The sequence below is a fragment of the Vitis riparia genome, chromosome 4 (genome assembly GCF_004353265.1).
Source record: "Vitis riparia cultivar Riparia Gloire de Montpellier isolate 1030 chromosome 4, EGFV_Vit.rip_1.0, whole genome shotgun sequence".
In the NCBI taxonomy this organism is placed as follows: domain Eukaryota; kingdom Viridiplantae; phylum Streptophyta; class Magnoliopsida; order Vitales; family Vitaceae; genus Vitis; species Vitis riparia.
The window spans coordinates 2,864,512-3,001,326 of record NC_048434.1 but is presented as its reverse complement, the minus strand read 5'-3'; the positions used below and the strand labels follow the sequence as shown (position 1 = coordinate 3,001,326).

Genomic DNA, 136,815 nt, shown 5'->3' with positions numbered 1-136,815 from the left:
GTAAATGTTCTTTGATTATTATTTTTTTTCAAGACAAAAGAGATTTTATTTATACTATTTAACTAATACTTAATTTTGATTAAAGTAATGTTATTATTTTTTAACAAAAAAAAAAATACAAATTATAGATTTATTAAAATGTTAATATTTATATTTTATAATTTTTACTAAAATGTTATCATTCGTTTTTAACATTGTAAAATAAAATAAAACAAAGAATGTTCGTTTTTGACACTTGTGTCATGTTTCATACTCTACATTATTAGAACCTTTAAAGATGTAAAGATTTGTTCTAGAGTGAATTACAAGAGTCATCGTGATTTTATATATATATATATATATATATATATATATATATATATATATATATTAGCCTTCTCTTTTTTAATGTCGTGAGGGTTCATTGAATTAAAGCGAATAATATCCATATGAGACATAATTTGTCTATGTAGGCTTCTTGAACCCAAAAATGAAAAATGTGGTATTTTATCTATCTAATCCCACAATCTCATAGAACATGACGTCTTTAGTTGAATGAGAAAAGAAAAATACATATAAAAAAAGTAAAACAAAAATGAATCCACATTTATGTTAAATCAACATTTAGTTGAATGAGATACTTGTTCATTCAAAGATAAAACCAACTTGGGTTTACAATTTTAGGCATTAAAGATAACGTACATCTAAGCTTGTCTGGGCATTGGTATGAAGGTTCCATGAAAGCCATATGGCACCCTTTGAGGCAGTGTAATTTTTGCAACTGGCTTGCTGTCAAACTTTCTTGCATCAATTATATGAACCTGTGAAGGCAATACATTTCACAAAGTCTTAGATACATATAAGGGCACCTCTTCACGACAAAGAATAGGAAATCTTCGTACTAGATAGTGATATACTTACTTGAGATATGTTGGTATCTTCATTGTGAACAAAAGAGATGATCCAACCATCATCTTCTTCAACACCTCCCTGTTTTGGGACAAAGGCACTTCCACTGCAGAAGTTGTTTTCCTCAAATCTATGGTACTCCACCTTTATCAGCTGCCCCTTCTTTCCATCCCTCTGGTAAGTAACCATAGACAACATTACATAAATTTATCTACACATGAAAAGAGATGTAGAGAAAACAAAAAGAATTTTACTAGAGAGGTAAATGGAGATAAGGGATGTTTGATTCTGGAGGAGCTTCTTACTGCAGGTAGTGTCTTGTCTTGTTCTTCAAAGTACAATTTTGCTAGACCTCCATATTTGGCCATGCCTAATAAGAACAGCAATCTTAGGAAAAGTGGCTTGTGTAGTTAATTGTATTGAAAGCAAGATTCTAGAGATGATTCTAGTTACCAACTCACCGCAGCTTGAGCTTGCCATGGAATCTAGGACTTGGGTGTAACCATACTTGTGTTTAACACCTGTAAAATCTTCATTGATCATAGGAAATTCCATGGAGAAATCTGTCCCAGTGAGATTTCTCTCCTTAACCTCCCCAGTTTCCATGTTTAGTCTCCATTCATACACTTGAGCAAAAAGGAAACCCTCTTGTGTGAAACCATTAGAATTTTTGTTAGATATCTCTATAGGTTTAAATCCCATTGAAAACCACTCAAATTTATTTAGACCATGATCAGGGCCAGGTATGATGGATTCAAGAGCTCTACACCCCCTTACTACTACCTGTTTTTTGTTAGAGATAAAACCAAATTCAATGTCAGAGCCCATATCTTTTATGTTCGCAACCAGAAAAGATGAGAGCATAAAAGGGTAAGCCAATTAAAGGTCAATGATATTCTTCTTGTATTGTGGATTACCTCATTTCCGTCCTCAAAGCTATTGAGAATATGAAGTGTGCAATTTGCTTCTACATCAAACCACTTAACTGAATCTGCATTTCCATAACGAGGCATGACCCCAATCCTTGTATAGCCTTCCTTATCATACTTGATTAATCTACATATGAACATGGATACTCCATAAATTAGAAAATGCTTTGATTCAAGTTGGCTTTTTGAGAAGAATTTGCAGGTTTAGATAGTTTACTCACGGGCCTCCTGCAACTAGTCTGTTCATGTCTACTGTAAGAGGACAATCCATGATTACATTATACCTGATAAGCATTAAAAGAGAGACAAGATGCACTTAAAAATTATAGTAAGACAGAAAGAGAAAATGCTTTTAATAGTTCATATGTACTTGCTACACCTTCTCTTAGGTGCTTTTAATATATGTCCTCTTTTTGCCTATTAAATAAAAAAGAAGAGAGAAAAGAGAAAATGCACAACCACATTTTGAACATTCCACTTAGGAAACTGCTTCCCTGTAAGATTTAGAGAGCATCTTAGTCATCAAAAACATCCATCAAGGAATTAGAAGGGAAGTTTATACAGTTTTAAGAGATCAGTATAAACTCAAATTTGAGCTGTCATGGAAGCTGAAGCTTTTTTCAGTTGATAAATATGAATTCAAGGAGCAATGCCTCTGGGGCAAAAGGCTTTTCCCTTGAATGGATTGGTTGGAATAACCATGGAGTCCGAGAAGACGGGTTGGAACTGAATAAACTAGGAATGTGTACATCCTCAACCCAGGTTTTCAGGTGCTGAAATGGTTCGACAACCAGGTCAGAGAATTAAAACATTGAAGTCAACCATCAGGCCAGAAAAAACAGGGGTTATTATTGAAACACAACCACACAAGCAGCATATATATATACTAGTATTCACATAGTTCAACAAAAGGAGGATAAAAAAGACAATATAAACTTACTTCTGTGTAACTCCTATTTCATGGATTAGAGTAGCTCTATTAAACTTGAGGTCAACTTTATGAGATAGCATATTTCCATCCGCTGAAATTAGCAATTAAATGAAGCCCATTAACATGTCAATAATACTAATTAAACATGTCTTGGCGCTTGTAAATCTTGGACCAACACAAACATTACTGAATCAAATCTAAGTATACCAGAAATAACTCCTGCCACAATAAAAGGCTTCTGTCCATCCATCCCAATGGTAACTAGTTCCCCAGTTCCTGGAGCTTTCTGCATCATGCAAGAAAATAAATTATATATAAAAAATCAAAATCAAAATTCCTGAACTTAATCATGGACATTATTCTGTTTTGACTGTATATAAAGAAAGAACCTTTGGATGGCTAGTGAAAGGCCGATCCCAAGCTCCATTGACATCCCACTCCTCCAAGGTCTCCAGAGTAAATATGTCAATCTCTTGAGGCAGATGGTTCTCTGCGATTGCATAGAACTTCCCTGAATGCTCAAAAATACTTGTGCTGCTGACTTGTTTATTAACCATTCCAAATCTCAACTGGAAAATTAAAAGATATAAAAAGGGAATTGGCTTCAAGCATATGCTCAAGAATATTTCAATGTGCTACAGAAATCCAAAACTATTTAGCATTTCTCTAATATACGCCATTGTGAAGGGATGCATTATCATTAACTATCAAAAAGCTAAAGGGAAAATTTCACCTTACCATGTTCAAAAGATAAGCTGCTATGATAGCTGGAGAATCTCCTTCAATAGCAGGAAGGAAGGATGGCTTGTTTCTTTGTTTCTCCAGCTTGAATGTCTCTGACTCAACATATCTGTTTTTGTAGGAGATGATCCAATCTCCATGAGCATCCTTCATAAAATATATGGCATGAAGCATTCCTTCTCCTTCTACCCATATATGGCTTGATCTTCCAAAAATTGAAATGGTAGATTTTAGTCCTCCAAATAGAGGATTCGAACCTGCATTTACAATACATGAAGGCTCTGTCAGCAGACTTTAAGTAGTTTTTCATGCTAGTTATTAGACAAAATCAAGGAGCCCACATTTGGGTGTCCCAAAAAAGTCATCTAGCCACATTGCAGTGCTTAATTATCTTACATCACCTACTACTTTTTCCTTCCTTTTTAATTTGCAGGCCAACAATTGCAAACAGCAACCAAAACAAAACAATTTAACCCACAACACAATAAATAAAGGAAGATTCTACTTAGCAAAACTTATTGGAGACTAGCTATTGATGTTTATCCAGCTTTAGGATCGCATTTGAGATAAAAATTAGCAGCAGCTTTATAACTATGTACTGTGTAGTGAGATTTCTATAACCTAACTAATGTCTAAATGAAAGACTAGTATCATGGCATTAGAAACAAAGTAATACACACCAATTACCATTTCTTATGTAAACACCGGCTCGAAAATCTACTGGAATAATCCCTTCAATACAAACAACCTGAACAGCTTCTCCAATTTCTTCCACTGGTGCAAAGTTTTTCTGTAACATGTAATTTGATAAAGTGCTGATTAGAATGCATAGTGGAAGTCATAACCAAAATAACAATGGCATAATGAGATAAATAAGCCTGGGAAAACTTTATAGTTTCTATTGACATAATATTGAAAATCTATACTCCAATGCAGTGTCTAGAAGTATATCATAATTGTGATTGAAATAATTACTATCAAACTATAGAGATTTAGGTTACTGCAGAAGGAGTCTCTCAAACGTACCTGAGATGGGAGTAAGGGTTGACTGACAAATTGAAATGTAGAATCCACAAATGCATCCAACATTCTATTAGAAGTGTTTTTGAGGGTTTTTGCAATGTCAGTTCTCACTGATATTTTCTGCAGCTCATTCAAAAAGGCTTGTGAGGTGATGGGATCCCAATCAAGATAACAATTGTTTCAACCACTTTTAATCATGTCCATAAAAAATGACTAATGAAGAACAAATAAGAAACCCAACAGGCCTAGAAACTCCCATGAGTTTTCTAAGGATATCGACGTACCTTTACAGTAGAGGAGAGAAAGGTCTTGAGATGATCAAAGCTGTGAGAGATAGAATGATTATGAAAGAGCCCATTAGACAAATTCACTTGTAAAGCAAACGAAAAGGATGCCATCTCTGGATGAAGTCTTCTTCTTCTATTAGAAAATTCAAGCCCTTTGGTTTTTGCCATGATATTAGGGCATATTGGTCCCTCATATAGATTCTAGATGTCAATAGTACTAATTGTATTACACCAGAGAACCCCTGGAGGAGTCAGTCCCCTAATTTTTTTTATTGGAACCTAGTTTACCTCAAAAAGGTTCAGGACAAAACCATTTTTAGCAGTTCACGGGCCAAGACTGCATTGGAATATTCCTGCTTAGCTGAACTAACTCTGCTGAAGAAAGATATATTTGTAATACTTATCCTATTTCTCTTTGTTTAAATTTTACAAGAACCTCTTTGAATGCAATCACAGCCTGGTCTGGAACCCCAATAGAATAAGGGGAAAGAAAGAAAAATGATAAAAAGTGGATGAAAATCTGGATTAACCCAGCATCATTAAACCAAGCAAATCAAAGAAGTTTATTGATTTTCAATGACCCCATATAAAAGGAAAGATTCTTATGCAATAATAAAGCAAGAACACAACGCAAGGGTTTTTGTGGCTCACCCACTTTCTGACCACATCCATGGGCATATACCACCAACATTGAAGAACACAATCAATTAATGCTCTTGACCAAACTATAACAGTAAAACTATGAAACATTGTATATATAATTCAGAAACTTCGGCTGCTACAGCTATTGATTAAAGAATGGTAATTTGTAATGGCAGGCAGGTAGCATCACAGCCACACTGCACAACCCCTTAATGGTCATCCATTGATACAAGTGTTCCCAATATCCTATTTCTTCATTAACAATTCAATGGTGAGGATTGAAACCCTCTGTTTCTTTCATCCTTCCATAAAAATGGCACTATTTGAATACCCATCTTCTTCTTCTCCATGATTGCCTTTGGAAAGATACTGTTTTGAATCCTCCATTTTGTTTTCTTGGGTTGCTCCACTTTGTTGTCCCCTGAAAGCAACATTGTTTGATTTCTCCGGTCTTCCTCCCAGCAATAAAAACAATATAGCTTCCATACCAGTGGTTTGGGTTTCTGAAACTTATCAGTTTTGATTTGGTTCACAGTTAATTATGTGAGTATTTTCAATTTTGAATTACAAATTATTTTTAAAAATTGATAGATTTATTAAAAGATCTAAAAGCATTAATTCTTACTTCATTTGGATTGTGTGTTAAAGACTTAAAGTCATAAGTTAATTTAAACATTATGGTGATGGTTGAGGTCAAGTCTGGCCCGAACTACAACACAGCCCAAGTCCCCTTTGCATTCAACAACAATTTTTTTGTCTGATTTTGCTTAGCATACGAACCATTTCCACACACCCTAGTAGCCATCAAATCCTGACTCAAACAATAACCATGACTTCTAAAGCACCCCATGACTATCAGAGTGGCCTACGTTTGATACCCAAAAATTTTGAGAAAAAATTAAAAAAATGCAACAAAAAAAATTAAATAAAGAGGAAAAATAGAGAAAAAAAATGAAAAATAAATTTAAAGTTAATAAATTATTTTTATATTTTATTTCATAATTATTTTATTTATTTTAACTTTTATGCGCAAAGATTAAATAATTTTAATAACATATATATATATATATATATATATATATATATATTTTTCATGGTGAAGTTCCTTGAAACTCTTATGTAAATGTTTACGAACATATTTTTATCCTTAGTGTTTCTATGGTTTTCATCTATTTGATCGTCAAATATTTTATGAATATGATATTCACTTTCCCTGTAAATAGAAGTTTTTGTAAACTCTCAAAATTATTATCTAAGCTTTTTTCATTGATGACATCCAATTATATATTTTTAATAAATTAAATCATTTATGTTAGTATATAACCACTTCTCACTAATCACATCTAATCATTTAATTATTTAAATAAATTACAAATATTTACATATGTGATATGAAGTTTGCAAAAAATGAAGAGGGTCCTAAGCGTATCCTCACAAGATCGTGAAGCACTATGAGAACCAAATCACATGTGCCCATGACTCAGAAGTTTACAAAAGAGACAAGTGAGAGAAGGAGACAACATTAGAAAAATAAGACTATTTATTGCTTCAAATGGATAAGTACCCTATCAGATAACTCTCTTATCATAATGAGGTTGCATTAAATTAAGAATACCAATTAGTAGTATAGTAAGAATTTAGCGGATCTAAGCACTGCTCCAAGTTGGAAAATGGTCCGAGTGCACTCCAGTTAAGACTTCAGAGGAAGACAAAAGACGAGTAGATCCAAAAACACGCATAAAATACTGCATTATTATTAATTCATGTATGTATTGAACATGCATCCTGTCTCCTCTTCCCAGCTAGAAAACATCACTTGTGTGTCGACCACAGTCTGACCAACCAACCATGGCTCACCGTCGACGCCGGCACAGCTGGCGGAGTTGTTCCCATCTCAAGCGCAGCCACAACACGACAAGTCCAGTTGAAGACCACCACTAGTTAAATCACACTTAACAAGTTTAAACGTTAATATCAACCTCAATCCACTAGTTACCGTTGTAATTCAATCAATATCATCATTAGGAACACATGGGCTACAGTACAGTTGCAGCATTCAGCCACCATTCAGCAAAACTAAGATACAAATATGGATAAGAAAACCTTAAGAAAAGGAAAAAAATTGTTCTCAAATGGACCTATATTATTTTGGATAAGATACTTAAGGAGGATCATGCTAGGATAATGTACTTCTAAGCTTGGTTAGTAATCGGTACAAAAGTTCCGTGAAAGCCATAAGGCACCCTTTGTGGCAGTGTAATTTTCGCAATTGGCTCGCAGTTGAACTTGCTCGCATCAATTATATGAACCTGCAAAGAGGATTAGTGCATTTAACAAAGTCTTCTTAATCAAATCATAGAGAATATTCACGTTTACAGAGAATGGTATACAATGTGTATATATATATATATATATATATATGGGATATATGAGAGTTTTTAAGGTTAGAAAAGTATAGGATTCTCTTAACCTTATAAACATATTTTAAAGTTGTAAATACCCATTTGGGCCTAGAGCTTACAATATTTAAATGGTTGAGTGCGAGTCATTATAAATGATATCAAAACTAATCATTCACCTTGTTGTGGGAATTTATTTGACCTCACAATCTCATATGACATAATAATTTGTATTGGAGGGTGTTATTATGATTATACTATATAAAGATGGATTTTTCTTAACCTTGAAAACTCCTCTACGCATATATACTATATAAATATATTATGAACTTCTTTTAACCTTATAAATGATTTTTAAAGTGATGAGTGATCCTCAATGTATATATACTCACTTGAGATACGTAAGTGTTTTCATTGTGAACAAAAGAGACAATCCAACCATCATCCTCAACGCACGATCCAACTTTCAAGGCAAAAGCACTTCCAGTGCAGAAGCTGTTTTCCCCAGAGCTATGACACTTCACCTTCATCCTTTGTCCATTCTTCTTCTCCCCCTACTAAATATAAAAGGGCACAAATAAATATTGTTACATGAAGACAAAAACAAAGGGGGAAAAAAAGGGGTTTTGTAGAGATGGGGTATTAGATTGTGTTGTAGCTTTTTACCTTAGGGAGCATCGAGCCTTGTTCTTCAAAGAATAATTTTGCTATACCTCCATGCACATTTAGGCAGGCGTAATAAGAACACCAATTTAAGTTAACCATAAGGAAAATAATCTTGTAGAGATGATTCTTGTCACATACGTACCGCAGATGGAGCTCGCCATGGAATCTACGACATGGGCATAGCCATACTTGTGCTTAACGCCAGTATAATCTCTCCATTTATCAGAGGAAAGTCCATGCAGAAATCCATCCCAGTGAGATTTTTCTCCTTAACCTCTCCTGTCTCCATGTTTAATCTCCATTCATATACCCGAGTAAAAAGGTCCTCATCTTTTGCCAAACTAATTGAATTTTCATTGGGTTTATTTAGACCTGGATCAAGACCTGGTATGATGGAGTCGAGAGCCCTGCACCCCCTTATTACAACCTGTTCTTGGTTTATAAGTAAAAAAATCAAATTCAAACTTAAGAGGTCAACAAGAAAAGGTAGGATAAATATCAATGGTATAGCTATGGGTTTTTGGATTGCCTCATCACCGTCCTCAAAGCTATTGACAATGTGGAATGTACAATGAGATTCTACACTGAACCACCGGACTGAATCGGCATCACCATAACGAGGCATCACTCCAATCCTTGCATAGTCTCCCTTGTCATACTTGATCAACCTACATGTGAGCATGACTACCCCATAAATTAGGAAACCCTTGATGAATTTTAGCCGTTAGAGAGTTTCAGAAAATTTACATACTGGCCTCCCTTGTAAGGGGATAATCCATAATTACGTTATACCTGATAGCCATTATAAGAGAAAGGATGAGCTTAAAGAAATAGGAAGAAGAAAGAAAAAAGAAGGCCTATTCTACATGTTTGCCTGTTCCAGCTTGGGAAGTCCGGTAACAAAAAATACAAGCTCACCTCTGTGTAACCGCTATCCTATGGAGGAAAGTACCTCAATTGAACTTGAGATCTACCTTATGAGATAGTTTATTTCCATCCACTGAAACCAATTAAATTAAGCCCATTAGCGTATAAACTGTTAGTGATATATTGGCTCTTGCTGAAGCTTGGACTATCACAGATGTTATTGAATCAAATCTAGTCATTAATTGCACATAATATCTCGAATGAGAAGAAATTATCGCACGATCGCTCGAAGATGCAGCTGTCATCGGGGGGCAACAGAGGGGTAAATCCGCTGGCAAAGCAAAGACAGCTTGAGACTCTCCTTTGGAGAAGCAAGTTTAGGTCTTGCCTTGGTCTATTCAGGTTCGAAAGAGGTGAGGAAAGAAAGGAAGAAGTGCTGGTTCGAGTCAAGCTCGTGACAAGGCCTTTTTGGTCATGTCTCCAGAGTGAATATGTCAATCTATTGAGGCTGGTGGATCTCTGAGACAGCGTAGAACCTCCCCGAATGCTCAAAAATGCTTGTGTTGCTGAGTTTCTTACTAACCACGCCAAAAAGTGTAAGACAAAAGAAAATGGCTTACAGAACTCTCATATATATCAAAAGGCAATCCAAAACTTCTTACTGTTTCAGTAAGAAACATTCCACACTATGAAGTGCTAGCGTGATCCTTAATTATCTAAAATCTGAAGGGAAAATATCAGCTCTACCAGATTCAGAAGAACTACCGCTAAAATAGCTAGAGAATCTCCTTGAGCTGTAGGAAGGAAAGATGGTCTGTTTCTTTGTTTCTCTAGCTTGAAGGTCTCTGGGTCAACATATCTGTTTTTGTAGGAGATGGTCCAATCTCCATGATCTTCTTCTACCCACATATCGCTTGACCTTCCGAAAATTGAAAATGTCGATTTTAGACCTCCAAATAGAGGATTTGGACCTGCACTTACTTCAAAAGCTCCATTAGCAGACTCTTCGGATGCCCAGCTAAAGTTGAGTGAACTGAACAACTAGCCACATACCGTTTCTTATGTAAATACCCTCTGGATAGTCCTCTGGAATTCTCCCCTCAGACCAAACAACCTGGACAGCTTCTCCAATTTCGTCAACCGGGGCAAAGCTTTTCTGCCACATTCAATTTGATACAGTTTTATTAACATAGTGCCAATGATAACCAAAACAACAATTATATAATAATGAGACTGATATTGGTCTCTAATTATGCCAGGAATTAATCTCTTAGACATACCTGAGATGGGAATAACTGTTGATCAACAAATTGAAATACAGTCCACAAATGCATCCAACATTCTCCGGGAAGTGTTTCTGATGGTTTTGAAAATATCCACTCTCAATGACATTTTCTGCGACTCTTTCAAACAGGCTTCTGATATGATGAGATATCAACCAAATCAGTAATGGTTTTTTACCACTTCTAGTGATGTCCATCAAAAATTGACTAATGAAGAAAATATCAGAGAATGAGGAGATTAAGTACCTTCACAGTATCAGAGAGTGAGGTTTTGAGGTGTCCAAAGTTGTGAGAGATTGAGAGCTTATCGGCAGACCCATTTACTTGTAAAGCAAAACATGTAGATGCCATCTCTTGATGAACTCTTCTACTTCCAACTAAGGTATTTCCGTGATAGGTTGTGAAAATGATACTAGGCTATATATATATATATATGAGCAGGCCCATTTACTTGTAAAGTAAAACATGCAGATGTCGTCTCTTAACGAACTCTTTGTTGAAATTGTAATCACTTAAAGTCAAATTAGAATAATCTTAGGAATTTGCTAAATATTAGGAATGGTTATTTATTTAAGTTTCCTATATTAATTGGGACTCTTAGTCTGATAAGAATTGGAGTCCTAGTACAAGTATGATTAGTTTATTATAAATATATTTATTATTATTTTGAAAAGAATAACGTAATAAATTTTAATTTTACAAAAAATTATCAATGCCCAATTGTGTGGGCTCCAACAATTGGTATCGAAGCCAAAAAATCATAGAATGTGAAATGCCAAATTAGAGCTAGAATACCCAAGAATATGCAGAATCGCAAGAAATTTGCAATAGCTTTGTTAGGAATTTTAAGGCTGATCCAAACTATGGTAATCACCCTAGAGGGGGGGGGGGTAAATAGGGTGATGGTCTCTTTTCCACAAATTTAAACTATACAAAAATAAGAGATAATTATATGCAAATATATAATAAACAAAATAAACACAATTGCATATAATTTAAAAGAGTTAGGGAAGAGAGAGTGCAAACACGAGAGTTTATAGTGGTTCGGCACTTCCTTGCCTACGTCCACTCTCCTCAACCTCCTAACCGAGTGAAGGTTCCACTATCTTGAAGCTTCAACCAAGCTTCCAATCTCTTTACAATTGGATTATGGTTCCAATTCACCCTCTTGGACTTTTGGCTCCAAGCACCCTTTACACTTCTCAAGAGTTATCCCACTCTTGAACAACCTCTCAAGTGATACCCCTCACTTGAGAAAATTCCTCTCAAAGATATACAAAGATTAATCTCACAAAAATCCTAGTAATAGAACTTTAGGCTCAAATGATACAAGAGTAACTAGGATTGAATGGTGTACTAAAGATATGCAAGTTTTGGAATAATGGTGCACTCAAAAATACTCTTCCAAGGCTCAAATATAATCAAGAAAGATTTGGGAAGGTTTTTCTTATGAAACAATGAAGTTTGGAGTCTTTTTATAGAAGAAAAAAGTCATACTAGCTGTTGGAGGTTCGACCGGTCGAGTTAGGGGTCGACCGGTCGAGTTAGGGGTCGACCGGTTGACTAGCCGTTAAGAGGAGGCCACTAGGAGAGAGAGAGAGTTTTTGGCCTCCCTCAACCGGTCCTCGACCAGACGAGCACAACCGGTCGACCGGTTGAACCGGTTGAGCCAATTTTTTGGCTCAACACTCAACCTTTTTCAACTTAAAAACCTTTTAACACAAGTTTGAAAATCATTTAACACAAGGTTTTAGTTAAAAACATGAAATCATCCCATTCTTAAGATATTTAAAACAATATTACTCTTGGATGATTTTGGTGCATAAATAAATAATGAAATGCATGAAAGTCCTAGTGCACCAACAACCTTACAAAGAGATCCTAAGAAGCTTTGGTCTTGAAAAACTCTTCTCTTTAAGGTGGTCTTCTTCTTCATGATTTCTCATTAGCTTGATTTGTCTTTGGATTGCCACTTTGGAAGTCGTCTTGCCTAATCACACTTAAAATGTAGTCATTAGTTCTAAACATTGTTTTGTTATCATCAAAATCAAGATTAACCAAACCTTGGTTTCACAAGTTTGTTAATGAAATTATAACTACAAATAATAACTCAATTCATCCTCAACTCCCAAAATTCACAAGTAAGAATTTTGATAATCGGTGTATTCAGATGTGTGTCTTGTTTAGTTTTCAAGATTTGTGAGATCTAGTAAATATTGGTTACAATGAAGTGACCGATTTAAACGAATTCAAGGCACTATCAAAGGAGTAGAAAGATTCATTGAAAGATACTTGAAAGAAATATCAAAAAGCATTTTATGCAATATTCCAAGGAGTGGATGAATCCATATTTAAGAAAATATCTTAATTGGAAATAGCAAAAGAGGCATGGGTTACTTTACAAAAATTATGCAAAGGTGATGAACGTATTAAGCGAATGAAGTTGCAAATAGTAAGAGGTGAATTCAAGTCTCTTCACATAAATGACTCCGAATCTATCTCAAATTATTTTGATCAAGTACAAACTATTGTTAACCATATGCGAATGAATGGTGAGAAGCTTGATGATCAACGAATAGTAAAGAAAATTATGTGCTCTTTAAGTGCAAGATTCAACTATGTTGTTGTAGCAATTGAAGAAAGAAATGATATTTTCACTCTCACAATTGAAGGGTTGATGAGTTCATTGTGTTCACATGAACAATGAATGAATCGAAGAATCAACTCTACAAATTTGGAGCAAGCCTTGTAGAGTAGGACATCTGCTAGATGTCGTGGTGGCCAACAAGGTGGTAAAGGTTGTGGTTGTGGCAGAGGTAGAGGAGGCTACAACAACTTCAACAATAAAAATGGAGATGGTGACAAATTCTTCTAAAGGAATGGGCAATACTTCTAAACCTAAAGACAAGTCACACATACAATGTTTTAGATGCAAAAAGTACGAGCATTATAAGTCAAAATATTGAATAAAATTGCAGAATGAACAAGATGAGCAGACAAACACCATCGAGGAAGAGCATAATTTGGTATTGGCATGTACTGTAGCAACATCAAATATAGACTGCCAAGATGTTTGGTATCTTGATACAAGATGCAGTAATCATATGTGGTAAGAAATAATTATTTTCACAATTAGATTAATCAGTCTGAGACGAAGTTAATTTTGGAAACAAATCCAATGTTTTGATTATGGGCAAAGGTAATGTTAAAATAAATTATAAAGATGGTATTGATGTTACTATAGAAGAAGTATTTTTTGTTTCATATCTTTTTTGGAATTTGTTGAGTATGGGACAATTAACAGAAAAATGGCATATCATTAATATCTGTAATGGAGTTTGCACCGTTAGTGATAAAAATAAGAAGATGATTGCAAAAGTGCAAGTGATAAAGAATAGGATGTTTCCTATGTTTCTTCAAGCAGAAACTTTATTTAGTTTGAAGGCAACAATAAAAGATAGCAATTAGCTTTGGCATCTTTATTTTAGTCATCTCAATTTTTGTGGGTTGAAGTTGTTAGTGCAGAAGAACATGGTAACATAATTACGTATGATTGATATTCCAAATCATGCATGTGAAGGATCTCTCTTAGGAAAACAACATAGGAATTCTTTTCCAGTTTGAAGAACCAAAAGAGCTAAACAACCTTTAGAGTTGGTGCACACAGATAAATGTGATCTTGGTGAGGTAAGATCTCTTGGTCACAACAAATATATTTTGACCTTCATAGATGATTTTACAAGAAAAACTTGGATTTATTTGTTAAAATAAAAATCTAAGGCTTTTAACAAGTTTAAAGAATTCAAAGTTCTTATTGAAAGACAAAGTGGTTGCAATATTAAGATATTGAAATTTGACAGAGGAGAGGAGCTCACTTCTAATGAATTTTATAACTATTGCAAAAGTCAGGGTATTCAACGACAATTGACAACTATTTATACACTTTAGCAAAATGGCATAATTAAAAGGAAGAACATAACCATTGTTGAAATGGCAAGAAGCATGTTGAAAGTCAAGTCTCTTCCAAAAAAATTTTGGTCAGAAGCTATTACATGTGCAGTGTTCTTATTGAATAGGTATCCTACTAAAGCAGTCTTTGGAAGAACACCTGAGGAAGTTTCCCATATACCAAAGGAACATAGAAAAAAGTTTGTTGATACAAGTGAGAAGTGTATTTTCATTAGTTATAGTGATATAACTAAAGGTTACAAACTATCTAATCCAGAAACAGGAAAGTTGATTGTGAGTAGAGATGTTCAATTATTGGAGAATAAGAATTGGACATGGACTCAAACACAAAGTGAGCAAAAAACAATTGTCTCTGAAAAAGACTTTGAGATTCAGAAGGATTCTACAATAGATATTTTTACTTCAAATACTCCTATTAAAAGTTCTACTATGCAAACAAAAACAAAGTAGGAGTCTAAATCACAAAGTCACCCAAAACATTCTCATATTATGCTTCACATCTAAAGGATTATAAAGTCATGACAGATACTGAAATTACTGATGAAAATTTAGTTAACTTTTGTCTATTTGCAGACTGTGATCCTATTTTATATAAAGAAGCAGCAAGTGATGAAAAGTGGATTCAAGCAATGAATGAAGAAATTCAATCCATAGAGAAGAACAATACATGGGAGCTAACTACTCTTCCAGTTAGAAATAAGCTTATAAGTGTTAAATGGGTTTATAAGACAAAATATAAACTAATAGTAAAGTTGATCTATTTAAGGCAAGATTGGTTGCAAAAAGGCTATAAATAGAACCCAAGTATTGATTATTTTGAAGTTTTTGTTCCAATTTCTAGATTAGATTCTTTTCGCATTATAATTGCACTTGCACCTTAGAAAATGTGAAAAATTCACCAAATGGATGTGAAGTCGGCTTTTTTTAATGGTGTACTTGAAGAAAAGATTTTTGTTGAACAACCACCAAGGTATATTAAGGAATGGCAAAAAAAAAAAAAAAAAAAAAAAAAACAGATTTACAAACTCAATAAAGCATTATATGGGTTAAAGCAAGTACCACATGCTTAGTACACACAGATTGATCCTTATTTATTATGACATGGATTTCAAAAGAGTCTTTTTGAGCATATACTTTATATCAAATCAAATTCTAATGGTGATATAATTGTTGTATGTCTCTATGTGGATGATTTGATTTTTATAAGAAAATGCCAACAAATGTTTAAAGATTACAAGAAGACAATGAAATAATAATTTGAAATGATAGATTTGGGATTAATGTCCTATTTTCTTGGAATTGAAGTCCTACAAACAGATGATGATATCTTTATCTCACAAAAGAAATATTCTTTAAACATTATACAGCGATTCAAGATGGAATATCATCATCAACAATCCATACTCCTATTGTAGAGGAGCTAGAGATGAAAAATGAAGGCACTAAAGAATTAGTAAATCCCACATATTTCAAGGGCATAGTAGGAAGTCTTAATTATTTAACTTCTACTAGACCAAATATTGTTTATGGAATGAGAATTATTAGTCAATTTATGGAAAACCCGTATCAGTCACACTTGCAAGCGACAAAGTGAATTTTGAGGTATGTAAGTGGTACTCATGATCATGGAATTTTCTACTCCTACTCAAACAACTTCAGTTTAGTGGGCTACACAGATAATGATTAAAAAGGTGATATAGAGACTAGAAAGAATACTGATGGGTATGTTTTTTATCTTAGAACGGGAGCATTCTCATGGTCATCAAAGAAGCAACAAGTTGTAGCATTATCAACTTTATAAGCTAAATACATGATAATTACTTATGTAGCATGTCAAGTAGTTTGGCTTCGCAAGATGCTTAGTGAATTGAAGTATGAATAGAAGGGTCCTACAAAGATTTTGTGTGATAATAAGTCTACTATTACATTGACAAAGAATTTAATGTGTCATGGTAAAAGCGAACACATAAGCGTCAAATTTCCTTATATTAGAAAACTAGTGAAAAATCAAACTTGAGTTTTGTAGATCAAAAGATCAAGTTGTAGATAATTTTTCCAAGCCACTAAAAACAAATGAGAAGTTGAAGATGATGTTTGGTGTGATTGACTTTACAATATAGATTAAGGGAGACTGTTGAAATTATAATCCGACTTAAAGTCAAATTATAATAATTTTAGGAATTTAATAAATATTATGAATTATTATTTATTTAGGTTTCCTATGTTAATTAGGACTCTTAGTCTAATAGGAATTGGAGTTCTACTACAAGTATGGTTAGTATATTATAAATAGGTTTATTATTATGTTGAAAAGAAGAATGTAATCAATTTTAATTTTAACAAAATATTATCAATACCCAATTGTGTGGGTTCCAACACTCATTTACTTCCAACTAAGGTATTTCCTTAGTTGTAAAGCAAAACAAGCAGATGTCGTCTCTTGATAACTCTTCTACTTCCAAGTAAGGTATTTCCTTGATGGGTTGTGAAACTAATACAAAGCTACATACAACAAGTGGTGACAAAAGTAAAAAAGATATGTATGAAGTAAATGGAGTAATACCTAAAGATAAGAATTCAAGCGTAGTAGGAAAAACATCAACATCAATAAACCAAATAATTCAAAAGTCTAAAAAGACTAGTGAACAGTTTGATCGACCTAGATAGCGGTGTTTAAGGGTAGGAGAAGCATAAGTCCATGTTAATCTGCTTGTGGTGATCTTTATTCAGAAAATTATTTGGATAACAATTAAAATAAATAGAACCATTTGTAAGGTTAGAATCAATCATACTAAGGACATAATTAGTAAATTTTGTTGCTCTAGCGTCTCTTAGGTAGACAAACATAGAAATATCTAGACCTAAGCAAAATAAGGGTTTAATTGCAACTTAAACTAATCCTATATGAATATAATTAAATTTCTTCTCATGATTAATAGTGTTTCGACTATATATATATATATATTGAGAGCTTATGTGTAGACCCATTTACTTGTAAAGCAGAACATGCACTTGTCGTCTCTTGATGAACTCTTCTACTTCCAACTCAGGTATTTCCTTGATGGGTTGTGAAACTGATACAAAGGATATATATATATATATAATGAGGAAGATGAAGCTTTCTATAAGACAAATCCAAGCCCTTCCATTTTCATAGAACACCTTTTTGACTTCAAGGTTCTTCAAGCAACCGTTTTTTTCTGCCATCCAGGGGCCAAGCTTTGCGTTGAGTATGCAAGTTTGATTGAATTAAATGTATCTAACAAACACCAGCATCTCATTCTCAATAATTTTTCCTGATAAAATTTTCCAATAAATAATTCACGTCATTTGTCAGAAAAAGAAAAAATCAGTATAACCAGTATCAAATACAAAGTCTATGTGATATATTGGAAAAAGTCTTTCTTCACGATGCAGTTTTTTGAATTGAAAAATGGTCCTAATAAATCTCCTGTTAAGGAGAAGGCTTAGGGGCCCAAAAATTCACATAATATCAACTCCATAATGAAGAGACCCATTGATTACTTGTAAAGAAGAAAAAGAAGATGATGCCATGTCTTGATGAGCAATTTTTCCTCAAACTTATTGTATGTTAGAAAACTGGAGCTCTAGTACTTCACTAGTTTGCATGTAGACAAACAACTTAGTTGATTAAATGGTCTGAGGAGGTAAGATTCAACAGCTTTCTGCCATCTGCTTCAGCTTAACATAGTAGCCGACATGCCCCCATGAAGATAAAAAAACTATGGGTCTAAACCATCAAGATCATATAAATGAAGAACTGTTTCTGCCAGACCTGTTAACCACAGAATATCAGTTGGTAAGGGTCCGGAAGTCTCTTGAAGGTAAGCTGCATACACACTTCAATCGTCCACTTAAACAAGTGTCCCATTAAATTTTTAATCAACATTTGTTAAAATAGAATGAAAAAAAATACAAAAATACAAAAGCAACAGTGACAACCAAATGTGGATCCTTCGTCATACGTTAGATTAACTGATGGTAATACACTGCTTTAATTAGAACATGTTCCTACAATAATCCACCCGTCAAGATGGGGAGAGAGAGAACCAAAAAGCCACCTTGAAGTCTTGGCAAATTGGAACGTTCTGTGACCTCTTTCTAATGGGCTCGTATCCATAAATAGAACTTCCAATACTAGAAACAATCAGTGCCGAAGGGAAAAAAAATGGCATCAATTGATTTTCCACCGGTTGAGCTTCCACACAGAAACCCTCAATCTCCTAGAAATCATCCAGCCCTAGATGAGTCATTTGGGGCTTGTGATTGCAAGCTTCTCCTTAGAAAAGCTGACATCTTTGTGCTTGCAGCCTGTCCTCGTTCAAGACAGTGAAGATAATCATCCACTGTACAAATTTGAAAAAGAAGCAAAACCAGAACATTAGTTTTAAGGGCAAAACCATTAGAATTAATAGAAATGACTTTCTGATAACAAAAGTATTTATCACTCTCACAAAAGCAAAAGACAAGCACAGAGAGAGAAAGAGAAGTCAAATGAAGTGTTTTTAAAAAAAGTGATGTAGTCCTTGAAAGTTTTACAGCTTTTCATCCACCATGATATACCTAAAAATGTATCCTCCTCTATTTGCAGCCTAATTGTAAACCAAGAGATTAAATGGTTCCAGGCTCTCTCATTCCTAGTACTATCATATGCTTCTTAGACTTCACCCCCACTGATTGGTGCAACAGCCTTCAAACAAAACTTAAAAACAAGGTCACGTGGAAGGAACTACACAATCCAGCTCATAATTCTCACAGTAGTGGACGTATTGGTCAGATTTTTATGACATTTACTATACCATCCAGAGTCCTTATTTTGTGACATTTATGATACCATCCAGAGGACTATAAGGACACACTTGGAATACAAGCAAAGTGGTGAGCCCCACAACTGAGTGGATCTAATACAGTATCCTCCCAACCAAATCCACCTTGCCTAATTATTATAAGAAGGAAACCTACCAGCCTTACTTCCAAGCACAGGAGAAAACCTTGGATACACGACCCCTCCCCCAAGGACTATGCATCATGTAAGCACAGGACCCAGACCTGGGATGCCTTGACACCAAGCTAGAGAACCTACCAGTTGAGCACCCGTGGGGCACACTCACTCCGTGACTTTTCCAGATAAATTCATTGTTATTGCTGAAAGAGAAATTTTATGACCATCATTTGATTTGCTCAAATTATAGTTGATATTTTTTTTAGAATCTTGATCTGTTGCTGGGGCATCTTGGTTGAAACTTTGTTACAATCTAATGTCTAATTGCTATTTCAGTCCCTGTTAGTCACAACTTCACTAATCATAAACACTCCAACTATAATTATACCATGATAAAAGGTGGTTTGATGTAAACATGTGACAGATAGAAAAAGGATTGTGTGTGAAAACTACCTGACATTACTCCATGTGTAACAGATGTGATGATCCCATGTTCCATCAGCTCCCCTTCCATGTGTGACGATCCTTCTGGAATGATTGAGATCGCTGAATTGGGGAAGACTAAGTATGCAAATGCCTTCATTTTCTGACATTCCATAACATAATCATATTAATAGACAGATATTTACAATGAATGAAGTGCATCAAATTTCTACATATTCATAGAAATCTGAATCTAAAGTACCAAATAAGGAGAGTAAATTTTTTCAACTTTTATCGCATAGAAAGATACAACTGTTAATCATATCTCACATGAGTTGCTGTGCACATGTGGATGTGTATGCATATTATGTGGTAACAAAATCATTTTTCTTAAAAAACCCAAATGTTTTTTTAACAAACCAGACATTTTGCATAAGGGGAGAGCTAATAAAGCACAACTGAGCAACAAATCGCATACACTTCTGCCATGCAACATATGAATAATAGCAGTGAAACAAGATAAATTTAGACAAGAAAACTATTATACCTGCTCTTCTACCTTGGTTGGGTCTAGTATAACATATCCGCTTTCTGTCAGACAGCAACATATTGCAACTGCAGAAACCAGTAAGGAGGGTGAAAAAGAAAAGGCTATACCTATTCATCAAGAAGCAAAGATAGGAGAATACTAAAGGTCTAACATACCAGCAAGATGCTTGAGAGGAATTGCAGCATCTACAAGGGCTGCACATGCCGCATTTATGGCACATGGCAGAAGCTAGACAAGAACTAAATTAAAGAAAATTTCTTCACATCAATGATAGAAGAAGAATCTGACACATCCTGTACCTCATACAACAACGAGTAATTTGGAGGTCCAGTGGAGATAAAACCATTCCATTTGTAGTTTTTGGAGGATAACCACCATTTTGAATGGGTTTATCACAAAAAGAACAAAAAAAAAAAGTGGAAAATTGGAAATATCACTAATGATTCTAATAAAAAAGTAATTGATGTGATTTCTTGAAATCCTAAAATGTTCCTGATATATAACAAGATATATATACATTGTTAAAATGCTACAGAAAACAAAACAGCACAATTGCATTCCAGGAAAAAACACAATGGAATAATTTCACATCCATGGGATGTCCAAACACTTCTTCAATGTACTTTCAATGAGAATCTTAGGTATAAAGAAAAGATAAGGAAACAGACGTTAATGTAGATGCTAAAATAGCTGCACAGACAAGTCTGCCACTAGTTAATCCCTTGGGATTCCAGGCACACCCTAAATATAAGTCTATAGGCAGTTTGTAAAAATGAAGAAAACAAAGCAAGGACTAGATGAAAAAGGTTTCATAGCAGTTTAAAGCTAAGCTTTTATAACCATTGCTTGAGCCACTCATCATGCACTAAGGAAACAGCATAATCATAAAGGATACAGCACCATCATCACTGACAACCTGCAAAGAAAACATTAGAGCTCAATATTTTTTATGGAAGATACTAATGAAATCAAAGCTTGCAATAACTTTAAAAATGCTGCAGATCACATAAACAAAATTAAATGGGGAATTGTCCTGGGAGCCAATAACAAGTAGGAAAGAGTGATTTCTAGACCTACAAAGTACAAACACATGGTCAACGTAATGGTTCTTATTTTGGCTATCAATTTTGTTATTTGCAACCCAAGCACCATAGGCTAAAAATTTTTAATAGCTACAAAGAGTTAGAAAGATATAGGAGAATATTTAACAGGAACTTCACAGCAGTAAAGATACCTCCACCATTCTTAAGAAACAAAAGAAAAAAATTCAAATAAAGGGATCACATGCTAATAGTTGGTTATAGGGAAGTTAATATGCTTTTAGAAGCAATCAGATTTTTCATGAGCAACTAAATACACAAAATGAAGAGTTTTAAACATGGGTAGAAAAAAATATTTAATTTAAATACTACTGAACTATGCCTATCAAACATGCTACTAGATTAATATAAGGTAGTGAGTTTTGGATGCAGTTAGAATTATAAGGAAATAGAACAGATAAGTAGTAAACTCAAAAATAATGAATAAAGTCTATACATAACTATCATAATAATTAATAGGCAGAGTATAACACACTGGCCAGCAAAAAGTCCAAGCTCCTGGCAGAATGGAATTTCCACAAAAAACTAAATTACCTTACCTGAATTATAATTGAGGTAGTGGTATTTGGATTGATATTCAAAAGGCAGATGCTTTTCAAAGTCCTCTTCAGTATCACCTCATACTCCTTTTCTGGTTTCCCTGCATAATAAAGAAAGATACTTTCATAAGATTAGAGGACAGGCCAATGAGGTGGCAAACTAGCTACACTTAAGTGCATTTCATTATGATTTTAAGTAAAAGAATATGAAAAGTGGGGCAATGTTTGTGGTGTAATGCTTCAAACTGTTTCAGTTAGTTCTGCTGCAAATGCTTATGGCAATAAGTTTCCTTGTTGAATAGAAAGGTCTTGAGAAATTTTCTAATATTCTAGTTTATGAGGGAAAAAGGTTATGGGAATGAGAAGAACTTGTAGAGAATGTACCAGGTATGTAAAGATGTAAGGAAGAGATGAGACACAGCCACTAGAGTGAGGAACATGGGATGTTTCAAGAGCTCAAGAATTGTATTTGCTTTCACTTTCCTTTGTTAGTGGATTGGTTCTTTTTCATTCATAAATGTTGGCATTGTTGGTCAAACCACATTAAACCTCATGTTTGTATATTTATAGAGTTGTTTTTTATCTTTATTTTCATTGTACAACAAAGTGGTATCAAAGCTCCCACTGCCACAAGTAGTTCAAGCAATTTGTTAACTTAAATAGAATACCATTTATTAAATTGTCAAGTATCAAATTTTAATCACACTATTTCATCCAATGCTAAAATAGGATGCTTGATCTTAAAGCTGTTCAAGTTCACAAGATATCATGTATGGAGGTGCATTTTAACTGTTTCTATGCATTTTTTGCTGTCATCACTACTTCCAAAATAAGAAGCTTCAATGTATCAAACTATTAGTGAGCTTGATCAACTAGATATAGGTTCACAATGTTGTTGTAAACATTAATGGTCCAGAACAACATACTTCCATGGGACTTTTCAACTTCGAAAATTCAAGTTCATCAAGTGGCAAACTGCTAGCAGGTACGTATGTAGGAAGACATTTGGCAAGTGTAATGGCAATGTAAAAAATACTTAGGCATGCAAATATTGGTTTTCAAAATATGGGTCATAAATTGAGTAAAAAAAAAACTGCCAAATAATAAGAGCACTCAAGGGTCCCTCTAGGGCATTAAAGTGCCCCTTGAGAGGGCTCAAGTGCTTGATGCATAGAAATATTTTTTTTCAGATAATTTTTTAAATCATAAAATTTGGGCTTTTGTATGTATGTTGTTCAGACCAACCCACTAGGATTTTTACTCTATAAACAAATTAATTTGTGGTAAAGAAAAAGAGAAAAAAAAAAAAAGTGGGGGGAAGGAAAGGTGACATCTTTATAATTCCACATTGTTATTATCCTGCAGACATATGCCTAAACTCTCAAAGTCGATTTTATGATTAAAAAAAATGGTAGTTGATCGAATCCCCTTAGAAGTTGAGGTATCCACTAAGAAGCATGAAAAGTAAAGGTGATTGCTAGCACTGGGTCCAAGCAAATATACGTACTTGCTTTGCAGAATTAGTAAATTTGCTGTACGGTCGACTAGACCCATGGCTTTACATTTGCAAGGTTTTGTGAGACTCTGTTAGTGTTTTCCACATACATCATGTGTCTTGATGTTGTTGATAGGTTATTCTTCGATTTGGATAATTTGAATCTATAAGAAAATAAAAAATTGAGAAAACTGTAATTTTTGGGCTTAAACTATACCTATTCAACACCACTAGGTAGTTTTACCAATGAAGGACAACAAACTTTCATTAACTAATACCAAGAATGCAATATTGTAGATGAGACAGAAAAAAAAATATATATATATATATATATATATATATATATATATATATATATATATTTATAAATAAAAAAAAAAAACTCACCAATCTGCCCTGTCTTGGGTTTCCAAACAACTTCAATACAAGCCTTCTCAGGGTTTTCATTCTTTTTTGTTCCTGCTTTTGGGCCATAAACAGCTGCAAGAACTTTGGTATCTCCTGAAACCAAACATAATTTTCTTAAGAAAGACACTTATAAATTGTTAAAATAAGGTAATAGATAAATTTCTTAAGAAATCTACTGAGAAGAAAATATTTGAATGTAGGGCAATAAGAAGAAAATAACCCAAAAAATCACTAACCCCACATTTGACAACAAATTGAAATCCAAACCAGAACATAGAAAACACCCAACAAAAAAGGTTTTTTTTTTTTTTTTTAAGACCTTTGACTGAGGCTTGCTTCTAGACCAAGTAGCCAACCCACTTGAGACATGTTGAAATTTGGAGCAATCATGATTCATAACAATGTAACCCAGAATATCATCAACCTATTTGCGATGAAGTTTGGAACATAAAGCACAACTTGAGAAATAAATGTTGAAATTTAAGGAAACAAGAACAAGAACAAGATGACACCAAAGATCAACCCATTTGCAAGGAAGAGCTGAAGTACAAACCATAGTTCAAAAAAAGTGTTGAAAATTTATGGAAATAAAAACTGCCACCCATATAAGAAAAAACAAAGTCAAATGCAACCAACAATTTTTTTCTTAGGAAAAGAGATAAGAGGAGGAGAGAGAGAGAGGGAAATTCAACAGAAATGCTGAAAAAAAAGATATTGATTATTGGAGATGGTACCTTGAGACCAACTTGCAGAGCCATGAGCACGATTGAGGATGTTGCGAGAACAAGCTAGTGGTCTCAGCTGGTTTGCTGTGCGGCCATCATCTCTACCTATTTCCATACTCATTAATGAATGAAATCCCAGATCCCCATGCCTACACAAGTAAATTTGTGTGAACAATGGAGTAGGGTTTTGGATATCCAAATTTTAGCTGTCCTGTTTTGTATTGTGGCTTTTTTTTTTTCTTCACCCATTTCTTCAGTAAGCTAGTAAGCTCTTTTACAAAAATTATAGGTTTTCCATGTAGACTCATTGTGTCTAATCTAGGTTTTAAGTATAAAATAAAAAAGAAATTATAATAATAATTACATATAAATCATGTCTTACCCATAATTTTATTGACTCTCTAATTTTTTAATATTATTTTTTTTCATCTTAACTTAAAACCCTAGTAACACCATGTATCACATTGGGCAGTAGAATAAATAATTGAAATAATTACTTTTATTCTATTTAAAAATTCAATTAAATAAAAATATAGTTCTCACACTGTATTTAAGGGAAAACATGTTTTCTTTTCCTTGTTTTTTGTTCTTTTTTCCAAAATGGCCATAACTCGCATTGGAAAATGAGAGACCATATCACATAGTTCTATGCAAACATTCTTAAAAATTGTGTTTAATCTTTAAATGTTATTTTTCTCAATTGAAAAGCTCTTTAGACTATACGTTATGCTTCATGATAAAAATTTTGAGAATTAAAAAGTATTTTTAGTGAAGTGGTAATTATTGTTTTAACAAGAGACTGTAAAATCTAAAATCTCTTTAAACATGCAATTACTAGAAAAACACATGCGTAATATTGATTGAAATGGAACACCACTTTCAGAACATGATATTACCATATTAAAATGTTATATTGTATTATCTATCAAAAAAAATTGTTATATTGTATTAATACAATGGATATGACCAATAAAAAAAATGAATGATAAAGGATATGGTATAAGACATAATTTTCTCATACACTTTGAAATTAAAGTATATACTTTTAACCTTTTATTATCTATTACATAGAAAGGCTAAAACCAAATTTTATCTTCAGTTAAAAAACATGTGAATTTCATAACTTTAATCATTATGCTCTTAATAATAATGCTGAGGCCCAAGATAAACTCTAAGAAAAGCAAAAACTTAATTGAATTTATAAAAAGAAATGTGATGGAGCTAGTGATAGAGAACACAACGAAAACATAGAGGACCACTGGTATGCAGTTCAATTTAATTGACCTCATAATCAATTATATTTGACAAATAGGAACTTATGTCCTCTAGTGAAGGGCTTACCAAATCGAATAAAGCACATCGAACAAGAGAGAACACAAAAAACAACTTCCTCTCTTAACAGGAACTCAACCACTCTACAAAATCGAATAAAGACATAGTATCTATTTTCGATCTCTGGGCGAAGATAATGTGCCAAAAGACGACATACAAATAACGCCTAAAAGCACATCAAACAAGAGAGAACACAAAAAACAACTCCCTCTCTTAACAAGAACCCAACCACTCTACAAAATCAAATAAGACATCGAATCTATCTCTATGTATATCTTCACCCATGAAAACAAATTTCTAAGAAAAGAGTTCTTCAAATCTTGATCTAAACGCACCTCACTATCAAATGAACTTTGATATTTCTTTTTATACAGTCCAAAAGATACACAAAGAAGCTACTCTCCAAACCTTCTTATGTCTTTTACCCACAATGGGACCATGCCACCTTAGGAGAACCTCTTTTAATGGTAGCAGCTTGCACCCAATGAATACCAAAAGCGCAAACAACAATTGCGAAAGGACCCTAACCTTGGCAAAATGGAGGAGGATGTGATTGGTGGATTCTTATGCACCTTTACAAAGAAAACATCTATTGACCAAAAACCACCCTCTTTTTTAAAGTTGATCTATTGTCAAAACCTTTCCCAAATGAGTCTCCCATGTCCCCCCAACCCCCCAAAGAAAAAAACTCCTTACTTTAGAAGGCACCCAAGACATCTAAATTACGCTCGTTGGAAAGGAAATCGATTCCTCTAGTTCTAGAGTGCCATATAAATACTTAACTAAGAACGTGTTGTTTCTCAAGTTCATCCACGCCATCTTGTCTTCCCCTGCACTATCAACCACCGCTCCCCTACATTGTCCACTTCCCAATCATTTAAAAGTCTAGAGAAACAAGGGTTCCAAAGACCTTTCTCCCCTATCTAAACCCATAGATTCACAACTCGTGCCTCCTTTGAAATGGCTAAGACATATAAAGAGGGAACTGAAACACACAACGATTCATCCCCACACCATTTATCCTTCTAAAACTTTACCCTCTTCCCATTACCCACCACAAATGAAGAACTACAATAGAAGTTATCCCATTCCTTCCTGATAAATTTCCCAAGCGCAATCCCATACTCAACTCTTTTTTTGTGGGACTACCATCCCCCCTCTTACTCCCCCTAATTTCCACTAATGAACTAATTCCAAAAGGCTCTTTTTTCAGTTGCATACTGCCAATTCCATTTGCACAAAAGTTCCTTAGTTATACCTTTCCATTCAATACAATAAGGGATGGTATAATATTGTATTGGTTAAAACTCCAAAAGGGGGAATGTAACAATCTCTCTTTAGGATCATTGTGTGGAGCTTTGCCCATCATAGGATACAATCATTTTGACAACTTAGATTCAACTCTATCAACCACAAACCAAATGTAATTTAGACAGGTTGGATGGGTCAGAAAGCAAAAAGTGTCAAATCCACTTATCAATATGTCCAACCCATGCCAAATCCAACGTGAGGTCATGTCGGGAATTCTCAACCCGCACCAAATGCATGGACAATTTGGGTTCCCAAGGGTTTTCACGATCTATCAAATAAAAGGCCCATAATGGAATTTTTTTAATATAAAATATTTATTTCAAAGCTACAAAATATAAACTATCTTATAAAATGAGAGGTCAAAGGCTAAATGTCTCAAAGCTATAAAATGTATTATTAATTACTAATAATAAAAATGACAACTTTATACTTAAGTTTTAACATTTAAAAATATTTTAATAATTAAAGACAATGATAAACTTATTAGTCTAATCTATATCTATACTATACATAAATATACAAAAAGTTTGTAGACTTATTTTCCCCTATTGCACATTTTTATTATTTACCCATAACAATTACAACAAATTCACCCTAAAGATTATAATAAATTCAATTTTTTTTATTATTTATCAGTTATAACAGATAAATTAAATTCATTTTACTCAACTTGCACTTTAAAGTACTTTCTTTCCCTTTTTCCTTTTTAAGATATGAGTTTTTACTTTCTCTCTCTTTTTTTTTTCTTTTGTTGCTCTTCATTTTCTTCTAAAGGCTTCCATTTTGGTAGCATGATGGGTGCCATTTATGTTTCCATAGTAAAATTAGAGAATGTCTATTCAAGCCAACTCTAATATCATATATAGTTGGTAGACCCAAGTTTACCCCATTAAACCATTAAAATGAAAGGACAAAGCACAAACATTCTATCATACGTACATCTGCTCGGCTGTATAAGTTACCATATATAGGTGGTACGACATTTGTCTCCAAGTTTATTCAATGTTTGCATTAAATGAAGTGAAATGGAAATGGCATAAGTTAATGGAAATTTAAAACCTCATATGCTTTGGTAAATTACCTTTGATCTTAAAAATGAGAATGTGTTCAAACTCTAAAAATAGTTTAAATATGTAACCATTCAACAGCAAGGCAAAATGAATTAATTACCTAGATCAACATTTTACAAAATTTGATACTCACACCACTTAGGACAGGTTCAGGAACTTGCTTGGATATTTCAAAGGAGTCCAATATAGGCCTCACAGCTGGAAGGAAGAGGCCTGAAATTTTCAGAATACAAGAACAGGTGAGATGAAATTTTCTCCACCATAAAAGGATAATATGCACTCATATAAGATTAATTGTAGAAACTGCCTAAGAATTTTCCTTATTTTTATAAGCTAAATGCATAAGAAATTGTGAAGAAAGATTGTTTTCACAAGATCACCCACTTTACAATTTTTTTTTTATAGCTAAAAAATGTGTGTGTGTGTGTGTGTGTGTGTGTGTGTGTGTGTGTGTAGAAAGTGCTTGAGAAAGGATGCACCAAAGTGCGCAGGGCACCAAAGTACACATGGCACCAAAGTACGCATGATGTATACAATAAGCACCAACAAGCAAGCAAAAAGAAAGAGGGAAAACAACAAAACAAACCATCCCCATCCCCTCCCTCCCCCAAAATCATCCACTTTACAAATAATGGGTGTCCAAATCAGTGGCCTTTGATTATTATAATTTAAGAGCCAAAACCCACTTACAAATCAAACCAATTATATCTATCATTTCAGATGACACCTTATTCAAATCCCCCTCTTTCTCAAACTCCTTCCTAAAATAAGTCAATTTGTTCTGATATTTCCTCATCCAGGTGAGAAATTCTCCATTGTTATCCTATAATTAAAAAAGGATTTAGCGTCATGAAGAAAATGGTAATCCAGTAATCATTTTGCGTTGTCCATGTAGTCTAGAATGAAATCCTAGAATTCAAAATTTTCAACAATAGCATTGAGAGGTTACATGCATTCAAATAGAAACTCCAGCCATCTGTTTGGTTTCCAAAAATAGAGCAATAAAAGAAACTAACATTTTCATTCCTATGTTATTTCCCATCTTTTGCTTTCAAAAAAGAGAAAAAGAAAGCCCCTCATGCATTTTTCTGTGTTTCGGAATCAATCTGGTGAAAGTTTTACAATTCAAAATTTAATTACTTTCTTCATATTTTCTCTGTATCTAAACTAAATCTATTTTTGTGCAAGAAAACAGTCCCAAATAGCAAAGATCATCAATCAATCAAAAATTTCAGCCTGAGCTGTCTGAAATTCAAGCATGCAAGAGTTCCACGGCTGCTCCAAGAGAAATCCTAGAGTTCAAAACTTCAAGCAATAGCATTCCCAATTTATAAAGCACTCAGAGTGTATTCCCACCCTCTGTTTGGGTTACCAAGAAAATGAAGAAAAATAAAAGGAAACCACATTTGGACTTCTATGTAATTCCTCTCACTTTCTTTGCTGCCAGAAATCCAAAACAAACAAAAAATAAAAATAAAAATTCAGAACCACTAAACCAGAGTCATACGATTTCCAGGTAATGTACTATTTTCTGTATTCTCGAGCCCTACATGGTGAAAATTTTAACATTCAAAGTTTTCTTTCATTTTCTCGCTATTTTCTCAGCATCCAAACGATTGTATCTATCTAGAAGTCGATTGACTGAATTAGGAAAAAATATTGGACCAGTACCTTGAACTCAGAAATCCACCGGAACGCACCCTTTGGAGAATGAATGATTGAATGCCTTTTTGTGTGAACAGAGATCAGAGCTTCTTCTTCTGCACCCAAACCCTAAAGAGGTGTACAAGGACGACGTGAGTTCATTCGTGATGGTGAGCTCAGCCTGGGCCGGTCCAATATATAAAAAGGACTTGGATTACTCAAATTGGGCCGGCCCAATATATATAAAAGACTTGGATTTTCTCTCTCTTCTACTTTTCTTTACATCTTGACTCATGAGTCATGAGTCATGGCTGAAAATAAAATATTTTCATTAATACAAATATTTCATTTTTCTTGTTTGAATGTAATCACATATGATTTTTTACACATTTTTTAAATATCTTTTTTAAACACATAAAATATTTTTATAAATATATTATTTGCGGGGATTTTTTTAATAGAAGTTTTTTAATTTTATTATTATTTTATGTATTTTGTGTGATTTTAAAAAAATGCTTTGAAATTAAAGATAAAACTATCCGTAATCATGATATATCGATATTTAGATTTTACAAATATATATATTGAGAAATATCAATGGATATTTTGATGAATAAAAAAAATCAATAAAATTCAAATTAATCAAAACTCATAAAAATAAGTTAAGAAAAAAACTTAAAAACATGATAAAAAAAAAAAAGAATAATTGATATTTTAAAATTATTTTATTGGATAAATTGACATTTCAAACTTTAATTCAAATTATTGGAAAAAAAATTATCTTACAAACTCAAAAGTTATGATATAATAAGTAAAATATAACAATATAAAAAAAAGTTTTTTTTAAGATGAGCATTTCATTAATTAATATTATTTTAATTTAAAAATCTATAATTAAAATACTTACGCCATTTTTAAAAAGGAACATTTCATCAATATTGTTTGGTTTTAAACCTTATAATTAAAGTATTTACATATCATCATATTAATATATGGATGTATTTTATACATGTGAAAGTCAATCAAATTTGTTTATGTTGTTTTCTATTTTACAAAAATTATTTTTATTATATTTGAAATTAAAAAAAAAAAATAGTAATTTAGTATGACAAACTTTACTCAAAATAAATCAATTTCCGTACGTAAATAATTTTCATCTGTATTTTTATTTTCTTGGCGGTTGGCGGCGGTGGCAATACGACCACCTACAGAGAAGGCAGACCACTCGCTACAACGACGCGCGTGAATGGTTTAAATTCCAATCTATTAAGTTGTAAACAAAGTCAAACTCCGTGGCGTTTACGTAATATCATGTAACAGCAGATGTCAAAATGTCAGAACTGCCCTCAGCTATCTCCCTGTTTCCCCATCTTTTCCCATTCGCTGGAAACTACCAAAAGTGAAAAGAAGGAGAAAACAGCAGCATCCTGGAGAGAGCAAAGAACAGACGCCATGGGAGTTCTCAAACCTAGAGAAAACCAGGTATCCTTTACAACCTTAATTTTCTGTTTGGTTCCTGGGAACAGAAAACTATATAAAATACATGTTAGATTCCAATTCTGCAAAACTGCAACTCCTTTGTCTCCAAGGTCATAAGTTTTTTTTTTTTTTTTTCCAGAATAGTTTGAGTTTGATCTTCTCTGATTTTAATCAGAAATAGAGTGTGGCTTTGTTGCTCTGGTTGCCGAAAAAATGTGGGAAAAGGAGAGAAAAGAACAGGAAATGGTGGAGTCTGATCTTATAACCCGCCGCCACTCCAGTCCAAGAAGGTTGGCTGGATTCTTTGTTAAAAATCTCATTCTGTTTCTTGTGCTTTCTCGGAAACCAAACGGGATAACTTCAAAGACAGCTGATTTTATTGTGTCGGTCGGGGAGTACGGGAGAATAGAACAAAATAAAATTTTGAGTATTAGAATTTTCGTTGTTTAGAATGGTTTATTTTGGTGCCGAGAAAGTGCAGGGGAAGAGGTGGAATTAACATTTTGAATGTTAAAATTTTTCATTATTAAGGACAGGGAGAAAAGAAGTAGATGGATGAAGATGAAGTAAGGATAATGCAACTCTTTCAATTATTCTCTGTTTGTTTGGTAAGAAAATGCAGGAAAGGGAAAATAAAATTTATTGTAATCTGTGTCTGTTTGCATTATCTGGCATTTAAGCTGACTTCTTTATTGTTTGTTTTGGATCTTCTATTTTTGTTGCATGCTTGGATTTCATGCAGATCCCAATGTTTAGACTTTGTTTGGTTGTACAGAGACAAGATATGAAAAAAAGAAAAAAGAAAAAAAGGATTTGGGGTTTTTCTTTTTCTTTTTCTTTTTCTGATTTCTTAAAACCATAAAGCTCAACCTTAGCTTGCTAATTGCTAATTGGTTTTCATCTATGACAAAATGACAATTAAGCTGCATCCAAAACCTTCTCTGTATGCTGCTTTTAAGCGTGTTTATGGATTGTGTGGGATAAATCTTAAGTTTCTTGGAGATCGGCCAACTGGTATCTTTTTCACTAAATTTAAGAATGTGGGAAATTTTGCAGGGTTGATAGGTTGTTTGAAATCTCTGCCACAAGTAGATTGGATGGTCTCATAACATGGGTCACAAGTTTCGATATTTATGCCAGGTTGAAGCCAGGCACCTGCTTTGGCTAATAGGGACGGTGTTTTCTGTGGTTTTTGTAGTTCAGTATTTTGAACTTCCTTATGGAGATGTTTCATCGTCTCTATTTTCTGCTGGCGATATACCAGCACCTGGAAAAACCAGCTTACCAAGCAGTGATTCATTGTCAAAACTTGGGACTATGGGCAACATGACAACAGCTCAGGGTTTAAACTCTTCTGATGTACATGCAATGCATGGAATAGATAGCAATGCTGAGACCATGGAAGGAAATAATGAAGGCCCAAAGAATGATTTTGCATCTGTGATGAATGGAGCCCTGGATAAATCTTTTGGATTAGATGAGGATAATAAAAATTTGACAGTGGAGAAACTCAACAATTCAGGGAATAGATCTGCACTAAAGAATGCTAGCAAGCATGAATCCAGCTTATTCCTAGAAAATATTACTGCAGATAGTAATTCTTCATTAGGCAAAATCCAGGAAGATGATATGGCATTGCCATCACAGAGAAGTGAAAGATCAGGTGTTGGTTTAATATCCCCTTTGCCAGCATTACCACAGATAATTTCATCATCAAACACAACCTCTCTAACAAATTTGGATCCACATCCAATCACTCTTCCCCCAGAGAGATCTTCAGTGGAGGAAGATGCAGCACATACTCTTAACAAGGATGAAAAAGCGGAGACATCACAGAATGATCTTACCTTGTCAAACCATAGTTCCATCAGCGTTCCTGCAGTGGAGACAAGACCTGAGTTGTCAGCAGTAACAACAATATCTGAGATGAATGATTTGTTACTTCAGAGTCGTGCTTCATCCCGCTCAATGGTATGGATGGAACTTCAAATCTCAATTTGGTTAGATGGGATTGGGTTCAATACTGAAAACATTTTAACTTAAATTTCTCCTCCAATTTGTTTGTAGAAACCCCGTTGGTCTTCAGCAGTTGACAAAGAGCTACTATATGCAAAATCACAGATAGAAAATGCACCCATAATAAAGAATGATCCAGGGCTTCATGCTTCTCTTTATCGAAATGTTTCAGTGTTTAAAAGGTAAGCTTATTAATTCATCAAATTTTTATTAGTCTTCGTAGTACAGTCTACTACTATTGCCATTTGGAATCTTTTAGTCCATGTGAAGGTTTTCTGCTGCGAGAAAGTAATTTGTATGCTATTTTTTCTGGCCCCACAACTTCCCCTTTTTCCGTTATCTCTTGTATTCATCCCTATGTCCATCACTACAACTAACAGGTGTATGTTCAACCAAAGAAGCAGTAAAGGGATTCAAATCTCTAGCTATATCATGCCCCAAAATTTCCTGTAGATGCATTTCTTTCTCTTCTCTTCCCATCCCCCTTCTGTACAACTGACGCCTTCATCTAATATTTTGATGTAATGCCAATTTTTTTGTGTCCATACAAAACTAGAAACATAGAGTGATTTTAGTAATTGTTAATTTTTCCATTATGTACTATTCTGATTTCTGTAAGATGTTCTTGAAAAAAGCTGCTACTTCTGCTGCTTTGCTAATGTGAGACAAATTTTCTGTTAAAAATTTAATATTCATCCAACTTTGCAGGAGCTACGAGTTAATGGAAAACACACTCAAGGTATACATTTACAGGGAAGGGGAAAGACCTGTATTTCATCAGCCACCAATCAAGGGGATTTATGCTTCTGAGGGATGGTTCATGAAACTGATGCAAGCAAATAAAAAGTTTGTCACTAAAAATGGAAGAAAAGCCCACCTGTTTTACTTACCTTTCAGTTCCCTAATGTTAGAGGAAGCCTTATATGTTCCCAATTCACACAGTCGGAAAAACCTAGAACAGTATTTGAAGAACTATTTGGACATGATTGGGGCAAAATATCCATTCTGGAACAGAACTGGGGGAGCAGATCATTTTCTCGTTGCTTGCCATGACTGGGTAAGATTTCCATGCTTCCTCTCCTTTTAAGTTTCATCACTTTACAAAGGGGAATTTGGATATGCATGCAAAATTTAACCTCTCCGTCTTTCTCTGACTGGGCATGCTTGTAGCGAAGACATTTTTCTGTTTTTTGGTAATTACTCTATTGTGTAGGATTTGTGTAAACAAAATGGAATTATTTACTTGCATGAGGCATCCAAACACCCTCTCAAACTTGAACTCTATATCATGATACATTTTTAAGATCCAAATATGCATCTTTTTTCCCAGGCTCCATCTGAAACACTGAAGCTCATGGCTAACAGCATCAGAGCTCTATGCAATTCTGATATCAGAGAAGGCTTCAAACTAGGGAAAGATGTGTCTCTTCCAGAAACATCCATCCGCATACCTCAGAACCCCCTTAGACAACTTGGAGGGAAACCTCCTTCAGAGAGGCGAATCCTTGCATTCTTTGCAGGGAGCATGCACGGTTATGTACGGCCAATCCTGTTGAAGTACTGGGAAAACAAAGATCCTGCCATGAAAATCTATGGCAGAATGCCTAAGGCTAAGAAGGGGACAATGAACTATATCCAGCACATGAAGAGCAGCAAGTACTGTATCTGTGCAAAAGGTTATGAAGTGAACAGCCCAAGAGTGGTGGAAGCCATTTTCTATGAATGTGTCCCGGTCATCATCTCCGACAACTTTGTTCCTCCATTCTTCGGGGTTTTGAACTGGGAATCCTTTGCCGTCTTCATCCTGGAGAAGGACATTCCAAATTTGAAGAGCATACTGCTTTCAATCCCAGAGAAAAGTTACCTGGAAATGCAGATGAGGGTTAAACAGGTACAGCAACATTTTCTGTGGCATGCTAAGCCTGTGAAGTATGATGTGTTTCATATGATTCTCCACTCTGTTTGGTACAACAGAGTTCTCCAAATAAGGGTAAGACCCAAACAATTACTTGGTTAGTGAAGAATAAACCTGGTTTTGGACACCAGCAGTGAGAGAAGCAAGAAAGAAGGAAATGTAGATAAGCACATGAAATTCATAAATCTTTTTAATGTATTCATTTTTTTTTATATATATATAGTGAAATTAAACATTAAAAAAATTATAATCAAAGCAAGCAATATTTATATGGTTAGGAGTAAGTCGTTATAAATGGTATAAGAGTTTATCTTCAATCCCGATACCGATGTAGGGTTTTTTTTTACCTTATAAAGGATGTTTGTTTGTTTGATCTTATAATTTCATATGACACAACAAGAACGTTATGTTTGCATAGGAAAGTATTTGTGATACTCATGTAGAAGAAAATTACTAAGACCATATATGTAATTGTTTATTTAACTATGTATATGCATTTTAAAGCTCGACAATATGTTAAGAGCATGTATTTAGAGAGTCAAACATAAAAAAACAAAAAAATGTCAAAGATAAGGTGGAAATGTTATGAGATTTTTTTCTTTATTTTTTTAAAAAAAAATGTAAAGTAAGTTTTATTGCAAGCTTGTTTTTTTATTTTTATATATTTAATTATTTTTCCATTTTTTTGGGTAAAAGTTTTAAAAAATATTTTCTTTTTATTTTTCTCTTAAAAGTGGTTTTAAAACTTTTAATCCAAATGAAGCATATGTTAGTATGTTACTACTTACTACTTACAAAATAAGACCGCTATCACTCACTGTCACTCATTGCGCAAGCATATTCCTCGCCGCGTCATTCATCAATACCCACCGCTCCACTGAAACACAAAATTAGACCGCTATCACTCACTCTCACTCATTGCGCGTGGCTTTGACTTCGCCCCAAACCATTTTGTAAACATAAGATATATATATATAAGGATAAAAAAACCACTATAATGAATTGTTCTTCCAATCTCTTTATGTTATTTATTCGGCTTCTAAATTTTTTAATCAAAACATTAAAATAGTTTTCTTAAATTGTTTTGCAAAAACAAATAAATTTAATTAAACTAAATATAGTAAAGACTTCACTCGCTCTATACGCGAGTTGACTAATGAAAGGAAGTCAGAAGTTTACGTAAGATGAGGAGAGGCCAAAAGGCCAATTTGTCTTAGCTCTAATCGTAGGGATGGTAACGAGGCGGGTTTTTTCGAGTACCTGTCCATCCCTGCCCCTAATAGGACGGGGTTTAAATTTAATAAACAGGTTTGGGATGGGTAGTGAGACTTTTTTTTTAAACTCGAGACGGATTCGGGTATTACCCCATCCCGCCCCACCCTGTCTCGTTTACATATAAAATTAATTTAATTTAAAATTTTATTTTACTATTTTTAATATATAGATAATAATAAAAAAAATTAATAAAATAAGTTATAAAAAATATAATAATTTTGTTATTTATAAAATATATTTATTTTAATGTAATTAAAAAATTTTAAAGTAATTTTTTAAAAAAATTATTAAAGAAAAAAAAAAAGCTAAACGGCCGGCCCGTTTAATTTTTTAAACGGGGCGGGGTTGGGATGGGGCGACCCGCCCCGTTGCCATTCCTACTAGTCCGTCTTCTCTTCTTCCATATTTTTCCCACCGGTAATTCTGCAGACTCCAATTTCCTGTATGGTTGCTGAGAAAATCAAAAGATGAAAAAAAAAAAAAACGTAAATTTAGATTCTTATTGTTGCACAAAACTGCCACTCCAACCCCAAAGAGTTAAACTCTCTAGGATGAGCAGCAGCGATTTTCTACATTTTTTGTCTTTCATTTCTGCGGTTGTTCGAATCTGATAAGGATTGAAGATTTTTTTTTCTTTCTTTTTGTTTTGGTTGTTGAGGAAACATGGGAAAAGGGGAGAAAGGACAGAGAAGAAAAAGTTGGAGTCAATAACCAACTGCCGCTCCATTCCAAACATGGAATGGAATGATTTTAATTGTTAGCCACATTCTAGAAATCTTATATGGAAAAACATTGCAGGAGCTATGACTTAATGGAAAGGATGGCCCAAGGGGAGAAACCATATTCCATCAGCCACCAATGGAGGGGGATATATTCTTCAGAGGAATGGTTCATGAAACTGATGGAAGCAAAATCTTTGGTCCAATGCCTAAGAAGGGGGAGATGAGCTACATCCAGCATATGAATATGCTGAGCAGCAAGTACTGTATTTGCCCAAACGGCTAGGAAGAGAACAGCCCGCAAGTGGTGGAAGCCACTTCCTATGAATGTGTGCTGGTCATCGGCCGCCTCCGACAACTTTGTTCCTCCATTTTTGGAGGTTTTGAACTGGGAATCCTTTTCTGTTTTCATCCTGTACAGGGACATTCCAAATTTAAAGAGCATGCTCCTTTCAATCCCAGGGAAGAGGTACTCGGAGATGCAGATGAGAGTCAAACAGGTATGACAGCATTGTCTGTAGCATGCTAAGCCTGCCAAGTATTATTTGTTTCACATGATTCTCCACTCCGTTAGGTACAATAGACTCTTCCAAATGAGTAAATTAAACCCAAACAACCACTTCAGTTAGGGAGGAATAAAGACTGTTTTTGGAGCTAGAAGCCACTGAATGAGAGAGCATAGAGCAGGTAGACAAGAAGGAGATTTAGATTCAGAATTCTTTATAATACATACATTTACTTCTCAATGCCATGGGCTAAATATACTTGCCTTCACGACCAATTAGGTTGGAGGACATGTCCATTTTAATCTCATTGCTTCTCGTTACATTGTCCGTACCATTGTCAATTGGTTTAGATTTTATTATATACTTTTAACTGTCATGATTAATTCATCTAAAGGTTAATTTGTTGGGAAATGGTTTAATACCCAATGGGAACAAGGTTTCATTGGGGAATATGATGAAATTAGGGGTGACAATTTATATTAATAAATCCCTATTCGTGTCATGTTAGAGTATGCCGTGTTTTATTACATAAGTCAATTTAAAATGAATCAAATATAAACTAAATAGCTTAGAGTTATAATTAATTTAATAAGGTAGATTATTAAATGGATTAGTTCGGATGAAATTCGTGTTTTATTGATTAATCCAAAGACTATCTATTTATTAAATAGATTATCCAAGTTCATATTAATTTGATCAAAATTCAATTATATTCATCTTAAACTCAGGAAAAGTTTGTAATTCTTAGATCAAACACGGATAAGGATGATTAAGGTAGACAAAAAGCACTCATGTTTGGAGTAAAGGCCTATCGAACGTCATGTTGTATATTCATTCTTTAATTTACTTAATTTTTTTTAAAAAAAATTTGGGTGCGAGGGTTCGATTGTAATATCTTAATAGTTTTTAGGGCTATTTGATGAATTCTTGAAGATAAAGGGCTATTTTACAAATAAGCTGTCGTTGTTTCAGTTTTCCATTTTTGGGAGATTCGGACGTAAAATCAGCCATTAAATTTCGTGAAATCCATCAAAGACAGTGCGTTGCCTTAGACACGTATTATTCGCACGTGCTTCCCATGAAAGTTAGTGTAATGATGTTCACCTACTCGTCTCCTCACGTTAAATCTCTATGACCGTACTCTCCTAACCGTTCGATCAAAAACTTTCCTCGATTAGATCGCATGAATCCGGTGAAAAACCAATCACACATCTGTAAAAGAGAGAGATTACAATGATCCTCCCTTATTAGCATTTGCTCCACTATCACAACTTGACTATTTTGCCCAGCATCTACCAGCCCAAATAGGCTTTTAGACCAGTCCACATCAGAAAGGTAAGGAGAAAACAGTCTTTTTATGAAGGTCTGCTGCAAATTTTAACGACCTCTGGAGCAGTAAAAGAACTAACATTAACCAGTCAATCAATGTTTTTTTTTTTTTTTTTAAATTATAATATTCAAATATATTATTATTATTTGGCACACAGAGGAATTGTGGATTACAGGGAGCTGATGCATCTTCTTCATCTTCTTCTTCTTCTTCTTCAATGAGAGGCTTAGGTAAGCTAGAAGAAGAGGGGAGATTCATCATCAGCAGATCAATAGCAGAGCTCTGAAAATGTCTACAAAGGTGAAGCCCAATGCCCCTGATTCTTCTTCAAAGGGAAAGGCTGTTGTGCCTGTCACCAAGAAGAAGACTGAGGGCTCAACCAAACCTACTGTTGATTCAAAGCAAAAATCTGTATTAACTGTCACAAAATCTGAGGTACCCACCTGCAAATTTTGAGCTTTTTGTGATTCAGATTTGCTTTATGGGGGGTTTATGCTGGTCTGCTTTTCAGTTGGTTGTTTTGGTTTGCTGAGTTTATGAATTGCTTTGATTGTTTCAGGGATTTGTGTGTTTTGGGGGTGTGGGTTTCTGAATTGTTTTGCTTGTTTTAATGGATTGGGTGCTTTGGGATTATGAATTTCTGAATTGGGCATTTTAGGTTTCTTTTTCTGATCTGGGAATTTCTGGGTCTCTGAATTTGTCACAAAATATTTTAGTTTCTGAATTTCTTGTTTTCAGGTGAAATGGGTGAATTGGACATGTGAATTTTTTAATTCTCTGCTTATTTTCAATGCATTGGACAGTTTGGTTTTGAGTCCCTAAATTGTTTCCAATAGTTCAGTGATGAATTGGAGGATTTGGGTATATTATATTCTTAATTGCTTTGGATTATCTACAAGGGTGATTTGAGGTACCATCTGTGTTTATTAAACCAGTTTCTTGATACCTGACAATGCTGTCTTTATCTCTTTTATTCAGTTTTCTTGATATAATTTTTGGTGTGATATGCTTCAATTGATATTTCTAAATGAAGGTAAAATCAAAATCCGCATCAAGTTCCTCAAAAACCACAACAAAGACCACAACAACTGTTAAAGTGAGAGAGAAGAAAGTGTACACTTTGCCTGGCCAGAAACATGATCCTCCTGAAGAGGTTCTGGACCCATCACATTTTTTCTGCTATGGCTCCTCTTTTAAAGTGTGTATATGGTCATGAAACCCCATTCACGCATTCACTCTCCTTTGTTATCTGTTTCTTTTTGACAGAGGGAACCGCTGAGGATATTCTATGAATCATTATCAAAACAGATTCCATCAAGTGAAATGGCAGAATTTTGGTGAGTTTCGTTGTTTGTTTGGATATTTTGTTAATTAATGCTGAGATTTACTGAAGTTAAAATTCTATGAATTTTCAACCTCCAAAGTCCTGAATCTTTGCTTCAGTTTATTTGCTTTGCTAAATTCTTAGATAGTAGGAAAGCAAGTAACTAAATTTCTTGCTTGCACCTATTGCAAGGTTATATAAATGATGTCACAGAAATCATGTGGGACATTTGATGATTATTGCTAATGAAGCTCTCAAAACTGAAAGAGGAAGTACTAGTTATCTTAGAAGGAGATTATTGGGTATCGGGTGAACTAATGTTGTTTAGGCCAGGCCTTGCCAGTGCCTGTGCACATCTAAGCTTATAGGTTAATATTTAAGGTTGGTTAATTGGTCAGCTAGGCTATTTTCAGCTAGGTAACTGACATGCGGCTTCATAGGCTTGTGATGTTTTAGTTCATTTACATCTATTTCTTTGTGGATTTTGTTTTTGAGCTTCATAGTGTAGTTGGCCTCTATAATTTCCTTTGTACTGATATTGTCCATGACTTTATTTTAAACTAGATATTTCTTTTCTTTCTCCTTGACTTTTCCCACCAAGACTACGAATTAGTATCAATAAAAAACCTTATGATTTACAATAAAGAAGGTATTATGTGCAATCTTAACACTGTAATAGAATATGCAGAAAGTTTCTAGAATCATGCCTTCTATGCAAGTGTTGCATACCCCTAATCATCCAGTAACTAATTCTTCTTTCTCTCCATTATTCTTTGGAGTTGCATCCCCTTGCCACAAAATGGAAGAATGGATTTTACCCTGATGATGTACTATATAGCTGTTGAATGAACTTTCTCCATAAGAGATTAGTCATGTTTTAATTTGAATGATGCGCTGAGGGTGGGTCATGGGCACTTGCCTAAGTTTTATCATGTTATCCAATTCTACCACTGTTGATAATCAAGGGTTCCTTGAATTTGAGAGCCAGAGCATAAGATTCTAATATGAGCTTCTAATTGTTGCCACTGGCTACCCAATTGGTATTTCAGCAGTTAGTTTATGATAAATGCGATTCTCTTCCATTATAAAACGTACTTCTCCAAATAGAGATCACAAGTTAAACCCCACATGACACTTCAATATAATAGGAATTTTGCATCTGAAAAAGAGTTTCCCTGGAGATTTTCATTCACATTGATATCACGTGAGGGTTTAAAAAAAATAAATTAATTGGCTTCTAGTTTCTGCGTCAAGCCCAAAAGGCCAAAACTGAACTGACCTAGGGTGTTTTCTTACTTTTCAGAGTCAATAACTAATCAATGTGTATATGAAAGAATTGACATTAGGTTGGTAGGGATTGGAAGCTCTGTGCCTATTGATTTTTTCTCATGCACCTATTAGAATGAAGAGAAAATTCTGTAAGATGATAAGACGAGCCATCCTTTATGACATAGAATGCAGGTGCGTGTGAGACAAAATTTGCTTGAGATAAGCCCACCAGAAATGAGAATGTTGAGACAGATAAGTGGCAAGACAAGAATGGTCAAAGTTAGAAATGATTGCATTCACAGGTGTTACAGAGAGTGCCAATTAGAAGCTAGATGATTCTTGGTTGAGATAGTTCGACTGTGCCTTTGGATGTTATGGTTAAGGTGAAGTGAAAACAGGGAGGACGAGGAAGACCATCTTTTTTAAATATTACTAAATACATGTTAAGCTGTGATTTAATGAAAATTGTGACCCTACATAGAGTACCAAGGTGAAATGAGCTCCACACAAACAACTGGATTAGGTTTGGTTCAGTGAGTTAAGTTCAACATTAGAGTTGGTTTATCTATCAACATAAAATCAGGCTCTCCTAAGTTTGGATCTAATTTTTCTATCTAGAATCCACCAATCTATGATAAAAACCTGACTTGACTCACCTTTATCAGGTTGGGTTGGTACATTGGTTTGCACACACACCTTTTGCACCTTACTCAAATAGATACTTCAAACACAGAAAAATCCACCAAGAAAACCACTAGAAAATCATGTAATACAATAAGGGTGCCACTTCGTACAGAAAAAGCATAGGGAATACAAGCTACTGTCAGCAATCAAAGCAAGGGGAGCTAGCACTTAATATCAGATAAAGAACGAAGGAAATATTGCCATGGAGCCATATCGATTTAAACTATAATATTTTTGCAGGGAGGATCCTCGTATACAGAACAACTAACAGTTTTTATAACCATCAGCAGTCAAAACAAGGAGGCTTTAGTTATTATATATAGAATGAAAGAAGTATTTCAACGGGCCCATCTTAAATCAAGTCAATCTTTTGGTGGGGAAATTCAAATCAGTTACCCGTCGTTAGTAATCCCATCCAACATCAACTTTCTGATATCTCTAGTAGTTTCTTGGTGTACTTTGTTTTTTGTTGAGGTTTCTGCAGAGGATGGTTAGTGATGTCTGCAACTTGTGGGCTTTCTGCTTTCCCACTCTTACAAGTGTTATAAAGGTTATCCAATTTTCTTACTTTAGTTCAAGATTCAGCCCTTGTCTCTTTAGTGGTAGTTTTCATTTTTTTAGTTCTTTGTCTTGGATTTGGTTTCCTGAGCCATGGGTAATGCATTCTTATAGAGCTGATTCCTTTACTGTAATTGTATTTTCACCTAGTTTACTGGTAGCTCTAATAAGGACATACCGTTAACTTGGGTTACTTCAGGTGCTTACGGTTTGCAAGTATCTTGTGTTAATTTGCTTCCATTTGCTCAAATGGAATCAAATTAACTTCCATTTGTTTCTGTTTCCTGAACACCAGGACAAATCCTGTTGAAAGTAGATAAATCATCTTGTTGATGATGACACAATCTACACCCATATTGTGGGTTATTTGCAACATTGCACATTGTTCATCAAGACAGCAACATGTGAGGGCCCAAATGAGTTATTTCTCCAAATTCCTGTCTTATCTTGGATGCTGGGAAATTGTGTATCATCAAAGCTACTGATCTGAAGTTTCCATCAGATATGCCTTTGCATTCTGACATGTTGCACTTTCTTGGCCTGGGATCAGGGCCCTGGGAACTTTGGTTGGGCTCTCCTCCTGTCAAGGGCAGGTCAAAGTGACCTTACTGCTTGCTATATTGAACGACTTCGGAATGTTGGCTCTGTACTTAGTAGAGACCTTTTAGGACAGGTGCTCTTCTGATCCACTGGCCCACCTGAGAAGCGTACTTTGTTGTGTCTTTGATATTTATTGCTTGACATTCTTTTTCTAGTGTCTACTTGATCACTAGTTTTCCTGCTACTAGCCTTGTAGACTCCTGTCCTCGTTGGCATTCAGTTGGTGGCTCCACATGCCTCTGTGTGGCTCTGAACTCAGTGACTCTCTACGGCAGCCTGACTTGTAGGCCTACACATGCCAAACTGCCTTGTAAGGCCTCAAGTGACACCATTTGAATGGCCCTCTTTCATTGGATTCTAAATTCTAGCCTGGCTGTCTTTAGGTTTCCTCTTTCGCTATGTAGTGCCTCCTACAACACTCTACACTCTTCCTTTTCAGGCTGCTCTACCCTCACTTTTGCCAAAGCACCCACATCCCATGACTGTTTATTTGTCTCCTCCATGCTTATATCTCTTCATAATGGGAAGGTTGCAACCCATAAGTAGAAAAGAAAGAGTTTTTATTTTTATTTTATTATTATTATAAAAATTTAATTTGTGATGCAATTATCTTCTATAAACTAGGTTAATGATATAAGAAAATGGACAGCAACAAAATGTATTTCTAGAATCCTAAGCAATTGTTTATTTAACTGAATTTTCCTTTTCAAGAGTTTTGCCCTGACTTGTAATTGATGTAAGTTTTGTTCCCAGTGTTGGCGCTTATCTAGCTTTTGGCCTTCTTTCTGATTCTAGTTTTTCCGGCACGAGTCTATACAGGGTTTCTTGCATTCCATCAATTGGTTTCACATTGTTTGTTTGACATGACCATACATAATTCCAGCAATTTTATTGTCACTGTAGGATTTTTTGTTATTTAATAGATACTCAAGATATAATGTTGCTTTTGTAATTTTATTTATAAAAAAAAAAAAAAAATTGGAAACGAGAAATACATTCTTTGAACTAAGGAAAAAGATGTAGATACGTAATCTATTGTGTCACAGGAGGTCCTAAGGTTTGTCCTGAATTTTCCTCCAAATATCTGATTTTGGACTTTGAATTGCCCTTGCATCTTCCTCCTCTCCTCAACTTGTCAATTCTTACAAACAGGCCTAAAAAAGTCTCCTGTTTTGACTTGAGATTCCTTGATAGTAACATAAGCATACAAAAGGGGGGAACCACTCGATCAACAAATAATTTGATCAGTGGCCCAACTGCTCCCATTGCTTTCTTGGTCTGACTGACTCAACCATCTTGGTATTTCTCTGAGTAAATTGCTTATGTTTGGATGATTCATCCAATCTTCAAAGATATGTTAGATCAGGAAATGACCAGTGGTGGCTTTTGGACTTTATACTGCTCCGACTAGGAGTGGAATTGTCATGAATGGCATCATCCCCTCGGTAAATGGAATGGGTGCAAAGTTCAGATGATGTCCATTGGTCTCAGAAATGTCTACTTCCAAAAGTCATGGCGTATGTTATATCATATTTTTAATTCTAAATCTACAAGGACTAGTACTAAAAACTGTAATGGAAAGAAGATAGGTTAGGCACCTGGTATATGCATATCCATGATGTTAGACCTTGTCTAGGCAAACCCAAGAGTAACACATTTTGCTGATTATAGCTTGGAATGCCATATGATATGAAGAGTCTCTTGCCGAGTGTCCAAGTGTTATACATGGTTAGAACCCTGTTCATTTTATAAGTATTCTGGTAACATTGGCCAATGACTTCTAATCCTATGCCATAATCAAAATCCAACTATCCAAAGATCATGAAATTTTTTTTTTTGTAGATCAGGCAAACATTCAGTTTTTAATTCCACCGTGTTAAATATTAACATATCAATTTGCAGGATGATGGAGCATGGGTTGTTGTCCCCCGAGAAAGCCAAAAAGGCATATGAAAAGAAACAGAGGAGACAAAAGCAACTTCGAATGGGAACTCCTGTTAAATCTCCAAAACCACCCAGTAGACCTGAGAGTTCACAAAGGCCACAGCAGACATCAAAGAATGGCGACATTAAAGCCAAGAAAAGAATCACAAATGACAGCGATGATGATGATGATTTCATTTTGAGTCCCAAGAAGAGGAAAGCCTAGGATGGAAAAATCCTCTCTTGCTGTTTGTAGCATTGTATTCCTAGAGGATCACTCGAGTTAGATTCCTTTGAATTTGACTGGGAAAGGCCAGTGTTCTGAAACAACCAAACAAATGATAGATAATGACATTCTTTATATTGTCTAATTTATGGAAACAATAAGCAGAGACAATTTTCGGCTTCTTCTTCTTTTTTTATTGCTCCACAACATGCCATTCTGACTTAACCTGATACTACATGTAACATCAACACATTGCTCAAGTTTTTTCAAACCTAAGCATAGAAATATTACCCTAACTAGCATTCAATACAGAGTCTTTTTAGCATGATTTACCGGTTGATTTAGCTCCTTCAGCTAGTTCCCTTAAACAAAATATGGGTTCTCTAATTTGTTCTTCAGCAGTGGGATTGATAAGACTGTGGTCTCAATCACCCGTCTAGGTTAACTTCACCTATAAATGGTCCAGTTCAGTCTTAATAATCGGTTCACTTTTTGGCTGATGGTGGCCAATTAAATGTGGAGGGTCCCCACTGTATGTGTGCCTGACATCTGGTTCATGGAAGGTCATCACATGCCTTTAATGGTGAAAGCCATGGATAGCAACTGCATTCAAAGATGGGAAGGTACTTGTAGTCCATCAAGGCACGGTGTTATGGAGCTTTGGTAGAAAAGCATGAGCTTTTCTGGCTGCTGCTGGCTCACATAGCAGAGCAGTGCTCATGATTCATATCAGAACTTCGAAACAGTCTGCATATTTTTTTAACCCTCATGAGCATGTAGGCCACATCCATTACATGTGAAATGTACAGAAGAAATAAATAGAAGATGATCAGAGGAATGCATTTGTACGAGATTAGGAATTATTAATTAGTCCATGCATGGGCACTGCATGTAGGTTAGTATGAGGCCGGTCCGCAATCCAATGCAGACCAGGCCAAACCAAAAAATAGCCACCACTGGCAGTTGGGAGCCTGAGGTCCTGTTTGGTGAAGAAATAAACAAAATTGGAAATTTGGACTATGTAAAGTTTTGCAAAGGTATTATTTCAGGAGAGTACTGTCATGTTTTTGGGCCAATATTAAATGAGTAGAGCACAGCTACTTAGATTTTCCTGTGAATCATAAATAGCCTACCATAAAGGCATCAACCATATATGAAATGGGGGGTGTCTCTAGGTTTGGAAAGGCCAGTATGCCTTCTGAACTGAGTTCTCAAACTTCCACTGATCCATAGATCAAGTGCAATCCATTTTACTTTCTATATTTTAACCCTAAAACAGCCCAAACAGAAGATGTAATGCAGCAAGAACCCAAAAGCAGCCCAAAAAATCCTGCTGTTTGTTAAGACTGGAGAATTTATGGTTTAGAGGGAACTGCACTATTGCTTTTGAATGGTATTATATTTTCTGCATAAAAATTTAGGTTGGACTGACTCATTTAAACTTCAACACTCAACCAGCTTAGTAATTGGGCATGTGGGATTGTGGGTACCTAAAATTTAGACAAGAAATTTACAGCCACACAAAAATATTTTGTTTGGTCATGTTTCATGGAGACAAATCATTAATTAGATGGCCACCCAAAAACACAGTAATTACTTTATTTAATTCCCCTAGGATCCCTACCCCATTCCTCAAGATAATAGTGAAAGTATAAACTAGAAAGACCTAGCTCTATCCCTCAAGAAGAAAAAAAATAGGAAAGAAAAAGGTACCCTTGTCCTATATTTGGAAAACTCAGCATGGCAAGATCTTGAGTAGGGGTTTGGCAAGTTTTGTGATAGTCTCTGGCTGTTCAGTCTTCCCTCATTGTCTGATCATCGTCTTCTGGGGTTTTCCCAATATGGGGTTTTTCAAGAAGTCGTTAGGGTTAAACAGTAGATGTACTATTAATCTCATAAAAACCAAGGAATATGTATGGTACCAAATACCAATGCAGGGTCAAGGACTCAAGGCAAAGGGCAAAGGTTTTTGTACTGCATTCCTTGTGTCATTGAAAATCCTAAAGGACCCCCACTGAATTTAAGGCCCCGCCTTCATTTATAGGGCCAGTCTTTCATGGTCCTAGCTCAAGTAGTGGCGTAGTGCCATAGCCGATTCCCTTATTTGACTATTTCATATCTCCCAATTTCAAATTTTCATTTCCTTTGGTTTGGTAAACTTCAGCCATATATACTTTTGTCGTTTGAAATTAAGTACCATAGAATGCAACGGTGTCGTTTTTACTCATAAGGTTACCATCAAAGAGTGTACTGTACTCATTCATTTGTTGACTGTTGAAAAAAAATCCTAGAAGAACCCCACTGAATTTAAGGCCCTTCATTTAAAGGACCCTCCCTGAATGGTCCTAATTCAAGCCCTAATTTGACTACCCTAGTCTAGTTTCCCCACAGAATCACCCTTGTTCACAATTTTTACCAATCCTGAGGCATGAATTTAAAACGGTGCCGTCTCATCCAGAAGGTAACATGTAATTAGAGATAAATGGAGGCTTTATCCCACCAGTTTGATTGATTGAAACATGTACAAGTTAGGTGCCTTATTATTTCTATTAAGGACATTTCAATGCACCTAACCACCGGACCTTTGGCCTAGGGTTGCCATGTCCTTGGCCCCTGGATGGATCCTTTAGGTCAAATCCTCCATTCTAGCCATGCATCACAAATTTTCTCTTATTGTAGTGGCTCACATTTGCTTCTATAATACCCCACAAAAATTTCATCCATTGTTTATTGTGAAGAGATCATAACCATGTTCACAATCTAGTCATATACACGATACGTGATACGTATCGGGTATGTTTGGAATACTAAAATATGAAATAAGAACGAGAAATAGAAATTCATTCCATCTCTCGTTTATTAATGTTTTTGAAGTACTTATCACAAGTAAGATTACAAAATTTCACTTAAGTCGGGATTTTAATCGTGACACTTACTTGATGAATGAATGCATTGAATCAATTAAAAGGAGGGGCGGGGGGGGGGGGGAAATTGTATGGTTGAGAAAAGCCTTTACCAACCCCGCTGCAACCAGGGTTTAAGAGCTGTGCTGGTAGCAAACATGCTGGTACAAACATAGCCCTCAAACCAGAAATTTAGGTGTGAACACGGTAAAATACGAACTCTAATTTCACCTGTAAGGATGGTAGGGTTAATCTTTGGGTCACTCACAATTAGATATGTCCCATGTGCTGAGCCATTCCGGTCGCATACTCATACCTATGATCCAAATTTGTGGTCACGAATTCAAGTTTCGGAGCGGGGTCATATCACCGGTACCTGGAGATCTATAGATTCTAACCATTAGTCCAAAATTTTGTTCGCATCAAACAGCTCAATTCCGGAGGTACAATTCAACTTCTTCTGGGCCACAGCATATATCATATCTGCCAAGAAAAAAATAACTCATTCATTTTATGGAGATTGATCCATTGAATAAGATTATTCTCCATTCATTTCTCGTCTCAACCCACTTAAAGATACGAGAATGGAGACACGAGACACCATAGTCGGATAACAAGGATAAATTGTCTTTTGGATTCGTTTGCGGTCATAATTTTCTTCACGTACACTACTTTATGCTGATTTGATTTATATAGATCCGTAGGGATACGGATTTTAGAAGCCTGTTGGGGAAGGGTCCCTTGATTTGGTTCGGAAGGGTCTTGCATGTTTAGCATGTGGGGTAATTTCATTTAATGAGGGCTAGACCAGTTTAGAAGTTTGGCCAGGCCACGTTCTGTAGAGGACTCGAGCATGGTCTGAACCACATGGACTAGGGTCAGGACCCAACCACCGTGTGACCAACGTTTTGGTATGTGGAGATTGGAGATTGATCAAGCAAAACTTGTATCACCCCAGTGAAGATCGGAGCACAAACCGATCATCAATTCATTTCTTGAAAGGAGTTCATAGTTGGTTTCCTCACTGTCCTTTCCTCTTTGTATGAGAATATGAGCAGCTACTTGGGCTCCAATTCAGCGGATCCCATTGGGAGGTCATACATTTGCTACTCACCGTCTTCCTTTAACTTTACAAAAATATCTTATTATTTTATATTAAGGTTTTATTCGATATCCTTAATTTACCCAATACGTTTCAAAGCTTCCGTTTTCAAAAGTTTAGTACATTACTTTACGTGATCATTTGTAATTTCTCATTTTCTTCTCAGGATAAAAGTAGATGTACTTTTAGATATTTGTATAAGTTACTTTCATGCTGCAAGTCTGTCTCTTTAATAATTATTTTTTTTCCTTCAAAATGACGGGTTTGTCACCACTCCTCGTGCAATTATTTCTTATTCCTTTTACAAATTAATATAATTGGCCCTACTTAGTATAATATTTAAATTTTTGGATTAAAAAAAAAACCCCCACAAAAATTAATTAATAAAATTTTTTGTTTTCAGTGCAAAATCTCCTGCTCATACGTGTGAGACAAAAGCATCATGAGAAAAAATATTTGTAGGAGTTGTATTTTCTTGGAAAATCAGGGAAAATCGGACCCACGGATGAAATCTCTGGAGTCGTTCTCTAGCATCAAGTTGGGACCAAATCAATATAGGCCTCAAGTATTGAAACATGGACAACGGCACATTTCAAGCCCTTGGTTCAGTGCCCAAACCTCCCGGCCCCCTTTATATATGTAGTACGTGGATTTGAAGACCCATTGATATGGACCGTGGCACAATGTAAACCCTAGCTTGTTACCTCTTGCATGCCACAAACATTATAATAATATAACCAATAAACAATATCAGAAAGCATAGCCTAGATTTTTTGGTATGTATAAAATATGATGGAGATAAGGGAGAAATGAACAGTGAAGGAAAGGTGAAAACATGGAAAAGATGAAAGTGGAAATAAATGGGAGAGAGGTATTTTGCGTGGTAATGTAGAGGGCAGAGAGACCCCATTGTACTCTGGGTCTAGCAGGGTGACCCATTTCCGTTGTGGGGTACCCTATGAAACTCTTCTTTTCTTTCTCTCTCTGCGCCTTATAAGTGTTGTGTGAGTCATTGGGAAATGATGGGGAAAAAAGCTTGACGGTGTAGCTAACCAAAGGTGCTTGTTCTCCTCACTTTCCTTTCACTTCTAACGCTTCTATATCTCTCTCTCTCTACTTCGATCATTTCAGCTCTTTCTAGACCTATTCACCCACTTCTGTCGAGACTTCTTTTCTCTCTTTTTCTTTTACTTGCATTTTTCTATTTCTCTGTTATCAAACACGGCTGCTGTGGGCTCTATAATCAAGTGATCAGTCAGTTACAATGGCTGAGCCGCTGAATTCTGAAACTGAGAGCAGTTCCAACTCTGGCTCTTCTTCTTCATCCTCTCCGTCCTCTCCTGGCTCGTCTCAGTCACGTCCCAACTCCTCGAAACCGGAGCCAGAGTCGAAGAAGATGAAGAGAATCCGGGACTCCAGCAAACACCCGGTATACCGGGGGGTGAGAATGCGGAACTGGGGCAAATGGGTGTCTGAAATTCGGGAGCCTCGCAAGAAATCGCGTATCTGGCTCGGCACTTTCCCTACGCCTGAAATGGCTGCCAGAGCTCACGACGTGGCGGCGTTGAGCATCAAAGGAAACTCCGCGATTCTCAATTTTCCCCAACTAGCCGCCTCCCTGCCTCGCCCCGTCTCACTCGCTCCACGCGACGTCCAAGCGGCCGCGGCCAAGGCCGCGGCGATGGATAAATTCGACTCTCCGTCATCCTCCTCCTCGTCCTCATCATTGTCGTCATTGGTGTCCTCCATCGACCTATCGACGGCGTCGGATGAATTGAGCGAAATCGTCGAGTTACCCAATCTGGATCCGAGTTTCGACTCGCCGGAGTCCAAGACCGATTTCGTGTTCGACGACTCTGCTGATGGGTGGCTCTACCCTCCACCATGGCTGCAGAGTGTCGAGGATTGTGGGTATTTCTCCGAACAGTTACTGGTGCCAGAGAGTTTGATCCCCGGTAGCTTTGAAGCCTTTTTGTGGGATAATAATTAGTGTTCAAAAAAAAAAAAAAACATCTTGTGTGTGTCTCTTTTTTGTTTTTGTTTTTGTTTTCTCTGATTTTGATTTTCTTGCTTTTGTTTTTTGTTGTTTTTGTTTTCATTTTTGAGCCCTTGTGATTTTTCTTTAAAAGGGCTAAAACCCTCTCTCCCCCGCCCCTCTCTCATTACCTTCCTCTTTCTCTCTGTGTCCATGTAATCTCTTCAATGAATCTAACTGTACATTGCTAGGGTGGAAAGAGCTAAATGTCATAAATTTTCTTTCTTGGTTGGTGCGAACACATTAAAGCCTCCCTCTCTCCTCTCTCTCTCTCCTCTGAAAGGAAAAGATTACTGAACTCCAAGGGAACAAAAGCTTCAAAGCTCAATTCATCTATGAAAATTCTCATACAAGTGAAGTTGACCATCTTCTTTAGGCAATTCCCATCTTGGGTTCTGTGTAAAAACTAAAAAAAACCAAAAACAAAGGGAAATTATCATTTTTTTCCCAATTGAGAATCCATGCAAAAGGACAAGCCAAGAGCAAGGATGCAAAAAGTTCAAGAGACTCAAGCCTCAGAAAGGTTGAATTCCAGTGAAAAACCCCAAATTAATTTCTCCTTTTGGGCAGATGGCAGATGGTGAAACATGGTGAGGTGTGATAGTGACAATTTCCCCATTGAGGGTAACAGTATCCATCTAAGATTTCCCACTTGCCTTATATCCACTCTGCTCATTGCATACAGACACCCTTCAGATTTGAGGCAACCAAGGCAAAAAGAATTTCAATACGTGACCATTCCATATTTTTTCAAAAAAAAAAAAAAAAAAAAAAAAAAACCAATATAGTTTTTGTTCACATGACCCAAACCCTATTATTTTTCATCATAGACAAAATATTTTATATGTCAATAAATTAAGAAAAGTAAATTCAAAACAGTGATTAATTGAGGAGACCAAAATTATTTACAGTTATTAAATTGAAATTAATTGGGTGTGGAAGGCATTAGTAGAGAGGCCTAGGGTACACTTTGCTTTCTTTTTTTAGTAATATTGTTATTTTTAATGAGCAATAATGACATATGGAATCTCTTCACAGCTCCAGCTTCTATACTTAGAAGTGGATGAGGTCCTTGGCCTAAGAGCCCTAACCCTAATTGACCACCAACTTTAATTTATTAAAATATATATTAATGTAGGAGATTGGGTGGAAATTTTTTATCCTGTTAGGAAAGAAAAACATTATAGTACTGTTCTGGATATCTTTATTTGGAGCAAGTAATGATCATCCCTGACCCAACATGGCATACAATTGTTAATTATTAATGCTCAAATTTAATGGATAATGTTAATCTAATCCAAAAACAATTGGAAAATTGGGTGTACATTTGGATACAAATTTTAATTTTTTTAAAATTTAAAAATATTAATAAATTTTATATCAAAATTATAATCCCTTAATTTAAATAAATAAATTTATTTTGTATCTTTAAAAAAATTTCAAATTTGAAATAGTAAAAATATTAGATAATTTCATATTTTTACATTTTACATAAAAATTATTATGAATGACATTAGAGTTAATATACTCGTGTAAGAATTTGTTTGGTTCAATGAGAAGAGTTTGTCAGTTTGGTCTTATAATTTATGAAATAATAGAAAGAATTTATGATATCTCACATCAGATATAAATGAAAGTTTTTAAGAATGAATTTTTTTAATTATATAGACATGTTTTAAAATCATAGGAATTTGTTTAATTCAATGAGAAGTGTTTGTTTGGTCACAATTAAAAATATTTATGATATCCCACATCGAATATAAGTGAAAATTTCTGGTCTCGTATAAGGATAAACTGTTTTTAATTATATAAACATATTTTCAAATCATCAATGAGATATACACACTTATGCATGCATCGTTACTATTACTATTTTTTATTTTATTTCCAAACAGCCATCAAAAGATTTTTCTTTTGATTGGTCCTCAATTGTATGGATTCGAACTGTGAAAATTGTGGTAAAACGAGCACAAAAAATCTTCAAACTACAATGATGATGTTTGGGTTAGGCCCAAAAGTTGAATAAATAATAATATATAATTAAAAAAAAATATTTATTCAATTAAGATACATGCATGAAGAATCAACATTACTGTGTGGGTAAAATATTTCTTCAATTAGGATACATGCATGAAGAAGAATCAACATTACTGTGTGGGTAAAATATTTCTTCAATTAGGATACATGCATGAAGAAGAATCAACATTACTGTGTGGGTAAAATATTTGTTCAATTAAGATACATGCATGAAGAATCAACATTACCATCTGGGTTTCTTGATTTCTTGATTTCTGACCATATTATATCTTTTAGTCTTTGTTACACACAGAGTTGGTAAATTGGAATGTGGAATATGATCCAACTTATACTCATTCTTATCTTCAACAGTAAATTTAATTTTTTTAACTCTTTCATTGACTCGTGCTTTATTTGCTGTCTTACTCTACTCTACTCTACATTAATGTAATTTATTTTATTAGAGCCATATTTTATTAATTAAGACTTGAACACAAGATATTTTAAAAGTCCTGATCAAGAGTCATATTTTATTAATTAAGACTTGTACACAAGATATTTTGTAATCAATTATATAAATATTATCATACTTTGAATTCAAAAAATCGTAAACATCTATAAGATGAAGAGATATTACAAATATCCCTAAATATCCTCTACGGAGGTAAAACAAATCATTTGCATCCAATCATGTAGATATCATTCACTCTACATTCAAAGAGGTTCTTATGACTTTAAAATATATTTATAAAATTAAAATAAACTTATACATATATAATATCAAAAACTTTCTCTTATTCAATATGAGATGTCACAAATCTCTTATAATATCAATTTAAGATATATATTTAATCTTAAAGGTAGACTTAGTGCTCAAAAAATAAAATAAAATAATTATGAAAAATGATTTTGTTAAATTTAAAAGAAATTATAAATTGTTCCTTTGTTATTTTTTTTTTTGGATTCCAAACATAGCTAAATATTTGGTAAAAGGAAACTTCTTTTGTCAAAAATAAATTGTAATTAACTAAAAAAATTATTTGGAATTGTCCCTTGTCTACTAGTGTTAAACCAAAAAAAAGGAAAGTTCTTGACTCATGATTGTTTTAGCTTTGGATTTTTGCCCTTTTCAGATGAGAAGAAAGGTGGCCAGGAAGCATAATACATAGGATATTTACATGTGTCTTTCTTTTCCTCTTTAAGCCTTTATTTTCTTCTGCATTCGCGTGGACACAAGACAAACCACATAAACAAATCTCCAAGACTGCCCCAAGGCCAGGCTTTTCCTGCCAAATGCTTTCCAAAATTTCTCCCTCTCCACCTCTCCCTATCTCCCTCTTCTCTCCTTTTCAAATAATTGCTCTCTTCATTCCACACCATCCCAATAATTAAATCATATACATTTACGTGTTCATTGGAAGTTTCCTACGTGCCCTCCGTCCATCTTTCTTTATTTGTCTTTCCTATAAAAAGTCTTAATATTACTTAAAGAGGAATTTTCAGCGTTTTTACTTAAAGTAATTTTTTAAACTATTTTTAAAATAATTATCTATCAAATATTTCTTCAAAAAATACTATAAATAACTTTTCCGATTTTTCAAAATGTTTTTTAAATTTTATTATATATTTAATATACCTTGAATGATTATAGAAAAAGTTTCTAACATTTCTAATACTTGAATAATAAAATATTTTAAATATTAAAAAAATTAAAAACGTTTTCATAAAATCACTATTAAACGTATTCTTAATTGTTTTTCAAAAACATTTTTTAAATTGAAAGCGCTTCTCAAAATTATTATCAAACAGACTCTTAATTTCAATTTTTTCTTTTTTTGAATATCAAATTATCAAACACTATGTTTATTTAGTAGTGTAAGAATGCGATATAAATTCCAAAAACAATCTTTCCCGTTTAAATACATGATTTGATTAAATTATTCTATTTGATAAGGTTTAAAGATGGAATATATTCTTTGATTTTGAATGTTGTATTCTTAAAAAGAAACAATCTTATTCTATATAAATCTCTTATCCAATATGTCAATGTAGCCCAAGTAAGAAAAAACTAAAAAGACAACATTAATTCTATGATTTTGGGATAAGTTCAGTGTCCCTTTCTTTTATAATGTAACCTTTGTCAATTTGTTGGTAACATGGGCACGTATGCGATAAGGAAGTGCCACCATTTCCAATTTTAGAAATATTTAACTAATATCCATCTACATTTTAAATGAATTTAAATATATTTAATTAATGTAAATCTTAATATTAAACAAAAATTAGAATCATTATAAACTCGATTAATTACACTTTGTTTCGTTAACCAAACCATGTACACATATCAAGAAAAAACAAAGAAAAAAAAAATAACATGGTTCAACAATTGATATGATCCAAACGGTGAAACTCTAAAAAAAGTTCTTAATTATAGTCACACTCACTAAAAAAACCGAAACCCTAAACATAAAATGGTTGAATATATAATAAAGATAAACTCGTTAATCATTACATTAAAAAAAAACATTATTTAAGAGATGATGCTTCCTTCAAATCCCACGAGTTGACTGAACAACTTAACCCCTGATATTTTAAGTGATGATATTTTAAGTGATATGTAATAATACTGATTCAAACTTTATAATCCATTGTATTTTATAAATAAAATAAAATATTAAAATCACGAAGAAATGGTTTTCTTGTTTTATTTTTTATTATTTATTATTATTATTATTTTTTTTTGCTGAGTCATGGCGCTGTCGTACCATGAAAATGGCTTCTCTTTTACGGAAGAGGCAGGTAAGAATTTATGGTCGTGAAGAATAAGCATTCATTCACGTGCGCAATTATATGGTTGGGCAAAGGACAGCACATCTCTGAAAGTATGTAAACATTTTTGACCGCACGAAGAAGTTTCATCTCAATTTTTCTTTAAACAAAAAATAGTAAATAAATATGACTTAGAGCTTGTTTAGAGTGACATGAAGAGAATTTTTTAATTTATGTTATATAATATATTATTAAAAATACTATCAAAATATTTTATTTTTAGTTTCGATATAAATATATAAAGGATCTATTTGATAACTGTTTTTAAAAGTAGTTCTGAAAAATAATTTGAAAACAATTTTTGAAAGTTGTTCTATCATATTTTATAGAATAAAAGTATATTTGAAAACTTAAAATATTTTTAATATTTTTAAATATATTCTAAAAATAATTTTTATATTTAGTGTTTTATTTTTAATTATTCTAGGTGTTTTTATAATTATTTTTTAAAGTAATCTTCATAAAACAAATGAAAATAACATAAAACAATTAAAAAATGTTGTATGAATATCATTTTTTTTTATTCTTAAGAACAAAAAAATAAAAAAAAAATTATTGTCAAACATGTTTTTTTTTTTTTTTGTGTTAGAAAAAAAATACTATTATTAAAAATAGTTATCAAACTGAACTTAGATGTCCATTAGAATACACTTCTTATTTAAAAAAAATAATAATAATAATAATAATAATAAATTTTGTATAAAAGTTAGAACATCATGTAAAAAAACCACACATTTATTCAATGATTTTAAAAATCATCTTAAAAAATTTTAAATTTAAAATAGTAAAAGATTTTTCATACTTTGATATATTTTTTTTAAAATAGTTTTTAGGAACATTACCCTTTTAATATAAGTTTTAAGAGTTCTTATATCTTATATAAAAATTACTATTATTTTCCAATGCCAAGGAAAAACATTTAAACAGATACTAAGGAATTATCTTTAAACCCATGAAAACACTATTAATGAAAATATTTTAATCAACCAAAATTAATTTCAAATGATGTTTTTAGAGTATGTTTGATAGTAGTTTTATTCAAAGTATTTTTTATAAAATTGTTTTCTTTGAATATGTTTTTAAAAGAATCATCTATTAAATGTTTTTTCAAAAAAAAACTACGAGTAATTTTATAATACTATAATGATTTTTTCAGATGTCTAAAAGTATTTCTTAAATTTTACTAAATATTTAAATTTTTTTAAAACGCTTCCTAAAGTGACCGATACTACTCTAATTTTAACTTGGTTGTTGCCTGATTTATGCTTGAATTTTGAGTTGACATGATTCTCCCATTGGATTAGGTAACAATTTGAAAAATAAATTTTCTATGAGTTATCATGATCGCAGCCAATGCCAAGGGCTTGTTTGTTAGCTCACAAATAATACAGCAAAATGACAAAGAATCCCCATATTTTAAAAAAGAAAAGACACGTGTAACAGTACCTAACACACATACTATATGGATTAAATATTTGTATACGTAGACATTGCAACTAATACCATATTATATTGGCATTTTTGGAAAGAGGGAGTCAAGTAAATTAAGAGCAAAGAAGAATCGTTACCCAAATGAGAAGGACATGCAAATGAATTAAAGAATGAAAATAAGTCATCTATGGGTGCAACTTTATTCAATTAAGAAGAGAGATCAATGAATCAAGCTATATTTTATTTCTAGCGTGCTTGCAAATTGTATGGATACTATTATTTTTCTAATCATAGGGTAGTCTCTAGAGGGTGGCAAATTGATTTTAGGCTTTTGGGATATTGATGTTAAAAAGGAAGAAGGTTTGTTGTTTTCTTATTTTGGGTGACAAGGAATTTTAAATCATTGTGTAGCACTTGAATGTGATGGTAGAAAATAGAGAGAGAAAATTTGGTTTTTTTTCCTAGAATTTGAAGGCCAAATTCCAAATTGAGAATAAGTATATTTAATAAACTAGCTCTTGTGGGATAGTGGAAAGGATAATGAAATTGGTTTAAGGCTAAGGGAAATAGCAAAATGAAAACATTATGAAAATTTGGAAATCAAAATTGAATAAAATTGATTGACCTTTTGAACTTGCTTATTAGGGATGTGGATAATCAAATTGATGGGTTTAGATTCAATTTCAATTTTAAGTGCTCTTTTAAATATGGTATTATTGAAAATAATTAAATTCACTTTATCAAAATATTAAGAAATGGCATGTCCTGCATTTCTATAAATAAAAAAAAAATACTTTGAATTAAAGTTTATTTGACAGTAATTTAAGAAAAACAACTAAAATTTTTTATAAAAAAAATATTGTTTTCAAATGTTAAAAAAGTTACAACCATTTTCTAAAATCATCACTAAACAAGCTCTTAAATAACTAAGAAAAAGATCAATAATTTTTATATAAATCAATAAATGATTTAAACTTAAATTAGTATTTTAAGGACATTTAAGATATAGAGTCTTCCATTCAAACTAATAAAAACTATCGTACCAACAAGGTTGATCCTTGTTTTATAATCCATATATAAAAGCTAAGAGTTTGTTTGACTGTGTGATTTAAAAATAGTTTTTTAAAAAAAAAACAAAAATTATATTTAAAATTTTTTAACATTATTTGGTCATAAGTCTTTAGAAACAATTTTTAAAAATAAAATGAAATAAAGAGCAATTTTTAGAGAATAAGTAAGAATTATTATCACCAATTTTAAAAAAAATTAAAGTAAAACATGAGTCTATTTAACCATATTTTTTAAATCTTGTTTTTAAAAACTATTTTAAGTTAAAGAATAAAAAACAGTTTTAAAAAATATGGTCAAACAGACCCTGATTTTCTAATTTGATGAACTTATCAAGATAGCTCAATTGTCAAACAAGTTTCTCGATCAATTGACTTCCAATGTTTTGAAAATCCAAAACCCAAATAATTTTTTATTTTTTTTAAAAAAAAAATGGTATATGAGACTTGGTTTTAATAAAATCTCACAATATTTTTACAAGAAATTTCAAGTAAGATTAAGAATAATAGGAAGATTTGTCAATTATACATCATGGTAGCTACTCCTTATGAGGAAAGCAAATATAATTGATATGAATTTGTATAATTGGCCAATAATACTAATGCAGTTGGGACAAAATGTAATTGAAAAGAGGATCAACCAAGACTGACCCATCAAAATAATTCATGAGAGATTAAATTGGCACATAAAATATTCTTAATAGAGGCACCAAAACAAAACACACTTTATATCAGAATTTGCTTTTTCTTTGCCATATCATACATGTCCTGCTGCAAAAGCCCTAATATGCTCAAGAAACACACATTTTGTACACATCTCAGCTCCGGATTGCCCACCATTATCCTCCTCAGGGATTTTTGTATATTTTCTCAGAGACAGTTCCAACTTTTTATAGACCCCCAAATAATTGAAGAGAAAGCTAAAGGGAAACTTTCTAGTGAATCTTCTTTTATCTTTATATGATATTCCAAGGCTCTCCCTTATTGATCCCCACACCCATATCAGACACTCAAAAATCTTAGAGCCCACTTCCCATTTCTCTTTAATGAACACGGTTTCTATATCTGTAGAGATTTATTTGTACGAGAAATCTAATCTCCATGACCCCATTACTTAGCTGGTGAGCCTTTTAGAGTGCTCTCTCAAAGGCCAAAGCAAATCCAGACCCCCACCCCCATCCTTGCTTTCTTTTCCATCCTTTGTCTTCTTATTGGAAATTTTGCCACATTTGTCTCTCTTACCTTTTCCCCTTTTAATTTTTAAAAGCTTTTATCACCATAGTGAAGTAGCTAGCAGACACACACGTAGGCCGGCAATGTCTATTAGATTTTTCATATTTTTATTGGGTATTATTATTTTGGTGGTTCGAGATATTTCCACATGTCCATGTTCTTTTTTTTAATTTACCTTCTTTTTTTTTTTTTTGTGCTAGTTTCAAATTCTTATATTAATGTTTTGGTTGCCCGGAAAAATCGTTTTCTTCTAAACCAAACAACTAAGCCCTAATTAAAGGGAAAATAAGGCCTAGTTGTGGTGGAATAATGACAATTGAGTAACCCAATCACTTAATTTGATGTTTTATTGGTTGATTAAGTGCTAACTACAAAGATCAGACAGATTTAATAATGGGTTTGTAATTAAGCCGCTTTTCAATTATCATTTGGCCTTACAATCTAGTCAAATCAATTACCTAATCATTCTATCCGATGATTATCTTTAGAAGCGATTGCATCCACCATGAATGGCACAATTGGCCCACTCTCGTAAAGCTTAAGGGTCAAGAAAACTTATTGCTTAAAATACTCATTTTCTTCTTCTCACATGCCTCAGTCTGCAATTCAATTGGCAAGGGAAGTTGCCAGCTAGATGATCCACCTCCAACCATGTTGGATTAAGAAACAATTTCTAGCCTCTTGCTGTTTGATCACCATAAGAAAACATAACCGATAGGGGAGATTAATGATATAGTAACTAACTAGGATTAGGATTAAATGTCTAATCCCTGGCAATTCATCTACAGGCAATTGCTCTCAGCCACATGAATACCTTGGAGGGGCTAGTGGGTAGGGGTCTTGAATCTTGATATGCCCTGGCAAGGTGGTTGGGGTGATTTGATGGAACTTGGTCACAAAATCTAGAGGGGGAAGGGGAGGGTGGGGGTTTGAGCACCGCCATGCATTTGTTTTTTAAAATTGATCTAATCTTGGAAATATATGGGGAGGTAGATAGGCTGATCACCATTCTCTCATCCGTCATCTCTCCATTCTTTTTCACTTAGGACATGTCTTTCAATGCATTGTTGTGTGAGTTGTATGGACCCTCTACATATTATGGTGCAACAGACAACAAGGTGACAGTGATGGGTCATAGTTTTGGTCACTATAGGAATTGGAGATGGAAGTCGTTGAGATGTGGAGAAGGAAGGAAGGGGGTCACAATAACATTATCATACTCATCAGCCACCTTAATTTCCCCCACACCCCACCACTCCCACCATCTCTCCTCCCTCCATGATTATATCCAGTCGAATCTGCATTTATAATCTTTTGGTCGCATTGGCAATCTTCCATAGGCTGTGGATTTTCTTGTCATCCATCCATCCATCCCCCACGTGGGCGCTATCTAATGCTGATATCTTCTTCTTCCTAGCCGGGTGTCATCAATCAATAAAATATGTTCTACAATTCAAGCTTCGACCCATCGACCTTCATTTAACGCTGGTCACTTATCAGTCCCTGTGATATTTTTTCCAAGTGTTCACATGCATCTACCATTGCTCTCTCATCGTTATGTATTTAAAGAAGCAAAACCCATAGAAAGAAAAAGGAAAAAGTACCAATTGATCAGAGAAGGCAGGATGTGACATGTAATTTAAACTTCGGAGACATGAATTGATCTTCAATGTTACTTATTTCATCCGGCACTTCAGCGACTTCTAGACTTTATGTGTTGACTATTTATCCCAGCATCCGTCCGAATTTTTAGGGTTTATGTGTGACATCAAAGACCTAGCTTCCAAGGATTTCTCAAGCCTCATTTTTCTGCTTCCATGCAAAATCTTGCTTTAGTAGTAAACCAACATTTTACTGTCATTAATCAGTAATAGTATGCAAGAAAATTGCCAAGAAAAAGAGGAAGAATCTTTCATAGGCGAAGATGTTACAACAACTTAAGGGCCCTAAGACTGCTATGAGCTCAATACGTGTGGCCCTGGATGAAGCTGGACCAGAAGCCACATTTGACTAGCGTCGATACTTTCTGTACGGGCGAATATATATATATACGAATTCCAAAAGGCTTAATTATTTTGATAAGAAGGGTAGCTACAAGCCTACAATAATGAATTACTAAAGATGTTGACACATCGAGAACTTTGTCAATGCACTGCGTTTCCACTATTTTTCTTCGTGTCTTTCATTTTGGTCCCCCAAAATTACTGTCTCATTTTCCATGTCCTTCCTCCACTGAGTTTCTCCAAACATATTGTATGTCAGTGAAATAAAAACACCCCAACCCTTTTTCAATATCGATCTCTTCCATATTTGAATCAGTGAATACGACCCTCTATTGACTTTCGGGTGACAAGGTTAGGGGCCACAGGGAGGAGGGGGGTGGTATTATTGGAAAGCTGTGCTGCTGTCATAGATGACATAGAGAAAGCCCTTGTTTCTATATGGTAATTCAGCAAAATAAAAAGGGACATAGACCGCAAAACCACCATATTCTATTTTATTTTTATGTAACTATTCTGTCCCACCAACAACAATGACTAGCGCCACTATAGGTACAGTGACCGACCGCCGACCCCGACCCCGACCCCGACCGCCGACCTCCACCTCTCTTTCTCTCTCATAATCCTTAGTTCCTTTTTTCTTTTACAGTCATGATTACCATGTTCAAATTTTCAGTTTTGATCCACGTATGTCACATTCTAACGTAATTTATCTAAATTTATCATGCATCAAAGCGTTAAATGTCGCGACAATGGCAGAAAAAGTAGAACGTAAAGATGACAACATGTCTGATGTCTCTTTTAATTTTTAATTTTTATTTTTGGTTTGGTATGGAGAGAATATGGGGGACGATGATTAATTGAATTCCTGTCCTTAATGCTTCTTACAGTGAAGATTCTTTCATTATGATTGAACAATGACTGTGACCTTCACAAATCTTTTCATAGGCTCCTAGCTGTGTCCAACTACTACAGACACCGCCTGTTATTTCTTTATCATCATGTCAAACGTGTTCTATTGTTTTTCCTGGAGGTAATCCACATCATCCACCTCTTCCTTCTACACCCACAAATAATTAGTGGAAAAATATTTAATAATTTTGTCCAAATTCTATTAATTAATTCATTTTAATGGGACCATTAATCATGATTTTCATTTTTTTTATTTTTTATTTTGGTGGAATTTGTGAATAAAGCCAGAAAATGAAGAAAATTAAGGAAAGGGAAGAATGAGTTGAATTGAATGAAATTGGCAGAGGGTAGATAATTATGAATACAAATCCAGAGTGGCGGAGATGAATGATGAGGGGTGCTGAGGCTACCCCACCCCACCATGCAGACGTGGCCAAAAACCCACGTGGTACTCGGTAGGAGGAGGAAAGGCTGAAGTGAGTCGTGTGGTTTGAAGTCAAAGGCGAGGCCACCTGGCAACAGCCAAACGATGACCGGCGAAGGAATCGGCCTCCCGTCGCTATCCTTGTATCTGTTCACTACGCGACAATTTTAACTGACACTGATAACGACTGTCGGCATGATATTCTACCGCCACGTGTCCCCTTCCCAAACCCCCTGTTTCACACCTTTACAACGACGTCGTTTCACTTGAGAGCCGACGCGGTAACCTATGAATTGTATTATTATTTTTATTTTTTTCCCATATGATGAGATTGGATGCCATTGAATTGAATTATGAGGAGTAGGGCGAGAATGATAAAGGCGGTGTTGGGTGAGAATGATATAAGGGGGTGTTTGGTAAAAATGAAATAAGAAATAATTCTTACAAAAATTAAATTTCAATTGTAGGTGAGATTTCAATTTATTATAAAGTGGAAAATTATTATTTTACTTTTAGATTTCATTCTTGATACCTCTTCATCCCATAATAAGACTTTTTTTTTTGTCCTATTATTTAATAACAAAAAAATCTCAAAATTTATATTTTTTAAAATTAAAAAAAAATAATTTAAATTATGTGTAATGATATTATTATTATTATTTTTCATTTTCATTTTTATTATTATTAAACATTAGAATGAAAATAAATAATCATTCAAATATTAAATTTCTATATTTATCTAAATACTAAAAAGAAAATCATCAAATTTATTTTCATTCATAAAAATAAAAATAAAAACAAAATATTCTCCGTACCAAACACCCCCAAAAAGTCAAAACATCCATCCTTTTTCAAGTTTGCTTATTTATTATTATTATTATTATTATTTAAAAACTAAAAAATCTAAAAAAATATAAAATTTTTTATTTTTATTTTATTATAAATTTTGTAAGCTTATAACAAGTCAATTTCTCTGGTCCTTTTTCGAGTTTGCTTTCATTATTATTATTATTATTTAAAAACTAAAAAGTCTAAAAAAGTATAAATAATTTTTGTTATTATTTTATCATACATTCTGTAAGTTTGCAAAAAATAAAACAAGATTATTTGGGATTATTTGGGCAAAAAAACCGGTGGTAGTCTGGCCAAAAAATAAATTATGCTCCATACTTTTAAAAAGTAAAGATTATTTTTAATTTAGAAATTATTTTAATTTTTAAAACCAAATATCCCTCAATATAAAATGGGGAACATTATGAACAAAATGTATGATGACTAACAAGATACAGATCAACTGGGGGCCTTCATTTTAATCTCATGCATGCACCAAAAAGATTTAAAGCCATATATATATATGTATAGAATCTGAATGGGAAAGGAGTCTGCTTGATGTTGGTGCAGTCGATAGCATTTCAAAAATCAGTGGTACAGACTGTCTGCTCTATAATGGTGGTCACATTAATCATGCATCTGTAATTCCACATAAGATTGGTTAATTTTTAATTTATAGGGCTACACAAGAGGGTGGTATGCATAAATCTCCTTCACATCAATCCAATCCCTAACTTTTGAAACTTGAGGCAGCTGCAGGTAACTTGTCCCTGAATTATTGAGCATCAAAGGATAAGAGTATGACGGGTTTTTCACCCATTGGGTGTATGGTAATGAAGGTCACAATCACTTCAGTGTTCTATGCTTTTGGGTACACTATATATGTCTTGTTTATGAACCTATTCATGGCTGTCTCTCGAGGGTTCCCCCTATATATAGGCCCCTATACATATATTAGGGTTGATAGTTGTTTTATTAATTGAGAAATATATGGGCAGCGGCCCTCTCCCCACATTTGTACCACGTACATATTGATGATCAGACATCCTCCTTTGCAATTAATTACTTCATTAATTCTTAGCATCGTTTTCAATGCGGTGTAGAACTTTGTACCGCATAGAATTTGGTAATGTTGGGTGTCATTACTAGCTATCTGATTTTGTACACATATTTCATTTCTCATAAAGTCTATATGATCTCCCGACTCATGAAATTTCATTGGTCGGTGACAAATTGACTATATGTACACCTAACAGTAGCACCAACTTGCATAAAGATAAGAGATCGACCTAAAAGGATAGAATGTGGGTCCGGGGTAGGGTTGGGTAAGCTGTGAGGTGTTGTCTAGGAACCACGTATTCAAAGAACTTGGAAGTAGCTAGAGAAAAACATTTCGTACAATATTATATGCAATTATCCTCTAAATTCTTCACTAATATAATTCGAACACGACTCAAATCCGAAGAAATCGTTACCATCATCTTAATTGTCGTTTGACATTATGGGCAACAGAAGACGAAGATTTTGATTGATATTTATATTCACTGTAAGCTCCCACAAACGAGACATATGAAAAAAAGTCCTACTTGCTAATCATGAAATGGATACGTAAAATTAACGAACTCCGTGACCGAAGGGACATGGTATTTCGATACTTTTCACCCCTTTGTGGTGCAGCTTGCCCTCAACTTCATGAAATGAGAATGCTGCATGGGGTCACCTTAGTGAAGCTACAAAGAAAAAAATATCTGATGGTAGGAATAAGAACAAACCATATGGGTGTATTGTCAAATTAACAAGGATTAGAAGGTGACCCCTTATGATTCTCCACTGATTCTTTTCTGTATAATGCCACCAAGAATGATTGCAGGACTTGAAGGCCTCACTTTGATTAGTTTAATGTATTTTTATAAACTATATGTTTAACTTATTGTTCCCCTACGACCTATCAGCCTAGTTTGAAGTCCTAAGAAGTAATCTCCAAAAGTCCAGAGTAGATGATGTTTGTCAAGGGAAGAAGGATCTCGTAGCCCATATCCTTCTAGGGTTTTAATTAATTCACAGTAGTGGACAGAACATTTTGAGTGGCAATCTAGAAGAAGATCAGCAACGACATGAATGAGAGCACTTAATTAACAAGTCTTAATCCCCAGAAGCCCTTGTTCACCTTTGGAATGTTGAAAGGGCCCTTAATAATCACCTAAATATCTTTGAGTGGTTCTCCATTTTTTTGACTTCTTTTTCCGAATGCTAATTAACTTAATCATGAAGGGGATGAAAAGAAAACTTGCAGGTTTGGGTTTCATTTGATGGGACCCGGAGTGGTGTCCCCTTTTTGAGATATCAATGAATTTAAACCTTGATATTTATATCACGTTAAATAATAACTATAGCCTTTTTAAGATTCTTACAAATATTAACATCCAATCCATCAACTTTCCAAAATATCTTTCAGGTTTGAAGTCAAAATTAGAAACATGTAGAGAGATAGTTGGATGGATTTAAAACATGTGCTTTTATCCTAATCTTATCTTTATGTTAATTCTTATCTTCGCAAACATAAAGTAAACAGGACAGGTGAAGCAGGCCAGGTGTAGGTGTAGAAAATTCCCAAACTTATCCCACCTTATCCTGTTTAATTTTTTTTATTAAAAATAATTATAATTTATTAATGTTATAAATATTTATAATTTATTTTTATAAAAAGTAATATTTAATATATCTTTAAAAAAAAATCAACTAAATATATATATTTTTAACATTATATATAATTAGGATAGACGGCGGAATAAATTATATTTGAACACATCTTGAGTTTTACAAACTTTCTCAAATTCACTTTGAACTCACTTATCTTGATCTCAAACTTGTTCCCTTATAGGCGAACAAAACCCGTCTGATTATTATTCCTACTTACATAAGTTAAAATAGGTCTTTTACAATAAATAATATTTTTTTTTATTTTCATACATTAAGGTTGTATTTATTTTTTTACTTAATTTTAAATAGAGTCTTAATACTTAATAGTATTAAATATTAAATTGTTTGTTTTGTAGTATTTTATTTCTATTATGTATTAAAAAATAAAGAAAAACATTTTTCTATTCAGAAAAAACTAAATATTTTGACTTTTTCGATTCAGTAAAAAGTTTATAATAGGTTATGAAAAAGTAGAAAAACAAACTGTTTAAATTTTAAAAACAAATTGATTTCAGCAAAAAAACAAACACCCTCTAAGTGTTTTGTTTTTCTTTTTTCTTTTTTTAATAAAATTAGTCAAATACATCAATTTTATTACTAATATTAACATGCATGCACCAGGCTTCAACAACTGCATACATAGGAGCTTGCTTAACTAGGACCCAGTTATGAAGCAACCAAAGAGCAAATTGTCTAGTGAATAAAGCTGAAAGAATAAAAAAGAGAAAAAGGAAAATGGTGGAGGTTAGGGGAACACGACAATGAAATGAAATATCATTAAAAAAAAATTAAAATTAAAAAATAAATAAAAAGGAGGTCGTACTAGTTGTAATCCATGATTTAGTTAGCAAAACAAACCTTTCAACCTATCATTGTCAAAATGTCCATTCTTTGTGACATATGAAATGAACGGCCAGGGGCACAAAATGTTGTTATTTAAGGAAAACAATCATGTAGTAAGAAAGCAAATTTGCTTTCTTATCTTTCTAATTATGAAAAAAAAAAGTCATGTTTAGTCTATTCAATCAACTGTTGTTAGTTTCTTAATCGTTCTTATGTTTTTCGTTATGAAAGCAATAATGAAAGAAGGAAAACCGATTCCCTTGGCCCGACATCGTTAAGATTTTGCCACACCTCCTCAAGATTTTTGTCATTTTTAAAACTTTTAATTTTAATTTCAATTCTTACCAACTCATTTTTGTCGTATGATATGATTTTAACGACTTTTATAAACAATTAATCATCATTTTTATCATATGAAATATATCGTTAATGAAGACATTTTAGTTTGTTTTTAACAAATCTTTTTATATTTACCCGTGACAACCCGATTGAATAAACAGTAACTTCGAATTTTCAACAATCTTATCATATTAATAAAAAAAAAAATTAGTTTGTTTTTAATAAACTTTTTTCAGATTTACTTGTGATAACCAGATTGAATGAATAATAATTTTGAATCTTCAATAAAGAATAAGTTATATAAAAAAAGGTTGAATAACCAATAACCAATAACCTCGATTCAATCTTGCATTATTAAAAAAAAAACTAACTTGTATATAATAAAACTTTTTAGATTTACTTATAACAACTCAATCAAATGAACAATAATATTGAATTTTCAATCGATAATAAGTTATTATTTAAAAGAGTTGAATGAATAATAACCTCAATCAAATTCTGTCTTAGTAAAAACAATTAGTTTATTTTTAACAAATCTTTTCAAATTTACTTATAATAATTTATTGAATAAATAGTAATCATTGGATGAATTGTAACCTCAATCAAATCTTATCTTATTAAAGACAATTAATTTCTTTTTAATAAATCTTTTCAAATTTATTTATAATAATCTGATTGAATAAATAGTAATCATTGAATGAACTGTAACCTCAATCAAATCTTGTCTTATTAAGAACAATTAATTTATTTTTAACGAACCTTTTCAAATTTACTTATAATAACTTAATTGAATAGATAGTATTCTGAATCTTGAACCGTGGGCGATACGTTCTCGTACGTAAAATATGAACTCATTCTAGAACCATTTTAAATAATACTAAATGCTCAACTAAAATTATATATATTATTCATTAATGTTGAATTATTATTATTTTTCAATATTTACGATGTCGGTAACGAAGGTTTTGAAAAATAATTTTTACGTCATCAAAGGTAGAAAAGATTTTGAAATTTGACTAGTTACCAACCAAGGAAAAGGAAAGGTTACTAGTATGAGAAGAAGTAGGAGAAATGGACGGCTGACAGCAGGTGGGACCGACGTTAGCCCAACAGGATCACTAGACTAGATACGTTGATAGTATGTGCCGACTGCCATGAACCTGCCACCTGTTAAACCTAGACTATTAGCCGTCAGATCATAACGGTCACATCATCCTTACCGCATACCACCTTTTTTTTGACGTTGATTTTTTTTTTCTTTTCAAACATGATATTTGCGTACGGAAGGGCTGCGGCCTCGACAACGGTCCATCGCCGACGGTCGCCGTCAGATTTAATTTTTCAACGGTTAGATAGCTGCACGATGCCTAAGACTCATGCACGTGCCCCCTCTCTGGTACCTCTTCTTTGTTTCCAATGGTTGAATTTGAAAAAAAGTGTGAATCAACAGGAATGTGGAAAATTTCTAGAAAAAAATCAATAAAATAATTTATTTATTTATTTTTATAATTATTAATTACTCGTAAAAAATTAAAATAAGGGGATATGATTTTAAATTTCCGGGTACAGAACACAACATGAATAATTTAAAACAAAGGACGAAAGGGATATATGTTTTTTTTTTTTTTTCTTTACCCAAATATCAGAAATGAGGACATTTCTAGGTCCCTGGAAAATGACCTCTCAAGAAAAAAAAATATAGTACAATCCAAACGCATTTCACTCATCAAAATCACAAATTTGTTCCTAGCCATTTTCGTAATTAATGTTGAAAATTCTGACCAGAGAAGAACACCATCTTCTTCTTTTTATTTATTTATTAGTTTTTGAAATAAACAGTGAAGAACTAAAGAAAAATTTAGTAACGGGTACGAAGTTACGGACAATTTTTGGTATAGTGATTGACCATCGTCTCCTGTGTCAACCAACCTAACATGCTAGGCTAGAGGCTACAGAAAGTCATGTCTAGAATTCTGTACCAAGTACACTACCTAAGTCTAATTATCAAAACATAAATATATACACCAGTGTTTTGAAAAATGAACAATTTTTTTTTGTCTGGTCACAGTGTTACCACATAGCCCTTGTCCTTGGTGCCAAAGAAGAGAGGAGAGGAGGAGAAGCTAGAAAGACAAAATATGATCCACTTGATCAGAAAACTATAATGTATGGGTTGATGGTAGAGCTCGAGGTTCGTAATATTGCAGAGATGGACAAGTAGGGCAGGGGTCGTGGCCTTCTTTTTTGTTATGTAGTGGTAAATCCACTAGTGTCTTATAGGGGGAAAAATCTTTCTAAGCATGAGAGTAGCAAAAACCATGAAACACTGACCAAAAATGAATCAGAAATGGGGTGTAAAGAGGGCATGCATTGATGAGGTTGTCAGCAAAGTCGTCGGCGATATATTAGGGCACGAAAGGCGTTTGTCGGGTCGGGTGGACGGTGGCAGGGATGGGATGAGATGAGGTGAGCCCCCATGTGATTGTCTGCAACTTCAGCCATTCATGAAGGGTTAGGACCACAACAGGGGAAAGGGAGGAGGGGTGGAGATGGAGGAGGAGATGGGGAGAGTGTTGTTTCAAGTCCTAACAATCAGTATCAATGCACATGACATTGTTGACATGTATGAGTATTTAGCCTGCTTTTTGTCCTTCTAAAAAACTTTTGGGCTATGGATATATCCCTATCAACTTGGTACTGTGCAATGTCAGTGTGGAAAAAGGGCCCTTTATGACTTGGGATGCAGTGCTGCCTCAGCCCCTTCTGGATGTATGTGCCTCTCTCCCTGACGACACGTTCCAATTTTACCACCCCAGATAGAGCTAGCTATACATTCATTCGTAGGCACATGTTTCTCTTGTCTTCAAGCTTGGAAAGAAGACATGGGGTTCTCTCAATTATTAACATTATACTATATTCATAATAAAATTCCCGACTCTATTATGTTATCAACTGAGGATATTTGAAAGATAACTTAGAATCTAAATATTTATAATTGTTGTCATTTTTTATCGGGAAACAAATTAATAGAACTAACAAATTGTTTAGTTAAGAAATATATTTTTTAAATAAAGTCTATCATTTGGAAGTCAAATTCGCTAGAGATATTAAGAAATTTGGACGTGAAGATTATTATGACCCATCTTTTAATAGAATTTGTAGATCCTTTGCTTTATAGTCTCTTTACATCAAAAAGAAAAATAATGTAAGAGCTCCATCCAAATTGAAATTGGAAGCATACTTTGGGCTCAGGTTGAGGCCCATGTCCATGATGAGAAAGACGAGACTGGCTTCTCTTCAAGGCCCATTGTTCAAACTGGAAATTGAGGCCAAAATGGATCATATCTAGTGCCTTCGCCTTATGGGCCTGCCTGGATCTGCTCATGGACCAGGCTTGGGCCTCAAACTGTCCCATGATGTTACCATTGGGCATAATGGGCCCTATTGTAAGAAAGTAGAAATTATTTGTCAGCCTCCCCATCAGGCCCAATATAACCGGCCTCAATCGAAAATACCAATTTTATTATGGACATGGTGCGGATTGTTAGTTGATGAAGTTAATATTATCTAAATTTTATTTTAATTATTTCATAAGAACCATTAAAAAATAATTTATTAAAAAATGAGACAACATTCTTTAAGTTAGAAGATTAAGAGGGTGTTTGGTAAAACTTAATACTTACTAAATGTTAAAACATTTGAAATTCTTATTTTACAAGTAAAAAAATAAAATAAGAAGGAAAACATGAATGGGCTAGGCCCAACTCAATTTGATTTGAGATTGGGTTGGGCTCAAATTGAGAATTCACCAAACCAAATCTCAATCTGAATAATTGAGCCCAAACAGGTAAATAAATATTTCTATTGTCATAAAATAATAATAATAATAATATATTTAAAATTATGGTAAATTACATAATAACTTTGATATTGATTGGTCAGTATTTATTTTTACTTTTATTGTCTCGGATCCATGAATTAATAAAATAAATTAAAAAGAAAGGTAAAATATGATATTTAGTAATGTAATAAACCAAAAAATATTCAATAATTGATTTTTTTTATTATAAAAGGATCATTTAAATTTAACAAAAATTCCTCACATGTTTTTTTAAATTTAATTTTCTAGCATTTTCTCATACAATTGAAAATAATAGATTTTATAACAATTTAAAAAAATATGTGAAGAAATTTGAAGAGGTGTCAAATAGATTGAGCCGCTTAGTTTGGCCTGTGGTCTAGCCCAATTACTATGGCAAGCCATATTGGGTCTAAGGGCACACTTGTCGTGCCATTGTGCTAACACTTTGTGTCCTAGCGTGTCAATTTACTTGGAATGTCCAAATATTGTTTTTTGCTTTTTTTGCCTTTATGTATGTAAAATATATAAAATATCAATCTTAATATCTATATAACAACTAGCTTGAGGATTGAATAAGTAAATCAATCACGATTTTTATTTTTGATGTTAGATACGATTCTCACTTCTTTTCCTTTCTTTTTTTTCTTTTTCATATGTTTTGTTGAAATATTCAATAAAAGGATCATATTTCTCATATTTTATTTTATATTCCAATATTTTATATAACAATAAAATTCAAATATAATTTTTCTCTATTTTTAAAAAACAAAAAATTAAAATTTCTACAGATTTACCATTACAAACTTGATAAATATAAAAATAAATAAATAAATAAAGTGTAATTATTTAAGATGTTTGAAATAAAAATAACAATTTCACTTAATAAAAAAAAATTCTAAGACAGTAGAATAACTCGAAAAAGGAAATTAAATATTAATAAAGTAAGGTGAATCATAGACAATGACTCATCCACATAACACAATTGGCTTGCAAACTCATGATCGTGTTAGACTGCCCATTTAGGTTAAATTGACATAACACAATATTATTGTTGATTGGGTAATTTCAACTCAACATGTTGGCTCGTAAAGACTTGCTAAACATTGGCTCAACACAACCCATTTAACATCTTTCAAACTTTAGTAAGATTGTAATACATAGAACATGTTATGTCTCATTATAACATATAAAAGTTGAATCGCACTAAGAGTTTCATTTCTAGTAATTATGAGGCCATACTTTCTCCATAACCAACTATAATTTGTTGTGACCTATCTCATGAGTCACAAATCATGTCAAAGCAAGTACTCTAAAAGATCAATTGTATTTATTTCCTAATTTTAGTAAGATATGCAAGTTGTTGTTGAATTATCACTACAACCTCTATCCATGCTCCCCATGGATTCTAACTTTCTACTAAAGATCCACAAAGCAAAAGCCCATTTTCCAACAAGATAGGCTGAGTATGATTGACTTGAACATAAAGCAAGAGCATCTTGTAAGTAAATATATGGTTTCACAATCCATTACATAAGCAAATATGTCTTATAATGGATTCAAGGTATACATAAATATTATTAATTAGTCCTAATATACAAGGGAAAGTTATTGAAATCCACTATTGATGTATAATATTACTAATTCTCTGGAACAATTTTTTATATCAAAATGGAAATAAAGGAAAAAAAACCAAGATTTACTTGAAATAAGTCTATTCATCCTTGATACATTAATTAATCGTTATCATAATAAAATGTCTAGAACTCATTAACCTGTAAAGTAAAGCTACATACTCTAGAAGAACGGTATGAAGAATAAAAGAAGAAGTGCATGAGGCAATAGAGAAGGAATACTTAAAATGTCCTTCAAAATGAGAGCTTAGAGATGAGTCTAATATTGGTAGTAAAAAATTTGGATTTTAGATATGGCTTTTATGTCATTTTATAGTTGATTTTATACATATGATATGAAGGTATACACTCTTGAACGTTCAACATTTGTAAATCATTTCTTGGTATGTGTTAATTCTTCTCTTTTATTTTTTGTGAGTTTGATGTGTTGGCTGCACTACTTTTCGACAAATATTCAATGCACAAATTTTATTGGATAATATATTTTGGATTATAGATGCAATATATTATGGGTTAATTCACAAGTATTAGAAATATACAAGTTAAATATAATACAATTACTATATTTTTAGATAAATGTACCACAAGTTAACCCTACATGTTAATCTATAAGCATTACAAAAATATACATGTAAATTGACCAAAAGCAATTATATCTTTCACAATAATGTGATACATAACTCAAAAATGATACATTTTATGTATATATATATATCTTACGGCTTTTCATACAAATAAACATCAATAAATGCAAATGTTATCGTTTCTCGAAGAATATGGTGTCATTTTCATGTGTCACCAATGATCTACTTTGGTGCCACTTTTAAATGTGTCTCCAATTGACACCCCTTATGGTGTCATGAGATAATGGAATGTTGTACGAAAGTGGTACTGTATGCTTATGATGACATATTTTAGACATCACCATACATATTCATCCTTATTCGAGCCATTTTGACATAATTAAATAAATGGATTAAACATATTAGATGAGTTCAGAAATTAAACCCAAACACACATTTATTAGATAAGTTATACAAGTTAACATGATTATGATATGAATATAATTATACCTAAGTCGAATCACTAAAATTCATATTATTTTTTTATTATATTGTTATGTCTTGTCAAAATTATTATGCTTACTTGGTTTACAAGATACAAACCTCATTGATATTTACTTCAATCATTCATGAAGTCCCCGTGTATGATTAAAAAAAATATTCATAAAGTAAAATGTTACAATTGAAATACAAATGAGTTTGATACACATTGTTAGTTCACTCTGTGTTGGAAAAAAAAAAAAGGTTGTTCATAGAATAAATTTTAAATCTAAAATCCAAATAAGTTAGATGCATAATATCGATTCACTACTTGCTAGTTGAGCTTTTAGATAATGGATAACTAAATAGCATGATCAAATCATAATACTTTTGTTCAAACAAAAAAAAAGAATCTTAATAGTTGAATTCATGTCAATCAAAATGAAAAATAATTGAATCAAATTAACTCGTTGATTGGCCGAGTTTAGTGAACTTAAACACCATATTCAAATGTTATAACTCCATAAACCATGATTCATAAATTCCTAAGCAAGTAACACAATTTCAAACAAAATAATTTATGTTAATGCCTTAAATTTATTTATTTAAAAAAAATTGATAAGATGCTCATTAAATCATCAATATGCAGCCACAATATATATATATATATATATATGCAACCATGGTAGATCTAGATCTCTTTTGCTTTCTTTTTCTTTCCTTACTTTTAGAATATTGAAAGGGTTTCTTGATAATTAATATTAAATGCGGTGTCCCATTCAGTTCATTTTCTATGATATTTGAATAAATTTTTATATTCTTTTTAGAAATATCAAGATTCTATATCTACCAAACTTATAATCTCCACTACTAAACGAATATAATGAAATCGGGATCATCAAATAAAGATTCTATACCTACCAAACTTGTAATCTCCACCATTAAACCTAAATAATGAAATCAAGATAGTTGAATAAAGATAAATACACAAGACCATGATATAAAGATAATAAAAACAAATACAAAAGAATAAAATCAAGGTATAAATGAATCAAACACAAATGGGGTTGACATATTATGATTAACCCTGATTTTCGATAGATATGAATTCAATATTATAAACGGAATCATTTTTTCAACACCTCAACTATCTTTAAACTATCATAAAATAAATTTCTTGCATTTAGACTCGATAACAGAAGTCAACCATGGTGAAACACAATTTGCTAGTGGTAAACACATTATCATCATTACAAAAAAATGTCAAATAAGAATCAAACAAACCAATGGAAATGCAGCATCTCTCTTGCACTTGCTAAGAGCATCTCCACCCACAATGACTTTTTTTTTAATTAAGGCGTTCTCCACCCATATTAGCTTGAGAACAATACAACAAGTCCATACCTTAATTAAAGTAGAAAAAGTTAATCTATGGCACGTCAGCATGAGGAAAAAGTTAAAGCAAGAGATGGTCCAAGGCACCAATCAAACATGTGAGTGGGAATCAACACCGGCCCATAATTGATTAATTTAATTAGTCTAATTTGACAGTTTAATCAAATAAATTAAGGTGAATGTAGGTTATTGTGGGGAAAGCCTAATTTTGTCTGCCATCACCCGTATGATTCATATTTTGTAGGAATCAAGAAAGGCAAGACTGGACATTACCAATTTGAAAGGTACATGTTTTCACACTACATAGGTAAACCTCCAATAAGAAATTAGGACATTGACCTTGAATGAAAGCATTTAGGGCAAGTGGGTTATTAGTTTACCATTATTCTTTCATTAATTTCTTCCATAGCGTTGGATCCTCATCATGTCAAATTAGACCTCTCCACTATCTATCCATCCAACTTTCCCATCCACGAATCTCTATATAAACTACTTAAATTTTACGTAAATATATATATATACGACTCTTTAATATGACTATTGATGGAGACATTGATCAAAGTTTTCCTCAAATAAATACTATGTTTGGTTCTGAAAAGTACCGAAAAAAAAAATTATTAAGAAAAACGACTTTTTCATACTTCGTTTTATTATGAAAAATACAAAAAAAAAATCAAATATAATTAAAATTAGTTAGAATTTCATAATTTTAAAATTATTTAATCCTTATATTATAAAGAAAATTAAGTAAAATGAATTTGAAAAAACATATAAAAATAATTTATTAATTTTAAATTTACTTTTTATATTTTTTCATTTTTTCTTTTCTTTCACTTTTCCTCTTTATTTTCTTTCCTTCACATTTTTTCTCAAATTTTTGATATTTTGTTAACATTTAGGAAATGACATAGGTATAGTGTGTGAAATCTGCCAACATGCATGTAGATTTTGGAGATTCCCAAAGGAAAAGTGCAAGGAGTATGTAGAAGGATCCATAGCGTAAGTGAGGAGAGTTGATGTGAATAAAAATAAATAAATAAATAAAGTAATATAAAAGTGAGAGGGGTTGTTTGCCATAAGGAACATTGACATGAAAGCAAGCTAGGTGGCGAACACGTGGACCCAGAATGCACTTGTCAACCATGTGGAACGTCCAATTTGAAAATACAAATATTTATAAATAAATAAATAAATAATAAAGTAGGGAGAAACAATGGGCACCCACTTACCCAAATGGGTATGGACTAAAAAAAAATTCAATGATCAAATGGGACACAAAATCATGCAAATTCATTTTTTTATTCTTGGCTACCATCATTATGGCTTCTCCTCCACTTTCGACGGTCCAACACTTCAACTCCATTTTTTTCTTTCAATCGTTCTCTCTTATACCCCTCCAATATTTTTCATTTTTATAAATAACTTGGCATGATTTAATGCATTAATTTAATTTAATTTTATTCAATCAACCTAAATGAAGAAATATTAATCTTAGTATGTCAAAATTTAGTATCCACTTGAATATGTTTTTTATTTTAAAAAGTATCTTATATCTTATTTCTTTAAAAATTTCAAAATTTGAGATGATAATTTTTTTTAATATTTCTAACTTTTTTAAATAGTTTTTAAAATTATTAACTTTTTAATATAACCCCTTTAATTCTTATATTTTATATAAAAGTTATTACTATTTTTTTTATTATAAAAGTAAATGAACCTACTTCATTAATTTAACGATACAAATGTAGAAATTGAATCCTCTTTAACACTATGAAACAAGAGAAATAAGGCTCTGGTAATTATTTTTAAAAATAGTTTTTTAAAACTGTTTTCTTATGTTTTTAACTTGAAATATTTTTTACTTGTTTTTAATGTTTTAAAAATGATTTTTATATCTAATACTTTATTTTTAATCATTTTATATGTTTGTATAATTTTTTTTAAAATAACCCTTAAAAAAACAAGTGAGAACAACATTAAACAATTAAAAGATGTTTTATGAAAATATCATATTTTTTATTCTTAAGAATGAAAAACAAAAAACATTTTTCAATTGTTAAACATGTTTTTTTTTTTTTTTAAGAACAAAAAATTGTTCTTGAAAATCGTTACTCAAGAGAAGTACAAGCGTATCGAATACGCAAACCTCATCAATAAATTACTATATAATTGAGTTGTGGTTTAATTTTAAACTAAAATCCAATGTGGTTGAATGCTTGGTTGGGATTTTTTGTGATCATTAGCAGCATAATATAAGCCTAATATTTAACTATGCATTCTTAACATTATTATATTTTATTTGTGATATATTTAATTCTAGTATACTTGTAGGGTTAATGGTGATAGTTTTGAGAAATACACATCATATCATGTAGAACTCTTCATCGTCCAACCATGTTTAGTGTTTTATATTTGTCCTTTTCATTTAGGGATGACAATGGAACAGGTTTTTTGGGTTCCCGCCCCACCTCACCCCTAATGGGACGGTGTTCAATTTTAATAAACAAGTTTGGGACGGGTTTGAAATTTTTTTTTTAAAACCCAAGGCAGGTTCGAGTATTGTCTCGCCCCACCACACCTCGTTTATATATAAAATTAATTTTTCAAATTAATTTAATTTAATTTTTATTTTACTATTTTTAATATATAGATAATAATAAAATATTTTTAATAAAATAAGCTATGAAAAATATAACAATTTAATTATTTATAAATTATATTTATTTTAATGTAATTAAAAATTTTAAAAGTATTTTTTAAAAAAATTAAAATTCAAAAAAAAAATTAATCGTAGCCGATATGGGAATTTATCATACCTGTCCGTCCCGTTTAAATTTTTAAATGGGACGAGGATGAGAATAATTTTGAATAAACGGGGCAGAGTTGGGATGGAAGTGACCTGTCCCGAACCCGCTCTCCCAACCCAGCACCATTGCCATCCCTATTTTCATTAACTATAATAATCTTAATTACCTTAATTCATATTTATTCTCCTTCTACTTCATCTAAATTCTTTGTTATATTTGTTATATCCCAATCAATACTTCTTGTACATAGTATCCATGAATAAAAATGAAAACGAAAGTAATTCACAACTAAAAATAAAATAATATATATATATATATATATATATATATATATATATATATATATATATATATATTCATGGTAATGAATTATTTTAGTCTTATTTTTATGAGAAATTGAACAAATTTCGATTTTCACTTCTTATTTTAGTATTTTAAATATGTCTTTAATTTATTAATTGTTTGTTCTAGATTCCATACCACCTATTTGCTTTTAATTGTTTTGTTTTTTTAGTTTTTTTTATTGTATTTTAGGATATATATTTCATCGATAATTATTCTGGACCAATCAAGATTGAAGAGTATATGTCCCATAAAAAAATAAAATCAAATTAAAGATTTTGACCCCGGGACTCTTAGGTTGGAAAGAGTGTTCGACCAATGCTTCAAAAGAAAGCACTTTTATTTAAAAAAAAATCGAGTTAAAACACTATCATACACACTCATAGTCTATCAAACCGTAACTTTTTAAAGTGTTGTATGAAGTTTTTTTATTATTATTATTTTTACTCTTTTGGTTAATTGGAATATTTTTCTTATTATTTTTTTTGTTTTTTATTTTATTTATTTTTAGTTTTTTGGGATAGAATCTCATATTATATTCAACTATACCCTCATAGTAGACAAGGGAAGCACCAACCAATGGATTCAATTCATCCTCGATCGTCCTACGTGGTGTGAGTGTAACCCTAATATTATAATCACTGTCCTTTTGCGTGGAGGAATTCGAGTAATTAGGATTACCGCATCTACGCCATATTCCTCTATAAATACATATCCTCTTCTCCTCACTCTCTAACTTGTCTTCTCTTCATTAATCTTAACCCCACATATCTTACTCATCTTTAATGGCTTCTACACAATTTTCTTCGCCCAGAAGCCACGCTGCACAGGCAACCATGGCGGTTTCCGGTAAGCCTGGTAGTGTGAAAGGTGGGTGTTCATTTGGGAGGGCTGTTAATTTCTCTAGAAAACATCACAAGGGTGGATTAAGAGTGAGAAATGTTGCGACTAGATTGCCGGAGACTCAGGTGTCGCCGGAGACTCAGGTATCGCCTGAGAAAGGGGGTGGGAATGAGAGGAAGCTTGCTGCATGGACGAGCATCCGGCAAGAGAGATGGGAGGGAGAGCTGGCTGTTCAGGGAGAAATACCACTATGGCTGGTATGTCGTATATTTTAAGATTTCTTTCAATTTTCCTTGTTCGTATATCATAAAAAAAAATAAATAAATAAAATTTTTTTTGGCTCATTAGACATTTTTTAAGAATTTTTTAAAAATAATTTATTTTCATTATCAAATGTGTCTCATTCACTAATTTTTTTATTATTATTTGTACATTTTTTCAAAGATGTCAGTGGGCATAAGACAATAATGTTCTTTCTGTCGTACCATTATAGATTCATATTTCAACAAATACTATAAATAAATATATTTGATTTGACATAAAAAAAAATTAATTAATTAATTACAAGATCCATATCAGTGTGTCATCGGAATATTAATTTTCTTTCTTAAAAAAAATAAATAAATAAAGATAAAACAAAATATTATTTCATCTGGTACGACTCTTTGACTTATCTTATATTTCTATACCATGGTCACATTCCATTCCCATCATTACGTATGCATATCTCCTTTCTGATTTTTTTATTATTTTTTTTAAGTAACATTTTTCAACATCTAATGTTATAGGAAAGGAAACTATAATATGAATATATAGCTTAATTATTACGCTTGGTCACATGCAGAATGGGACATACCTAAGGAACGGTCCAGGCCTGTGGCACATAGGAGATTACAACTTCCGCCACCTCTTCGACGGCTACGCCACACTTGTCCGCCTACACTTCCAGGACGGCCGATTAATAGCTGGCCACCGACAGATCCAATCCGAAGCATATAAGGCAGCGATCAAGAATAAAAAACTATGTTACCGTGAATTCTCGGAGGTCCCCAAGGCTGACAACTTCCTATCTTATGTGGGTGAGCTGGCTAGCTTATTCTCTGGTGCTTCGCTGACAGATAACGCTAACACCGGCGTTGTTAGACTCGGCGATGGAAGAGTGGTGTGCCTGACGGAGACGATAAAAGGGTCAATAATCATTGATCCTGACACACTCGAGACGATGGGGAAATTTGAGTACAGTGACACATTGGGAGGGCTGATACATTCGGCACATCCAATCGTGACAGAATCGGAGTTCTGGACATTGTTGCCGGACTTGGTGAAGCCGGGGTACATAGTGGTGAGGATGGAGCCAGGGAGCAATGAGAGGAAGGTGATAGGGAGGGTGAATTGCAGGGGTGGTCCTGCACCAGGGTGGGTTCATTCATTTCCAGTGACCGAACACTACGTGGTTGTCCCGGAAATGCCATTAAGGTACTGCGCCCAAAATCTTCTAAGGGCCGAGCCCACGCCACTTTACAAGTTCGAGTGGCACCCTCTGTCCAAAGCCTTTATGCACGTTATGTGTAAAGCTAGTGGCAAAATTGTGAGTTCTCTTTATCATCTTCCTTATTGTTATAATTTCATCTATAATAATAGTGTATTTTTTTTAATGTAACATATTTTTTGAAGGTGGCAAGTGTGGAAGTTCCATTGTACGTGACGTTCCATTTCATCAATGCATACGAAGAAAAAGACGAGGACGGGAGGGTGACAGGCATCGTAGCGGATTGTTGTGAGCACAACGCCGATACCACTATTCTAGATAAGCTCAGGCTTCAGAATCTCCGGTCCTTTTCTGGGGAAGACGTGCTGCCTGACGCTAGGTATATATGTTACTTATATATAAGTTCGGGAAATGCTATAATATTATATAGGCACCAGATGTATAAAATATGGCTGTGGTTGTCAACGGGTGCACGGAACTAGCTATTATTATTGTTATATGATTGGTCTTATACGTGAGAGTTGGATTTTAAAAATGTTTTTATTAGAAGAGTATGAAATTTTTTCAATAATTTTAGTAAAATAAAACTTGGGTCCCACATGACAAAGGACAAGGCTGATGAAATGGTTCACGGACAGGGTTGGGCGTTTCACAATACCGTTGGATGGGAGGCCATATGGGAAGTTAGAGGCAGCATTGAACCCAGATGAACATGGGAGAGGCATGGATATGTGCAGTATCAACCCTGCCTACTTGGGCAAGACGTACAGATATGCCTATGCTTGTGGGGCACAGCGCCCTTGTAACTTCCCCAACACCCTCACTAAGGTATCCAAAACCACCCTCTATAAAGACAGTTTTTCAACTCATTTTCTTGAGATTGGTAAATGATTTTAAACCATCTTGCAGATTGATTTAGTGGAGAAGAAGGCAAAGAACTGGTTCGATGAAGGTGCTGTGCCCTCAGAACCATTATTCGTGGCTCGCCCAGGGGCGACAGAGGAGGATGATGGTGTTGTGATCTCGATGGTCAGTGACAAAAATGGGGAAGGATATGCACTGTTGTTGGACGGGAGAACTTTTGAAGAGATCGCAAGGGGGAAGTTCCCGTACGGACTTCCATATGGGCTGCATGGCTGCTGGGTTCCCAAGAAATAGAAGCATTTGTAGAGACTTCTGGGTTTCATACAATGGAATTCTATTATGTATCTGTTTTTGCATAGATGGAATTAGAGAGTAAGGATATGAAGATGGCATTAGAATGAGATGAATGTACAGCATTCTCAGTGTCCATAATAATAATTAAGGAGGACTGTGAGATATAGTAATGGTTATAGGAGTGCGAATGGGATGTTGTTGATGATAAAATATGTAAATCTGCATTTGTTTTATCAAGTAAAATTTTAGTTCACTACAAGTCATTCTAGATTCTAGGAAATTTCACTGAGAAATCTAAATGATCTAAGGAAGATGTTCGGTCGATTCTCATTATAAAGCTGTGCTGTTTACCATCCCCAAAGCTGGTGGATAATTTCATTATTCACTGTTTCTTTCAAAATTTTATAACAGAAAATGAGAGATTCCAAGGAAAACCGAATAAAAGCAACAAGAAATCCAACCTAGGCTGAATCTACTCCACTGAGCAACAGTGGACAATCCTTCTGCCGAGTTTAAATGCCAAAACAAGCCTAGATACTTCACCCATAAACCAAAAATTGAAGTCGCACAGCACCAAAAACTTGTTTTCATTCTGGTAAGGGTGCCATGGTGATTAGAGATCCAAGTCTGGTCATTTCTGGTCCATATAGACAGCATCAACATCATCAAGTTCAAGCAATTTGGACATGAGTTCCTTGTTCAAGTCCATTGCTTCATCATCCACCTGAAACCGCCACCAACACCTTACATGACTTTTTATGTTAAGATTAAGAAGTGTAGAACTCTTCTTTGTATATTTTATCTTTTGCTGAGTGATACTTGAAGGCACATATGAGTTTTGGATCAAAAGGGACAGTAAGGTTACCCCCATTCTGGAAGGGCACTGGTTCTTTTAGAATTAGCACATATCAGTCACCATATGAGGAGCAACGACTTTGCAAATCTTCTAATACCATCTTACTAAATTATACATGTTTTTATGTATGTTGGTGCCAATATTCATATTAGGCTTTCAGCAGGTTATAAGGTTCAGTTCATATGAAACAATAAACCTAGTCTACGAACAGATGCATACCTCAATGGTGGTTATTGGAAGCATCTCAAATCCATTATCAGTTTCAAAAGTTATTCCTTCCTCGCGAAGCTTTTCCAGAATGGCTGAATAGTTTTCTGCTGAGGTTACAATTTTATAATAGCTGACAACAAAAACCAGGGAAGCAGACATTACGGGAGCCAAAGTAGAGAATAGTCCACTATGAGAAAAACAGAGAACCACTGTAAACAGTATTATTAGTGCCACATGTCCTACAAATTTTTAAGTGTAGACAGGTAGCAGAGAAGAACTTATTCCCCCCATATGGCCAATGTATGCTGCATAGATGGATCAAAGTGAAGAATATGCAGAGACATTCAAAGGCATGCACTTAGGACTGTTTTCACTTCATGAACCCCTCCTGTCTCCTGACCATGTAAAAGGGTGAGGCCCTAAACTGACAATAAAATATAAAATTGTCCAGAAATATTATAAAAAAAAATAAAAAAAAAGACCTTTTTCGCTTGTGGTTGTTGCAAATTTACTTAATTCTGCACTCAAACATGCATTCTTGCAAGGACACTCGAATCTCCATAGAACCCATATTATAAGCCAACAGATATATCTTGTATAATCATTCTTAAATGAGTAGAACTGCAGGCAAATTTCAATGAAATTTTTTCCTTAATTAAGGTTCCATGAATTCCTACTTCTCAAAATTAGTCAATTTTAGCTCCATGTATCCGTGTCATAATCAAATATAAACATGACACAGATACACCATTGCTCATAAGACTGGAACTAGAGGATAAGGTATTGATCTTGCAGTTCATGGACACTGAACTGCTATTTAATGTAGCAGAACTTCAAATGATAACTAGAAACACTTAACCAAACTAGACTCATGAAAAATGAATCTGAAATATACATGATAAAGCAATGTGAACTCCTACCTTTCTGATCTATCTTCTTCAGCATCATCTTCATAGACTGGCGGTTCAATGACATCCTCGGCACCAGTATCTAAAGCAATGGTAAGGAGCTGGTCTTTGTCAGCCTCTGTGGCTTTTACATTTACAACCCGAGCACGTCTAAACTTGAACATAACAGATCCTGGATCTGCCATCTTTCCACCACAGTCCTTCACAACCTCTCTAACAGCTGCCACAGATCGGTTTATTTTATCCGTTAAGACCTCAATTATCATACTAACTCCACCAAAACCATATACCTGAACATAGAAGAAGCAACTTCACATAATATCCTCCATATGTCTTAACATCGGGTAAAATATGGCAAGTCTCAATCCTCAGAGACAACTAACCCACAACAATAACAATCATAGCAGCACAGATTTGTTGATGAGCTTGTCACCTACCTCGTAGAATTTCTCAATATAAGCCTCTTGCCCCTTCTCAGAAGCTCTCTTAATGTTGCGCTCCAGAATTTCCTTGGGTACATCAAGTTCCTTAGCTTTCTCAAGTACAGCTGCTAAAATTGTATTTGATTTTGGGTTTGGACCATCTCTCTTTACACTGCATCATTCAATCACACTAGTGACTTAGTAGAATTAGGACCCCATAGTGACCAATGGCAAACAAGAAAACAATAGAATCCATATGTACAACATAAATATGAAAGAAGAAATGATATTGCTCAATGAAAGGACAAACGAGATACATTGTAAATAATATCACCCCTTATTCAACCCTAGAAAAGTGGGGAAAGTAAAAATTTAAGAAAGGAATAAGAAAAAAAAAAAAAAGAAAGAGCAAGTTGCAAGATAACTTCATGCTATCATCCTTCATGACATGAGAATTGATTCAGGACACAATGTATTAGTAACCAGGACTTGTTCAAACATATTCATGAAACACTAATTAATGTTCTATACTTTCAGCTTAACTCACGCAGATACAACTTCCTTCCCAATTTTTGAATACAGCTTAGCCTTTTTTGCATCTTGAGCTCCCTGCATTTAAAGCACATTCAAAACCCTGAGGTGGAAGACATAAAAATATACTTTTTCATAAGAAAATTAGAGGAAAATAGAGAAGCTTCAAAAACCGTAAGAGAAAGCCATACAAATTTATCAACATATTCAAGCTCTTCTCAAAGAAATAGTCTGTCAGTTGATGCCGACACTTCCAAAATTAATTTCCCAATCACATTCTTCTTGTTCTTGGAAATGAAAGGGATGAGTGATTAACCACATCAATCGGCAATGTCATTTCTAACAATAATAAACACCATTGAATGCATGAACCCATTAGATATTTTAAGTTGTTATCCCCCAAATTCCAGGCCATCACAATTCAAGCTTTAAGAGGATTCCGCTTTGAATTTCTGTTGGGTGTTTCATCAAATATGTGGAGTTCAACTAGAATAACAAATCATCTGCGTTTAACATTGAGTGAAACCAACTGAAGCCTTGTAGGAATTACAGTAATGAGGTTTAAATTTTCATTATTTGAAACCTTAACGAACAAGATCATCCAGTCAAATATGTTCCTTAACACAAGTATTTAGCTAATTCTCTTGGGTTCAGTGAATCAACATTTCTGGGAAACCAAAAATAAGATTCGCAATCATTCAATTTTTCCTTTTGGTGGGTTAAACATCTTTCTGGTTAGCGATTCAACACGTCAATTTTCTTCTCTTTTCCTCAGTGTTGTCAGGATAGAGAATACCTTTCTGCCAGCAATCTTGCTTGAACGCCTACCCATACAAACAGGAGAGAATGTCTGTATCGTTCTCACTCGAACACTAAGCTTAACCTCGTACAACGATAGCCACGACGACTTTGATGAAAATGATGATGGGTTCTTGGGCAGAAAACCAGTCCCTGAATCATAACAATGCCTATATTCACTTCAAGAGCCATAGCAAAAGATGAAAATTCTACAACTATGAGAGAGATAGATTTAGTACGAAGAGCAACGGAATTGGAGCGTTTGAAGGGAACCCCATTTGAGAATCTATGAAGAAGTGCGCCAAACGCTCTTATTGAGGAATATGAACCCATTCTGTGGCCTTTTTCTCCCTCTCTCTTGGGAGAATTGTGCTTTGTGGTGGGATGGGCCTTCAAATTCACAACATCTCCTTCCATTTGAAGTTAAGGATATAAAAGAGTGATGGACTGAAATACCCATCTAACCTTTCGCATAAGTTTTTTCTTTTTTCTTTTTTTTTTTTCTTTATTGCACTAATGTTCATAGTTCATACACTCATAATAATCCTATTTTATAATGGATTTTTCATTGTTTTTTAAAACTTTTTTTATAAATAATTGAAAATTAGCCTTATTTTCTATTTTAAATTATAAATAAAGAAAAATTACTATCAAAAACTATTTTAAAAAATACTTTCTAAAAAAAAGGTAAATTACTATTTTTATATGAAAATAATAAAAAGAATTAAATTACATTGATTATCAATTTTTATTTTTTCTATTAGTTATTTTAATAATAAAATAAATAAATAAATAAATATAAATAAATATATATATATATATATATATATATATAATTAAACAAAGGAATTGATCAATTATATGTTTTTGTGTGTGACTATCTTTTACATAAAAAAAATAATTAAATAACTAAATTATATATATTTATTATTCTTTTTAATTTTATTTTCTCTATTTTTTATAATAGAAAATTTTAATATATCTATAATTAACAAAGTAATTAATAAATGGTGCACATTTTGATCTATTTAAATAAATTACTTTCTAATTAAAATAAATAAAATGAAATAATTAAATAAATTTGGGGTTATTTCTATTTTCTAACATATCTTATATTAATATTTTTTTTGGTTAAATGATTTTTTTCTTTAATTCCAAAAATGAAATGAAATAAAAAAATAAACAATTGGTATTTTCTAACATATCTTATATTTATATTTCTTATGATTAAATAAATTTTTTTATTCTTTTTTCTTTATTTTCAAAAATAAAAGGAAATAAATAAATAAATTTGGCTTAAATAATAGTTTTTAATAATTTTTTGTCTTTTTTTAATTACATTTTGTATTGAAAATAAAACAAAATGACCCTTTTATTTGTTTTAATTATTTTAAATGTCAAACAATTAGGAATATAGTTTACATAATTTATATATATATATACCATTATACAAGGTTGTTACACTAATTGCACAAGGAAAATACACTAATTACACAAAAGGTGTACAAGATTGTCCTTTGTAGAGGATTATAGTCCATTTTGAACAATTTTTTTTTTTCTTGTCATTCTTGTCATTTAAGGACCATACAAACCATAAATTATTTCATTTTATGTACTTTTGTTAACTCGTACATGACAATTCAAGTATTTACCCCAATAATGATGTTTGTGGAAAATTTTGTTTTTATGTTTTGTATCATTTTCTAAATCAAACCATTGAAACACATGATTTATACATTATATGTGGGCATATAATGTATGCATGTGAATGAAATTTATACCATTATATAAGGGTGTTATATTAACTATACAAGACAAATGTTTTAACTGTATAAAGGGTGTACAAGGTTATCATTTGTGAAGGATTTCAATCAATGACAACTTTTTTTTTGTCTTGCCATCTAAAAATTACACACTTTTATGACACACATTCCTCTATCACACACTCATCTCATGCACTTTATTTAACTCGTACATGACAATTCAAATACTTATCTCACTAATAATATTTGATTTGAAGAAAAACTTTGTTTTCCATTTTCCACTATTTTTTTAACCAAGCCAATGGAAAATAGTTAACCTACCTATGGACAAACATTAAGTAAGAGTATATGGAATTTAGGTCATTATATAAGGTATTTACACTAAGTGTATAAAACAAATATTTTAACTATACAAAACTATCATTTGTGAAGGATTTTAAATTATTCTAAAAAACTTGTTTTGTTATTTCCCATAACCACCGAGGATATGACATTCCTTACACGTATTAGTTAAAACATACATTCATTTCATGTACTTTATCTAACTTATATATAGTCATTTGAATAGGTACCTTACTTATGAAGTATGAAATTTTTCATTTTCCAGTTGTGATAGTCCAGCGTTTGTTTACTTTCCAAGGGTTTTATTTGCCATGAATAAATTAGAAAAATTATATTTTATTTTCTCATCATGAATTCAAGAGGAATCATTTGAACTGCAAAGTTCAAATCCAGTCAGATCTTCGTCCTGTGATTGCTATACATTCAGTCAAATCCAGGAAGGCTAAATTCTAGCAATGCTCAGCAATGGCAATAAGAGAAACATCTGATACATTCAACAAGGACAGGTCCAACTCCTCTAATCTTTCATTTGCTTCAAAGACGAGACCCCAGAATCTGTCAAGTTCACAACGTTCTGAGATGATCAATTCTTTCAAAGTCCTGGATGTAGACCCATTGGATAACATCACAAGCCCTGAATCCTTAATCATCCAACAACCCTGCAAATTCAATACCTGCAAGAGCTTCATCAGAAACAAGACATCGCCCCAAATCCAATTTGGAAACAACCCCATCGTTCATAATTTCCCTTCTCCTCAAATAAACTTTACACCAGTGTTCATACCCTTCATATCATGTAAACCGTTCACAGCCGTCACTGGAAACCTAGAATTCTACTTTCCGGTGCCCCTTAACATCAATCAGAAGACATAGGGGGCAAAAGCTCCCATTTTTGCGCCTCTTTTCATATTCGAAATGCTGGTGAGATTGTGAGAGAATGAGTAAGCTGGGGTTTTAGTGCTCTGTTTGTTTTTGATTGATGGGCGGTTAAAGGGGCTAAGCACACGAGGCTGCTTGGGGCTGTTTTGGCAGTATCGAAACACAGCGTTTTACAGGCTCTTTAATTTAAGTTAAACCTTTTTCTTCTTCCTGTTTTAATGGGCATAACGGATAATTAAAGAATTTTCCCAAAACATATTCTCTTCTACTTTCTTAAAATTCTTTTGCTTTCTCTCCAACCAAACAAAAATAGAAATGCAATTTTGACAAAACTGATTCATAAGATGCTGAACCAAATACATTAAACTTGGGATTAGGGGAATTACAGAAGATGAATAGCATATATGGGTCAGGAACTCCAATCCAACCTACAGAATCTGCTGATATTCTCTTGTGTAGCAATTGGAATCCACATTCTGAGACGTTTATCTAGCTTGATGTACTTCAGGGACTGGCTCCCCAGAACCAGCAGTTCCACATCAGACTGAAAAACATTGACACAGGAAACCAGCACAAGCTCTTCCAGGGATTCATGATCTACAAACGCACGAACCCCTTCTCCCGTGATTAATTCACAGCCTGTTAAATCAAGCACCATTAACTTCTGGGAATGCTCAGCAATGGTGGTCAGAGTAACGTCCGATATGTTTATCAACCACGACAAGTTCAACCACTTGAGAGTAGGAATTGAAGCGACTGCCACACCGCCGATGTCAGTCACCGCCGGTCCACATTCTGCCAGATTCAACTCCTCCAAACAGCACATCTGCTGCAAACACGACAGCCCATAGTCTGTGATGCGCTCACATTCTGCAATAATCAGTTTTTTCAGAGTCCTGGCTGTAGACCCATTTGCCAACATCGCCAAGCCTGAATCCGTGATCAACCAACAACACCGCAGATTCAAGACACAGAGAGAAGTTGCATACCCAATGGCTTCAAGAGCTTGATCAGTAATTCTATTGCATCGTCCCAAATCCAACTCTGTCAGGTTTTTTCCAAAGTTCAGAAGAGAAACAACCCCAAAATTACCAATCCCCCTTCTTCTCAAAAAAACCTTCCGTAATTCCCGACACCCATTTGCAATTGCATGTATACCACCATTTAAGCCTGATAACTCATCAGATTCATCCAAATCATCATGCATTTTTCGAGTATTTAGGTTGAGAACCTCGATCTTGGGACATGTTTGGGCAACACATTCGAGGTGGGCGTTGCAGATTAATCCTGAGGCTTGGAATGTCACTAAATTTGGGAACCTTGGTAAGAAATTATGGAGAACTTCAGCTTCTAGAACACGTATATATAACCGGGTTTGACCCTCTACCCGTAACCATTGCTTGCATACTTGAGAAATTGATTTTCTGTCATTATGATCATGAACCCAGTTGATTATCAAACCCAGTTCATCGTCACCTAGTTTTTCCATCACGAAATCGTGTTCTTTGTCCTTGCGGCGAAATTCCGGGGGAACCTTTACGCCCTTTCTAACTACAGACGGAAATTTCCGAATTTCTCAGAAACCCTAATTTCTCAAGCAACTAGACAAGTAAAAAACCTAATTTTTCTAATCAAATGAAAAGGCAAACTCCCATTTCTCCTCAAACAAACAGAAAAAAACGATTATTTTCGGGAACCAAGACAAGAGAAAACCCGATTTCCTCCGCAACCAAACAAAGAGGGACCTTATCGTTCCCCACTGAAGAAATCGCACCGTTCCCAATCACTCCAAAATAAGCACTCATCGTCTGTGGCTTCGTCAATCCACAAAATAGCACCGTTACGCACCTCTTCTTATGTTTCTCTCGTCAAAACGCGTCGTTTTGGCCTTTAGGTGTGGTCTCTGTAGCTAAAATTATAAGGATCGAAGATCCAAGGGCTGGGATTTTATAAATTTTGTTCAATTACTTGAGGTAAAAAGTAAACAGAAGAAAAATTACACAACCCATAGACAAAATAGAATATATAAATTAAATAAATAAACCAAGAATTACGCAATCCAAGGGATAATTGCAATGCACCCACCATCTCTAACTCCAAAGTCCAATCCAACCTGCAGAATCTGCCAAGATTCTCTCGCATCTCCATTGGCATCCACACATTCAGTCTGATGCACTTCAAGGCCTGGCTTCTGCTCACCAGCTGCTCCACATCTACCGGAAACACCTCCTGACAAGTGACAACCAACCACTACTAGTACTTGCGAACATTCATGCTCTGCAAAAGCAAGAACCCCTTCTCCTGTGATCAATTCACAGTTTGACAGGTCCAGCACACCCAAATTCCGGCAATGCTGAGCAATGGCGACCAGTTCAGGCAGGACAAGTTCAATTTCTTCAGAGTCTGAATTGCCCCAAGCGCCATGACACCTACGTCAGTCACAGACCCGCAGCATGCCAAATTCAACTCCTCCAAACAACACATTGCCTGCAACACGACACCCCCACGTCTGTGATATGCCCACATTCTGCAATCAACAGTTTCTTCAGGGTTCTTGACACAGACCCTTTTGCAACATCTTCAACCCGGAATCACTAATGAAGAAACAACCCTGCAGATTCAAGACACGAAGCGAAGTACCCAATAGCTTCAAGGGCATGATCAGTGATGGTAACACATTGCCCCAAATTCAATTCTTTCAAGTTTTTCGCCATTTTCACAAGTGAAGCAACCCCAGCATTCCTAATCACCCTTCTTCTGAAATAAACTTGAGTTAATTCTGGACACCCATTTGCAATGGCGCATATTCCATCATTTATACTACAGATATCATTAAAATTAGCATAATCCATGGTTGGAGTATCGAGGTCCATGTTTGGGAGATCAATTCGAGGTGGGTTTTACCAATGGGCCCTGATGCTTTAAATCTCACTAAATTTGGGAACCTTCGTAAGAAATTATGAAGACGGTGCGGTTGCGAATGGATAATCTGGTTTCACCCTCTACTCTTTACCACTGCTTGCATACTTGAGAAAACGATTTTCTATCATCAGGGTCATGAAACCTGTTGAAGATCAACCTTGGTTCATCGTCCCCTAGTTTTTCCATGATTTCCTCGCGAGAAAGAAACCAAACAAGAAACCCGGAAAACCGAAACCTCCTTATTTCTCCGCAATAAAAGTTATAAAACCAAAAAGCCCAACATCTTCAAACCAAATGAAAGGGAAAATCCTCATTTCTCGGCAATCAAAAAGCACAAACCCCATTCTTTTTCTTAGTGGCCAAACAAATAAAATCCCGCGTTCTCCATAACCGAACCAGGTCAAACCTAACGTTTCCAAGAGAATTGAACCGTACAGAACAAGTCGTATTCGCCTATCAATAAAACGACACCGTTGCGCTACGTGGCTCGCTTTAAAACGCCTCATTTCAAAGTCTCCAACTTCGCGGGCACATCGGCTTTGCCTTTTGTTGTCACACTGGATTTCTGTTCTCAATAACAAAATTTTAAAAAAAAAAATTGATTAATTTGGGACAATAGTAAATTCTTTTTTTCTTTTTCTTTTTTTTTCATTTTGCTACTAAAATTAAGTAAAAAATTAAAAAATTAAATAAAAAAGTTTCCAAAATAATTTTCCATTACACATATTAAATTAATATAAATAAGATATAGTTGAATAAAATAATATACGAAACAAGATTCAAATTTTTTTAAATATGAATAAATTAAATTCAAAATTATGGAAGTCACATTTGAAAATCACATTAAAACCCTTTTAAAATTTGTATTTTATCCTCTAACTTTATTTGATTAAAATGAATTTAAACTTTTTTATAAAATTTAATACTTATTACTTAAATCACTTAAATTAAAATTAAGTTTTATTACACTTAAATTTTTAACTTAAAACTTATTATTTAATTTTTATTCCAAGTATAAGGTTACTTCATAAAATTAATATAAAAATTATTTTAAATCATCAAATTTACATATTTATTTTTTAAAATTATAATTAAAATAAATAAATTTAGGTAACTATGAATTTCATGGAAATAGAAAGCGGGTTATAAAAATAATTATGATAAATAGTGATAAAAAAGTAAAATAAAATTATAGATTTAAAAATAAGTTAATTATTTGGTTTTTTACCTTAAATCATACTATTAAATTATTTTATTAAATATGTTTAATTTATTTAATGACTTAAATTAAGTTATCGAGTTATTAAACTGATTTACCGAACATCTACTAAAAAATTGATTGAAAATAATAAAGACAAATAAAATAATTAAAATAAAAACACGTTTTCAAGGTTAATGAAAGATTTTTTTATATCTTCACTTTTTTAATAAAATATTAATAATCATAAAATTAATTTAAAACTTATAATAATATAAAATTTTCAAATTTATGACAATATGTGAAGTACCAATATAATTAATTCATATATTTTTAATTACATTATCTTTCCGCAAATAATTTTAATATAAATTTTAGATTTTGGAATTTAAATTAAAAGTGTTTTAAAAATACCCTTTTTTTATAATCAAAATATTGCCTAATTAATATCATGGCTTTGTACATGGATTTGGCACCTTCCTTCAAGGGTGCAAACCCCAATATTACAGCTCCAAATCATGTGCCATGCTGTCTGGTTGTTACTTTTTTATTTTTATTTTTTTTTATATTAAAAAAAAGGTATGAGTCAGCTGCCCAAAATTGTAACCGTCATTTTATGCCGAACCTACAATAATAATTACATTATTTATTATTATTATAATAATTAAGGTATGGGTCTCACATCCCAACAAAGTTAGTTATAGAAAAATCCATGTATAGACAATGTGTACAAGTGCCAATTTAGGTCCATGTGAGCAATTAGTCAATGAAATAATATTTTTCTTCAACCATATGACATGGAATATTTCACTTTATTGCCAAAAACCCATGGTTGCTTCAGCCGTATGAATTGCAGAGCATGGAAAATATTATAATTTAATTATTCCCTTCATTTAAATGATTGGTGTCACCTTTTCATTGGTCCCCCACAATCCAACTACTAACTCCACCCAACAATTACAATAATCGCTGAGTCACCTCCAAGGACCAAATTGCCATATTCGAAATTACTAAAATACCCCTCCAAAGTCCAAGCTATCAGCCGACCGGACAATTTTGTAACATAATTTGCGGAAAACATGTGAAGAAGGATTGAAAATCAAATATTATAAATAAAAATTATTATTTTTAAATATTTAAAAGATAGAAAAATAGGATGATAATATTTAAAAATAGATTTTTATCCTAAGAAACATAGTATTTCATAGTCTTAAATAGGTTTTTAACTTTTTATATCAAAATAGACATAAAACTTTTTTAATAAAAAAAAAAACCCAAATAATATAGTCGATAAAAATTGAATTAATCAAATTTGGAGTGAAAAAATTGAATCAAACAAAGCCTTTTTTAGGTATGTTTGGTTCGATTTTGATTCAATTTAATAAATTTTTTTAGTTCTAAACCTAATTGTAGATTTATGTTTGTTTTTAGTCAAAATCTCATTAATTTGAATTTATATTAAATTTTAGGTTTAATTTATTTTTAAAATCAACTTGGATTTTATGTTAAAAACATATTAGATGTATTTAAAATTATATCAAATAATTATATATAAATTTTAAAATACCAGTTTGATTCGATTTTTATCAGTTAAAAAAGAAAATTGAAAATTGAACCAACAAGATCAAGTTTCAAAATTTTTAAATTGAATCGACATTTTATATTTTTGAAAATCAAACCAATATGATGGTTTTGGTTAATTTGGATCGAATTATTGTTTTTTTTTTCAATTTTGCTTGCAGCCCTAGTCTTTACTAATCACCTTTTGACATCTTGCAGGTTTTGGTGGACCTTACCCTATCCTATACGGAGGATACTTGTGGTTGAATTTCCGAGGATTAAACGTCTTGTCACTATTACCTTGAAATAAAAAAATCGACATTCCAAGATTATCTGCCACTGTCACTCGCAATTATTATTGTTATTATTATTATTTTGGTTGTTGTATGCTTATCATATGATAAATGGGACCCTCCATCCAAGGATTTACACTAAGTTCCAACCATTCGCCTACACATTCCAGCTTTTATACTTTGGTTTTCTATACCCTAAATTGGTAAAGAGTCGGTGTTGTGCCACCTCTGGACGTCACTTGCCCATTTGCATATCATTGCATCAGAATAAAGTTATACCTTGTCCAAACCCAACAGCTTACTAAATTTAATTTAACATTAAGGTTATAGTTGGCAATCAAAAAAGAAAAAAATGTCTCACATGTTTGATTATTGAATGAAAAATATATGTAAAAAATAATAATTAATTTTGATTAAAAACTTATATATTTTTAAATTATTTAATTTTTATATTAATAAATTAAATTAAATTAAATAAGTTTAAAGTAACATATAAAAATAATATTTTAATTTTAATTTTTCTTTATTTTTTTTCATATTTTTCTTTTCTATTATTTTTCTCTTATCTTTTTTCCCTAATTTTATGGGAACCAAATATTATTTAAAAGTTTGAATTGATTTTGGTTAAAACGATTTCAATATTTACTTCTAAAAGTGATTTTTGAAAGAATCATTATAAACCACTTTATAATTTGATAGCGATTTTTAAAAATACTTTTAATATTTTTAACACTTAAAATTTTGTATCATTCAAGTATTAAAAAGATTATAAATATTTTTAAAAATTATTATTAAATACATTCTAAGTTATTTTTGAATTTTATAAGAGTTTGCCAAATAGGTTTTTTTTAAAAAAAGAAAAAGAAAAATAAAAATAAAATATGAAATATTTTTACAAAAAAATGCTTTTAAGTATTAAAAAGTACTTTTAAAGGTCTCAAAATAGCCCCCAAATAAATTTTAGTAAAATTTTCAAACAAATATAGAAGGAGATAAGAGATAAGAATTTTCTTTTTCTTGACTTACTTTCCTTCCTTAAGAAACTAAAATTTATGATCTTTTGCCTTCTTGTTCTTCTTCTTCCTTTTTTTTTATTATATTTTTTTAATAATTTAGATTTTTAAAGATTTTATATAAAGCAAAACTTTATGCTATGTTTGGCCTACAAGGTAATTGGGAGAAAAACCACAAGAATTATAATAGTTAGAAAAGCTGACGGAGAAATAAAAGTTTAAGAAAATGATTAATTTAAATCACTATCTTAACGAAATGTTTAATCTTCATGATGTTATGACTTAACTGACCTTAAATGGAAAATGGAATACCAGATATACCCCCACTCCCACAGATTATATAGATTCAGCTTTCCCGAGAGACGAGGAGAAAAGCCAAAACGTGTGTCACTCTCGAAATTGACAAAATTGCCCCCATGGAAATAAGAAAATGTCGAATAGACCCTCGTCCTGCTCTACTTTACTTTCGTGTACTGTGTCGACTCTCTCTCTCTCTTGCTGTTTGCTCTCTCTACAATGGCTCACCTCTTCAGGGACCTCTCGCTTGGCCACTCCAAGAGAGGTACAACCGCCAGCGTGGCAGCCACCGCCGTCACGGCAACCGCAATGCCGGTTGCCGATCTGCCTTCTCCATTCGGTCAACTCACTCCAACACTTACCGATTCCGATCTCCGACTCACCGCCTATGAGATCTTCGTTTCCGCATGCCGTACCTCTTCCGGAAAGCCTCTCTCCTCCATTTCCCAAGCCGACCGCTCTTCGTCGTCGTCGTCGCCGACCCCGACGCCGCCAATATCGCCCTCTCTTCAGCGCTCGCTGACGTCAACCGCGGCCAGCAGGGTAAAGAAGGCATTCGGCTTGAAATATTCGCCGTCCTCTAAGAAGAGTCCCTCCGGCAAGGAGACGAGCCCGGCGAAGGCTGCGAGGAAGCCCATGACGGTGGGCGAGCTCATGAGGTTTCAGATGAGGGTTTCTGAGGACACCGATTCCAGGATTCGGAGGGCTCTGTTAAGAATTGCTGCTTCTCAGGTCAGCTCAATTAGGGTTTTTAATTTCTCATTTTGATCTGGATTCCGTGCTTTAGAATGCATGGTTTTTGTGTTTGCTCTTTGATAATTATTGTATCTTGATCAGATGAAAATGATAGTTCCAAGTTCAGCTTAGTTAGGTATTTTATATGTTCACATTTTGATCTGGTTTTGGTGTCTTCAAGGATATGAATTTGTGTTTTCTTTACGGCATTTTGATTAAACGAATGTGGTAGTGATCGTGGGATGCAGCTTAAGTAGGGCTTTTAATACAATCTTGGTGGTTTCAAGGTGATGAAATTTGTAAGCATTTTTATACTTATGGATCTAATGAAAATGATTGTGCAGATCATGTACTCAGACAAGGTATTTGCATTGCTACGTTGTGGATTTTGTTATTTTATTCCTATAGGATTTTGGTGGATTTGAACTATTTTTTTGGTTTAGTAGAGGTTGACTCATTTGTAAGTTTCATATTTTTTTCAAGCAAAGCTAACTGATGAATCCCAAATTTATCTATTCAGTGATTTCACCATTAGAACCAAATATCTTAGTTATTGGTAATGCTTCCTGTATTGTTTCCATGATTCCTAAATTGTGGGTGATTTGGGAATGATGATACATCCTTTATGCTTCCTTTTTTCAAGGGCATTATTTTTCATATTGTTGCATCATATCTGAAACTTGCGAATGGCTTCCAATGTTTTTCCAATTAATTCCTTATTTTTAATTTCCTAAGCTGAATAATTGTTGAGTTTGTAGCATGCCTTGTGATATGAATTTAATATTCTGTTGGTATTGGAATCTGTGTTTATAGTTCCTAATTTTTATATATACTTGTAATTTTGTTTGCTTCTGATCTGTCCTTATCATATCTGTATAATTAAATTGTGACATTAGCAAGTCTACATTTCCCTTGGAAATGACAATTTCACTTACGTCTTTAGATTTTCTTGATGTGTAAGATTCTGGTATCTGAGTCTTTTCCTTGTAAATCGATCAATTAAGAACTCAATTTGGTTCTTGATAATCTAGTTCTTTTAATTTCATGAATCTAAAATTCAAAATGCATAGTTCTAGAATTGCAATTGAATACTAAGAATGGTTGTTGGGTTTTTTAAGGTAAGGATAAAAAAGGTAATTCAAGTAGAGCTAAGTTTCAATTGGTTTATATGGTTATGCAGTTTATAATTTACATGATATTCCTATTAAAAATGATAATGGGTTTTATTCATGTACTTGCTATAGGTTGGAAGGCGAATTGAATCTATGGTTCTCCCACTGGAGCTACTACAACAGTTCAAATCTTCAGATTTTACTGATCAGCAAGAATATGAAGCTTGGCAAAAGAGAAACCTGAAAATTCTTGAGGCTGGCCTCCTCTTACATCCTCGTTTGCCCTTAGATAAATCAAACACTGCTCCCCAACGGTTGCGGCAGATTATTCATGGAGCACTGGATAGGCCTATGGAAACTGGCAGAAACAATGAATCTATGCAACTACTTCGTAATGCTGTAGTGTCTCTTGCTTGCAGATCATTTGATGGATCCGAGGCTTGCCACTGGGCAGATGGGTTTCCACTAAATCTTCGACTCTATGAAATGCTCCTAGAAGCTTGCTTTGATGTTAATGAAGAAACATCTATTATCGAGGAAGTTGATGAACTTATGGAACAGATAAAGAAGACCTGGGGAATTCTTGGAATGAACCAAATGCTCCATAACATTTGCTTCACGTGGGTATTATTTCACCGTTTTGTCACAACCGGCCAAGTTGAAAATTATCTGCTGGATGCTGCCGATAATCAGCTTGCAGAAGTAGCAAAAGATGCAAAAACAACTAAGGATCCAGAGTACCCCAAGATCTTGAGTTCTATGTTGAGTTCAATATTAGGTTGGGCTGAGAAAAGGCTTCTTGCATACCATGACACTTTTGATAGTGCAAATATTGATTCCATGCAAAATATTGTTTCTTTGGGGGTATCAGCAGCCAAGATTTTGGTTGAAGATATATCTCATGAGTACCGTAGAAGGAGAAAAAGTGAAGTTGATGTGGCTCGGAACAGGATTGACACTTACATCAGGTCATCGCTACGTACTGCTTTTGCCCAGGCAAGTCCTTACTATCTCTATTGCAGTATCTCCCTGTTAGTAGGAGGCAAAATGTGAGACTTTGAGACTTATCATTAACAGTGACCTTAGTGCCCTGATAGTTTGACAGCACCAGCCATTTTTCAAACGGAGATGGTGCAGGGGGACATGATTGCCAGCTGACTGATGTCATGTTAGTAGTGGATCTATTTCTCATTCTATGACCGGGTCCTGTAGCCACTTGGTTTTTTTACACCACACACACATATATATGTGCTATTGGGGGTCAATTTTGGTCTTAGCAAACTGGAATGAGGTAAATCTTATGTCTCCCTGATCAAAACTCAGTAAGAACCTGGCTCAAGTGGTAAAGGGTTGGGAGGGTTTGTGGGATGTTCCAGGTTCGAGTACCAATGGGGACAAAAATTTACCTATAAGAAGAAAAAAGTTCAGTAAGAACCTGGACTAAACAAAAGCTAATGTCCCTAATTTGCCATTGTCAAAACTTAGTTGACCTGACCCAGTTTTGATAACTGTAAACTGAGTTCATGCTTCAATGAAATTGTTTCCAGGTCATTTTCTTGCAATTTTGGGAAAATCAATTGTTGCAAAGAGGATCTGAAAAAAAAAAAAAAAGAGTTGCAAAGAGGATTTTTTAAATATAAAAGACAATTCCCCCTCCCTCTCTTTGTCTCTCTTCCCTCTGAAGCTGATTTCTGTCCTTACATGTTAGATGGAATGGCTTTGAATGAAATAGATTATTGGATTTTAACAATATCTACTGCCAATACCATCTATTATTAAATTGCTGCTGGCGTATAGTATAACCATATGATTCTGTAGATAACAGCTGAAGTTTCCCCCCTTTTGAATTTGACTTGGGATATGTTTGATCTGTCATAATACAGATAATGGAGAAGGCAGATTCTAGCAGGAGGGCATCCAAAAACCGTCCAAATTCTCTTCCTCTCCTCGCTATTCTTGCCAAGGATGTGGGTGAGCTTGCAGTTAATGAGAAGGTTGTCTTCAGTCCAATTCTGAAGAGGTGGCATCCTTTTTCAGCAGGAGTGGCTGTAGCCACCCTGCATGCTTGCTATGGGAATGAGCTAAAGCAATTTATCTCGGGTATCACGGAATTGACACCAGATGCTGTACAAGTTTTGAGGGCTGCAGATAAGTTGGAGAAAGATCTTGTGCAGATTGCTGTTGAAGATTCAGTGGACAGTGAAGATGGTGGGAAGGCAATAATCCGTGAGATGCCGCCTTTTGAAGCTGAAGCTGCAATAGCCAATCTAGTGAAAGCATGGATTAAGACAAGAGTTGACCGGCTCAAAGAATGGGTTGACAGGAATTTACAGGAAGAGGTATGCAATCTGGTAACATGTACTCACCCATTAGATATGTTCCATATCTTTTGTTTTGAACTGTTCATTTTACTGGTCATTCCATTTTAATTTCATTAGTAGCATCCCTTGATTTAACTTGGGCATTATTGCCATGGAGTAGGTCTGGAATCCTCAAGCAAATGAAGAAGGCTATGCTTCCTCTGCTGTTGAACTCATGCGAATCATAGATGAAACTTTGAATGCTTTCTTTCAGCTTCCAATACCAATGCACCCAGCATTGCTTCCTGACTTGATGGCTGGTTTTGACAGATGTCTTCAGTATTACATTACGAAGGCAAAATCTGGCTGTGGTGAGTGCTTCTCAAACATATAAACTATCTCTTCATTTCTTTCAGGTTTTTTATATCAATAATAATTTTTGTTCTTTTGATTTCCGTGTAGGATCACGGAATACATTTGTTCCCACAATGCCAGCATTAACCAGATGCACAACAGGATCAAAATTCCAAGGTGTGTGGAAGAAAAAGGAAAAGTCGCCAAACTCCCAGAAAAGGAATTCTCAGGTTGCCGTAGTGAATGGAGATAACTCCTTTGGGATACCACAGCTATGTGTTCGCATAAATACCATGCAACGTATTCGGATAGAGTTGGAAGTTTTGGAGAAGAGGGTAATTACTCATCTGAGAAACTGTGAATCAGCTCATGCAGAAGACTTCTCCAATGGTTTGGGGAAGAAGTTTGAACTTGCACCAGCTGCTTGTCTAGAGGGTATCCAACAACTCTCTGAGGCATTGGCATACAAAATCATCTTCCATGATCTTAGTCATGTTCTATGGGATGGTTTGTATGTTGGTGAGCCATCATCTTCAAGGATTGAGCCTCTACTTCAGGAACTTGAGCAGAACTTGATGATTGTATCGGATAACATACATGAAAGAGTTCGGACACGGGCTATTACCGACATAATGAGAGCTTCCTTTGATGGGTTCTTGTTGGTTTTGCTTGCTGGAGGTCCATCTCGTGCATTTTCTCGGCAGGACTCCCAAATAATAGAGGATGATTTCAAATCCCTTAAAGATCTGTTCTGGTCCAATGGAGATGGTTTGCCAGCTGATTTGATAGACAAATTCTCAGGCACAGTGAGAGGTGTGCTCCCTCTGTTCCGAACTGACTCAGAGAGCCTCATTCAGCGCTTCAGACAAGTGACTTTGGAGACATATGGTTCTTCTGCCCGATCCAGACTCCCATTACCTCCTACTTCAGGGCAATGGAACTCAACTGAACCGAACACACTCCTGCGTGTTTTATGTTACCGTAATGATGAAGCTGCTTCAAAGTTCCTTAAGAAAACCTATAACTTGCCTAAAAAACTGTAATGAACTTGATTTGTGACAGATGGTGAAGCGATGCAGTTCCTATCCTTGTGTGGGAATTACGCCTGGCAGAACTTTCTGCCTGTATTTAGTAGAAACTTACCCAGATATGGTGGTTCTTCATGCCAAGAGTTGCCTTGGATGAGGCAGGAGATGCCCTGGGCCTGGGGTAAAAGTACACAATATTTTTGTATAGTGCATTTAGAAGTCTCGTGGTTGGTCTACTCCACATGCCATTTGTGAAGATTCAGAAGTGGGAGCGGAGTGATAAGAAGCATGGGATTTCCAAGGGCTTTGCTTGAAGGAAGGTGGGTGGAGGGTATTATTCATTATTATTCTTTTTCCATCATCTAAAAGATTGTTAATTTCTTCAAAAAATTTCTCCTTTTTTCCTTTAAATATTTCTTTACTGCATTTATTTGTGTGTCAAAGTCCTTTGTTCCTCCATGTGCCCGCCTTCATGGTTATCATCTTAATAGTAGGAAAATTCACGTATAGTCTATAAAAGGCTTGATAGTATAATGATGTTGATTCTGAATACTGGTGTTTCCTGTCAGCATTTATTGTAATACAGTTTTATTCATTGTAATCCTGATTTTACTATTCCTGTGCTGTTATCGGGTAGGATTTAATTATTTCACTTGGGCTTCAATGTAAATCTCGTGGTCTGATTCTGATAGCTTCAGAAACTATATGAATCGCATAGATGTGGGAATCTTTTCAAATTTAAATCTTTATTGGGCAATTAGGGTTTGCCCTGAAAATCATTTTTTTTTTTCAGGATGGGGATGCCATGACACAAGACCTCCTTTGGCGGGAACCCTTAATTTGCAGATCTCAGTCCACGCTGCGAAGCAGCTAGAGGTTCGAGAAGCTGATTTTTGGTTAACTTTAGTTGCCTATCTAAAAGACGAATAAATAAAACAAGACTTATAATAAAAAATATATAAAGCTGCTTAAAAAGTAGCTTATGTCGAGTTCCAATCCGCATATGTAAAAGTTACAAATGTTTTGTCACGCCCACTACCTCCAGGCTCCAGCAGCATCCATCTCCCAAGCCTGATTCCAACAACCACATCTTTTCTGGTGCTTCAACTGGACAGCCGCCTGTGTATTTTGCATTTGCAAACTGCAGGGGTTGAGTACACTTTTCAAAACTCATCTAGAGAAGCAAAGGCATTTGCCATGACCTCATGCATATGATGCGCCGAAAATTTGAACAGTTAGGTGATTTCAATCTGGTTAAAGATGAGTCACGGGTTACACACTTCAACACCTCATTACAGGCATCTGCAATCCATCTCTGCTACGGCAGAAGCTTCACTTGTCGTACGGTTCAGTCATGCAATTCTGCATCAATTTCAGTACATAAGAATTTTTATTTATTTTTTCAATATGTTATGTAATTGGATTTTGGGTGAACGGAAACAAAGCATCCAACATACACATGTGGAGAGCTGTATATTGGAGGAAAGTGGCATCATTCCTCAAGGATAGCCCGGCCGAGATTTGTGGCAAGAGCTAGCCTGACAGAGCTTAAGGCCTGTGGTGGCAAGTTAGCTTCAATGAAGTCTGGGCGCAGCCTTGCCATAGATAACTCTTGCAGTTTATTCAGCAACAGGTTGGTTTGATTAACATTCAGCAAAGGACGCTCTTGCCAACTAAGCAACTTCAACTGTGCGCAAACAAAACTTCATTAACTAAAAGTAACATAACATAATCAAAAGAATTAAGTGCAGATCACAAACTCATGAATATATGCAATAGTAACGAATTCATGCTTGGCATATTTTTTGTTACAGGAATAAACATTTTGTGAAAATTTGAAATAAACAATTCAAACAAATGAGAAAGAAAACGGTGAAGATCAGCTAGCCTCCTCTAATTATAGTAGTGATAATAATAAAAGCATATAGGCCACAACATAAGGGCAAGGTATAGGAGATAGACCATACAAAATCCAATGACATGGCAGATGCTCCATGCATAAGCGAATGATAGAGCAATCTAAGAGAAGCGTAGAGAAAGGCATTGATTCCCAGGGCAATGAAGGTCATAGTTAATGGTTAAGGATCTTGAGTGTGGAGGTTAGACCACCATAAGGCTTGCAGGAATGAGTGGGGGGTGGTCCAAGATAAGAGAGAGCAGAGCAGGGCAGTGAGAGTTGGGGCTGCGAAGTCAATAATCCAAAGTGGAGCCATTTTGGCCCTACCTAGTGGGTTTGGTAGGCGAAAGCCAGCTGGATTATGAGAATAGTGAGCCATAAGCCCTGAGCTCCAGCCTCAGTTAGGTTGACAACTCAAAACTTGATATTGTCTTCCATGCTGCAACAAAACCTGTCCTTGGTAGAGAGTTGAACTCCCAATGCTGCCAGCAACAGGTTGGCAGCTAGGTAAGCTTCCAGTAAGGGGCATCAGGAGGTTTACTATTGACATCTATCCTCAGGATCAACTCATGCATCCAAGGGCATGAACACCTATCCCCAGACTGAGCTAAAACCTACTAGACCTCCTTAAGTTGCACTTTTCCTTCATATCCAAGGTGGTCATGTGCTTACTGTTGCAATTGCCCCAATTTACCTCTACAGCAATCACCATGATGTGGCTTGTCAGATCATGCTAGGTGTTGACCACATGGGGTCCATATTAAGGTAAATATGCATCCAACAAACTGATTACAAGGGGAAGTTAGGCACAAAAGATATCCCAAATCTTGCATTCAGTTTAATTATATAATCTCTTGCACATAGGATTCAGAAAAGCCTTCAACTTTGCTAATCCCTAAAAGATAGGTAAAACTTCATAACAAGATTAGCTTACCGAGTCATGCAGAAGAGGCAGCCAAAAGCGTTGAGGTGTAGAAGGGTTTCTCATAAGCTGCAGAATCATAACAAAAGAGACTTGTTATAATCAATGTAATGAGACAATACAGTAGGTGCCAAACTGAATCACTAAGCATGTGTAGAATAAAAATAACCTAGAATCATCCTTTCCCATGGGAAATGGAAAAATCAGATCCCAAGAATTATCACACAACTTGGCTCCTTCATTTATGACTATGTTGCATGTTCATGTGATTTGAGCTTTTATGAAGCATCCTTGCAGCTCAAACTCCTTAACATTTCATACAAGAGATGCACTACCCTGACAAATACTTTAGTCCTCATATTAAGCAGAATATTATTTGAGGGTTTCCTATAAGAGAAATGGAGTACTTTGAGCATAGTAACTAATTGATTAGATTTTATCCACATACCGATATAAGGGATTCAACAGCTTGCTGAGCAGCATCAGTTGTCTTTCCAACTTGAACCTGCTGAAGAGATTTTTTGAAATCCCTGTACCTGTGCCATACCTAAGGTTAGGACTAAGAAAAGAAGGAAAAAAGTTTGAAGATGATTACCAATGATCATTTGTATCTCTTTCCTGTAATCATAGCTAAGAGCTAAAAAATAAGTAAAGATGACAGTATTCATACTTGTGCAGAAAATCGAGCCCCCCAGCGATCTTAGATTCAGAACCTAGCAATTCAATTAATCCTTCCCATTGCTGCATGGAAAAAGGACAGTCAAAATAAGCACTAAGTAAAATAACATCAATTTCCAATTTCAAGGCTGTACTTCTGCCGAAGATTGCAGCAACACTGCATATATCTAAATTATTTCATAATTTTATTAAACAAGGAGTAAAAACATTGAACAGAAATCTTGGTGGCTCGTTGAAAATTGGTGCAATGACATAATATTCAATGATAATTACCTTAAAACTTTCATCAGAGATTGACCTTCCAACAAAATCAAACAACTGCTGAGCAATTCTGTTCAGACGAAATTCATCCCGAGCTTGTTGAAGCCAGAATACTCCAGAACCTTTCCTACCATGCTTCCAGTGATACACTCCAGCAATCTGATTAACAAGATACAAAATCTTAAACAGGAATACTCATGCATAAGGAGATCAGTTATCACAACCTTCTCTTCACAGATTAATTTCAATGGCACCAGTGCATATGTGGCATATGTTGATGTAGCAAGCAAAGAACTTTCTAACATCAAGTTCCACTTCAAAGATTACTACACATATTTTTGGTTTGTACTTCAATGGAAGAAATGATGACAGATAGGATGGTTTATACCTTCATAATGCTTGAACTGATACTTTCAAGATCATACAGACGGCAAATTTCTGTAGTCTGTTTAAAATACAACACATTTTGTCATTCAATCAAAAACATGGATCACATATAAAAGAAGCATAAATCTAAAAATACATACAACAAAAACAAAGATAAAAAAACTGACACTACCTTAAGGAGCATTTGATTATCTTGAACAGGTTGCTTGTACAATAAAACTTCCAATAAACCCATTCCTTGCTTCATGCATGAGGTCAAATAAATTGGAGCAATCTGTTGACAGGAGAGCATCAAATTAAAATTTTATGCATAAGATATAACCTTCTCCATCCCAAACAAAAAGGAAAGTAACATAAAAGAGACCATTGGAAATATTTCCAGTATGCCTAAAAGTAAGTCCCCACATTAAAGTTGGTTCCATGAGCACCCTGATTGTGTTGGTTCTCAGAGGCTCCTCTAAATCATGTTAAATTGAAAATATCAAGCCTTTTTTTTCCTTCTCTTTTTTACTTTTCTATTTATCTCTATGCATTTGAATTGGATATGAAACAGTAAGAACAAAATGTGGTAATTTTGCAACAGTGTATATGAAATTGCAATGACTATGTAATCCTAACTCTTATTAAAAAAAAAAAAAAAATCTATCAATTTTGAAATGGAATAAACAATAAGTAATTTGCACTCACTTGCCAAGTTAATGCATGAGACGACAAGACTTGAGCATAGACGAGTCGGTGGAGCTCCTCTATACTGATTCCCCCTAGGTTGTCACGCTCTTCCTGTAAGATAATTTCTGCTTGATCACTCCCAGCAGTCAACAACTCAATGGCATGAGCAACCATCCTATTAAAAAGCAGTATACCACTTCATATTAAGACAAACTCAAAAACAGAGGCATAAGCATGTCAATTTCTATTCATATTCAAAACCAACAAGCTTCAAGGAAAGCTGGTAGGCATGAAAATGTCTGAATGCTATTAAACCTAACGATCTATTTATTTATGAGATCTACTAGTTACCTGGAAGAAAATACAAAATAATTAACAGTTCTTTTTCTTTTTCTTTTTTTCTGATAGGCAAAAAATAATTAACAGATCTAATGCATGCATCCAAGATCAAATCAATAGAGAAGATAATTTAGCAGCTCACCAGGGGCCAAATGCTCTAGAGCATTCTGCTAACACGACCTGAACCATATAAACAAAGCAAATGGTGTTTACGAGGAGGGAAAAATTAATGTATGATATAACAATGTGTAATCCACGTTCACACCTCAGTATTTTCTCCAAGAATTCCAATAATAAGCCCCATCAACCTATGAGAACTGGAAATTGGTTTCAACTGAATGCATTTCTGTGCTAGGGCGTGCATGCTTTCTAAACCCTGATTCAAGATAGAAAGATTGAATGCCAACTTCAGAGTCTTGATAGTGCACATGAATTGTCAATTAAAAAAAATAAAAAATAATAGAAACAGAATACAGTCTTCAAAATAATTAGGCTAAATATAACTCCTTTCTAAAAGTAAATAAATTGGTAAGGGATATAAATAGGCACTAACCACTGTGAAAGGCCTGACATAAAGAAAGTGAGAAATATATAGCTCTATCCAATGACATGTTGAAGTGCAGAGATTGTTAGTGTTTCCCAGCATGACCTGTAGCATATTTCTCAAACCGTCCCTGGTCTGACGGTGATCACACTGAACCCAGAATGAGCTACAGTCCAGCTTAGTTATTTGTGCCCGCCATTTCTCCCATGCCTAGGTAATACATAGATGTGAAATAAAAAATATTATGGAAAAGGTATTAACTCGGAAAACAACTTTTTTTTCTAAGGTCCTAAGGTACCTTGATGAAATCAGGCTTCGTTTTAAAGCATTCACCCAATCTCCCAGCTTCTAATTCAGAACGCATGCGTGGCATTTTTGAAATAAGAATGGCAACTGCCTCTACCAGCCCATTCTCAGTCTGTTTAATATACATGCAGATGAAACATGAGAGAAATCATGAACGCAAAAATCAAGTCAGTTATTTTAGCATCACACCAAGTGCAAAAGATACATATAACTGACATGGATATATGAGTTGGAACATCACATGATCCATAATCAAATTCATCTTGACCAACATAGTCCAACAAAAGTCCCAAAACAGCAGAGACTAAACTTGCACCATGCAGAGTAAGTTCTTCTTCTTTTTTAATCAGAAACAAAAAAATCATTGACTAATAATTAAAAAAACACATGAAGAAGGAAGACCAGTAATTCAAGAAAGAAAACCAAAAGTATCGAATAAAATCAAATCAATAAAATACAACTCAACCACCAGAAAGAAAGGATGGCCAGAAACTAAAAAATAGTTCAAGACCATCCCCAGAATCAAAGTACAGAGTTCAGGAAGGTAAAAACTCCCTAACAAACACCTCCACCAAGCAAGCACCTCATTTTTCTAGTCTATCTGCAGTTTGATAGGCCTAGCGAAGGATCCATCTATAGAAAACAACCAATCTCTGGGTAGATAAAAAATTGTGTGACCAGTTGTCTCATTTCAAATGACCTCGCTTTTTCTGAGAAGCCTAGGAGATAACTATAGCTAAGATCATCTTCCACTTCAACATTTTTTTTTATAGGATCTTCCACTGCAACATTGAAACCCAGGGAAGAAGCTAATGTAAAACCTCCAATCAATCCAACATCTCCATCTCGACAGCCAACCTCACCCCAATAGGTTTGGCAAAAACCCTAACCACCTCTCCTCTATGGTCTCAAAAAGTTCCACTAGAAAGTAAGTCAATAAAATTTTTAACAATATCTGAAATCATATTTTTGATATGCAATGATTGCTATTTTTTCTTACCAACCTCACGATTGCTAAGTTGATCCAATTGATAAGAGCCATGCAAGCGCAACAATTTCACCTGCCAGTAAGAACTATAAATCTCTGTTTGGTTTTTCATATTCCATCAACATCATTTATCTTCTTTTAAAACATTCAAAAGTCTACTTACAACAATCTCTAACCAGCCAACTGCTAGTGCCGATGTTATTACTTCCCAATATCTAGGATCATCCTCAATAGCCTGCATAAAACAATGTCATAAAATGTAAGTAGCAACAAAGACCATCCTAAAAACTAACAAATTCTAAATATATGTAACATTCATCCAAGATAGAATTTCTAGCTGGAAAAGTTGTAGCAATCAGGTTGGTCAGATAAAGAAGATAGACACCAGCTAGCTTAGATTGGTTAGTGGTCAAGGTGTACAAGCGAGAGAGTAGGTAGAATGCAGACTAGGTAATCATACTTTAGGAACAGTATAGGCATTCCACTATAAGTGATCATAATGAAAAAAGAATACTAAAATATAAAATTAGACATGCCCAACCACACATGTTTCTATTGTTAACTGTTATATTAGCAATCCAGCTACGGACTTCAAAATACAGCAAAGATGTTTGACCACCTAGAAAACAATCCAATTGCCATAGGATTCTTTTTCTAATCAAAAGTGAAGGTAACTTATTAGATTAAAATATGAACAAACCTGTAAACGGACAATTTCTTTTTGAAATTCCACAAGCTTTGAATGGACAGTTGCCTGTGTTCCTGAGAAGAGGATATCATAATCCTGCCGATAGATACAACTAGTTAGAAAGAAGTAACAGATTGTTTCAGTGGAAAAAGAAATTCCCAATTTGAATTTACAACAATAAGTAAATGTTAGCGAAGATCATTACAGCTAACCAATCAACAATCCGTTCAGGAAGCCATGCTTGAGATTCCTTGTCTGCATAGAATATCTCCAACAGCCCCCATGCAGCCTTCAAACATGTAGGCTCCTCAACTTTCTACATCAAGAATTTGAATTCATATACAATGTCTCATTTTAAATTGAAAAGGTAAAGAACCTTCAACCAATAAAAGAGAATTTTTAAACACATACAACAGTCAAACTTGAACGTAGGCAATATGGAAATGCTCGATTTACTTTTGAAGGAAAAGGAAATAAAGATTCACCTTTAAAACTGTCTTGGGGTCATCAATCACCGAATTAGGAAGTGACTTTGCATTATCCAGAAGAGAACTTATGTCTTTGCAGTACTCCATCACATACTCCCACCTAATTAATGTGTGATACAAAACAAATAAGTAAATTGCATCCATCCAAGAAATTGTAACAGCCACCAAACTTATGCCTTCACTTGCCCGATCTTAACACCCTCCAATTTCAAGACTAAACTACATTTCACTAAATTTAATCAAAACAGTGATCATATTACATTTTTTGTATGTTCCAAAACCCTAGCTACACCTCTTGCTTTCCATGTTGAGAAACTCTAATTAAACCCTTCAAGACATCAAAATTCAAAATTTTACCCTAGTTTTCGTATCTGCTAGCAATTCTAAGCACATTCCTTTACCCTCCTTTTCTAATTGTAAGGTCTACATAACTGTTTCCCTACCCTCTCCTAAACCGATGTCTGAGAATCAAAGTCAGCCGTAACATAACCTATAGTTTTCATAAAACAAACAGGAAAGATCAAATCACAAACTCAAATCCTCTGTTTAGTTGCAAATAAATGTAGGAAAATAAAAGGAAATATTTTCCTCTGTTTAGCCTAGAACCGCTATTTTCTTTCTTTTCTCTTTTTTCGCGTTAGTTTTTCATTTCTTTGAAACCAAACCAAAAAAGGCAAAACATAAAATTCAAAATGTTCTATGTTTTCTGTCCTTTTCCTCAATTTTCTCAGCTGCCAGACAGATCTGAATCAGTTTCTTTTGAATTAATACCAGTCAGGGTGATAAGGAGACGAACTCATCGACATTTTAGACAACGCCAAAACTGAATTCCTCCGACTCTGGAGAAGCGCAAACGGCGAAACGGAACCGTAGGCAATCCTCCGCCACTGCGCATCATCGACCTCTCCATCTGCGACTCCAAGCTTCACTTGCACCACTTTCCCACCAGCTTCACCGTCCGAGTCACTGGACTCAGCCGGAAGTTCCCGGAAAACTGACACACGAAGGGCGTTGCCTCGGGACCAAGAGATAGAGAGGCGAGAGATCGGGGGCTTGAGGCCGTGGTGGAGAGGATAAACGACGGATACATGAGCTTCAGGCGAGAGTGGGACGAGAGCGTTGCCAGAATCTGCAGTCAGGCCGGGCATTTGGCTGGAGACTCGCCGGAAAAATGTAGTGGGGTTTTGGGGGGGTTTGGGCAGAGAGACTCGAGGGAGGAAAATAGTTTGAGAGCCTAACGTGCGCAGTGGAGGTCAATGCGCGCACTGTTCAAAAAGGGTTTGATTTGGGTGCATTTGGTTGCGAGGAGAGGGGGAGCGTTTCCGAGAGTAAATGGTTTTCCTCATCCTAGCATGGGACATCGAGTTCTGTCCTCCGTTCTGAACATATAAATACTACTGTAGAAAAAGCTTTTTTGGTATGATTTTGGTCACCAAATCATAAGGGATATTTTATTCATAGGCTCAACGATAGAACTCAAGAAAATTCAATCAATTATATCATATATATACATATATTTAATCTTATTATTTTGTAACAAATCGTAGCTTCATCAGTCTAGACTTCAATAATTATCGGATTTTTGACAAAAGTACAACAACTTTAAAAATTTATTCCTAAATTATCGTAATAAGAAAAATAATTTTAAATCTATCATAAAAAAAAGGAAAAATATTTCAAAACCAGGTAGAAAAGAGAAAAATATTTTTTTTAATTATATAAAAAATCGTCTTTAAAAAAAAAAATGGAAATCATAATAATCTCTTCAATAGACTACTTTGAAAAAAAAAACTTCAAAAATCCATTTTTCCATTCCCTAAAAATAATATACTCATACAATAATATAATTATTATATATATATATATATATATATTATAAATTTAATTAATTTTATTTACTAAATTTAATATATGAAAATAATTATAATTATTAAGATATTTATCAACAATAATATTTATAAATTATGTTTAACATTCCATATTTAAAAATTTTATATCAAATTAGATATTGAATTAAAAAATATTTTTTTCTTGATCTTTAATTTTTTTTCTTTAAATTAATTCAATTAATTATAATTAATAAAATTAATTTAATTTGATAGTGTTTTTTATTTATAAAATAAATAATATTATCTATTATTTTTTGTTTCTTTCATTTTGGAATATAAAAAAATTATTTATGTGAAAAATGAGTTTATAAAAAAACAAATTTATTATCAATTTATTAAATAATTATATGATGTTTGAAGATTTTTTTTTTGTTAGAAATTTGTATCTTCAAGAGACAATTTCCTACTTTTTACCTTTTTTTTTTTTTTTTTTTTTTGAAAATTCTTACTTTTTGGTTTTGGTTTTTTTTTTTTTTATAAATAAAAAATAATCTCTCCACCTTCCCCTCCCCCCTTTTTTCTTTTAACTTTTCTTATTCCCATTTTTTATAATTATTTTATTTTTTTAAAAAACGTTTTCTTACATTTTTAAGACACATTTATCTTCTTATTTTATCTAAGAAATCATCCATTCAAGAGACAATTTTAGTCAAATGAAATTTTTTTAAAGAAAATAAATTATCTTTTAAAAAGATGATTTTAATATATATATATATATATATATATATATATATATATATATATATATATATATATATATATATATGATAGATTTGAAATTATTTTTCTTACGATAATTTAAAATTTATTTTAAGACTACCATACTCTAATAAAAAAATCCAACAATTATCCCCAATTATCCTCACCTTTGACATTTTATGAGTTTATGTCGATCCCTGATCAAGAATAATTTCCTCTAATCTCCCTTGTAGTCGTTACAAGGATTCACGCAAGCATGTCTACACCCATTTTTCCTCCCTCTATTTTGCTTCACATGAAGTCTTTGTGTCATAGTATTTTATATTTTATCATTTAAAAATTCAATCATATCCATCTGGAGCCATCTAGAATCCTAATATGATTCTTCCTCTATCTGTCGAAATAAAAAGCTTGTTGGTAACTTTTTGGTACTTAAAATTTTTTCCTTATTTTTTTTATGAGGGGAAACTGAAAGCTCTCCGCTTAACCAATGTTCCAATATGTAAAATGTCATCAGGAGTCTGCAGGGTACAGCCACAAACACATATGATTATTATTTTCTCCAGAGATCAACCCCAAATTGTCAGGAGGCAGCCCAATCAATCTTTGGGCTAAATGCCTCTTTTATTCTTCTACACACAACATACATCACATCAATCTAGTGTAAATAATGCAGTCTCATGAATACTTACAAAGCAAAATCCTTACATATCCCTCCAACTTAGTAGCATAGTAAGCGCATCAAACCAAGCTTTTCTCTATCTCAGACTGCTGCATTCATTCCTGTGACCTTTTCTGTAAGACTAGTTTCCTGTTCCTGGAGGAGGAAGACATTCCTTGATAATCTCCTGGATCCTTCTCTTCATTAGCTTATCTTTAACACCAGCAAGCATGTTTCGGTAAAACTTTTCTAACATCACAAGCTTACCACGATCAGCTGACTCCAACATGTTCTCCCATTCCTTTGCAATGTCAAAAAAGCCTGAATTCTGCAATGAGATTGGAATATCCTGTTCTTCAAAAGGTTTTCCAAAAATTGAGCCATGAAGTATGCTTGCATATCTTTCCATTGTAGACAGTTTTGAGTGAAGGAGTTTCATTTCCTCTGTTGCCAAAGACAATTTTTTCTCCATCTCGGTGACTTCTTCAGGATCCTTGTTCTCAATCTTTTTCTCCCCACTTGTAGTCCCCGATTCCAACTCCTTGAAATCCTCAGTAAGTGGGGGCCATAATACAGTACTAGGAGCAAAACAATCCACTGTCTTACCATTTCCCAGAACCCCACTCCTTCCCCTGCCCCAAGACCAAAGCTTATATCCATCATCTGCAACAAGAACAGTATGGGCAGCTCCACATGCAACTTGAACTGGATCCCGAAATTTTGATCCATACAAAAGTGGAGAAGGAGCATCCCCAGGATCTGTTCCAGTGAAACTAGCATCTGGGCATAAGCCAAGGCCCTTTTCCATCCCCCATGACCACACCTCTCCGGCCGACGAAACTACACTAGTGTGAAATAAGCCACAGTCAACAGAAACCAGGAATCTATGCTCTGGCAAGTCTTTTACAGGCTCGGGCAACAAAATACCTTTTGTGGTTCCATGCCCAAGTTGCCCATTATCCCCTAGACCAAATGTCCAGCACATACTTTCTAATGTGTCACTTGGTCTCTTTTTGTGAGTGAGCAGGGCTGTGTGGAAGGCTCCACATGCTACCTCATAAACTTCCCATAAGGATTCGTGGTTGAAAGTTTTTACCACTTCAGGACGTAACCTGTTCTCTGTATCTCCAAGACCTAACTGGCCATGGCCGTTGTTACCCCAAGAGTAGCAAATGAGATCCCCACCTTTATGTGTTTCCCCATGACTAACTAGGGCTACAACATGCTCATTTCCACATGCCACCTTCACAACAGTGTGGCCATGAAAGTCCCAGACAGGAATTGGAGTGAAACTGCTAACAAGAGAGAATTCCCCTTTATCGGGACTGCTTTCAGGGACATTGCCCCACATCCAGAGGCCCCCAAGATTATCAATTGCCAGTGACATCATTCCACCAGCTTTGACAGAATTAACCTGTGATAGAAAGCCAGATGAACTAGTAACAAACACTGAAATTTTGATAACAAAAGCATCAAGTAAGGCTCTTAGCTTGGTTTGATTCTTTTCAGAAACAGAAATATAATTTGTTCCATACCTTCAATGGTGTTTTATTCTTCGTATCTGACTCATCTGTCAGAGAACCAGGAAAGCCCAACTCAAGGAACAGCTCTAACAAGTGGGGGACTAAAGAATTGTCATCACTAAAACCAAGTTGGCCATCCATATAGCAGTCAAGGATAAACCTGAGAAATACAAAAAAACATACGGACCTAGCAAAAGTGCAAAACAAGTTCCATGTCTAACTTTGGCACTGACATTGAAAGCAATGAAAGGAAAATAAAGAAACATCACCATGATAGAGGATACAGCTATTGTAACCCCAGCACCAAACTGTTCCATCATCTGCCATTGAAGAGGAGGCAAAAAGCAAAATCAGAATTGCCGGAAATCACCTCCTAGTTCAAGTAATACTACTTCCTTGGTTTAGAAAAAACTTCATCTTGAACCTGCCCCCATGATATGTCTGTTGAGGTCTACTACTTCTATAGTTTGTAGTTGATTACCTTAAGATCATATAGCTGAATTGAAACCACAAACTCTAGGCGGATTATGGATATCCATGAACAAGCTTACTAAGGTATGGGAATTGCTCTCGGAATACTACATTGTTCATGGAAAAATAATGAAATCCCGGAAAGAAAAAAAAAATCCTATTCCCACTATAGATGGCTTAAGAAGGTGGAGAGAGCATATCATTAGACAATCCCAAAACAACTGCTACAAGTTTTGTTCGGAAAAAAAAAAAAAAAAAAAAAAAAAATCAAAATTCATGCATCCGAAAAGCTAAACTAACCTGCAAGAGCCACACTATGGTAAGCACCAGCAGCAATTCCCACAAACTTGACCCTCTTTGAATCTGACTTTTCAGCTGAATCAAACTTAATTGGAACTGGAAAAAGCTCGTCAGCTTCTGAACCAGTCCCAAGGCGCCCAAATGTTCCTCTTCCCCATGAATACACACGGCCATCGCCTATCATTCACACAAACCCAAATCTCAGAAATATATCGAGGGTATTTTCCATTATTATAAGAACTCATGAAGCAAATTATTTTAGATTAGTAAGACGCAGCAATATACACACACACATCTGGTGAGTTTTTCATATTTCTCAAGCAAATATTTAAAATTTTCTTTCCTTTTCCTCAGTTCTCTTGGCCACCAAACTGGGCCTTAATTCTCGCTCACGCTCAGTCTGATAAAATGCAGGAAAACACAAAAAAAAAAAAAAAAAAAAAACAAAAATCTCCACTCTTCTAATCCTAATTCTATTATTTGCCTTTGCCGGCCGGTTTTCTATTTCTCGGAAACCAAAACAGCACAAAATATAACCAACAATCCATGTTAGTTGCTCTTTCCCTTATTTTTCTCGGCAGCCAAACAGAAAAAATAAAAAAAAATAAAAAAAAATGAAGAAATGCAACTAAACAAAACTCTCTCTTTCTCTACCACCTGTGAGCACGAGAGTGTGAGATTCCCCGGCGGCGACAGAGACAATTTTTCCCCTCAAATTTCCAGATTCCGGAACTTTTCCGGCGTCCTCCATCGTTTCCAGCGAGGAAGTATCGTGGCTATGGTCAAGTTGTAGGACTCCACCACTTTATAGAGGAAAAGTAAAATTTAGAATGGCTTAAAATTTGTCCCATATCTTATGACTTTACTGAATTTTTTTAAATCACTTCATCAAAAACATATCAAATTATTATAATTTCAATAAAAACTCTTTTAAAACATAATTTTTAAATTAAAATAATCAACAGAAAAAAAAATTAAAATTTTCTATATATATAATTTTATTATAAAAATATGAAAATAATTAAATATAAATAAAATTTATTTATTAAATTTTTTCTAATAAAAACTAATAGGATAAATATACGTATACAAACAAATTTGTGTACCAAAAAGAATTAAAATATAAATAATAAAACTCGAAAATTTATTTATGACATTCGACACCACTTGATTGATGATATTTTTTATAATAACTAAAAAAATTAATGATAATTTTTATAATAACTAAAAAAATTATGTAGCCGAAATTAAAAATAGTGGGAAAAAGTTTATGTGATAATATTAGATAGAGATTGAGTGAAAATGTGAAATGCCTCTATACCATTTTCTATTGACAATGACTCTAATCAAACTCGGTAATGCTTATCCTTTTGTGCTACAATGGCTTTGGTGGATTTTTCTCAATAGTATGGTAATTTAAAAAAGTTATGCTTAAATTACTGTAGTAGAAGAAGTTATTACAAATATACGGTAGTTTTTGCCACCTAGGAAAGAGGATTTGCCACTTAGGAGAGAGGAGAGAGGTTCAGCGGATAATTTTTTTTTTAAACCAAAATCATCTTTTCAAAAGGGAAATCGTCTTTTCAAAAGACGAGTTCCATGAAAAAAAAAATTAGTATTTAAAAAAATTCCCCATTTACAAGGGAACTCGTCTAAGAGACGAGTTCCTTGAAAAAAAAAATATATTTTTTAAAAAAAAATCCCAAATTATTATTTAAAAAAAAAAAACAACAATTCCACAAGGGAACCCCATGGGATTTTTTTAAAAAAAAAAAATATCCAAATTAAAAATAAAAAAAAAATATTCTTCAAGAGACGAGTTCCCATGGGAAAAAAAATTTTATTTTTTTTATAAAAAAATTCTCAAATTAAAAAAAAAAAAAAAAAAAAAAAAAAAAAAAACACAATTCCACAAGGGAACTCGTCTCTTGAAGAGACGAGTTCCCATGGGAATTTTTTTTTTTTTTTTTTATAAAAAAATTCCCAAATTAAAAAAAAAAACAAAAAAACAATTCCACAAGGGAACTCGTCTCTTGAAAAAAAACAATTCTTCAAGGGAACTCGTCTCTTGAAGAGACGAGTTCCCATGGGAAAATTTTTTTTTTTTAAAATATTTTTTTTATAAAAAAATTCCCAAATAAAAAAAAAAAAAAAAAAAAAAAACAATTCCACAAGGGAACTCGTCTCTTCAAGAGACGAGTTCCCATGGGAAAAAAAATACCCAAATTAAAAAAAAAAAAAAAAAAACAATTCCTCAAGGGAACTCGTCTCTTGAAGAGACGAGCCATGGGAAATTTTTTTTTTTTTAAATATTTTTTTTATAAAAAAATTCCCCAAAAAAAAAAAAAAAAAAAAAAACAATTCCACAAGGTTCCCATGGGAAAAAAAAAATTTAAATTTTTTTTTTTTTTTAAAAAAAAAACCCAAATTTAAAAAAAAAAAAAAAAAAAAAAAAAAAAAAAACACAATTCTTCAAGAAGAGACGAGTTCCCTTGAGGAATTTTTTTTTTTTTTTTTTTAATTTGGGAACTTTTTTTAAAAAATATATATATTTTTTTCCGTGGGAACTCGTCTATTATAAAAACAAAAAAAAAAATTTCCCATGGGAAACTCGTCTCTTGAAGAGACGAGTTCCCCTTGTGGAATTGTTTTTTTTTTTTTTTTTTTTTTTTTTTTTTTAGGAATTTTTAAAAAAATATATTTAAAAAAAAAAAAATTTCCTATGGGGGGAACTCGTCTCTGCAATTGTTTTTTTTTTTTTTTTTAATTTAGGAATTTTTTTAAAAAAATATTAAAAAAAAAAAAATTTCCCATGGGGGAACTCGTCTCTTGAAGAGACGAGTTCCCCTTGTGGAATTGGTTTTTTTTTTTTTTTTTTTTTTTTTTTTAAATTTTAGGAATTTAAAAAAAAAGTATTTAAAAAATTTTTTTTTTCCATGGGGAACTCGTCTCTTCCCTTGTGGAATTGTTGTTTTTTTTTTTTTTTTATTTTTTATTATTTGGGAATTTTGTTTTTTTAAAAAAATATTTTTTTCCCATGGGAAACTCGTCTCTTTTCCCCTTGTGGAATTTATTTATTTATTTTTTTAATTTGGGAATTAAAAAATATATATATATTTAAAACAAAAAAAATTTCCCATGGGAAATGTGGAATTGTTTTTTTTTTTTTTTTTTTTAAATTTAGGAATTTTAAAAAAAAAAATTTAATTTTTTTTTTTTTCCCATGGGAAACTCGTCTCTTGAAGAGACAAGTTCCCCTTGTGGAATTGTTTTTTTTTTTTTTTTTTTAATTTGGGAATTTTTTTTTTCCCATGGGAACTCGTCTCTTCAAGAGACGAGTTCCCTCGAGGAATTGTTGTTTTTTTTTTTAAATAATAATTTGGGATTTTTAAAAAAAAAATATATATTTTTTTTCAAGGAACTCAACTCTTCAAGAGACGAGTTCCCTTGTAAATGGGAAATTTTTTTAAATACTAATTTTTTTTTTTTTATGGAACTCGTCTTTTGAAAAGACGATTTCCCTTTGACTTTTGAAATTTGAAAAGATGATTTTGGTTTAAAAAAAAAATTATCCGTTGAACCTCTCTCCTCTCTCCTAAGTGGCAAATCCTCTTTCCTAGGTGGCAAAAACTACCGTATATTTATAATAACTTCTTCTATTACAGTAATTTAAGCATAACTTTTTTAAATTATCGTACTATTAAGAAAAATCCTGGCTTTGGTGCGTTAGTATTTGATTGGATGATGGCTAAGGCTTAACTTTATTTTATTTTTAATTATTATTAAATTTTTATTTTTATTTTATTTATTTATTTATTTTTGTTTTCTTTCCGGGTCGTCGTCCTGTTGTCTATCATAAATTTAACATTCTAGTATTTGTTGAAGATTTCATTAAGTTTCTCGGCAACCAAACATAGGTTACGGGAAAATTCATTAGGCCCGCGAGCTGTTGGATGAAATGCTAGAAACCAACGTGGTAAGATGGACTTCAAAGATCACGGATAATGCACGTAGAGGCCTCGTCGACCAAGCGCTATCTTGCTTCTTACAAATGCTGCGTGCAGGTATCGAGCCAAATGCCATAACGTACTCAGCCACAATCAGCGCCTGTGCTCAATCAACACGACCCAGTTTGGCTACAAGCCTGCATTGTTTGATTCTTAAAAAAGGGTTCTCAAATCAGCCCTTTGTTTCAAGTGGGTTGATCTCTATGTACTCGAAGCATGACCGCATAAAAGAAGCTCGTTTCTTGTTCGACGATATGCCTGAAAGAGACGATGTATCCTGGAATTCGATGATTGCAGGGTATTCGCAACGCGGTTTGAACGAGGAAGCTTGTGGCTTGTTTTGTAGTATGATAAATAGTTGCGAAAATTGGAAATTGCTTGTCAGTGATTTTACTCTGGCTACTGTTCTCAAGGCTTGTGGCGGTTTGGGCTGTTCTAGAATCGGCACATGCGTGCATGGGTATGCAGTTAAAATTGGTTTTGATTCGGATTTATTTGTTTCTGGGTCGACCGTCTATATGTACTGCAAATGCGGTATTTTAGATATGGCAGGCCGAGCTTTTGATCAAATTGAAAATAAGGATATTGTAGCTTGGAACACTATGATTACTGGGTATGCTCAAAATTGTTATGAAGAAGAGGCTATTGAATTATTCTATCAGATGGAGTTAGAAGGCTTTAAGCCTAATGACACAACATTTTGCTGTGTTTTGAAGGCCTCAACTGCAATGTCGGACAGTGCAGTGGGTAGATGCTTCCATGCTAAAGTCCTGAAGTTGGGATGTTCAATGGATGTTTTTGTGGCTACTGCACTAGTCGATATGTATTCAAAATTTTATGATATAGAAGGTGTGGAGAGAGCTTTTGGTGAAATGAGCAAAAGGAATTTGGTGTCCTTCAATGCACTCATCACAGGCTATAGTTTGATGGGTAAGTATGAGGAAGCATTAAGAGTTTATTCACAGTTGCAATCTGAAGGAATGGAACCCGACTCCTTCACATTCGTAGGCCTTTTTTCCTCTTGCTCTGTATCAGGTACTGTTGCTGAAGGAGCTCAAGTTCATGTCCACTCGATCAAGTTTGGTTTGGACTCGGATGTCTCGGTTGGGAACTCAATAGTGAACTTCTATTCTAAGTGTGGCCTCACTGACTCTGCATTGGAGGCTTTTGAGTCAATAAATAGACCTAATTCCGTATGCTGGGCTGGAATTATTTCATGCTTTGCACAAAATGGTGAGGGAGAGAAAGCCCTCATGCAGTTCTGCAAAATGCGCAAGTTTATTGATAAAACAGATGAGTTCTCTTCCTCAAGTGTTATAAAAGCAGTTTCAAGTTGGGCTGCGGTTGAACAGGGAAGGCATTTGCATGCCCATGTGATGAAGTTGGGGCTTGACTGCACAATATATGTAGGAAGTGCAGTGATTGACATGTACTCAAAATGTGGGATGGTAGAAGATGCACAGAACGTTTTCTCTGTGATGCCTGAAAAGAATGTTGTCTCTTGGAATTCAATGATAACAGGTTATGCCCAAAATGGTTTCTGCAAAGAAGCACTTCTCCTATTTCAGGAAATGACAAGTTCTGGAATTTTGCCCACAGCTGTAACTTTTGTTGGGATCCTATTTGCTTGTAGCCATGCGGGTTTAGTGGAAGAAGGGAGAAACTTTTACAATTTAATGGTTCATAATTATGGAATTCCACCCTCAATGGAACATTGCACTTGTATGGTGGACCTCCTTGGCCGAGCAGGTTATCTTGAAGAGGCGGAGGCCTTTCTTCTCAGTTCTTCATTTTCAAAGGAACCCGGAATCTGGGGGTCTCTTCTTTCTGCCTGTGGAGTTCATAAGAATTCTGATGTTGGCTCTCGAGCTGCTCAGCACTGCTTGTTTTTAGAGCCTCATTATTCCTCCTCTTACACTGCTTTATCTAACATATATGCATCTAAAGAATTGTGGTCTGAGGTATCAAGAATAAGAGATCTGATGAAGGATATGGGGGTTGAGAAGGAACCAGGGTGCAGCTGGATTGAGTCATTGAGGTTTGGAGTACAATAATGGCGTTCATCCCGGGGACAGATTTACGCTCCTTGAAAATGACTGCAGCCCTAGCGCCCTCTCGAGCTTGGCAATCAGTCAGAGATGTGTGATCACGATCTCCACCATATTCCAAACTATACACGAGAAAACCAGCAAGAACTGGTAAGTTCTGTCTATTTATACATGCATGCTAATATCCCAAACTATATTATGTGTAACAGCATCAGATGCTTTGGTTTAGATTATGCCTTTCCCAATCATGAAATTGGCATTTTTGTTTTCTTTGCCAGGATAATAAAATTGAACCATAAAACACTTTTTTTTTTTTTCAAATTTTCATTATGTTGTGCAAGCATATACAGATAACATTCATCTACGGCGTTTCTTGTTCTTCCTTTTCAGGTGAACTGGGTGATGGTAAACCCTAATCACCCCAGAGACCCCCATCTCCCTCAGCAACCTCATCATCATCATCACTAACATAAGCAGCCAGGTTCAGATACCTCTCCTGATCTGTCCTATTGCTCCACCTGGCCCGACAAATGACACAGCTAGCTGACCTCCTCCCTCTAGTCCTCTTCCATGTCAACAAGCATTCCTCATGTATGGGATTCCTACATGTTCCACAAGCCACCACCTTCTCCCCTCTTCCCATCTCATCAAGACAAACAGGACACATGGTACCATCCTCTATTTCAATTGCCGGCCTGGAAGAGCCCTCCCTTGCCTGCAAGAAGAGCTGATGAAACCTCTCTCGAACACCAGCCCCTGCCACTGCTTCAGGCGATGTAGGCTTGCTAAGCAGGTGACTAAGCAGGCACGGCCTCAGAGTCCTCCTCCTGAGACACGAATCATCAAGAGATACCCCCAATACCTTTATAAACACAAACAGAATATGCTTGCAGGGTGTTGTCCTGTCTGGGCAGGTGCATGATGGGTTGGTGGATAAAGTCACCGTATACACATTCCCAGTGGCGCCCAACACAAAGAAGTTGGACTCAGAGCGATGAAGGAGACGAAGGTGGTGGCGGATGGCTCTGACTATCCGGTCTGCAACAGGCTGTGTAGGCTTAAACCGGGGGTGCGACCGATGCTCCGATGGTGATGAATTGGAGGCAACAGACTCCATTCAACAATGGCAGTTATGGCAGTTAAGGTGGGGAAATGAACAATGCCCCTATTTGTAAAGGAATGTGGTTGAGATTCTTTGAGTAGGCTTGAGGGACACGAGAGGGATAGCGGAAGAGTAGGGAACATTATAACAGGGGAATATGGAAACCTTGAGTTGGTGGATTGTAAGTTGTGACCATAATCCATAAGGCAAGTTTCATGAAATCTAGCCACGAGAAAAGGTTGTGATTGCTCATTATTTTCTTCTAAATTCCCAGTTAATGATCCAAAAGCTCATTCTTCCCAAAATCGAATCAAGATTTGCAGTTAAAAGAGTGGTGAAGAGTTGGTAGAGGATGCTGAATATGTCATAGGCAAACCATTATTCCTGAAAATCACTTTCCATTTACAGCAATATGTTGGGATCCATTTTTCAAATTACTAAAAAATAATTTAAAATACTTGAGTGTCCCAAATTTATTATTATTATTTGTTTTAGTGGGTGTTTGGAACTTAATAACTTAATATCTTAATTTAACTCATTAAGGAAATTAAATATATTTAGTAAAACAATTTAATGGTATAAGTTAAAAGTAGAAAACAACTTTGAGTAATAAGCGTAAATAATTAACTTATTTTTAAGTCCATATTTTAATTTAATTTTTTTTAACCCCATTTACCCTACTTATCTCCATTATCTTATTTGTTACTCTATAATCTCTACTATTACTCGATCTTCTTTACTCTAATTATAATTTATGAGAATAAATATGTTAATTTAATAATTTAAAATAAGTTTTAAGTTAATTTTAATACATAAGATAAAATTTAAGTAATAAGTTATAAGTTAACAACTTAGGTATAATTTAATTTAAAATTAAATTAATTCATTAATTAATAAATATTAAGTTTTACTAAACATTCTATTGTAGGTAAACATAAAAAAAAATATATGAAGAGTTTTAAAGAATAACTTATTCCATAAAGTAAAATAAAACATTTACGATAAGTAATATTTACTTAATTTTCATATTATGCATCTTTTAAATTATAAATTATTCAAACAAATTAGTTAGATAAGGAAATAATTATTTACTAAATTTAAACAAAGGTTTTGACTTTCTTGAACCGCAATTATTTTGTTTTCAACAAATAATATATTTTTTCTAAAATTATATTAAAATTAGGTGTCTATAATCCAGACTTGGTGTTATCTTGCTAAATTAATAATTCCATAAATTTATAAGATCATATCTTATAAAAAAAAATCTACATAATTTTATATAGGTCTAACTTATCACATAAATTAATAATTTTTTGATATATAACTAAAGCATACGATCCCTACACGAAGCTTTCGTAATACATATTTCAACTTCACGACTAAATTCATATGATCTTGTATGATGTCTTATATTAAATTACTTAGTTCATAAAATAAAATATTTAAGTACTTGATAAATTAATATTTGCTTAACTAATAGATTTTCTTTGGGCCAAGGCTATTAATTAATCATGTTTAACAGTATTAGATTATGGTAAATTAAAAAATAATATACAATTATTTATAAAATTTAGACACCTTTAAAATATTAATTTCAATAAAAAATATATATATAGATTATTAAATCTCAAATTTATATATTTTTTTTCTTAGACGTCTAAATTATAGATAAAAAATTTATAGAGCGCTCACGCGCCTTGTCTCTAGCAAGAGCTGCCCTGCCAATATCATTTTATAGTTTTCCCTGCGTTTTCCTTTCCTTTCCACGAATTCTGCTGCTAACCAATCACCATTCAACCCCTTCTTAGACCTATCTTCCTCTTCGCTACAAACAGCCCAAAACCCATGTTGGGTTCGTTCCGAAACTCTTCCCAGCCAAACAAGGTGCATAATCTTCACTTAAGTTACTTGTTTTCTCTCTTCTCTCTCTCTTTTTTTTGTTATCTATTCATTACTTTTTATTATCAAAAGCAGCAGAAACAAGAAAGAGAATGGTTTGCAGTGAATTTCAAGCCAGAAAACTTCATACCAGGTCTCATCATCGGTTTCATTTTTGGGTTTTTCTTGGATTTATCAAAAACCCCCAAGAATCAAACGAGGCATAATAATTCCTTACAGGGAAAGCGCCAGCAGCAGCAACAACTAGTATCAAGTAACTCTGATGAAGAACTTAAAATGGTCTCTACTGATGTCTTGGTTATTGTTATCTTGCCTTCTATTTTAATTTTGTTGTTTCTTATTAGTAATTTCGTGTAAATGTTGAAATCAATTGGCATGTAATTTTGTTTCATTGAATTTAATTTCATGCTATTTTCGTTTCTTAAAATGTTTTGCAGTAATGGGTTTCATTTACAAGATAAATTAGTGGATGGGCTTTCATTTTTAGTCTTTGTGAAATGAGGAAGTTCGTGGATGAACCCTTTTAATTGCCTTTGTTTAAGGGGATGTTTGGAGTTTTGACATCTAATGGGAATTCATTGTACTTCACAAAGCATGTGATGGTTCAAATTCATCATTCAGGGTTCAAACAAATTTGTTATCTAAGTTAATTCATTAAGCACATAGAGGTGGATGGTGAGGTGGGGATGTATCTGGTTTCACTTGAATCATAAGGATGATTTGTATAGCTGTAGACTTCTAGTGATTTTTGAAAATTGTCTGATTTTAAGTGGGGACTTCTAATGCCAGGTTTTGGTTGTTAGACAAGACCTGAAAATGGGAACAGGGAAGATTGCATCTCAATGTGCTCGTAAGATCCCTCAACATCTATTTATGTCGGTATTGTGCATTTCATGCCTTTTGTTAATTACCTCATTGGATTTATCTAACGAACTTGCAGATGCAGCCACTGGCATGTATGCGGAACTGGTGCAAAGGTATATATATCTGCTGATTATAAGTGATTCCTCTTCCCCTCGTTCCCTTCTCATCTCTCTCTTATCCTGAAGCACAAGTTTGAGAAAACGAATTTAGTACTGAATATGATGATATTACCTGTTAGCTAGACATAAAAATAAGTGCAAACTACTACAACTACTAGAAAGTTGCATGTTTCTTGATGGAATAGGTTGTTGTATTGCAGCCAGAGGTCACTTTTGAGACAATGGGAGCAATGCGGGCAAGCAAAAATAGTTGTCACATGCAAGAATCAACAAGAAATGTAAGTGGGTGACCTCATTGTAACGTATTGTTTTCCCCTAAATGTGTAAAAGCTAACTGTTCTGTGTTTAGTTTCTCTTTTGTCACTGACACATTGAGTTGCACTTTGGACCTTCTACCAGGAATAAACTAAAGGAAGCAGCTGAGAGTATTGGCCTTCCAACTTTCGTTGTTGCTGATGCAGGACGCACACAGGTATAATTTTGTATGACATAATGACGGGACTGATAAAGTCATCTTGAAGTGCTCTAGTGCAAATAATAATCAATGAGGCCAGGGTATATAAAAGCCAAAATAAAGAAAATGGGTTGCTTCGATGTACAAGCCTGAGTTTTCCTTTAAACTGGACTCCAGGACATTTAGACACCATATACCAAAGTAAATTTCCTCTTTATTTTTCATAGCACCTGAACTGGTTTATTTTATTTCCACTGCATCTGGTATCATTCATTTGGAATTACTCTAGGGTTTCTTAAAGTTATGTTGTTTCTATTGTCATGTTTGATGATTTTGGTGGTGATGAAATTCAAACTATAAACTTGTGGATTCGAATGTTGTAGAATCAAAGACTAAATCATTCCTTGTGTTTCTCAATTTCCGAAAAGGTGCTCAGATCATTTTTCGGTCAATCTTTTCAAACCATGAGCACTTAGCTGTTGGAACAGCTGTTGCAAGTTTCAATTCCCCCGCCCCCCTTTGTCTCCAACGGCTACAATAAGCAGCCCAATAGGGTAGTCCTCCCTCGTATACATTAACTTCCCAACCCTGACAAAGTCAGGACTTGATCCTAAGTCTTTGGTGGAAGCAAAAGCCCCTAGTGACTTTACCAGGATGCTAGCTGATACCTTCAACAAGTTGCAACTTGCAACTTTAAGGCAGCTCTATAATTTATTCACAATGAATAAAGGGGAGAAAATACGGTTTTACTTCTGTGAGACAGGGTTTAGTTATATTGTACAAAGAATCCAAATGATGTAGCTATATGTTGTGCTCTGAATATAGTACTTAAATTTATGTGGCCGCTGCAAGTAGTTTGGGATTTGACTCTAAATTATGTACTCATGCACTGGCTTTCAACTTTGGTTGGTGCTCAACCAGAGGTTTGGTTACTAAATTTTTAAGGTTTTATCTGAACCCGTCTTATTTGAGATATTGAGACCTTTTTGTTCCACATAGGTTTTGTCTGGCTCAAAGACAGTTCTTGCCATCGGCCCTGGTATGTTTCTTCTCATTTCCAGTTTACTACATGAATTTTCCTTAATTGGTTCTGATTTGAAGGCTGCTCTCTCTGGATGCTAAGATGTTCTAGTTTTATGTTTATTCCTCTGCTTAAGCTTATAAAAGCTTCTTGTTGAAATTTTATTTCAAGTGTCATTTTCCAACTTGGTGTTCACCTTCCCACTTGTTAAAATTGGACCTACTGGTCTTTGGGTTGTCTGAAACTTATTTACAGTTTTTAAGACTATTCAGACATCCAATGAGAATAAAATGATTTGATTTTGCTTTCTTTATCATTAGATATCCACCATTTTCTAGAATGGCACCATACAGAAAATCTAGACATTACCAGAACAAATATTTAAAATATATGTATACATATAACTTAAAATTGGATAATTTCATGAAAATCCTTGAAGTGAATTTTCACATGCAACAAAGGTGGATTCCTTTCACATGCTATAGAAGAATTGACTCTTCATTCCAATGGGGCATCCAGATGTACCCTAAATCAATGATGGTATCCACATGTGCGAATTCTGGGTGTTTGAGAGATCCTGAGATGTGAAAGGGGATTAAAAAGAAGAAGAAAAAGAAAGAGAAATTGTGATCTTATTTGCACTAAAAGTGCTGGAATGTTATGACACTGTTTGTGTTGGAAGAAAAAAGGCTTTAAAAATGTAATCTTCATGTGAAGATTTTTTATATGACATGCACATCATTGTGAAAGAATAACTGCAACCATGACGATTTTTGAATCTGATAGTAGATAATCCAGAATCCAGCTATGCTTCTAACTATATTTTGGAATGTATTTCCTTGCAATTATCAAGTGTCAACTCATAAAAAGGCCCAATAGAAGTTTACGCTTGTCAAATCCATAATAGCAGTTATGGTTGATCACATTGTTTTTGTCTCCACATCAAATACCAATTTATTTACAACATGTTTGTTGCTGTTTTGGGCAGGAAGAAAGGCATCGGTAGATTCAATAACTGGGAAACAGCGCCTACTGTGATAGTTTTTGGACCGAAGTTTGCAACTCTTTGGGAGGGATTTCTTTGAATGTTAGCAGCTCATGGAGTACGGTTAAGGTGATTTAGGTCAGACTGCAACTAGTCTCTAAGGCAAATATCATTTCTTTCTAGTTCATATTCTTATTAGCTAACTATTAGACAGTTTCGCACTTGGTCACTGAGAGAAATGGAGGAATAGAGTATATGCTCATCAGAACAAATGTAAGATCAGCAGTTTTCTTCTTTCCATTTCCTTTGACAGCCAAATGGAGCACAAGCAGCATCCTTCTTCTGGATCTCTCAACTCCAGAAGTCGGAAACTGGGTTTTGGCGAGTCTCTAAGTCCTTTCATCCTCTGTGAGAAGCCCATCACCTTGTGCTTCAGAAACAGAAGAAAATGAAGAGACAACGTTGTAATCATCATGAATGTTTTATAAAGAGAGTTTACCTTTTGATATGGCCTGTGGTGAAACTTCCATTTGCATCTCAAGGCTGTAACTTGAAGTTAAAATCTTTGAAGGCACAATACATCTAACTCATCTCAAATGCAGTACAGGTGATTTGTAATACAGTTGAGAGTTGATGCTTGATGGAACTTGCCCAACTTCACCTAGGACAATAGCTGAATATATCATATTCATAACCTCATATTAAACTTGGATCATCTTGAAAATGGACTCATTTCAAGCATTAATTAATGCAGCTTCAGGATTATGAAATGATAATACAAATTCTCTTGAGTTTGAGCAGATGACCCAATTCAAAATTTTATTTATTTGTTTAATACCAAAGAAGAAAATGGTTTTTTTTTAATTTTATTTTATAATAATTATTATTAAAAATTTTCAATGGGTTTTGAGTGATGTTTCTCTTTAGTCTTAAATGATTTATAATAGGAAAATTTTACTGTGCTTCCTAAGGTATCATGCCTCCGTCTTATTTCAGCCGTCGGATGAAAAAGATTTCATCTCAACCAAAGGCACCTAAAAAATGGAACCCATCATTTTTTTCTCTTCTAAAATAATTCTGATTAATGTATCTAATGAAAAGTTTTAAACAAAAATTGTTTTTACTTCATAGGTAGATTTTTTATTATATAATATTAACATCATTTACTAAGTTTAATTAAATTATTAAATATTTTTTAGCAATAATGTCATTTAAAAAATGTATTTTTGTATGAATTTGGTATAAAAAATTGGTATATTTTTCCATAAAAAATTTGGTATGAGAATTTTTTTTTTTTTTTTTATCTTAAAGCAAATAACCCCTGCAAGCCTAAACCCTTTATAGCAAACCTCTGCAAAACCCTAAACTGAACAGTTGTCTTCACCCTGCTCCAATGGCGTCTCGCTATCGTTCTCTGTCAAAACCGACCCTATCCCTCCTCAAATCCACCATTACCAAAACCAAGCTCAGCAACCCCACTCCTCTCCTTTGCACTCCAGGCGCTTCTCCAACACTTCCAAGGCAAACCCTAAACCCCACTTCACGAACCCATTTCAGTTTCTTCTATCAGCAACATTTTTTAATCGTTGGGATTTGAATTTCGAGTTGGTTTCTCAAATGGGTTTCTATTTTTTTTTTTTCATTTAACAAGATTTTCGACGTTTGAAATTAGAAGTTGAGGGCTTCGATTTCTTCAATCAACAGCATTTTCAACAACTGAAGTTTGAATTTTAAGTCACTTTCTCAAATTGGTTTGAGTTTCTTTGATTAGCAGCAATTATAACAGTTGGTTTTTGAACTTCAGGTCATTTTCTCAAATACGTTGTCTGCAGTCTCTGCTTCCATTGCACACGGCGGTTTCTTCAGCTCGACTCACCTCGTGTCTCGGTATTGATTCTTCGAGTTCAAGATCACTGTCTCAGGGTATGATCTGCAGCGCAAATCCAGGAGTTTGATAGCTACAATATTTTAAATTTAGTATCTGTAAGCAACTTTTTACTCTGTAATTAGTCAATACATTTGCTATCCGTTTTAATGCTTTTAATTCTGGCATTTCTATGATTTTCCTTTTTCTCTGTTTTATTGCTGAGAAATAGGAAATGAAAGAATAGATAAGAAAAGAAAAGAAAAGAATTTTTTTTCTTGCAATATTTTCACCATAGCAGATTAGTTGTTCCTGTTATTGGTTCACAAGTACATCTAGTTTGATTGACTAATGTAGAACAATAATCCGGAAACTTTTTAGCAATAGTGTCTCAGGTCTTCTGATATGTGATCAGAACACATACATATATTTGTGGATTGGGTTTAATCTTCCAATGACATGCATTGGAAATTTTTATAGGTACGTTTAGTGAAGATCTATTATGCAATCGTCTATGGAATAAGTATATTGCAATTGATTTTGTTCTGACTGGTTCTTAAAAAGAATGGGAGATGACTCCGGATAGGGCTAAATAGAGAGAAAGAAATATGAAACCAAGTCTAATAGTTGGGAAGTAAGGCTTTGTTTGAGTTGCTTTGTGTTGATGTTTTATTTATTGGGTAAACATTTTCATGTTGGTCTCTAATCCATACCTTAGTTGGGTTGGCAGTTTAGAGAACAGTAGCACCATTTACTATTTTCATTTGGGATGGGATATAAGCTATGAATCATTTTAGTGATGAAACATCATCAATGGAAATACACTTCAGTAAGATTGTTTAAAGGGGGGAATGGGCATGACTTAATTTCTAAAATGATAGAGGAAGATATGAGAATAGCTTCCTACAATGCCTCTTAAACTCTACAAAATTTTGTTGGAATGCATAACTTAATAAAAATGTAGGACAGTTTTGAAAATTGAAGTTTCCTTCTTGCACTTAGGATCAGTTTAAATCCTCAAAATGAAGGGCCAAAAATTGTTAGCTGTAGACATTTTATACAACATGGATAGAATGTGTGTCTGCGTGTGTTTTAATTATAGGCATATAAGAATATACTAAAGGTGCCTAGGAAAAAAAGGGGGCTATGAGAATATACCAAAAGTGCCTAACAAAAAAAGGGGGTTTGTTTCCTAAGTACTTGGACGTACACAAAGAGGGGAAAAAGGTGTAAAGAAAACATAACCAAAAGCCACAAATACTTGTCCACTACATGGAGCACAACCACTCATTGAAGTTTAGCAAGGGCAGAGGACCAACTTGAAGAGACCAGTGAGCCCAATGGACAGGTACAGAAAAGGGTGTCCTTAGAGGTTGACTTTAGTGCTAAAGCCCTTTGCAGGATCTTCAATTAAGTTCCTGCCAAATTGTCCAAAACAAGCGTAAAGGAGCTATGCTCAAAGCCTTCCATCTCTTCTTGCCATGAAACTCAAAAGCCAAACCCATTAGCAAGTTTTTCACTAAAGAAGGAGAACCCAAGAGATGCTGAAAAGGGAGAACGAAAAATGCCACAGCCTCCTTGCTTTGCCACCACGGATGAGAAGGTGATTAGTTGATTGTTCTACATTCTTACACATAATCTATGATTTGTCACAAACCACTCTCATCTTTTGAGTTGATCTATGGTTAGGACCCTTCCCCATACAGCTTCCTATGTAGAGCCCAACTTTGAAGGATGCCAAGAGCCCCACACTTCCTTTGAGTTTAAAGACACCTCTCCATCCAACTTCACAACAGAATAGAAAGATTTTAATAACTTTGTACTCTAAAGATCCTCTCAAACTAATCTATCCTCATCCTATCTGCACCTCCCTAATCCTTGAAGCTTCCGAAGCAAATGCTTGATGCTGTCCAACTTCTAGTCTTGGAAATGTCTTAAGAAGCATGGATTCTAGAGGACCTGTATACCCACTATCTCTTGAACATCAGCCTCCCAAGTATTCTTGTGAGCTGTAAAATAGAAAAGAGAGGGAAAAGAGTCATTTAAAGGAGAATCACCACATCCAACATCTTACCAAAACTTGAACTTATCCCTTGCCTAGTACAAATCTTGTTCTAGCTTTTAAAGCTCTCATCCTCATTTTAGTGCCTTGCACAAACCAACACCATACCCCTCCCTTCCTACCTGAGAGAACCAGCCTCCTCTCATTTCCTCATATTTTCCACAATGACCAGTCTCCAAAGGAATTCCCTTTCCAAGGTAAATCTCTAGCATCATTTTCCAAGTAAAGTTTTATTGAGAGGAGATTAGACTCTCATAGACTAATACCTAGACCACCCCTATCTTTCTATTTCTATGAATAAATGACCACCAAACGCATATGTCAGAAAGCTTTTGGCATTTTTTTTCATTGTTATTTCTTAATGAGTTATCACATCATTCTTATCAACTTGGGCTATCAAATTTCCTTTTTTATTCGAACGGGTGATCATATCATGGTCTCTCGTTTCAAGACAAAATGGTGAGCATTAACTGCAAGAAGACCATTTCCACATCATTTGGATGGGTGTATTGGTCGAGTCAAATGAAGGAATATATCATTCTTCAAATTGTTTGAAGGGTTAAATCTCAAGCTAGATGGGCGCAACAAAGAGTTTAACACTCTATTATTGTTGTACTATTTAGTCTACAGACTCTACACCAAGTTGCTGCTATGACTTGGAAACCTTTTACTGTTCTTGATATTGGACTTTGCCAATGATCAATATCTATAGATGTTCATGTTGCTCAGATGTATCAGTTATGAATGATGAAATTCTAGTTATCTTTACCTCCGTGCTCTTGTTAATCAGTACAGCTGACCACCATGACTCTATTCTATACAAAAATGGCTTAAAGGAAATCTTTTTTTACCTTCTTCCTATAATTGACATTTAACATTCTGAAGCTTGAACAATGTTGAGTCATAACTCACAATCCAAACTCGATACTTGTCATGTTTAAAATATGGTTAGTCTCCCTGTTTAGATATTTTGGATGCATATTCTTTGTTGTTGACACAGTATCAGTTTTTACAACTGGATGTGTAGTGATCCTATGCTTGAAGACTTTATGATGTGATTGTGATTACTTAGGTTGATTGCATGGAATCCCTTCCTCAGATTCAGCTTTTTCACTTTTGAATCCTCATATTAAAGATTAAACTGTTTTAGCTGTGAATAGGTGAATTCTATGAGAAGAGCTTTTTGTTAGATTGAGGCAAATAAAATATGTTGCATTGTGCTTTCTCATAAGACTATCATCCATCATTCCATGTATATAGCACTAAAGAAAGCTATTGAATTGATGCCTGGTTTTAAGGCACCAAGGATCCTTGATAAATGGTATAAATTAACCATTTGAATCAGTTCCATTTTTCTATTGGATGCTTGATGTATGTTGAAAACTATGTAACAATGATGCCACCATTTTACCCTGGACCACCATGTCATGCATCAACATGTGTCAATGTGGCATGCATATGCACTGCCGTGCTAGAATGAAAATAATGCTTTGTGAAATTAGATGTATGTTTCTATAAGAAGAGTAAAGAATATGATTATTCAAAGATCTTGTGAATGATGAAGTACAATGTTTGAAATATTAGTGCCTAGAAAACCAACTAAAAAAGTTAAGAAAGTAGTAAACAGGGGTATACATAAGGTGTATGATGGTCTGTATGGTGAGTTAGGTATGATCCATATGAAGGATAGAAAGAAGACACAGAGAAACCATACATCCAAGTGAAAATGCATTTACTTATTTTTGTTTGGATTTGGAAAACAGTTGTATCATTAGATATATAGGGAGTATAATTTTTTTTCTTTTCTTTTTTTGTAATGCAAGTGTTACTAAATCATTGCTTTTACCATACATATTGAAATGAGTTTGAATTTGACAGGTATCTCTGCATGCATGGTTATGGGAGCCTGGTTAAGATAGTGTGGTATTCTCTGATCTGGTGACTATTGACCCATCCATTTTAATCTGGCTCCACATAACTGTGCGTGCGGAGCTTTCAATCATATAACTATTATGCTCCACTTATTGTTATTAAAGTCATCTAGAAACCTATCCTTGTCATTCAGTGGGCTTGTGTATCCATATATATGATAGCCCCTGGCAGTGAGGCAGACTATCATAAGTCAATATTTGTGTTGCCTTTCACATTGAATTTCAATGACCAGAGCTACATATTAGTTTGTGGAATACAGTCATATGTCAGATCATGTACTGGGCACTAATTGGTAGTGGAGAAAGCATCTTTAGTGATTGACTTGCATGCTGGTCCATGTGACAAGATCAAGTCATGGATACATGGTAATGCTACTGGTACTCTGAATGCAATTGTGTTAGTGTGCATTCTTTATGGAAGGTTGACCCACTCATATTCCACAACTTTACATTCAACAACTTTATAATCCACTTAGGTTCCAGATTTTTCTAGTACCCAACTTTCTTGGTGTAGACATTACCATCCCGTGTTTGAGAAACAGTGATACATTATTAGTAGTAACTATAGGGGTTGGCAACCTTCTGGTGTTCCAACTCTCATTTGGATTTGAGTTTGTGCAATATGATTTTCCCAATTGTCACATTGAACAAAGAATAAAAAAAAAAACATATGTAGAGACTTTTAGTGCAGTGGAGAAGGTGGGGACTGCAGATACTGTGAAATATTGTCAGTGTAGCCATGGGAGGGCTTAACTTACATGACAAACACCCAAAATAAAATGACTTTTGTTTCAGCATTCAGCCATTCTAAAATTCATAACAATTCAACACTTCATGAATGTCCAGATACAAAATTCTAAGTATTCCCAGGATCTTTTATTAAACTTTAGGGATTTCAGGGTTTCATTTAGTTTGACCTGTCTCCATTGATATGAATATTGAAATTTGAAGAACTTGCATCCATGTGCATACTTTAGCTCAGTTGGAATTGTTCCAGCTTTCGGTCGATACCCTCTATAGTTTATTGCTAATCCTTCATTAGCTAATCTATTTTGTGTGCTAATATTTTTTTCTCTAGGTGTAGGCCAATGAGTCTTGGTCAAAGAGGGCCATTAATGAAGTTGCACGAGCATCAGTTTAGAAATGTTCAGTTCCAAACAGTCAATCGCTAATTAGCAACTGCTGGACTCCAAAACATTTCATATAGACTATTTAATTAACATTGCTTCATTTTTAAGTAATCCTTACTCGTGGTCGATGTGCCTGATTTCATTGTTTAATTTCAAATGATTCTCCAATGTTCATTTGACTCAAGTAGCTGGTTCTTTAAGTGAAATGACAATTTGCAATTGCAGGTTGGCACTTGATACTAAACTCCTTTTATTTCTCTTGTTTTTTGGGCAGAACTGGGTCTGAGCGTGCCGCGATAAGAGATCAAAGTCATAAGAAAGGGGTTCTTCTCTTGTGATTTTCTTCCCATATTTATCCGATGAAGTTACTTTTGACAAAGTCCCTGTAATGGGAACATGGCTGCTACACTTGAATTCCAGAAAACATTTTGACTATCTTTGTTCCCATGATTCTTGAATCTCTTGCCATGATTTTCTTTCAGTATGAATGTAGTGCAGTGCTTTTGCTTAAACACCCAGATCCTGGAACTCTGGATTTGTTTTAGATCTGAACAGTATGAAAATAATTGCAAATCCCTGTTTGTTTAGTTGTTTCAGTCTTTCAGCTTAGAATGATTAAATGTCTTTAGAAAGCATTGCTTTTGATTTTGCCTTCTCTGTGAAGTGTGTTTTCTTCATACCATAGGGGCATATAGTTGTTCATCCATTCATGTGGACATGTGATAGGAGCATAAAGTAGAATATAAGAGTGGGTAGGGGCATTGGATTGAATGGTGTTTGCAAGCAAAAAGCAACGTGCGGTACAGGTGAGGACGTGGGGAGATTGATGAGATAGTGGCTTCAATGTCTCCCAT

The 136,815-nt window shown here is 34.0% G+C and overlaps 14 protein-coding genes and 1 pseudogene across 25 annotated transcripts; 8 read left to right on the top strand and 7 right to left on the bottom strand.

The window, feature by feature from the left end:
* Positions 1–508: 508 nt before the first annotated feature.
* On the bottom strand, positions 509–5,243 carry LOC117912438 (carotenoid 9,10(9',10')-cleavage dioxygenase 1-like). The gene is made up of 13 exons (XM_034827013.1): positions 4,797–5,243; positions 4,516–4,632; positions 4,177–4,279; positions 3,487–3,746; positions 3,138–3,317; positions 2,956–3,034; positions 2,758–2,839; positions 2,039–2,101; positions 1,806–1,944; positions 1,350–1,671; positions 1,194–1,258; positions 901–1,062; positions 509–800 (listed from the first exon to the last, which is right to left on the bottom strand). Exons 1-13 carry the CDS (start codon positions 4,965–4,967, stop codon positions 684–686), a joined length of 1,860 nt encoding a protein of 619 aa, XP_034682904.1. The 5' UTR covers positions 4,968–5,243; the 3' UTR covers positions 509–683.
* Positions 5,244–7,231: 1,988 nt separating this feature from the next.
* On the bottom strand, positions 7,232–11,043 carry LOC117912697 (annotated as a pseudogene).
* Positions 11,044–18,462: 7,419 nt separating this feature from the next.
* On the bottom strand, positions 18,463–30,346 carry LOC117912923 (exosome complex exonuclease RRP46 homolog). Of its 2 annotated transcripts, none has more exons than XM_034827728.1 (10): positions 30,213–30,346; positions 28,642–28,754; positions 24,838–24,977; positions 24,083–24,196; positions 22,201–22,301; positions 21,457–21,477; positions 20,717–20,789; positions 20,559–20,626; positions 20,042–20,174; positions 18,463–18,992 (listed from the first exon to the last, which is right to left on the bottom strand). In XM_034827728.1, the coding sequence occupies exons 3-10, from the start codon at positions 24,947–24,949 to the stop codon at positions 18,877–18,879; spliced, it is 738 nt and encodes a 245-aa protein (XP_034683619.1). In that variant the 5' UTR covers positions 24,950–24,977; positions 28,642–28,754; positions 30,213–30,346; the 3' UTR covers positions 18,463–18,876. The 2 variants fall into 2 exon arrangements, with proteins under 2 accessions (XP_034683619.1, XP_034683620.1); XM_034827729.1 differs by having other exon boundaries at positions 28,675–28,754.
* A 1,214-nt stretch (positions 30,347–31,560) lies between these two features.
* Positions 31,561–35,872, top strand: LOC117913637 (probable glycosyltransferase At5g03795). 3 transcript variants are annotated; one of them, XM_034828663.1, is made up of 6 exons: positions 31,566–31,667; positions 31,804–31,954; positions 32,721–33,635; positions 33,732–33,862; positions 34,389–34,737; positions 35,011–35,872. In XM_034828663.1, the coding sequence occupies exons 3-6, from the start codon at positions 32,775–32,777 to the stop codon at positions 35,695–35,697; spliced, it is 2,028 nt and encodes a 675-aa protein (XP_034684554.1). In that variant the 5' UTR covers positions 31,566–31,667; positions 31,804–31,954; positions 32,721–32,774; the 3' UTR covers positions 35,698–35,872. The 3 variants fall into 3 exon arrangements, with proteins under 3 accessions (XP_034684553.1, XP_034684554.1, XP_034684555.1); XM_034828662.1 differs by lacking the exon at positions 31,804–31,954 and having other exon boundaries at positions 31,561–31,667; XM_034828664.1 differs by lacking the exons at positions 31,566–31,667; positions 31,804–31,954 and adding an exon at positions 31,963–32,272.
* A 3,712-nt stretch (positions 35,873–39,584) lies between these two features.
* LOC117913519 lies at positions 39,585–46,192 on the top strand. The gene is made up of 4 exons (XM_034828515.1): positions 39,585–39,860; positions 40,459–40,578; positions 40,692–40,762; positions 45,763–46,192. Exons 1-4 carry the CDS (start codon positions 39,714–39,716, stop codon positions 46,007–46,009), a joined length of 585 nt encoding a protein of 194 aa, XP_034684406.1. The 5' UTR covers positions 39,585–39,713; the 3' UTR covers positions 46,010–46,192.
* A 4,770-nt stretch (positions 46,193–50,962) lies between these two features.
* Positions 50,963–52,290, top strand: LOC117912172 (ethylene-responsive transcription factor TINY-like). Its single transcript, XM_034826665.1, has one exon. It carries the CDS (start codon positions 51,279–51,281, stop codon positions 52,002–52,004), a length of 726 nt encoding a protein of 241 aa, XP_034682556.1. The 5' UTR covers positions 50,963–51,278; the 3' UTR covers positions 52,005–52,290.
* Positions 52,291–80,506: 28,216 nt separating this feature from the next.
* On the top strand, positions 80,507–83,503 carry LOC117913640 (carotenoid cleavage dioxygenase 8 homolog B, chloroplastic). The gene is made up of 5 exons (XM_034828668.1): positions 80,507–80,854; positions 81,442–82,185; positions 82,272–82,465; positions 82,725–82,914; positions 82,996–83,503. Exons 1-5 carry the CDS (start codon positions 80,540–80,542, stop codon positions 83,242–83,244), a joined length of 1,692 nt encoding a protein of 563 aa, XP_034684559.1. The 5' UTR covers positions 80,507–80,539; the 3' UTR covers positions 83,245–83,503.
* A 68-nt stretch (positions 83,504–83,571) lies between these two features.
* On the bottom strand, positions 83,572–87,365 carry LOC117913641 (probable transcriptional regulatory protein At2g25830). 3 transcript variants are annotated; one of them, XM_034828669.1, is made up of 7 exons: positions 87,209–87,365; positions 86,968–87,122; positions 86,188–86,249; positions 85,656–85,812; positions 85,231–85,508; positions 84,320–84,440; positions 83,572–83,968 (listed from the first exon to the last, which is right to left on the bottom strand). In XM_034828669.1, exons 1-7 carry the CDS (start codon positions 87,300–87,302, stop codon positions 83,876–83,878), a joined length of 960 nt encoding a protein of 319 aa, XP_034684560.1. In that variant the 5' UTR covers positions 87,303–87,365; the 3' UTR covers positions 83,572–83,875. The 3 variants fall into 3 exon arrangements, with proteins under 3 accessions (XP_034684560.1, XP_034684561.1, XP_034684563.1); XM_034828670.1 differs by having other exon boundaries at positions 83,880–83,968; positions 84,320–84,414; XM_034828672.1 differs by lacking the exons at positions 83,572–83,968; positions 84,320–84,440 and adding an exon at positions 84,447–84,705.
* Positions 87,366–97,407: 10,042 nt separating this feature from the next.
* LOC117913575 (protein unc-13 homolog) lies at positions 97,408–103,429 on the top strand. The gene is made up of 5 exons (XM_034828578.1): positions 97,408–97,968; positions 99,216–100,079; positions 100,967–101,422; positions 101,565–101,754; positions 101,846–103,429. The coding sequence occupies exons 1-5, from the start codon at positions 97,456–97,458 to the stop codon at positions 102,778–102,780; spliced, it is 2,958 nt and encodes a 985-aa protein (XP_034684469.1). The 5' UTR covers positions 97,408–97,455; the 3' UTR covers positions 102,781–103,429.
* A 263-nt stretch (positions 103,430–103,692) lies between these two features.
* Positions 103,693–112,269, bottom strand: LOC117913576 (nuclear pore complex protein NUP85). Its single transcript, XM_034828579.1, has 19 exons — positions 111,704–112,269; positions 110,930–111,032; positions 110,650–110,760; positions 110,457–110,540; positions 109,920–109,991; positions 109,773–109,829; positions 108,761–108,880; positions 108,472–108,672; positions 108,184–108,294; positions 108,061–108,098; positions 107,598–107,754; positions 107,083–107,184; positions 106,912–106,968; positions 106,536–106,682; positions 106,255–106,325; positions 106,033–106,120; positions 105,597–105,653; positions 104,223–104,452; positions 103,693–104,127 (listed from the first exon to the last, which is right to left on the bottom strand). Exons 1-18 carry the CDS (start codon positions 112,078–112,080, stop codon positions 104,258–104,260), a joined length of 2,148 nt encoding a protein of 715 aa, XP_034684470.1. The 5' UTR covers positions 112,081–112,269; the 3' UTR covers positions 103,693–104,127; positions 104,223–104,257.
* A 1,780-nt stretch (positions 112,270–114,049) lies between these two features.
* LOC117913479 (ultraviolet-B receptor UVR8) lies at positions 114,050–117,265 on the bottom strand. The gene is made up of 5 exons (XM_034828464.1): positions 117,133–117,265; positions 116,476–116,652; positions 115,989–116,024; positions 115,717–115,841; positions 114,050–115,595 (listed from the first exon to the last, which is right to left on the bottom strand). Exons 1-5 carry the CDS (start codon positions 117,224–117,226, stop codon positions 114,324–114,326), a joined length of 1,704 nt encoding a protein of 567 aa, XP_034684355.1. The 5' UTR covers positions 117,227–117,265; the 3' UTR covers positions 114,050–114,323.
* A 3,090-nt stretch (positions 117,266–120,355) lies between these two features.
* LOC117912201 (pentatricopeptide repeat-containing protein At3g09040, mitochondrial-like) lies at positions 120,356–123,285 on the top strand. Its single transcript, XM_034826703.1, has 2 exons — positions 120,356–122,680; positions 122,921–123,285. Exon 1 carries the CDS (start codon positions 120,434–120,436, stop codon positions 122,534–122,536), a length of 2,103 nt encoding a protein of 700 aa, XP_034682594.1. The 5' UTR covers positions 120,356–120,433; the 3' UTR covers positions 122,537–122,680; positions 122,921–123,285.
* Positions 122,819–123,653, bottom strand: LOC117912202 (mitogen-activated protein kinase kinase kinase 1). The gene has a single exon (XM_034826704.1). It carries the CDS (start codon positions 123,645–123,647, stop codon positions 122,943–122,945), a length of 705 nt encoding a protein of 234 aa, XP_034682595.1. The 5' UTR covers positions 123,648–123,653; the 3' UTR covers positions 122,819–122,942.
* A 1,712-nt stretch (positions 123,654–125,365) lies between these two features.
* On the top strand, positions 125,366–129,592 carry LOC117913644 (probable peptidyl-tRNA hydrolase 2). 7 transcript variants are annotated; one of them, XR_004651124.1, is made up of 9 exons: positions 125,366–125,516; positions 125,604–125,810; positions 126,321–126,381; positions 126,472–126,508; positions 126,715–126,792; positions 126,914–126,986; positions 127,968–128,007; positions 128,978–129,103; positions 129,189–129,592. XR_004651124.1 is itself a non-coding variant. In XM_034828678.1 (8 exons), the coding sequence occupies exons 1-8, from the start codon at positions 125,478–125,480 to the stop codon at positions 129,025–129,027; spliced, it is 579 nt and encodes a 192-aa protein (XP_034684569.1). In that variant the 5' UTR covers positions 125,366–125,477; the 3' UTR covers positions 129,028–129,592. The 7 variants fall into 7 exon arrangements, 3 of the variants coding, with proteins under 3 accessions (XP_034684569.1, XP_034684567.1, XP_034684568.1); XR_004651125.1 differs by having other exon boundaries at positions 129,185–129,592; XR_004651122.1 differs by having other exon boundaries at positions 128,978–129,112.
* A 712-nt stretch (positions 129,593–130,304) lies between these two features.
* LOC117912101 lies at positions 130,305–136,557 on the top strand. Its single transcript, XM_034826567.1, has 3 exons — positions 130,305–130,495; positions 130,779–130,897; positions 136,236–136,557. The coding sequence occupies exons 1-3, from the start codon at positions 130,368–130,370 to the stop codon at positions 136,259–136,261; spliced, it is 273 nt and encodes a 90-aa protein (XP_034682458.1). The 5' UTR covers positions 130,305–130,367; the 3' UTR covers positions 136,262–136,557.
* The last annotated feature ends 258 nt before the right edge of the window (positions 136,558–136,815 follow it).

Bases quoted from the DNA above. Each gene is read 5' to 3' on its own strand.
- LOC117913641 (XM_034828669.1), bottom strand. From the start codon at position 87,302: ATGGGTTCATATTCCTCAATAAGAGCGTTTGGCGCACTTCTTCATAGA. The intron at 85,813-86,187 runs GTGAGTTAAGCT...TGAATGATGCAG, and splicing joins GGGAAGGAAGTTGTATCTGC to TGTAAAGAGAGATGGTCCAA. The intron at 84,441-85,230 runs GTAGGAGTTCAC...TTTTGTTGTCAG, and splicing joins GAAGAAGATAGATCAGAAAG to CTATTATAAAATTGTAACCT.
- LOC117913644 (XM_034828676.1), top strand. From the start codon at position 125,478: ATGTTGGGTTCGTTCCGAAACTCTTCCCAGCCAAACAAG. The intron at 126,987-127,967 runs GTATAATTTTGT...TGTTCCACATAG, and splicing joins CTGATGCAGGACGCACACAG to GTTTTGTCTGGCTCAAAGAC. The intron at 128,008-128,977 runs GTATGTTTCTTC...TGTTTTGGGCAG, and splicing joins AGTTCTTGCCATCGGCCCTG to GAAGAAAGGCATCGGTAGAT.
- LOC117912202 (XM_034826704.1), bottom strand. From the start codon at position 123,647: ATGGAGTCTGTTGCCTCCAATTCATCACCATCGGAGCATCGGTCGCAC.
- LOC117912172 (XM_034826665.1), top strand. From the start codon at position 51,279: ATGGCTGAGCCGCTGAATTCTGAAACTGAGAGCAGTTCCAACTCTGGC.
- LOC117912201 (XM_034826703.1), top strand. From the start codon at position 120,434: ATGCTAGAAACCAACGTGGTAAGATGGACTTCAAAGATCACGGATAAT.
- LOC117912438 (XM_034827013.1), bottom strand. From the start codon at position 4,967: ATGGCAAAAACCAAAGGGCTTGAATTTTCTAATAGAAGAAGAAGACTT. The intron at 2,840-2,955 runs GTATACTTAGAT...TGCTAATTTCAG, and splicing joins TGTGGCAGGAGTTATTTCTG to CGGATGGAAATATGCTATCT. The intron at 801-900 runs GTAAGTATATCA...TTGCCTTCACAG, and splicing joins AAGATACCAACATATCTCAA to GTTCATATAATTGATGCAAG.
- LOC117913637 (XM_034828662.1), top strand. From the start codon at position 32,775: ATGGGTCACAAGTTTCGATATTTATGCCAGGTTGAAGCCAGGCACCTG. The intron at 33,636-33,731 runs GTATGGATGGAA...ATTTGTTTGTAG, and splicing joins GTGCTTCATCCCGCTCAATG to AAACCCCGTTGGTCTTCAGC. The intron at 33,863-34,388 runs GTAAGCTTATTA...CCAACTTTGCAG, and splicing joins AATGTTTCAGTGTTTAAAAG to GAGCTACGAGTTAATGGAAA.
- LOC117913519 (XM_034828515.1), top strand. From the start codon at position 39,714: ATGTCTACAAAGGTGAAGCCCAATGCCCCTGATTCTTCTTCAAAGGGA. The intron at 40,579-40,691 runs GTTCTGGACCCA...TCTTTTTGACAG, and splicing joins AACATGATCCTCCTGAAGAG to AGGGAACCGCTGAGGATATT. The intron at 40,763-45,762 runs GTGAGTTTCGTT...ATCAATTTGCAG, and splicing joins AGTGAAATGGCAGAATTTTG to GATGATGGAGCATGGGTTGT.
- LOC117912923 (XM_034827728.1), bottom strand. From the start codon at position 24,949: ATGAGTATGGAAATAGGTAGAGATGATGGCCGCACAGCAAACCAGCTG. The intron at 21,478-22,200 runs GTAAGGTAATTT...TTTTCTTTGCAG, and splicing joins CTACCTCAATTATAATTCAG to GTTGTCAGTGATGATGGTGC. The intron at 20,627-20,716 runs GTATGTTAGACC...TGGTTTCTGCAG, and splicing joins TCCTCTCAAGCATCTTGCTG to TTGCAATATGTTGCTGTCTG.
- LOC117913576 (XM_034828579.1), bottom strand. From the start codon at position 112,080: ATGCCCGGCCTGACTGCAGATTCTGGCAACGCTCTCGTCCCACTCTCG. The intron at 110,541-110,649 runs GTAATGATCTTC...ATCTATCGGCAG, and splicing joins GGATTGTTGATTGGTTAGCT to GATTATGATATCCTCTTCTC. The intron at 108,673-108,760 runs GTACCTTAGGAC...TGTATTACCTAG, and splicing joins CGAAGCCTGATTTCATCAAG to GCATGGGAGAAATGGCGGGC.
- LOC117912101 (XM_034826567.1), top strand. From the start codon at position 130,368: ATGGCGTCTCGCTATCGTTCTCTGTCAAAACCGACCCTATCCCTCCTC. The intron at 130,496-130,778 runs GCAAACCCTAAA...TTTGAACTTCAG, and splicing joins GCTTCTCCAACACTTCCAAG to GTCATTTTCTCAAATACGTT. The intron at 130,898-136,235 runs GTATGATCTGCA...TTTTTTGGGCAG, and splicing joins TTCAAGATCACTGTCTCAGG to AACTGGGTCTGAGCGTGCCG.
- LOC117913640 (XM_034828668.1), top strand. From the start codon at position 80,540: ATGGCTTCTACACAATTTTCTTCGCCCAGAAGCCACGCTGCACAGGCA. The intron at 82,466-82,724 runs GTATATATGTTA...GTTCACGGACAG, and splicing joins GACGTGCTGCCTGACGCTAG to GGTTGGGCGTTTCACAATAC. The intron at 82,915-82,995 runs GTATCCAAAACC...ACCATCTTGCAG, and splicing joins TCCCCAACACCCTCACTAAG to ATTGATTTAGTGGAGAAGAA.
- LOC117913479 (XM_034828464.1), bottom strand. From the start codon at position 117,226: ATGGAGGACGCCGGAAAAGTTCCGGAATCTGGAAATTTGAGGGGAAAA. The intron at 116,653-117,132 runs GTGGTAGAGAAA...TGTGAATGATAG, and splicing joins TCACACTCTCGTGCTCACAG to GCGATGGCCGTGTGTATTCA. The intron at 115,596-115,716 runs GTATGGAACAAA...TTTCTATCACAG, and splicing joins AGAATAAAACACCATTGAAG to GTTAATTCTGTCAAAGCTGG.
- LOC117913575 (XM_034828578.1), top strand. From the start codon at position 97,456: ATGGCTCACCTCTTCAGGGACCTCTCGCTTGGCCACTCCAAGAGAGGT. The intron at 97,969-99,215 runs GTCAGCTCAATT...TACTTGCTATAG, and splicing joins TAAGAATTGCTGCTTCTCAG to GTTGGAAGGCGAATTGAATC. The intron at 101,755-101,845 runs GTGAGTGCTTCT...ATTTCCGTGTAG, and splicing joins GAAGGCAAAATCTGGCTGTG to GATCACGGAATACATTTGTT.